The 144,179-nt window shown below is 42.8% G+C and overlaps 2 protein-coding genes across 6 annotated transcripts in view; both read left to right on the top strand.

Moving 5' to 3' along the window:
- LOC137375812 (uncharacterized) overlaps positions 1 to 19,427 on the top strand; it is a 78,972-nt gene extending 59,545 nt beyond the window's left edge. Inside the window, exons 3-6 of one of the 2 annotated variants that reach the window (XM_068043298.1) lie at positions 4,770 to 4,907; positions 8,651 to 8,782; positions 9,306 to 10,230; positions 18,608 to 19,427. In XM_068043298.1, coding sequence (XP_067899399.1) covers positions 4,770 to 4,907; positions 8,651 to 8,782; positions 9,306 to 10,230; positions 18,608 to 18,705 — 1,293 coding nt within the window. In that variant the 3' untranslated portion in view covers positions 18,706 to 19,427. The remainder of the gene's footprint in view (positions 1 to 4,769; positions 4,908 to 8,650; positions 8,783 to 9,305; positions 10,231 to 18,607) is intronic. The other variant, XM_068043299.1, reaches the window with a different exon arrangement.
- Positions 19,428 to 32,302: 12,875 nt separating this feature from the next.
- On the top strand, positions 32,303 to 136,837 carry LOC137375809 (matrin-3-like). 4 transcript variants are annotated; one of them, XM_068043293.1, is made up of 15 exons: positions 32,303 to 32,403; positions 55,329 to 56,534; positions 85,199 to 85,260; positions 85,849 to 85,887; positions 91,850 to 91,965; positions 101,758 to 101,828; positions 103,488 to 103,625; positions 106,388 to 106,519; positions 113,825 to 113,965; positions 116,385 to 116,516; positions 117,073 to 117,125; positions 118,239 to 118,662; positions 120,934 to 121,270; positions 130,880 to 131,001; positions 133,541 to 136,837. In XM_068043293.1, the coding sequence occupies exons 2-15, from the start codon at positions 55,494 to 55,496 to the stop codon at positions 133,604 to 133,606; spliced, it is 2,874 nt and encodes a 957-aa protein (XP_067899394.1). In that variant the 5' UTR covers positions 32,303 to 32,403; positions 55,329 to 55,493; the 3' UTR covers positions 133,607 to 136,837. The 4 variants fall into 4 exon arrangements, with proteins under 4 accessions (XP_067899394.1, XP_067899397.1, XP_067899396.1 ...); XM_068043294.1 differs by lacking the exon at positions 32,303 to 32,403 and adding an exon at positions 32,461 to 32,887; XM_068043296.1 differs by lacking the exon at positions 103,488 to 103,625.
- Positions 136,838 to 144,179: the final 7,342 nt, after the last annotated feature.

Genomic DNA, 144,179 nt, shown 5'->3' with positions numbered 1-144,179 from the left:
GTAAGGATATACTTTCTTTGGAGGCGGTACAGCGAAGGTTCATTAAATTGGGTCCTGGGATAAGAGGGTTGTCCTATGATAGGTGAGTAAATTGGGCCTATACTCTTTGGAGTTTAGAAGAATATGAGGTGATCTCATTGAAACTTACAAGATTCTGAGGGAGCTTGATAGGGTAGATGCAGAGAGGTGGTTTCCTCTGACTGGGAAATCCAGAACACGGACACAGTCTCAGGATAAGGGATCGATCATTTAGGACTGAGATGCAGAGAAATTTCTTCACTCAGGGTTGTGAAGCTTTGTAATTATCTACCCGAGAGCATTGTGGATGCTCCATTGTCGAGTATTCTTAAGATCGAGATGGACAGATTCTTAGTCTCTGAATTGAGGGATATGGGGAGTGAGTGGGCAGGAAAGTAAAGTTAAGGCAGAAGATCAGCCATGATAATATTGAATGGCAGAGCAAACTCAAGGGGCCTTATGGTCTACTCCTGCACCTATTTCTTATGTTATTATGAATGGTCTGCTGTGCTATGTCATTCTATTGATTCTATATTACACTAAGCCCCTCATCTAAATTATTGATATAGATTGATACACTGATCCTTGTGGCATTCCACTAGTTACACCATGCCTCCCGGAAAGTAGCACCTTTTATTCCTACTCTGTTTTCTGGCCTTTATATTGTCCACAATCTTGGTGTTGTGTTTGACCCCAAGTTGAACTTCCGACCATGTATCTGCTCCATCACTAAGACTTCCTGCTTTCACCTCCACGACAGTGCTGACTCTGACTCTGTCTCTGCTGATCTGATGCTGAAACTCTCATCCATGTTTTGTTACCTTTACACTTGAATATTCCAATGCTCTCTTGGCCAGTCTCTTGTCTTCCACCTTACGTAAACTTGTGCTCATCCAAAACTCTGCTGTCCATATCTTGACTCATTCCAAGTCTTGTTCACCCAGCATTCCTGTGCTTGCTGACCTATAGTGACTCCTAGTCCACCAATGGAGCAGCAAACAAAATCAGGGATGCACAGGAGGCCAAAATTGGATGATTGCAATGATCTTGGAGGCTTGCAGGGCTGAAGGAGGTTACAGAGATAGAGAGGGGCAAGGTCCTGGAGGAATTTGAAAACAAGGATTAGAATTTTAAATTCAAGGCCTTGCTTGTCAGGGAGTCAATGTAGGTCAGCAAGCTCAGGGGTGATGGTGAATGCAACTTGGTATGAGTTAAGATACTGGCAGCAGAGAACGTTAGAAATAGGAGCAGAAGTAGGCCATTCAGCCCTTCGAGTCTGCTCTGCCATTCAATGAGATCATGGCTGATCTACTTCAACACCTTTTTCCTGCACTTTGAGTAGGTGGTGATGAGCTGTATCCATGATGTTTTTAATATGTAGAAATCTATCGATTTCAGTCTTGAACATACTCAACGACTGAGCCTCCACAGCCCTCTGGGGCAGAGAATTCCAAAGATTCACTACCCTCTGAGTGAAGAAGTTCCTCCTCATCTCAGTCCTAAATGACCTGCCCCTTATTCTGAAATTATGTTCCCTGGTTCTGGACTCCCCAGCTACGGGAAATATCCTTCCTGCATCTACCTGTCGAGCCCTGTAAGAATTTTGTATGCTTCAGTGAGATCACCTCTCATTCTTCTAAACTCCAGAGAATAAAGGCCCAGTCAATTTAATTAGAATTAGAATTAATCTTTCCTCATAGGACAATTCCTCCATCCCAGGAATTCATTTGGTGAACCTTCTTGCACTCCCTCTATATGGCAAGTATATCTTTCCTTAGGTAAGAAGACCGAAACTACACACACTACTCCAGGTGTGGTCTCACCAAAGTTCTATATAATTGCAGTAAGACATTTTTACTCTTGTTCTCAAATCCTCAAAGGCCAACATACATTTGCCTTAATTGCTTGCTGTACCTGCATGTTAGCTTTCAGTGACTCATGAACAAGGACATGCAAGTCCCTTTGAAATTCAACACTTCCCAGCCTCTCACCATTTAAGAAATACTTTGTATTTCTGTTTTTCCTACCACATTGTATTTCATCTGCAAATTTTTGCCCACTTGCTTAGCCTCTCCGAATCCTTGAAACGTCTTTGCATCCTCCTCACAACTCACGCTTCCATCTAGTTTTGTCTCATCAGCAAACTTGGAAATATTACATTTAACCCCCACATCCAAATCGTTGATACAGATTGTGAATAGCTGGGGCCCAAGCACTGATCCTTGCAGTACCTCACTAGTCACAGCCCTGCCAACCTGAAAATGACCCATTTATTCCTACTCCCTGTTTTCTATCATTAACTAGTTCTCAATCCATGCCAGTATATCTCCTCCACCCTCAATCCCATGTGCTCTAATTTAGTTTACTAACCTCTTGTGAGGGACCTAATCAAAAGCTTTCTGAAAATCCAAAAATACCACATCCACCGGTTCCCCCTTATCTATTCTGCTAGTTACATCCTTAAAAATCTCCAACAGGTATATTGAGCATGATTTCCCTTTCATAAATCCATGTTGACTCTGCCTAATCCTTCCATTCTTTTCTATGTGTCCTGTTATCACATCTTTTATCATAGATTCTAGCATTTTCCCTCTGACTGATGTTAGACTAACAGGTCTGGAGTTCCCTGTTTTCTCTCTCCCTCCTTTCTTAAATAGTGGGTTTACAATTGCCACCTTCCAATCTGCAGGAACCATTCCAGCATTTTGAATGAGCTGTAGTTTTACAGAAGGTGGAAGATGGGAGGTCAGCCAAGAAAGCATCTGTAGCCTTTGGGGGAGAGAATTCCAGATTTCTAAGACCCTTTGTGTGGAAAATGTGCTTTCCAATTTTCCTCCTAGATAAAGGGCCTAGCTCTAATTTTAAGGTGATATCTTTACACATGTTAAATAGCTTTCATTCCTTGTGAGGAGGAAGCAATGCTTTCCTCAAGGCAGGTGACCTGCTGTCTTTTTGAAAGCCTTCAGTTGGCTCAGCAGAAGCTCTGGAATTTCCTTCCTAAACCCCTCTGCCTCTTCAACTCTCTCCACCTTTAAGCTGTTCCTTTGCAACCTACCTAACTGTCCTAGTATCTCTTTATGTGGCTCCATGTCAAAATTTTGTCTGATCGTGATTGTGCAAAGCACCTTGGGATGTTTTACTATGTTAGTACATATAAATGCATGTTGTTGACAATTGGAGCTTTCAGGACTGAGTTTGATTTTTTTTTCCAGTGATGTGGCGTAATGGCAGGTAGATGGAGTTAAAGTACTGATCGGCCATGATCTAATTGAGTGATGGAAACAGGTACTGAGGTATTTGGCTGTGAGGAGGCATACAATCTATATAGCAAAACCAATTATATAAGAAAAACTCTTTTGGGAAACGATAGCAAGTCCTTATCAATCACTGTGTCCTATATCACCTACCTTTGATGCTTTGCATTGTTGTATTACTTTCTTAAATGTGAAGCTCATTGTGACTGAATTTTACATAGTGGAAGATAACTCTTACTACAAAACTTTTGAAGCTTGATTCCTTACATGTATAAGAATGCAGTTTGCCTAATTCTGCGTTCTTGATTGTGGTTCTAATAAGCAGTAGCTCAACTCCATTGCAGTGGTGTCGGAACATTGCACATCACAGACATAAAGGGTAATGGGAGAAAATGGGTTGGATATATTGTTCCTACATGCAGTAGGCTTTGTGAGACATTTGAAGTTATTGGATTAGATCTACTTCACAGTATCTTGACCTTCACCTTTGGAGACTGACTGGCCTGAAGTCAGAGAATGCTAATACTTTCTGGAATTGCCTGATTGAACTGCATTGTGGCACGATCCTTAAAAGAATTTATAGCTATGACCTTATGACTCTGTCTAGATTATTTTTGTGGGCTGTTTGGCAATATTTCTCTCAACATCTACACAGGAGATTGTCATCATCCCTTCATATTCCCAAAAGATGGCAGGCAAGCTTTTTGCAGGCTGTCTTCATTCAAAAATATCAGCATTTGGTGAGAATTGTATATCTGCTGTTATTTAGTGATATGAAATGTCTATGATTATTGCTCTTTTCTTGGAATATTTTTCCAGGAGTGTTAGAGATCTTGAAGATGTATCTGATTATATCTAATGTACTCGCTGAATGATCTGGATTGGCATGTATGGGGGTGGGGGTTGTATGAAGGAAGTCCCTGTTATCTTTCCTTCTGTCTGATAGCCCCTCTCTCCTCCTTTTCTGGAACTGCTCTGTTTTCCTTAGTACACTGTATAAGTTATAACACAGCGGCAATTGTCTCTGGCTGCAAGTATGATGCAACAGGCAAATAGGACACAAAAATGTCAACACTCGACTTCACTTTATACACTTATGTACTATTGCACACAAATGCTATTATATCCTTTGTGTAAGTATGATGCACTATTTATTTATATACTTGCTTTGCAAGTTATCCTAACTTGTTCATCTCAGCCACCTGGGAATCAGTAGGGTGAGATACAGAATGCTTGGTTAAACACTGAGATATTGCAGTGCTCCTAGGAATGATTCAAGCATTAATTCCATAAGTGAACATTTTTGTGAAGATATTCAGTTGCAAAAGCTGTCAAATGTAAACTTTAATAGCATAATGCATCCATTTAGTGCTATGTGATCTGAACAGTCTGTTAGCCTCTAGTGGCACTGTGCAGAGAGAGTACTGTACAGATTCAACAAAGCATTGCATTTTGACAGGTGTCCCTTTTACTATCAGACATTTTCTTTGTTCCTAGAATAGTAAGGAAGAGCCTGGACAAGTAGTTTATGTCGGTGACATGGTACCGGGCAAATGCACCAATCATGATTTAATCCACCTTGCTGAGCTCTTTGGGAAGATTAATAACACCTTTCTAATCAAAGCAAAGGGTGAGGTAAGCACAAGCACTGACTAAACTGGGATCAATTTGAATTGCATTAGTGGATGAAAGTGTAATTTTTTTTGTTCATGGAATGTGAGTGTCGCTGGCAAAGCCAGCATTTGTTGCCCATCCCCAATTACCCTTGAGAAGGTGGTGCTGAGCCGCTTTCTTGAACTGCTGCAGTCTGTGTAGTGTAAGAGGTCGTGGGTTTGGAAGGTGCTGTCCAAGGAGGCTTGGCGAGTTGTTGCAGTGCACCTTGTATATGGTACATGCTGCTGCCATGGTGCGCCAATTGTCGAGGGAGTGAATGTTTCAGGTGGTGGATGGGGTGCCGATCTAGTAGGCTGCTTGTCCTGGATGGTGTTGAGCTACTTGAGTGTTGTTGAAGCTGCACTTGTCCAGACAATTGGAGAGTATTCAATCACAAACATGTGACTTATGCCTTATAGATGGTGGACAGGCTTTGGGGAGTCCAGAGATGAGATATTCAGTACAGAATTCCCAGACTCTTTTTTTGCTCTTGTAGCCACAGTATTTATATGGCTGGTCCAGTTAGGTTTCTGGTCAACAGTAACCCCAGTTGTTTATGGTGTAGGGGGGGGTGGCAGTGGGAGGGCTGATGATTGAGAGTAGACTGATGGGGTGACAATTGGCTAGATTGGATTTGTCCTGTTTTCTGTGGACAGGACATACCGGGGCAATTTTCCACAATATCGGGTAGATGCCAGTGTTGTAGCTGTACTGGGACAGCTTGGCTCCACAGCCTCCACATATGAAGATAAGCCCATGAATTTAAGGAAAAGAATTGCAGAAATAATAACCCCATTTAGAGATTTTGGAGAACTAGATAGTACAGCGAGCTAGTGGCTCACCATCCAATATCTGGCTAATTGTAGGCCGTCATGAGATGAAACAGCAATCCTTATCACTGTATTGGATTACTGGCTGTACCATGTACCCTTGCAAATTTTCACTGACTTGGGAAAGTGTATGACCAAGGCTTTGGCTATAAAATACTAAGCAGTTTTATTACCAATAAATTAAGTGTAGTAAAGGCCATGACATTTCCTGTAATGTACAGAATGGGTCTTCTACTCCTTGAACTTAAAACAGGACGAACAGAGAAACCCTACATTAATAATCACAGTAAATCGGGACCTCATAATGTTGTGTAGCCTTCTGCAAAGCCTTCTATGTGTGTCTGTGACTGTCTTTGCGTCTTTCTCCCTCCCCCCCCGCACAGTTTCAGAATTAGGGAAGTCTGCTTGACATATATGTTCGAACTCATTCAAAGCTTAGCCAAGAACAAAGAATATTAAATATATATCTTGCATTGTTGCATTAGGCTAACAAACATCTAGATGATAAGCTGATTATTGCTCAGATACTGAGAAAATCCAATTCTCATGTGATTGTAACATGCCCTTTCAGATTGTTATTGGCAAATGGATAAATGACAGTTTAAGGAAGAGACATTTTGTCTCTCTTCCTGGGTGACTGTGTATCAAATAAACTAGATTATTTGAAAGATAAAACAAAAAATCCAGCTCAATGGATTAAATGCTCTATTTTGTAACATGTACTTTGTAAATAAAGCTTGGGCAGTCTTAATCCAACTCCTAGCTCATAACTGCTCATGGGATGTAGCTGTCATACGAATTAGGAGCAGGAATAGGCCATTCGGTCTCTCAAATCTGCTCTGCCATTTGATAAGATCATGGCTGATCTGATTCTGGCCTCAACTCCACTTTCCTGTTTAGCGCCTGTAACCTTAGATTCTTGATTGACAAGGGAGTCAATCTAACTCAGCCTTAAAAATATTCAATGACCCTGCTCCACTGCTCTCTGGCAAAGAGAATTCCACAGCCTCAAAAAATTTCTCCTCATCTAAGTCATAAATGGGACACCCCTTATTTTTAAACTGTGTCCCCTAGCTCTAGTCTCTCCGCAAAATGAGACCCGACCCAAGCCCGACAGAACCCCATCCGACCCTGAACCCAACCCGGCCCAAGTCCTTCCATTTTTCCCGCGCCCGACCCGACCATCAGTTAACTTACCTTCTGTTTTTCACTTTGTTCCTTACCTACACAAGTTTAAAATAATTGTAGCAAAACCACCTTTAAAGTCCAAAAAGTAAATTAACATTAAAGTCACTGACCTGAGGTGGTGATAGAGTGTGTCCAATCCGGCCTGACCCGACCCCGAATGCCGGACCTGGAAGTGCGACCCGACCCGAACCCGACACATGTCGTCGGGTCCCTTTGGGTTCAGGTGGGGGGTAGCAGGCCTTTACTGTCAAATCCCCTCAGAATCTTATTGGTTTCAATAAGATCACCTCTCATTCTTGTAAACTCCAAAGGATACAAGTCCAGCCTTTCCTCATAAGATAACCCCTTCACCTGAAGAATCAATCAAGTAAATCTTCTCTGAACTGCTAATGTAAATATATACTTTAAGTATGGAGACCAAAACTATACACAGTACTCCAGATATAGTCTCACCAACGTCCTGTACAACTGTGGCAAAACTTCCTTACTTCTATATTCCATTACCCTTGCAATAAACAACAACATTCCATTTGCCTTCCTAATGACTTACTGTATCTGCATACGAACTTTTTGTGATTCATGTACCAGGACACCCAGATCCCTCTGTACTGCAGAGTTCTGCAATCTCTCTGCATTTAAATAATATACTGCTTTTCCATTCTTCCTGCCATAGTGGACAAGTTCATATTTTTCCACATTATACTCCATCTGCCAAATTATGATGTCATAAGGATGACTGTGGGAAATAGATCAATGTTCACTGTTACAGTAGAGATTGCTCTTAGGATTGGCTAAATGGGGAAAATAATGCTAGCATTGATATGTTTCATCTTGATGAGCCCAAAAATAAAGGACATTTTTGAGTGTTGATATTAGAATACAAATCCTGTAACTCTTTCTTTTGCACTGTGTAAAAGGCATGCTCTTCCTAAGTATCATTTTTTTCTCCATTGTTTTATCAGATTACTCATTAACAGTATCTTAGGTGACTTTTTCAGTTTACAGTCATTTTACTCAGTTTATTTTTCCTGAAGAAACGAGACATCACCGCTGAACAGTATGCCAATTACCACCTTGGCTATCAATGGCCATTCGCAGTGCCTGTTGTACTGCTTTTCATGTGAGCTTGATGCAGCCACATGATATCTGTCAATTACATCATGAGTCTGGAAGGACCATCTAAAGTGCAAAGCTACCATGGCATATCATTCAGGTTACGCCCATTGAACTTCAAAGTAAGCTGCAGGTTTGGGCAGTGTGTTATTTCCCTATGTGTAGTCCTCAGTGGCCTGTTAGGATAGTGGAGGATAAGAAATTAATAAGCCAGTTAAAATCTTGAAGTGGCCATTATTTATGGTCTCTTCTGCCTTGGTACCATAATTGCTGGCAACTGATATAGGCACTGGCCTTGGCCTAAACTCAGTCCAGCACTGATACTTGAGCACAATTCTGATTTTTTGGGCAGACCATTTGGGTTTTCAAGCTTGAAACAAACTGTCTACACAAAGACAATTTCTTCTCTTTATTATCTTATAAACAGTGATTAAGTCACTTGATCTATAAACCAACAGTCTAGAATTCTGAATAATGGCAGTGATTTATGGTGTTTGAATTAACTTACTGTGTTGTTATCAAGACTTAGTTACAAGGTATTAAAAACCAGCATGTTTACAGATAGCTGCCTATATTTAATGTGTGTGTTTTAAGGGATTTGTGGAGATGTCCCAAAGTGCAGAAGCTCAGGCCATGGTGAAGTTTTACCAAACAAAACCACCTGTTATTCAAGGCAATATCATCAGAGTGGAAATGTGCCAAAAATATAAGAAGCTGAGCGTGAAGGTATTTTACATTTATTTATCTATCTATATAATATATATATATATATATATATATATGGAACAGTTAAGTCAGTGATACCTGCTCTAAGTTGCTTGAAACTTGTTTCACCTTTGTGCATGACGTTAATAACAGTGATAAAGTGCATTACCTATGGTTGTGAACCGAAAACTGAATGGGGGGCAGTGCTATAGACATGGATCTCTGAGAATTTGACATTTTATTGCCAATAGCAGCCAGTAGAGAAAGAATAATTGCAGTTTGATTTAAGATCCTGTTTGGGGAAACTAAACAAGACCAAGAAAAGCAGAAGTAGATCAAAATGGAGCTTTATTTTCTACAACTCTGCAGAATGCTTTTGTCAGACTGAAAGTACTCTCCTCTTTGCTGACTTTTAAATGAGCAATTATATAGCACTGAAGCTGTCACTCCTTATTGTGTCCGTTAGCACCACATGTTCATTGAAATGAAACGTTAATGCTAGACAGTGAATGATTGGTAATATTTTATTGATTTGTCATTACAGTTTCCTGACTGGGATCCAACTGCTGGTGGCATGCCTCCTTTTGCAGTTCCTCAGCACAGACTACTTGGTGTTCGTCAAAATACTTATGCACCTGAAGAAGACATTTTAGCACCAACGTGTACCCCAAATTTAGCTGAACTTAGGTCTAAATATTCAGCACAGCTACTGAGGTGGGCCAATGTGCCGCTTGAGGGCAATATGCCATTTAAAAATAAGTTGTGGGTTCCTCAAACCTATGAAGGAAAGGAACTTGACTGCTTCAGATTCTTACCGTATGCTTTCAAAGTTCCAATGTTAGAAACTCATGAACAGTATTTACGAAGTATTACTGGGACTCCCGATATGTATGAATTAGATACACCAAAGATAGATGACGCATTTATTCAACTGCTAATTGGTAAGAAAGTTATACGTTCACGTGAGGATCTAGATAAGCAGTTAGGTGAACCAGAGAAGGTGTTATGTAAGGCACAGTCAAAAGTAGCAGAAATTGTAGGTCCACTTTTAGTTGCTATTCAGAAGTATGAATTGGATGAGTTGTCTGGAGAACTAGATTCCCTTACTACAGAACAGCTGAAAGAGAGATTGCAGTCAACAGTAATTTCATGTCATCAATCAGTTGTGTGTGCTGGACAGACTCATCGCTGGTTGACCAGCCTTCGCTCTGAAAATTTGTTGCAGTTATTCAAATTCAAAACACCTGTAAAACCACAGGAACATCCAAATATGACGTCATCTGACCTTCTGGGGGCTGAAATTGTAGAACAGATACAAAAGAGAGGTGAAGTTTTGAAGCGTGTGACCACCGTACCAGCAGTGAAGAAAAAGCCAATTACAAATGTAAACAAGAAGAAAAAAGTTTTCCAAAGACAGCAGAGGTGGCAACTACCATATTACCGCAACCCAAAACCATTCAGAGGTCGTGGTGAGTCTCTCTTGTTTGTGGTGGGGAAATAAAAGGGAAAAAATAACTAAGAATGGTGAAATAAGTTGGTTTTTTTTAGCCTACCGTTGCATGTTTCCCAAACATATAAATTTGCTCCGGTCTTCAAATCACATATCTCTAGCCCAAGGTTGTCCAACATCCAGCCCGCAGGCCAGGATCCGGCCTGCGGATGTAAACTGTACCGGGCTCTTCCTCATCCTCGCCAGGGGTCTATGACTCAAGATGAGAAATTTTCCACTGGCATCTTCTTCTTGACCGGCTTTTAAAAAATTTGCAAGTCAGTTTCACAGCTGATAGCTGCTGACATCGGGAACAGCCATTTCATAACTTTGGACGGATTCGGGGATTTTTAAAAGCTCGTTGGAACACCCCAAATCTGTCCAAAGTTGGGAAATGGCTGTTCCTGATGTCGGACCTGTCAGCTGTGAAACTGACTCGAGATATTTTTTTAAAAACTGAACAACCATCTGCTGAGCATTCACGCTGTCTGCACTTGTCAGAGACAAAGGTGGGGGGGGGAACAGAGAGGGAGGGAAAGGAGGGGGGGAACAGAGAGAGAGGGAGGGGGCAAAACAGAGGGATAGGTGGGGTTGCAAACAGAGGGAGAGTGGGGGGGGGGTGGGGGGTTGCGAACCGAGAGAGTGGGGGGGGGATGGGTGTGGGAACCGAGGGAGAGTGGGGGGGGGATGGGTGTGGGAACCGAGGGAGAGTGGGGGGGGATGGGTGTGGGAACCGAGGGAGAGTGGGGGGGGGATGGGTGTGGGAACCGAGGGAGAGTGGGGGGGGGATGGGTGTGGGAACCGAGGGAGAGTGGGGGGGGGATGGGTGTGGGAACCGAGGGAGAGTGGGGAGGATGGGTGTGGGAACCGACGGAGAGAGGGTGGGAAACAGAGGGGAGGGAGGGGAGGTGTAACAGAGGGAGGGGGACACTGAGGGGGAGGGGGAGACAGGGAGAGAGAAGGGGTGTCGGACAGAGGGAGAGAGAAGGGGTGTCGGACAGAGGGAGAGAGAAGGGGTGTCGGACAGAGGGAGAGAGAAGGGGTGTCGGACAGAGGGGGAGAGAGAAGGGGTGTCGGAGAGAGAAGGGGTGTCGGACAGAGAGGGAGAGAGAAGGGGTGTCGGACAGAGAGGGAGAGAGAAGGGGTGTCGGACAGAGAGGGAGAGAGAAGGAGTGTCGGACAGAGAGGGAGAGAGAAGGGGTGTCGGACAGAGGGGGAGAGAGAAGGGGTGTCGGACAGAGGGGGAGAGAGAAGGGGTGTCGGAGAGAGAAGGGGTGTCGGACAGAGGGGGAGAGAGAAGGGGTGTCGGACAGAGGGGGAGAGAGAAGGGGTGTCGGACAGAGGGGGAGAGAGAAGAGGTGTCGGACAGTCAGAGAGAGGGTGGGGAGGGGCTGATAGAGAGGGGTGGACTGAAAGGAAGTGGGCAGGGGGCAGAAAGGGGAGGAACAGAAAATGAGAGAGGGAAGGGGGGCAGAAAGAGAGGGAGGAAGGAGGAACAGGGAGAGGGAGTGGGAGGGACATAGGGAGAGAGCAAGGATGACTCGAGATTGAACAAGACAGAGAGGGGGAGAGAGAGCGTGATCAAGATCACTCCTGATAGATGGACATCTATCCGAAACACTTCACATCATTACAAGAAGTGTGTGGACAGATATTGACTACTTGTGCAAGCAAAAAAATGCAAAGTATCTCACTAAATCAGCACCCAACATGATGAGAAAGTAAGTCAATAAATTAATCTTCTCATTTAAAGCTTCTTCACAAAAATGTACGTTTGTTGTTTTGATAGTAAGATAAATTTTTAATGCCTTTATCTTTCTAAAATGTCTCACCGACCCCCTATGTAAGACACAAATTGTAATGTGACCCCCCCCACCCCCCCCCCCCCCCCCCCACACGAAAATGTTGGACAACCCTGCTCAAGCCAGTACAAAATTGATCACGAGAACTATTTTTTGTATGTACATTCAAGATTTAACTCAATACTGCATTAATCCTCTGCGTTGACCTAGCCAAGGGCCCACTAAATCTTTGCCGAGCCTCAGTTTCCAAAACCAGGGAGTAATTCAGTATTTTTGCTTACAGTTGGATAGAGTGTGTGGATGAGAATAGGTCAGAGCAATTCCTGGTAGAGGTATCGAGCCTTTCTGGGTGAAGTTGCCGCAGATTGGCCTTTAGTCATTGTACTGGAACTGCAGGTTAGATTGGTGGAGCAGTGATGATTTTCCAGAAGAACCAGCAAACCTTTTCAGCACAAAAAGCAAGTTGTTTCTGACATGAGCTGAAAATTTTAAGATGTTTTAAGAAGTGTTACAGGGTAATTTAAACTTCAACAAGTAATTTGGATAGGCATTTTGAAAGTTCTATTTGAAAAAGAAATACAGTATCATAGTTAGATCAGATTGGCTAAAGCTTATTAAAGGAATGTATTATTACAGAATGTATTATCACTTTAGGATAAAATATTGTAAACTCGACTATTGAATTCAAGTGGAATTTAGTGTGTTGGCAATTTAGCGAAGTACTATTTTTTATGATAAATCTAATGTAAAAATTGTAAGATTTTGTGTAATTTAATCTTTTTTGAATATAGGTATGTAGTTAAGATCAATTCTCAGCTATAATAGATATGTAGCCAAACAGAACTGTTTGTTGTTTCCTAATTAAAAACTAGAAATTATCATAGGTTTATAGATATGTTCGTAGGAAACAGGGGAGTATGCATTGGTTTCAGATGGAGATCAGCTCAGCATGGGGTCCAACTGGAGGGGGAGATTAGGCAAATGGTGAATAAAATTACTTCTAGTGGAGGCAAAAGGTGGGCTAAACTTGGGAAGAATAGTAAGGAAAGCAGCAAGAACAGAGGGATAGCACAGAAAATAAAAGTGTATAGTTTTCAGGCAGTGGAAGTGTTAGACTGAAAAAGGAAGGAACTGAAGCCTGAGCAGCATAGTGATAAAAGCTGTGGGAGAAAAAGGAATTTGGTGACGTTATAAACTGCGCTCCCTTGCCACCAACTCCACGCATTTTCCTGGCATCTGTCCTGAGGCTGAACCAGACTGTTAGCAATCTTGGTGACGTATTTGATGCTGAGATGACCTTCCACACTATCACTATTTTCACCCTGTGACATTGCCCGATTCCGCCCTGCCTGAGCTGAAACCCTCGTCCATGCCTTTGTTACCTCTAGACGTGACTATTCCAATGCTCTCCTGACTGGCCTCCCATCTTCCACCCATCAGAAACTTGAGGTCATCCAGAACTCAGCTACTCTTATCCTAACTTGCACCAAGTCCTGGTCGCGCATCACCCTGTGCTCATGGTTAAGCACTGCCTTGATGTTAAAGTTCTCAAACTTGTTTTCAAATTTCTCCATGGCTGTGGCCGTCCCTATTTTTGCAACTTCCTTCAGCCCTCCGAGATATCTGCGCTGCTCTAATTCTGGCCTCATGCATATCCCCAATTTTGATTGCTCAACCATTGGTGGCCATGCTTTCAGTTGCTTCAGCCCTAAGCTCTGGAATTCCTTCCCTGAAACTCTCCACGTTTCTACCTCTCTTTCCTCCTTTAAGATGCTCCTCAAAACCTGCCTCTTTGACCAAGCTTTTGGCCATCTGTCATAATATGTCGTTATGTGGCTTAGTGCCAATTTTGTTTTGTTGCCAGGCAACAGACTTGTGAGCAAACTTATAGCACATGAAATAATAGGGATGATAACAACATGGATACGGAATTGGCTGAGTGACAGGAAGCAAATAGTTGTTAATGGATGTTTTTCGGGCTGGAGGAAGGTTTGTAGTGGAGTTCCCCAGGGGTCAGTGTTGGGAGCGTTGCTTTTCCTGATATGTATTAATGACCTTAACCTTGGTGTGCAGGGCACAATTTCAAAGTTTGCAATTGATATGAAACTTGGAAGCATTGTGAACTGTGAGGAGGATCGTGTAGAACTCCAGTAGGACATAGACAAGTTGGTGGAATGGGTAGACAGGTGGCAGATGAAGTTCAATGCCAAGTGATTCATTTTGGTAGGAAGAACATGGAGACACTATATAAAATAAAGGGTACAATTCTAAAGTGGGTGCAAGAGCAGAGGGACTTGGGTGTAAATGTGCATAAGTCATTGAAGATGGCAGGACAGGTTGAGAGAGCGATTAATAAAGCATACAGTATCCTGGGTTTTATTAATAGGGGCATAGAGTACAAGAGCAAGGAAGTTATGTTGAACTTGTACAAGACACTAGTTCGGCCTCAGCTGGAATATTGCGTACAATTCTGGGCACGGCACTTTAGGAAGTATGTGAGGGCATTGGAGAGAGTGCAGAAAAGATTCACGGGAATGGTTCCAGGGATGAGGAACTTCAATTATGAAGGTAGGTTGGAGAAGTTAGGACTGTTTTCCTTGGAGAAGAGAAGGCTGAGAGGTGATTTGATAGAGGTATTCAAAATGATGAGGGGTCTGGACCGAATAGATAGAGAGAAACTGTTCCCACATGAGCATGAGAGGGCACAGATTTAAAGTATTTGGTAAGAGAAGCAAAAGCGATGTGCGTAAAAACTTCTTCACGCAGAGAGTGGTTAAGGTCTGGAATGCGCTGCCTGAGAATGTGGTGGAGGCACTCATAAGTGAATTAGACAGTTATATGAAAAGGAAGAATGTGCAGGGTTACGGGGAGAAAGCGGGGGAATGGAACAGGAAGGCAGATTATTATCTGAACGGCTATAAACTGAGAGAGGGGAATATGCAGTGAGACCTGGGGGTTCTCGTACAGCAGTCGCTGAAGGTAAGCATGCAGGTCCAACAGGCAGTAAAAAAGGCAAATGGTATGTTGGCCTTTATAGCAAGAGGATTTGAGTACAGAAGCAGGGATGTCTTGCTGCAGTTATACAGGGCCTTGGTGAGGCCACACCTGGAATATTGTGTGCTGCTTTGGTTTCCTTATCTGAGGAAGGATGCTCTTGCTATAGAGGGAGTGCAGCAAAGATTTACCAGACTGATTCCTGGGATGGCAGGACTGACGTATGAGGAGAGATTGAGTCGGTCAGGATTATATTCGCTGGAGTTCAGAAGAGTGAGGGGGGATCTCATAGAAACCTATAAAATTCTAACAGAACTTGACAGGGTAGATGCAGGAAGGATGTTCCCGATGGTGGGGGAGTCCAGAACCAGGGGTCATAGTCTAAGGATATGGGGTAAACCTTTCAGGACTGAGATGAGGAGAAATTTCTTCACCCAGAGAGTGGTGAGCCTGTGGAATTTGCTAACACAGAAAGCAGCTGAGGCCAAAACATTGTATGTTTTCAAGGAGTTAGCTCTTGGGTCTAAAGGGATCAAAGGGTATGGGGAGAAAGCGGGAAAGCAGTAACTCAGGTTACTGAGTTGGATGATTAGCCATGATCATAATGAATGGCAGGGCAGGCTCAAAGGGCCGAATGGCCTACTCCTGCTCCTATTTTCTATGTTTCTATGTAATTGCTCTTTCGGAGAGCTGGTGCGGACACGATGGGCTGAATGGCCTCCTTCTGCACTGTATCTGCAGATAGCATTGCATCTTAAAGGGGGAAAGAGAGGTAGAAACGTGGAGAGGTTCAGGGAAGGAGTCCCAGAGCTTATGGCCTAGGCAGTTGAAAGTACAGCCACCAATGGTTGAGCAATCAAAATTGGAGGTATGCATGAAGGCCAGAATTAGAGCAGTGCAGATATCTCCTTCTGTAACTCCTTCTGCACTGTGATAATGCTCCCGTGAAACACCTTGGGATATTTTACTATGTTAAAAGCACTAGTTGTTGATGAAAGGTGTGAATTGTGTATTTTATAGTTATGATGAAGTAAATAGAGCAGTGATTTGTCTTCCGGGAGCTAAGGTTGTGAGTGTAGAGCAGAGACTGCTTTGAGTCGGTCGTCCATGTGATAAACAGGAAGGGGATTTTAGATGCATTGGGAAACTGAAGCACAAGGGTTGTAATGGCAACAAGGAATATACAGAGGGAGTATGAACTAAGTGTCTCTAGGCTACAGGACACAACAAAGGAGAGGTCTGTGGATTTTGATGAATAACTCATTGAAGCTAACACACTGTGCCAATGGAATCTGATTGGATCTTTGGACGTATAGTCAGAGGGATAGAGTATAAACTACAGAAGGCGATGACACAAGTAGTGTTATGGTACTGGTCCTGGCGATTGCAAGGTCAAATTCCTCCTTAAATTCTGATTGCATTCTGTAAATTTGGGCATTTGTCAATTTGACACCAGAAAATGACGCTCAAGCTGTTGCATTGTCTTAAAAACCTAACTGCTTCACTAATACCCTTCAGGGAGGGAACTTGGCCGACATGTGACTCCAGTTCCACCACATTATGTGGTGGACTCTCAATGCTCTCTGATGTGGGCTAGGAAGCCACAGTGATAATAGGTCCACCACTGTTCTCAGCGGCAAGGGATGGATTGGCCACCCATTTCCTGAGAGCAAATTTTTTTTAAAGTACAAGGTACTGCTATTCCTACAATTAGTTACTGTACTGCAGCAGTGCAGAAATGGCATCCAAACTAATAGCTAAATTACACTATAAGTTGAAGCTCATGCTGGAAAAAAGAAGGCACACAAGATATACTTCAAGAAATCACAATTCTTAAGGAAATAAAATTGAAGCCTGTCAGATAGCACAGCCTCTAGAACTAGGGGATGTGAGCTCAGTCTTGGAAGATGGAAGGTGCTCAGACAGGTTAAACTTAGTTTCATGATGCAGAGGGTGGCAAACATGTGGACTATACTTCTTGGGGAGCTGGTGTAGATAAAATGCAAGAAAGAATTAGACTGACATTTGAGGGGTGCACGATTGAGGAGTATTAAATTGGGGAGGACTGACCAAATGGATTGTGTGGTCTAATTTGGTCCTGTATTTTCCTCTGGTCCAAAACTGATCATCTCATTACTGTTTGTGAAGCCCCGCTATGCTCGAAACATGTATAGTTTTGTCTGTGACTGTATGTCTATGTCAGTGTTTTGGAATGCCCTAAGAAACATGATAAATGCTATATAAATGTAAGTTCTTTATAATATTTGTCTTGCAATAGTCTGTGCTTGATGTAATTCTTTCATGATTTTGTGCTTCAAAAAGATGTTTACTTGTGAAAAATCTCAACAAACACATAAATGTTTAGATTTACTTAACCCCTTAGCATAAATTGTGATTTTTGAAAAAAGTTATTACTGAAATCAATATTAGAAAAGAAAGGAAGTGAGTGTCAAAATCTAGATATATATGCAGCTGGGTTGGAGCAATCGACAAGGTATGCGTACTGTGTAGTGTGACCTGAGGCCAGAGCAGATAGAATCAGTGAAGCAGAGTTAGCGGGAGGTTTGCAGTTAAGGGCTAGAGAATATCTGGGGAGAGAGAGGGGGTTGAATGGTGCTTGTACATCAGGAGATCAGGCATGAAAGAGGGAGTAAATGACAAAGTATATGGTTTGAAGCTGCTGGAGTAGTGTTGCCAACCCTTTGAGATTGTCCAAGAGTCTTTCGGAATTGAGGGTTGAACCTGGGAGAAAAAAAATAAAGTTTGTGTCTCTGGACCTCAGGCTCGAGGGAAGCAAACAGAGGGGATATCTGCACAAAGGCAGCAAAATCAGTCAATAACCACGAGGACAGAAAAGTCTTTGCACTGTGGCATTTTTGACTGATACTTTCCAATGCCGAATATTGTTGCAGGAGGAAGGGGAGAGTTTGGGGTTAAGGGAGCCTGCAGTCCCACCCCCACTGAATACGATTATTAATCAAACTCCAATACTGGTATCACTGTGAAAAATAACCAGCTGCTTTTTCTTAAGAAAAACTACTTTATAATGTACTTGGAGCCTTTTTAAAAAAAAAAGTAGGCCTGCTAGAATTATTGCGATAATATCCATATTTTGACCTCGCCACATCATTTATTGCTGACATCTGTATACTCCATTCAAGCTTGCGCCTCTCCACTTTTTCCCTCCTGGCCTCTTTACTGCTCTAAGGCTCCTCTCACTTCTGGATAGGGTACTGCTTTTTAGGTTACTTGCTCCTGTCTTTAGCTCCCTGTAAGCCCAAGCTGGGGAGAGAGTGAGTGCTGAGATCAGCCCCAAGGATTCTCTGGAAAAGGTTGAACTCTTTTAAAGAATAAGGTAGACTCTCTTTTCTAGTACTTAACATTTACAACCTATCCCCAAGGATCCAAGTGAATTAGTGTTGGGAATTACATGGATACAAGCATATAACCAACTACTTTGATTCAGCTTGATATACCATAGTGCTATATCACTAGTTTTACCAAATGCTATAATGTACTTTGCTAATACCTATATTAATGACACTAATTATTTTATTACAGGAAGATCATATAGAGGACACCCAAGGGGGCACCCAAGGGGGCACCCAAGGGGGCACCCAAGAGGACATCCCATCTTTAAGAACATATACATTCCTTGAAACCTGTAGGAACAGGATGATGTCCACTGGATTGCATCAGAAGGAATCCCTCCCGTTTTGTGGATGTCAATATTTTAGCACAGTTTTGTTAGTTGAATATCAAGTTTAAGTTAGATTTTTTTTTAAATACAAAATTACAACTGGGTTATAAAGTTTTCTTGCATTTATTGTTGCAGAAGTAGGAATTTTAAATTTATTATCTTCCTGTGCTACATGCTGTTCTGTAACCAAAATGGCGAGTTGATGATCTGTTCTGAACGTGTACCATTTTGTTGCAGGTAGGTAGTTAACTTACTCAGCAGTCTCTCAAGCTGGAACATGTTCAAAATTATCTCTGGCAACTCAGGCCAATTTTGTCACCCTTTCTGGCCTCTTGGCGACTCCTCCTAATGCAAGGATGCAATTGTTTAGTTTGCTATGTGGGATTTAAGTTTCTATCCTTACATGATACCCAAGTCAATGATGTTTAATATACTAGAATTCTATTAACATTGTAACGTAATGTGATCAAAATAAATGTTGAGTGTAACAAACTCTTAAAATGTTGTTAATAAATCTGTGAAAATTGTTGTATATTCCTTCTAGGAAATTTGGAATTTTATTCAACTTGCTAGTAGAATTCAAAGATAATACAATAATCCCTATTTTCACACAGCTGTCTAGTGCCTCGGGGAATGGCACTTCTAAAGTGACATCTTTAATAAAAACTGTGCCTTTTATGATCCCATGAAGTCCTGATCCACTATTTGAGGCTCAACTCCAAGCTATCATCTTGATTTATTGTTGGCCATCAGTAGTTCTTGGCTGTCCCCAAAGAGAAAAGTTTCTTTGGCTGTTGATCTGAGTTTTGATTGTTACATTTGCTAGTATTTAATCCTCCTCTTACTCAGCTTGTGTGTTTACAGAGAGAGAATCCCTTGAAGATTGTTCAAATGTGAAGTCTACCAGCTGCTTTGACTCTCAAAGTATTTGTACTTTATTTGGTATTTTTTAAAAATACTGGGCTGTTGTCTACCAAAACTCAATTGGCAAAGCTGACTCCTGTTGGGTCTTTTTGTAGCTGCTGGTGTGTCCCAGCCCTTGTTTTAAAATTTACATGGAATGCCACTGATTCTTTGTGGTAACTGACTACCTGACACTTGTCTCCTGTGTCTTCCATCAGTACACAGTTTCTCATAATGTGAAGCCTTTTTCTGACTTAGTAGATGGCTTTTCTTAAATGACTCATTTGTTGAAAGCAGGTCCTCTGCTTCAGAACCTCAAATCTCAGCACTGCAGAGATTCTTTAGCTTAGTGTTAAAGTGCATGCCCACCTCCAGGTCTGATAGGAAAACAAATGCAATCAGGGAGCACTCACAAGATCTGGCTTAAAGATGCAATTGTTGAACCAGGCTGCATGTTGGCTCACATGCTAGGGGAGGTCCCCCATACAAGCTTCTTCAGTAATAGTCTCATGCCAATCCCACCTCAGACTACTGGTATATTGGCCGGATTGTCCGATGGTGCCCCCCACTCCCCCCACACAAGCAATGCTTTGGGCAGTTTTTATTCACTGGAATAGGTAATGGCACTGATTGTCATTGCTGCCATATTTCCAGGCCAGGTGTTGATTCAGGCCTGTGCCCACTCTCAATATGGCACTAGCTGTAGCACTGTTTTCCTGACCCCAGTACTCTTCTTACGAGAATTTTTTATTACTGCACAATTGATAAAATGCTCAGTTTGAAGACTGCTTCAACATATAAAGAATGCTTCACCTGCACATTAAGTTGATCAGTATATGACAAAGGGTAATGTCTATGTTGGTACCATTTTTAGAACTGTGGTACCTCTAGTAGATGGGTGCACAGTGCACCATGAGAATACTGGAAACAGGTGTGTGGAGGAGGCAAACTGGAAGACAAATAAACATGGTAAACTGGGAATCTTAGGCAGAGATTAGAAGTATGAAAATAACCTAAGAAACAAAGTTAGCAAAAGATGTTAAGAATAGCATTGATATATTCTTCCAACGTGATGTCAGTAAAAAAAAAAGTAAAGGGAGAGTTAGAATTCTAAAAGGTAAGAACAATGAAGTTTACAGCAAAGAAGTAGACAATTTGGCTCGGTATCTGTGCCAGCTCTTTAAAGTAATCCTAAATTAATTCCACAGTCCCTGCTTTAACTATACCCTGTGGCAAAATATTACATGCTCCCAACAATTTTGTATAAATAAATAAATTTTTAAGCATTCACCAAAGGAAATTACACTAACTTGGCATATATTTTTGCATTGCGTGCAAGAAATCAGAGGTACTCGGACAATAAGCTCACACATCCCTTGAACCAAGCAACAGGTATATAGCATAAAAGGAGGCCAATAACCCTATCATGCATGTGATGGTGCTTTGAAAGAGCTATCCAATTAGTCCTACTCTTCTTTCCTTGTAACATTGCAGATCTTTTCCTTTTCAGGTACATAAGAACAAAAGATATAGGAGCAAGAGTAGACCAGATGGCCCCTCGTGCCTGCTCCACCATGTGACATTTAGGAAGGATAGGCGAAAAGGAGGTGGGGTAGAGTTGTTAATAAGGGATGAGATCATTACATTAGTCAGGGAGGATCTCGGATCAGAAGATAAAGATGTAGAATCAGTTTGGGTGGAGCTAAGAAACAGCAAGGGGCAACAAACATTGGTAGACTCTGCTTCTCTCTCCACAGATGCTGCCAGACCTGCTGAGCATTTCTTGTTTTTATTTCAGATTTCCAACATCTGCAGTATTTTGCTTTTATTTTAACATTGATGGAAGTTGTTTATAGGCTACCAAACAGTGGTGACCATGTAGGGCACGGTATAAATTGGGAAATTAGAGGTGTATGGAACAAGGGTAATACAGTAATCATATAGACTAGGTAAACTTAATTAGCACTAATGCGATGGAAGACGAATTCCTGGAATGTGTACGAGATGGTTTTCTAGGATAGTATGTTGAGGGACCAACTGGAGAACAGGCTATTTTAGATCCAATATTGTGCAATGAGAAAGGGATAATTAATCTTGTAAAGGAGCCTTTAGGGAAGAGTGACGATAATATGATCGAATTTTATACTAAGTTTGAAAATGATGTAGTTCAATCCAAACCTAGGGTATTAAATCTGATCAAAGGAAATACAACAGTATGAGGGGCAAATTGACTCTGGGAAATTGGGAAACTACATTAAAAGGTATGACAGTAGACAGGCAACCGCTAGCATTTTAAGAATTAATACATGGTTTACAACAAATATGAATTCCTTTGAGGCGCAAAAAACCAACAGGGAAAGTAAAGTGATCCAACTGTGGCTAACAAGAAAAGTTAAAGATTATATTAGATCAAGGGAAGAGGCTTATAAAGTTGCCAAAAAGGGAATAAGCCTGAGGATTGGGAGCATTTTAGAATTCAGCAAGAGGACCAAAAAACTAATAAAAATAGAAATGTAAGTAAACTAAAGAGAAACATAAAAATGGACTATAAAAGGTTCTATATTTATGTAAAAAGGAAAATATTAGCAAAGACAAATGTGGGCCCATTACAGGCAGAGACAGGAGAATTTGTAATGGGGAATAAGGAAATGGCAAAGAAACTAAACAAAGACCTTATTTCTGTCTTCATGGAAGAAGATAAAAAAAAACCTCCCAAGAATACCCAAGACCCAAGGGACCAGCGAGAATGGGGAACTGAAAGAAATTAGTATTAGTTAAAAGAAAAAAGTACTGGAGAAATAAATGGGACTGATAGTTGATAAATCCCCTGGACCTGATGATCTACATCCCAGAGTGTTGTAAGAAGTGGCTGTAGCGATAGTAGATGCGTTGGTATCCTCTTCCAAAATTCTATAGATTCTGGAATGGTTCCTGCAGACTGGAAGGTAGCAAATGCAATCCCATTATTTAAGAAAGGAGGCAGAGAGAAAACAAGGAACTACAGACCTGTAAGCCTGACATCAGTCATTGGAAAAATGCTAGAATCTATAATAAAGGATGTGATAACAGGACACTTAGAAAATTATGGTAGAATTGGGCAGAGTCAACACAGATTTATGAAAGGGGAATCATGTTTCACAAACCTGTTGGAGTTTTTTGAGGATGTAACTAGCAGAATAGATAAGGGGGAAATCAGTAGATGTGGTGTATTTGGATTTTCAGAAGGCTTTCGATCAGGTCCTACACAGGAGGTTAGTATACAAAATTAGAGCACATATACTGACATAGATTGAGAATTGGTTAACGGACAGAAAACAGAGAGTAGGAACAAATGGGTCATTCTCAGGTTGACGGGCTGTGACTAGTAGGGTGCCTCAAGGATCAGTGCTTGGGCCCCAGCTATTCACAATCTATATCATTGATTTGGATGTGGGGACCAAATGTAGTATTTCCAAATTTGTTGATGACACAAAACTAGGTGGGAATGTGAGGTGATGCATTTTGGCAAGAAAAATAGAAACATTACCTAGACCTTCAAAAATCAGAAATTGAATGGGGTAGAAGGTCATGGAGATCGAGGGATACAGGTTAGCAAATCATTAAATGCAGCATTGCAGGGCAGCAAAGCAAGTAAAAACAAAGCACTGGGATTTATTTTTAGGGGCATTGACTTCAAGGGAATTTAGACAAGCTAAGTGAGTGAGCAAGAACGTGGCAGATGGAATATAATGTGGAAAAATGTGAAGTTGTCCGCTTTGGTAGGAAAAACAGAAATACAGAATGTTTCTTAAATGGGAAGTATTGGTGTCCAAAGGGACCTGGGTGTCCTTGTTCATAAGTCACTGAAAGCTAATGTGCAGGTGTAGCAGAGTACAGGAGTAAAAAAGTCTTGCTGCAATTGTATAGAGCCTTGGTGAGATGGCACCTGGAGTATTGTGTACAGTTTTGGTCTCCTTACCGAAAGAAGGATATACTTGCCATAGAGGGAGTGCAATGAAGGTTCACTAGACTAATTCCTGGGATGATGGGATTGTCCTATGAGGAGAGATTGAGGAGGCAGGCCTGTATTCTCTCCAGAGTTTAGAAGAATGAGAGGTGATCTCATTGAAGCATACAAAATCCTTACAGGCTCAAAAGGGTAGATGCAGGAAGGATGTTTTCTCTGGCTGGGTGGTCTAGAACCAAGGGACACAGTCTCTGAATAACGGGTAGGTCATTTAGGACTGAGATGAGGAGGGATTTCTACACTCAGAGAGTGGTGAAGCTTTGGAATTCTCTATCCCAAAGGCCGTGGAGGCTCAGTCATTGAGTATGTTCAAGACAGAGTTCGATAGATTTCTAGATATTAAAGATGTCAAGGGATATGGGGATAATACAGGAAATGACATTGAGGTAGAAGATCAGCCTTGATCTACTTGAATAGTGGAGCAGACTCAAGGGGACAAATGGCCTACTCCTGCTCCTATTTCCTATGTTCCTATGAAACTGTCAGAAGTGGAGCCATCAAACAGTGCAGTGCATGTTGTCATGGAAGGAGCAGATGAAACTGAGAAGCTTCAATGGACAGCCAATTTTTCCCAAAACCTTGTACAGCCTGCTCTGCTGATGGTGTTGAATACCTTAGTGAGATCTATCTTTCTTTTGGCCTCCTTATCTCGAGAGACAATGGGTAAAGGGGTATACTCTGTTCCCTACACTTCTCTTGTAGTTGGTGTATGGAGAAGATCATGTCTGCCAGCACAGCAACCGCAAAAATAAAGAACAATAATAGTGCAAGTGCTCAAGGGAAGGTTTTGAGTGGAGTCCTGCTTTGACCCCAGTTCTTTCTACTATATATTAGTGACCTGGATAACAAAAAGGAACTTAACTTTGTGTTACTGAGGGCACTAAAATAAGAAACAGTACAGGGACCAAAAAGTTTATTGCATTTAGAACAGCTTTGCAACTTAGAAGAGCAAGGCTACTTAGAGCAGAGAAGATTTGATGAAGGTGTTTAAAATCATGAAGGATTTAGCTAGAGTGAAAAAAAGAGAAACTGTTTCCAATGGCTGAAGAATCGATAACCAGAGGACTGGCAAAAAAAAGAGTCGCCAAGAAAAACTCTTTTATGCACCGAGTGGTTAAGATTTGGAATGCACAGCCTGATAGAATGGTCAATACAGATTCATTAGTAGCCTTCAAAAAGGAATTGGGTACATTCTTGAAGGAGAAATCTTGCAGGGATATGTGGAAAGAGCACTTGAGTGGGATTAAATGGATTGCTCTTTGAAAGTGCCAGCACAGATTGTATTGTACTATTCTATAATTCTAAATACAAATGAATTTACAGGTTGAAAAAAATGTGTGCCAATAAATCATGGAACCAATGTGTATTGTAATGTTCTATTTTGTCTGTGATAGGTCTCTGGATACGATATCCACTTTGTCCCAAACCCCTTTCCTTTCGCTCTACCCTTTTATTTTTTTCCTTTTTCAGATATTTATGTATTTTCCTTTTTTAAAAAAATTACTGGATTCTATTTCCACCTCTGAATGCCTTTATTAGATATGCTCTTAATTTTATGTTCTATTGTATTCTTTTGTACACTTTCCTGCCAGTTCCCCATAATCCATGACTCCCCTATTGTTCAAAAATCTGTCTATCTCGGCCTTGAACATATTCAATGGCCAGCCTCCACAGCTCACGGGATAGAGAATTCCAAAGAAGAAATTCCTCCTCATCTCTGTTTTAAATAACCGACCTCTTATTCTGAAACTATGCCCCCCTACTTGTAGATTCCCCCACGAGTGGAAACATCCTCTCAGCATCTACCCTGTCAAGCCCCCTCAGAATCTTATATGTTTCAGTAATATCATTTCATTTTTCTAAACTCCAATGAATATAGACCCAACTTGCTCAACCTTTCCTCTACCCCTTTATCCCAGGAATCAGCCTAGTGAACCGTTTCTGAATTCCTACCAATACAAGCAAATCCCTCCTTAAGTAAAGAAACCAAAATGGTACAAGTACTCTAGTTGCAGTCTCACCAACATCCTGCACAGTTACAGCAAGACTTCCCTACTTTTATACTCCATGCCCCTTGCAATCAAGGCCAACAGTCCATTTGCCTTCCTAATTACTTGCTGTACCTGCATGCTAACTTTTTGTGTTTCATGTACAAGAACACCCAGATTCCTCTGTACCACAGCATTCTGCAATCTTTCTCCATTTAAACAATATTTTGCTTTTCTATTCTTCCTACCAAAGTGGATAACCTCACATTTTCCCACTTTATGCTCTGATTGTCAATTTGTTGCCCATTCACTTAACCTATCTATATCCCTTTGCAGACTCTTTGTGTCCTCCTCGCTACTTGCTTTTCCACCTATTTTTGTATTATCAGCATATTTGGCTACAATACACAAACATCCATATCCAAAGATGTTTAAAAGATTGTGGTCAGATATTCTGCTATTTCCACTCTGACTTCATTCAGCGTTTTAGGAGGCTTACCATCATGGCCTAGTCTCTCTCCCACTTTTAATTCCACCAATCTTTTAGTACTGCCTCCTTCTCCAGGTTATCATCTAATTACTCTTGCACCTTCAATAAAGAACCACGTGATAGGCTCGTGACAAAAGTTAGCGTATGTGCAGTTAGGGGGGAAATAGCTAATGGATAGCAAAATAGCTAAAACAGATCGAAAGGAGGGGTAAAGGGTAGTTAGTCAGATTGGAGGAAGATAAAAATTGGTGTTCCACATGAGTAGTGTTGACAGCACTCTTATTCATGATTTATGTTAATGATTCTGACATGAGAGCATGTCACTGAATATCAAGATTTGCAGATGATACCAAACTGTTGGGTGGGGGAGAGTTAGGGGTATAGCTAAAACTGAGGAAGAATGCAACATAATTCACGAAGGCATTAGAAAACTTGTGGACAGAGCAATTAAGTGGCAAATGGAATTTAACATAGATAAATGTGAGGTGATGCATTTTGGCAGGAAAAATAGAAACATTACCTAGACCTTCAAAAATCAGAAATTGAATGGGGTAGAAGGTCATGGAGATCGAGGGATACAGGTTAGCAAATCATTAAATGCAGCATTGCAGGGCAGCAAAGCAAGTAAAAACAAAGCACTGGGATTTATTTTTAGGGGCGTTGAATTCAAAAGTAGTGAAGTTGTGCTAAACTTGTATAGGACTCTGCTCGGGCTGGACTTGGAGTACTATGCACAGTTCTGGTCTCCATACTATAAAAGACTCAGAGAAGCACTGGAGAAAGTGCAAAACAGATTTACAAGGATGGTACCAGGACTGAGAGATTACATCTATTGGGAAAAATTGAACAGGTTGGAGCTTTTTTCTTTTGAAAAGAGTAGATTTAGAGGTGACCTGATAGAGATCTTTAAAATTACGAATGTGTTAGATAGGGTAGATGTGGAGACACTTGTGGGAGACTTCAAAACTTTGGGCCATAAATACAAGATAATTACAAATAAATCCAATAGGGAAACGTTGAAAAATTTCTTTACTCAGAGAGTGGTTAGAATGTGGAACTTGCTACTACAGGAAGTGGTTGAGGGAAATTGAAACAGGCCCTTCGGCCCACCGAGTCTGTGCCGAACATCAACCACCCATTTATACTAATCCTACACTAATCCCATATTCCTACCAAACATCCCCACCTGTCCCTATATTCCCCTACCACCTACCTAAACTAGTGACAATTTATAATGGCCAATTTACCTATCAACCTGCAAGTCTTTTGGCTTGTGGGAGGAAACCGGAGCACCCGGAGAAAACCCACGCAGACACAGGGAGAACTTGCAAACTCCACACAGGCAGTACCCGGAATTGAACCCGGGTCCCTGGAGCTGTGAGGCTGCGGTGCTAACCACTGCGCCACTGTGCCGCCCTTAGATGTTGCTTAGATGTTTTCAAAGAAAAGTGGATGAGCATGAGAAAAAGTAATAGAAAGTTATGCTGAAAGGCTGAGATGGGTAGATAGAATGGAAGGAGATTTGCCTGGAATATAAACATCAGCACAGACCTGTTGGGCTGAATGGCCTGTTTCTGTGTTATCTTTGGCCTCCTTGTCTCGGAGGTGGTCAGTGGTTTGTGGAGCAGCGCCTGGAGTGGCTAAAAAGGCCAATTCTAGAGTGACAGACTCTTCCACACGTGCTGCAGATAAAATTGGTTGTCGGGGCTGTTTCGCAGTTGGCTCTCCCCTTGCGCTTCTGTCTTTTTTCCTGCCAACTGCTAAGTCTCTTCGACTCGCCACACCTTTATGACTGCCCGCCAGCTCTGGTGATCGCTGGCAACTGACTCCCACAACTTGTGATCAATGTCACAGGACTTCATGTCGCGTTTGCAGACATCTTTAAAGCGGAGACATGGACGGCTGGTGGGTCTGATACCAGTGGCGAGCTCGCTGTACAATGTGTCCTTGGGGATCCTGCCATCTTCCATGCGGCTCACATGGCCAAGCCATCTCAAGCGCCGCTGACTCAGTAGGGTGTATGAGTTGGGGATGTTGGCTGCCTCGAGGACTTCTGTGTCGGAGATACGGTCCTGCCACCTGATGCCAAGGATTCTCCGGAGGCAGCGAAGATAGAATGAATTGAGACATCGCTCTTGGCTGACATACGTTGTCCAGACTTCGCTGCCGTAGAGCAAGGTACTGAGGACGCAGGCTTGATACACTTGGACTTTTGTGTTCCGTGTCAGTGCGCCATTTTCCCACACTCTCTTGGCCAGTCTGGACATAGCAGTGGAAGCCTTTCCCATGCGCTTGTTGATTTCTGCATCGAGAGACAGGTTACTGGTGATAGTTGAGCCTAGGTAGGTAAACTCTTGAACCACTTCCAGAGCGTGGTCGCCGATATTGATGGATGCAGCATTTCTGACGTCCTGTCCCATGATGTTCGTTTTCTTGAGGCTGATAGGCCAAATTCGTTGCACGCAGCCGCAATCCTGTCGATGAGATTCTGCAGACACTCTTCAGTGTGAGATGTTAATACAGCATCGTCAGTAAAGAGGAGTTCCCTGATGAGGACTTTCCATACTTTGGTCTTCGCTCTTAGACGGGCAAGGGTGAACAACCTGCCACCTGATCTTGCGTGGAGGAAAATTCCTTTTTCTGAAGACTGGAACGCATGTGAGAGCAGCAGGGAGAAGAAAATCCCAAACAGTGTAGGTGCAAGAACACAGCCCTGTTTCACGCCACTCAGGATAGGAAAGGGGTCTGATGTGGCGCCGCTATGCTGAATTGTACCTTTCATATTGTCATAGAATGAGGTGATGATACTGAGTAGCTTTGGTGGACATCCGATCTTTTCTAGTAGTCTGAAGAGACCACGTCTGCTGACGAGGTCAAAGGCTTTGGTGAGATCAATGAAAGCAACTTAGAGGGGCATCTGTTGTTCGCGGCATTTCTCCTGTAGCTGACGAAGGGAGAACAGCATGTCAATGGTGGATCTCTCTGCTCGAAAGCCACTCAGTGCCTCAGGGTAGACACGCTCGGCCAGCTTCTGGAGCCTGTTTAAAGCAACTCGAGCGAAGACTTTCCCCACTATGCTGATCAGGGAGATTCCATGGTAGTTGTTGCAGTCACCGCGGTCACCTTTGTTTTTATAGAGGGTGATGATATTGGCATCGCACATGTCCTGTGGTACTGCTCCCTCATCCCAGCACAGGCAAAGCAGTTCGTAGAGTGCTGACAGTATAGCAGGCTTAGCACTCTTAATTATTTCAGGGGTAATGCCGTCCTTCCCAGGGGCTTTTCCGCTGGCTAGAGAATCAATGGCATTACTGAGTTCCGATTTTGTTGGCTGTACGTCCAGCTCATCCATGACTGGCAGAGGCTGCGCTGCATTGAGGGCGGTCTCAGTGACAACATTCTCCCTGAAGTACAGTTCTGGGTAGTGCTCAACCCAGCAGTCCATTTGCTTGCGTTGGTCAGTGATTGTGTCCCCTGATTTCTGTGTTATATATTCTATGTATCTTTTCTTTCAAACTTCTACATTCTTCTGTAAAAACCAAGGCAGCGTTCTTATTTAATATTTCCTCATCCTCCATAGATTTCCTTTTTAATTTGCATTATTAGCCCTGGATTTATCATGTGCTCCTTTTTGCCATTTTAATTTAAATTACTTATCGAAGGATCTCAACCTTTTGCTGCATCATATTGTACCCTGGTAATCTCTTGTCTGAACCTTTCATATTGGGCGGTGCAGTGGTTAGCACTGCAGCCTCACAGCTCCAGGGACCCGGGTTCAATTCTGGGTACTGCCTGTGCGGAGTTTGCAAGTTCTCCCTGTGACCGCGTGGGTTTTCGCCGGGTGCTCCGGTTTCCTCCCACTGCCAAAGACTTGCAGGTGATAGGTAAATTGGCCATTGTAAATTGCCCCTAGTGTAGGTAGGTGGTAGGGAATATGGGTGGTTCTTGGTCGGCACAGACTCGGTGGGCCGAAGGACCTGTTTCAGTGCTGTATCTCTAAATAAATAAAATTATTTGTGTTCTACCTTTATTTGCCAATTTTCCTTTCCAATTTACTTGAGCTACTTCCCTTTATATCTCATTAAAATTTGTTTTTGTCTCTAGTCAACCATTTTTAATATTGCCTGTTTCCTTTCTTTTTCTGTTTTAATATTGAATCTAGTCTTTTTTTATTCACTCATGGTTTTACGGCCACTTGGTGAGGGGTGTGGTTGATTCTCACTGTTCAACTCCCACCTGACTGCAGCAAGTGTTTTTGTGATTAGGGTTTGACCCTTTGTGTTATTTGTCAAATAAACAGACAGCGACAGGTTTTCTTGTAGATTTAAAGCTGAAGATTAATTATTTTTGAGCAATATGCCTTATCCCAAAATTGTTGCAACACACTCTCAAGAGAAGATAAATAGAAAAGTAAGAGGTGTACAGAGTTCAGGTTGTAAATGTCTATTATTTCAGGAATAACCTGTGGGATCCTTCTTAGATGGTGAAATTTTAAAGTTTCAGGCCTGTTTGCTGGTTGTCTGGTATTCATTAGGCTGTTGCAGTCTCCTGGTTGAAGATGGTGCTGATGTCTTAGGTCAATTCTCACCGGTAGAAAAGTGATTTTTGCAAAGGCACTTTCTCTGGACTGTGCTGTAGCTAGCTTCCGCTTGTCTCAACAGGGTTCATTTGGCTGCAAATGATCTCTCTCACTCAGTCTTGCTGAAATTCAAAATGACTTTTTGTTGCACTGTGGCTGAGGAGAGTCCTGAATGATGATTAGATTAGATTTAGATTAGAGATACAGCACTGAAACAGGCCCTTCGGCCCACCAAGTCTGTGCCGACCATCAACCACCCATTTATACTAATCCTACACTAATCCCATATTCCTACCAAACATCCCCACCTGTCCCTATATTTCCCTACCACCTACCTATACTAGTGACAATTTATAATGGTCAATTTACCTACCAACCTGCAAGTCTTTTAGCTTGTGGGAGGAAACCGGAGCACCCGGAGAAAACCCACGCAGACACAGGGAGAACTTGCAAACTCCACACAGGCAGTACCCAGAATCGAACCCGGGTCCCTGGAGCTGTGAGGCTGCAGTGCTAACCACTGCGCCGCCACAATGTTGTCGTCTGTCCTGAAAAGACTCACCCTTTGTTCCTCAAAATTATATCTTTTAAGGTGCATTTTACAAGGGTTGTCTTCGCCCATGTGACTACAGGTTTCAGTCCTAGCTGGGCTGTTTAATGGCCTTGGTTATGGCCCCATTCTGAGGGTGGTTCACAATCCATTGTAATGGAGGTTATACACAGATGAGAAGTCTGAGAAAGGTCATGTCTTATTGTGTTTGAGTATTGCTCACATCCAAGTGTGATTATCTGTCACATTTCCACGCAGATGGGGCTTAATTGGTTTTCAGTCTTAGTAGACACGGATGTGGATTTGAGGGTAACATGCTGAGTGTCATGTGTTTTGTCCTCCATTTTGTTGATAGCACATTGTCCACTTCTTAAAAGAAAGGTCTATTTTTATAACTCTTCAATTTCAGTTCTATATGTTCAATTGCTGCACTTCGTGTTAGCTTAACAATGGGATATAGGCATCATTGTAAACCAGCATTAATTGCCCATTCCTTATTGCCAAGATACAACTGAGTGGCTTGTTAGGCCATATCAGAAGCCACTAAGTGTCAATCACAATGATGTGGGTCTGGAGTTATTTAGGCCAGACTGGGTAAGGATGGCTGATTTCCTTCCCTAAAGGACATTTGTGAACTAGATAGGTTTTTACAACAATCCGATCGTCACCATTACTGATACAAGATTTTTTTAAATTTCAGATATATTTAAGTTCCCCCAGACCGTCACAGACCTCAACTGTTTTTGTCTCAACATATGCTGCCAGACCTGCTGAGTATTTCCAGCACTTTCTGTTTTTATTTCAGATTTCCAGCATCCGCAGTATTTTGCTTTTATTTTAGCTGTTGCATCATCCCTTATTGTCCTTTCCTGCAGGTAGGTGCTGGAATCTTTCTAATTTTGTCACGCCTATAACAGCGCAATTTCGGGCGGGTACCTCCGCCCACCGCACGTGCATTGAGGACAGGGTGTCGCCGCGCGGTGCAGCATGGGATTGCTGGCGAGCGCGCCGCCGCGCGGTGCAGCATGGGATTGCTGGCGAGCGCGCCGCCGCGCGGTGCAGCATGGGCGTCCTGGCCGCGACGCGGTGGATTGTGGGAGTTTGTTAGGCCTGCTTTCACTCGCTCGAGCGGCTGTTGGAGGTAAGAAAGCGGCGTGGAAGGGGTACGGGTGGCGAGGGAAGAAAAGCTTTTCCCGGGAATATGCTGGGCGGAACTCATCTAACAGTCGGGCCAGGGGGTTCGCAGAGAGCGAGAGAGTCTGGTTGCTGCTAGTTAACAGGGAGGCTGAGTGGCCGGTTGACTTTCAGCAGTAGTTTGTCGTCGGCGGCCTGAGCCGCCGCCATTTTGTATCAAATAAAAAGACTGCAGAAGACACGCAGAGAAAATACTGAATTACAGGGAGCAGTAATAGACCTGCGGGGAGGGAAGAAATACACCTCCAGGAGCAATAACTAAAACTTCTGGACCAAGAATAAAAAATTCAGGGAACAAAAAAAATCTTGGGGATCAACTAATATATCTTTGGGAACAAAAACCCGCTCGGGAATCCACAAATATACTTCGAGAACAACAAAACCCTCTCGAGCATCTACAAATACACATCTGAACAGCAAATACTTTTCAGGTAATAAGTAAACTTCAAGGAGCTGTAAGTTAATATTTTTGATTAAAGGATAAAAAAAACTGCCAGCGAGTACCACATAAACCTTTAGGAAGAAAAAAACTATAGGGAGGGACATCCAAATTTCAGAACAAAAATAAATCATAGGAAGTCAAAAATAAACCAACGAGAACGAAAACAAATCTCAGAACAGCAGATAAACCTCCAGGTGGCAAATCATAAGTCTCAGGCGATTTCAGGGTGAAATAAATCCCCAGGAACAAGAGACAAACAAAAGGGAGGGGGGGGGGGAATTATGGGGAGTAACAGATATGAGCATAGAAAATCGAAGACCAGCTAGCATATCTCATACTGTTGTGGAATTTGAGACTCCACCTGTTATTTGTTGGGAAAGGCAAAATAAAATCTTAGACCAATTTTGGGGGTAAAAAAGGAAGTTTTGCTCTGTCCTCCAAGGTGATTAAAAAATCTTCCAAGACTGGGAGAATATTACCACATGTCCACCATCTTTTAATGTTCACCTGAGGGAATAGATGGGCCTTGGATTAATGTTATCTGGTAGTGTTCCCTCAGTACTGCACTGAAGGCCTTTAAACTAGATAGTAATCTGTTGATATAAAAGCAAAATACTGCAGATGCTGGAAATCTGAAATAAAAACAAGAAATGCTGGAACCACTCAGCAGGTCTGGCAGCATCTGTGAAAAGAGAAGCAGAGTTAACGTTTTGGGTCAGTGACCCTTCAGAACTGACAAATAGTAGAAAAGTCATAGGTTATAAGCAAGTGAGATGGGGGTGGGGCAAGAGATAACTAAGGAGAAGGTGTACCTTCTCCTTTGTTATCTCTTGCCCCACCCCCATCTCATTTAGTAATCTGATGAGCCTCCTCTGAACCTTTTCCAGGGCCTTTATATCAGCCACCATGTGAGGGGACCAAAATTGGACACAGATAAAGCCTGTCCGAGGCCTTTACAAGGACAGAATGATATAGAAATGAAAAAGAGATGGTATAGTATATAATAAAGGCTGAGATTGGTGCAGCAGTGAGAAATGATCTTGGCTCAGAAGATCAAGAATCATTTTGGGTGGAGATAAGAAATAGCAAGGGAAAGAGGCCCCCTAATAGCTACACTGTAGGACAAAGTATAAATCAAGAAATAACGGGGGCTTGGAAGAAAGGTACTTCAGTAATTGTGGGTGATACTAATTTTCATGTAGATTGGACAGATCAAATTAGTAAATTTGCGGTTGTGGCAGATGCTGCTAGACCTGCTGAGAATTTCCAGTACTTTGTTTTTATTTCAAATTGGCAAAGGTAGCCTTGAGGATGAGTTCATAGAATGTATTCGGAACAGTCTCTTAGAACAAACCTTTGTGGAACCATCCAGGGAACAGGCTATTTTAGATCTGGAAATGTGTATCTCAATAGTATCTGGACATTGCTGTGCAGCAACATTGTCCAGGAATGAACAGGATTAATTAATGATATTGTTAAGGATCCTCCAGAGTGATCATAACATGTTCGAATTTCACATTCAGTTTGAGGATGAGAAACTTGGGTCTAAAAACTAGTGTTTAAACTTAAATAAAGGCAGTTGGTTAAAGTGGACTGGGAAAAAGATTAAAAGGTAAGATGATAGATAAGCAGTTGTCGACATTTAGGGAAATATTTCATAATACTTAACAGATATTCCATTAAGAAAGAAGGACTCTACGAGAAGGATGAACCATCCATGGCTAACTAAAGAAGTTAAGGATGGTATCAAATTGAAAGAAAAAGCGCATTATGTTGTGAAGATTATTTGTAGGCCAGAGGATTTGGAAAATTTTAGCAACCAACAAAGGACGCCTGTTTTTTTTTTAAAAAGGGAGAAAATAGATTGAGAGAGTAAATTAGCAAGAAATTTAAAAACAGACAGTAAGAGCTTCTCCAAGTAGATAAAAAGGAAGAAGGTAGCTAAAGTAAATGTTGGTTCCTTAGAGGACGAGACTGGGGAATTAATGGAAAGCAAGGAAATGGCAGAAACTTTGAACAAGTATTTTGTATCTGTCTTTGTGGTAGAAGACACTAAAAACTTCCCAATAATAGAAAGTTGGGACAAAGGGAGGGAGAAACTTAAAACATTTATCAGTAGAGATTTTTTTTATTTCATGGGAAGTGAGCGTTGTTGGCATTTGTTGCCAATCCCAAATTGCACTTGAGAAGTTGATGGGCAGCTACCTTCTTGAACCACACCCACAGTGCTGTTCGGAAGGGTTTCCAAGTTTCTGACCCAGTGACAGTGAAGGAATAGCAATAGTTACAAGTCAGGATGATGTGTGACTTGGAGGGGCAAAGTGCTAGGCAAGCTAATGAGACTATAGGCTGACAAGTCCCCTGGACCTGATGGTCTGCATCCTAGGGTCTTAAAAGAAGTGGCTGCAAAGATAGCGGATGCATTGGTTGCAATCTTCCAAAATTCTCTAGATTCTGGAAAGGGCTCAGCAGATTGGAAAGAGTCAGCATGGTCTTATGAAAGGGAAATCATGTTAGACAAATTTATTAGAGGTCTTTGTGGTGGTAACAAGCAGGGTGGCTAAAGGGGAACCAGTGGATGGTGTGTGTTCAGATTTCCAAAAGACATTCAATAAGGTGCCACATCAAAGATGACTGCACAAGATAGTATATTAGCATGGATAGAGGATTGGCTAACAAAACAGTAGGATAAATTAGGGCAATTAGGGATGGGCAATAAATGCTGGCATAGCCAGCAACGCCCACATCCCATGAATGAATAATAAAAAATAAATGGGTCACTTTCAGGTTAGCAAACTGTAACGAGTGGGATTACACCAGGATCAGCGATAGGGCCTCAACTATTTACAATCTACATTAATGATGAAGGGACAGAGTGTATTGTAACCAAATTTGCCGACAATACAAAAATAGGTGGGAAAGCAAAGGAATTTGTTAAGTGAGTTGGCAAAAATTTGGTAGATGGAGTTTAATGTGGGAAAATATGAGTTTGTCCACTTTGGTATGAAGAATATAAAAGTAAAGATTGCAGAATGCTGTGGTACAGTGGGATCTGTGTGTCCTTGTACATGAAACACAAAAGTTAGCATGCAAGTACAGCAAATAATTAGGAAGACAAATGGACAGTTGGCCTTTATTGGAAGGGGATGGAGTATTAAAGTAGGGAAGTCTTGCTACAACTAAACAGGGCGTTGGTGAGACCGCTCCTAGAGTACTGCATACAGTTTTGGTCTCCTTTAAGGGCGGATATACTTGTATTGAAGGGAGTTCAGAGAAGGTTCACTAGGTTAATTCTTAGGAATGGCTGAGCAGGTTGGGCCTATACTTATTGGAGTTTAGAAGAATGAGAGAAATGAGAGATGATCTTATTGAAACACATAAGATTCTGAGCAGGCTTGACAGGGTAGATGCTGAGAGGATGTTTCCCCTCGTGGGGGAATCTTGAACTAGGGGACATTGTTTCAGAATAAGGAGTTGCCCGTTTAAGATAGATGAGGAATTTCTTCTCCCTGAGGGTTGTGAATCTTTGAAATTCTCAACCCCAGACAGCTGTAGAGGCTGAGAAATTGAATATCTTCAGGATTGAGATAGACAGATTTTTGAATTTATAGGGTAATCAAGGATTATGGGGAACAAGCAGGAAAGTGTGAATTGAGGCCAAGATCAGATCAGCCATGATCTTATTGAATGGTGGAGCAGGCTTGAGGGGCCATTATGGCCTATTCCTGCACCTATTTCTTATGTCCTCAACAAATACAGCTTTTTAGTAGCGAGACAAAAAAGGCATGAGCAACAAATGAAACAGAAAACATAGAAAAAGTATGAATCTTTTGGAGCTGCAAATAATGTCTAGGACAAAAATATAATCTCGGGGAGAAAGAAATAAATCTTATTGCTAAGGTTTGAAGGTTGATAGACAAATAGACTTTATGGAGTAAAATAATTAATTGATCTGGGGAAATTTATCAATAGAGACAAAGAGATCAAAGAACTCCTGAGAAATCTTGGAACAAAGAATCTGGTTTAGAGTGTAAAAATCCTGGCTGCTGTTTGGGATGGCAATAATTTTGAGCGACTATTTTGACAGTAATCTTTACAAATAAAAGAAAATATACCATTGGTAGTGTAAGCAGCGATACGGGAACTTTATGGACAAACTCAAAAGTTACAAGGGGTATAACGAGTTGAGATGGACAGCAACAGCAATGTGCATTTATAAAGCACCTTTAATGTAGAAGAATGTTCCAAGATGCTTCAGAGGTGTGAGGAAAAAAATGGTTGCCAGAGCAGAGAAGGAGGCCTTAGGTGTGGTGACAAATCTTGGTCGAAGATGTGAGTTTTAAAGAGGGTCTGAAAGTGATGCGTGGGGCCTAGGAGCCTTCAGGTACAGCTTCCAATGATGGGGAGAAAAAGGGAAATGCCAATGTCAGATGAATTTAGAATTCATGGGGTTTGTCACACTCGAGAGTGAGGCCTTTGACACAGTGGCGCGGTGGTCAGCACCGCAGCCTCACAGCTCCAGCGACCCGGATTCAATTCTGGGTACTGCCTGTGTGGAGTTTGCAAGTTCTCCCTGTGTCTGCGTGGGTTTCCTCCGGGTGCTCCGGTTTCCTCCCACATGCCAAAGACTTGCAGGTTGATAGGTAAATTGGCCATTAGCAATTGCCCCTAGTATAGGTAGGTGGTAGGGAAATATAGGGACAGGTGAGGATGTGGTAGGAATATGGAACTAGTGTAGAATTAGTATAAATGGGTGGTTGATGGTCAGCACCTCTAAACTAAACACAAGGCTGAGCAATTGTACAGGAACATGAAGGGGCATAATGAGGAGTTATTGGGTTGCAATAAGCTTGCTCGAGTTAGTAATGAATCTGAGCAAACTAGGCAATGATAATTGAGTGAGCAAGAGAATAATGGGCTTGTGATTGAGAAAATAAAGGTATCCTAAACCTTTAAGGGAGTGGATATCTGCGCATTTGCAATTAACCTGCAAGTTAGTGAGCAGAAAATTAATTTTGAGCAAGCAGATAATGATCTGGTACTTGGGATCTGTGTAAGAGAGTATGAACTTGTCAAACTCACAAGCGAGTGCAAGAGATTTAAGGCACATTAGGCTTAACCGGGCCTGAATATTAATGTATAAAATTAGTGACTAATTTAAATGAGAGTAAATCTCAATGCAGGACTTTAAAAAAAAATTAGTTACACAGAATCCTTCCATATTTTCGATTTTTTTTTTTGTCTTATTTTTGAATTTGGTCTGCTATTTTAAGAAGGAGCATAAATTTTGTCAAGTATTTTAAAAATGGGTTATAAAAGTAATTGTTCCCTTTTTATAAGGAACCTGAACATGGGAGGCTGTTTGTGGATTATTGGGAATTAAGAATGGAATTGTAACTTTGTGGTGCAGTTAGTTGAATAGTCAACTTTCACCTTTGGGACCAACTCTATTCTTATCTCCAATCGTGGCCAATTCAAATCCTGCCCAGCCTGATGGAATGAAAGTTTCTGTTGGTGGTAAGGTCCTTTTGTGAGATGAGTTTGGTGATCTTAAACCAGTGCCTAGGAAGCATGAGTTACAACACAAAAGTGTCCTGTCTTTAGCATTAGGTCTTGATCTTAAAATTCTCATCCTTGTTTTCAAAACCCTCCATGGCCTTGCTCCTCCCTATCTCTGTAATCTCCTCCAGCCCTACAACCCTGTAAGACATGTGTTCATTTAATTCTAACTCTTGAGCATCCCTGATTTTAATTGCGCTATCTTTGGTGGCAGCCTAGGCCCTAAGTTCTGGAATTCCCTCCCAACATCTCTCTGCCTCTCTACCTCACTTTCCTTCTTTAAGACACTCCTTAAAACCTATCTCTTTGACCAAATCTTTGGTCACTCCTAATTTCTTGTCATGTGCCTCGGTGTCATGTTTTAAAATGCACTTATGTCTGAAATGAGAAGAGTTTTTTTTTCAAAACAAACAAAAAAAATGGGTTTGTGTATCAGGCCTGAACAAGCGAGATTCAGTGTACCAATACTGGAGTATTGTGAACAATTCTGGCACCACTTTAGGAAGTCGTTGTAGAGGGGGTACAGCAGAGATTTACTGGAATGGTTCCGGGAATGAGGGATTACAGTTACATGGATAGACTAGAGAAGCTTAGAGCAGAGAAGGCTAAGAGGAGATTTGATAAAAGTGTTTAAAATCGTGAAGGTTTAATTGAGTAAATAGAGAAACTGTCTCCGTGGTTTGAGGGGTAGATAACTAGAGGTCACAGATTTAAGATGATTGGTAAATTTTATTATGCAACGATTGGTTAGGATTTGGAATGCACTGCCTGATAAGGTGGTGGGTTCAGATTCAATTGTAGCTTTTAAAAGGGAATTTAGTTTAGAGATACAGCACTGAAACAGGCCATTCGGCCCACCGAGTCTGTGCCGACCATCAACCACCCATTTATACTAATCTTACACTAATTCCATATTCCTACCACATCCCCACCTGTCCCTATATTTCCCTACCACCTACCTATACTAGGGGCAATTTATAATGGCCAATTAACCTATCAACCAGCAAGTCTTTGGCATGTGGGAGGAAACCGGAGCACCCGGAGGAAACCCACGCAGACACAGGGAGAACTTGCAAACTCCACACAGGCAGTACCCAGAATTGAACCCGGGTCACTGGAGCTGTGAGGCTGCGGTGCTAACCACTGCGCCACTGTGCCGAATTGAAGGAGAAAAAAAATTGCAGGGATACGGGAAAAGAGCAGGAGAGTGGGATTAACTGGATTGTTCTTTGAAAGAGCTGGTGCAGACTTGATGGGCTGAATGGTCTATGCTGTACTATTCTGTCATTCCGTGGATGCCCCAGAAATCTGTCCGTAGATTAGAGTTTTGGTGGAGGGTCGAGGGGAACATTGTTGCTGAGGGCATGGATTGGTGCAGCTGCCCTCTGGCCAGCTTGAATTGAAAATCAAAACATTTATTTATAGTTAAATTCTATTTTACCTCAATGTGACCTTAGACTAGGTTGTAGACTTAACTAAAGCCATCCATCTGATTTGGAAAGTAATGAGTACATTTTATAGGCCACATTTCCAATTAGAGTCAAAGAATGGTTAGAAGGAGGCCATTTGGTCTGTCATGTTTGTGCCAGCTCTCTGCGAAAGCAACCTAGCTAGGTCCACTTCCCTGCCCTTTTCCTGTAGCCCTGCAAATCATTTCTCATCAGGTAATTATCTAATTCCCTTTTGAAAGCCACGATTGGATCTGCCTCCACCACTTGGGATCCTAACCACTCGCTGCGTAAAAAATGTTTTCCCCGTGTCGTCTCTGGTTCTTCTGCAAGTCACTTTAAATCGATGTTCTCTGATTGTCGACCAGTCAATGTGAACAGTTTACCCTATCTACTCTGTCCAGACCCCTAATGATTAGGAACACCTCTATCAAATCTCTCAACATTCTCTAAGGAGAGCACCCCAGCTTCTCCAATCTGTCCTCGTAACTGAGGTCCCTCATTCCTAGAACCATTCTCTGAAATCTTTTATGCACCCTCTCCAATGCCTTCACATCCTTCCCAAAGTGTGGTAGGCTGATCCAGTGTTTTATAAAGGTTCACAGTAACTTCCTTGCTTTTGTACTTCATGCCTCTTTTTATAAAGCCCAGGATCCTGTCTGCCTTATTTACCACTTCCTCAACCTGCCCTGTCACCTTTAATAATTTGTGCATGTATCCCCCCCAGGTCCCTCTGTTCCTGTACCCCCTTTAGAATTGTGTCTTTAAAGAGATGATGTAAGTTAAAAATCAGAGCACCTCATGTCTTAGGAGCATCTGATTAATTTCTGTGCAGTTGATGCTGCCTGTTAAAGTTCTGATCCTCTCAATATACTGTGCTCAACACTATAGAATTGCTGGCCAGAGAGCTACTAGTCTCTATAAGACAATATCCAGCATGCCTCGGGGGGAAAACTCAGCAAGTCAGAATATTATCAATAGAGACCAGGAAGCATGTAGCTTTTCTGTCTTGGGACGAATGGGGGTGGGTTGGTGGTGATGTATATCCCACAAGCTGCTAATTTTCCACTGGGAGACGGAGTGTATCTTGTTTTGTCCCTTCAGAGAAGGAGGTTCATGTCTTGCAAGTTGCTGCTTTGTCTTTGAGAAGCAATCTTCTTAAGTCATGGCCTTCTGGGTTGAAGAGCTGTTTCAGGTCATTGCCTTCAAATTGATGAGGTGGAGAGAGAAGATGTTTCTAAAGCAGGGTTGTCCAACCTTTTTGGGCAGAGGGCCACATTACGATTTTTGCTCGGCCCGGTGGGGTGGGGGGGTGGTCGCAGGGGTGTGGGTGAGCAACTTTTGAAAGATAAAGGCATTAAAAATTTAACTTACTAATAAATACAACAACAAATGTGCATTTTTGTGAAGAAGCTTTAAATGAGAAGTCTAATTTATTGATTTACTTTCTTGTCACTATATTGAAAACTGATTTGGTGACATACCTGGCATTGTTTTTGCTTGCATAAGTGGTCAAATCTCTGCCTGCACACTTACTGTAGTGATGCAGAGTATTCTGGATAGATCTCCACCATTCAGGAGAGACCTTGAAATCTCTTTCCCCTCTCCCCGTGCTTGCTTGCTCTCTCTCTATGTGGGTTTCGTTCTTTCTTCTCTCCCCTCTAGGATTAGGGGACACAGATTGGAAGTTTTGTACAAAAGATGCAAGGGAATATGAGTAAGCACTTTTTTATGCAGCGGGTGGTAATGACCTGGAACTCGCTGCCAACAAGGGTGGTGGAAGTGGAGACGATCAATGATTTCGAGGAAGTTGGATGGTCAACTGAGAGAAATAGACTTGCAGGGCTATGGGGAATGAGGCGGGGAGTGGGACTGACTGCGCTGCTCCGTGGAGAGCTGGCATGGATTCGATGAACAGAATGGCCTCCTGTGCCATACATAAATGACTCTTTGATTCTTTCGCCCCCTCTCTCTCTCCCCCCCCCCCTCTCTTCCCGCCCCCGTCTCTTCCCTTCTCTGTTTTCCCCCTCTCCCCCACACGTTCTCTCTCCCCCACACGTTCTCTCTCCCCCACACGTTCTCTCTCCCCCACACGTTCTCTCTCCCCCACACGTTCTCTCTCCCCCACACGTTCTCTCTCCCCCACACGTTCTCTCTCCCCCACACGTTCTCTCTCCCCCACACGTTCTCTCTCCCCCACGCGTTCTCTCTCCCCCACGCGTTCTCTCTCCCCCACGCGTTCTCTCTCCCCCACGCGTTCTCTCTCCCCCACGCGTTCTCTCTCCCCCACGCGTTCTCTCTCCCCCACGCGTTCTCTCTCCCCCACGCGTTCTCTCTCCCCCACGCGTTCTCTCTCCCCCACGCGTTCTCTCTCCCCCACGCGTTCTCTCTCCCCCACGCGTTCTCTCTCCCCCACGCGTTCTCTCTCCCCCACGCGTTCTCTCTCCCCCACGCGTTCTCTCTCCCCCACGCGTTCTCTCTCCCCCACGCGTTCTCTCTCCCCCACGCGTTCTCTCTCCCCCACGCGTTCTCTCTCCCCCACGCGTTCTCTCTCCCCCACGCGTTCTCTCTCCCCCACGCGTTCTCTCTCCCCCACGCGTTCTCTCTCCCCCACGCGTTCTCTCTCCCCCACGCGTTCTCTCTCCCCCACGCGTTCTCTCTCCCCCACGCGTTCTCTCTCCCCCACGCGTTCTCTCTCCCCCACGCGTTCTCTCTCCCCCACGCGTTCTCTCTCCCCCACGCGTTCTCTCTCCCCCACGCGTTCTCTCTCCCCCACGCGTTCTCTCTCCCCCACGCGTTCTCTCTCCCCCACGCGTTCTCTCTCCCCCACGCGTTCTCTCTCCCCCACGCGTTCTCTCTCCCCCACGCGTTCTCTCTCCCCCACGCGTTCTCTCTCCCCCACGCGTTCTCTCTCCCCCACGCGTTCTCTCTCCCCCACGCGTTCTCTCTCCCCCACGCGTTCTCTCTCCCCCACGCGTTCTCTCTCCCCCACGCGTTCTCTCTCCCCCACGCGTTCTCTCTCCCCCACGCGTTCTCTCTCCCCCACGCGTTCTCTCTCCCCCACGCGTTCTCTCTCCCCCACGCGTTCTCTCTCCCCCACGCGTTCTCTCTCCCCCACGCGTTCTCTCTCCCCCACGCGTTCTCTCTCCCCCACGCGTTCTCTCTCCCCCACGCGTTCTCTCTCCCCCACGCGTTCTCTCTCCCCCACGCGTTCTCTCTCCCCCACGCGTTCTCTCTCCCCCACGCGTTCTCTCTCCCCCACGCGTTCTCTCTCCCCCACGCGTTCTCTCTCCCCCACGCGTTCTCTCTCCCCCACGCGTTCTCTCTCCCCCACGCGTTCTCTCTCCCCCACGCGTTCTCTCTCCCCCACGCGTTCTCTCTCCCCCACGCGTTCTCTCTCCCCCACGCGTTCTCTCTCCCCCACGCGTTCTCTCTCCCCCACGCGTTCTCTCTCCCCCACGCGTTCTCTCTCCCCCACGCGTTCTCTCTCCCCCACGCGTTCTCTCTCCCCCACGCGTTCTCTCTCCCCCACGCGTTCTCTCTCCCCCACGCGTTCTCTCTCCCCCACGCGTTCTCTCTCCCCCACGCGTTCTCTCTCCCCCACGCGTTCTCTCTCCCCCACGCGTTCTCTCTCCCCCACGCGTTCTCTCTCCCCCACGCGTTCTCTCTCCCCCACGCGTTCTCTCTCCCCCACGCGTTCTCTCTCCCCCACGCGTTCTCTCTCCCCCACGCGTTCTCTCTCCCCCACGCGTTCTCTCTCCCCCACGCGTTCTCTCTCCCCCACGCGTTCTCTCTCCCCCACGCGTTCTCTCTCCCCCACGCGTTCTCTCTCCCCCACGCGTTCTCTCTCCCCCACGCGTTCTCTCTCCCCCACGCGTTCTCTCTCCCCCACGCGTTCTCTCTCCCCCACGCGTTCTCTCTCCCCCACGCGTTCTCTCTCCCCCACGCGTTCTCTCTCCCCCACGCGTTCTCTCTCCCCCACGCGTTCTCTCTCCCCCACGCGTTCTCTCTCCCCCACGCGTTCTCTCTCCCCCACGCGTTCTCTCTCCCCCACGCGTTCTCTCTCCCCCACGCGTTCTCTCTCCCCCACGCGTTCTCTCTCCCCCACGCGTTCTCTCTCCCCCACGCGTTCTCTCTCCCCCACGCGTTCTCTCTCCCCCACGCGTTCTCTCTCCCCCACGCGTTCTCTCTCCCCCACGCGTTCTCTCTCCCCCACGCGTTCTCTCTCCCCCACGCGTTCTCTCTCCCCCACGCGTTCTCTCTCCCCCACGCGTTCTCTCTCCCCCACGCGTTCTCTCTCCCCCACGCGTTCTCTCTCCCCCACGCGTTCTCTCTCCCCCACGCGTTCTCTCTCCCCCACGCGTTCTCTCTCCCCCACGCGTTCTCTCTCCCCCACGCGTTCTCTCTCCCCCACGCGTTCTCTCTCCCCCACGCGTTCTCTCTCCCCCACGCGTTCTCTCTCCCCCACGCGTTCTCTCTCCCCCACGCGTTCTCTCTCCCCCACGCGTTCTCTCTCCCCCACGCGTTCTCTCTCCCCCACGCGTTCTCTCTCCCCCACGCGTTCTCTCTCCCCCACGCGTTCTCTCTCCCCCACGCGTTCTCTCTCCCCCACGCGTTCTCTCTCCCCCACGCGTTCTCTCTCCCCCACGCGTTCTCTCTCCCCCACGCGTTCTCTCTCCCCCACGCGTTCTCTCTCCCCCACGCGTTCTCTCTCCCCCACGCGTTCTCTCTCCCCCACGCGTTCTCTCTCCCCCACGCGTTCTCTCTCCCCCACGCGTTCTCTCTCCCCCACGCGTTCTCTCTCCCCCACGCGTTCTCTCTCCCCCACGCGTTCTCTCTCCCCCACGCGTTCTCTCTCCCCCACGCGTTCTCTCTCCCCCACGCGTTCTCTCTCCCCCACGCGTTCTCTCTCCCCCACGCGTTCTCTCTCCCCCACGCGTTCTCTCTCCCCCACGCGTTCTCTCTCCCCCACGCGTTCTCTCTCCCCCACGCGTTCTCTCTCCCCCACGCGTTCTCTCTCCCCCACGCGTTCTCTCTCCCCCACGCGTTCTCTCTCCCCCACGCGTTCTCTCTCCCCCACGCGTTCTCTCTCCCCCACGCGTTCTCTCTCCCCCACGCGTTCTCTCTCCCCCACGCGTTCTCTCTCCCCCACGCGTTCTCTCTCCCCCACGCGTTCTCTCTCCCCCACGCGTTCTCTCTCCCCCACGCGTTCTCTCTCCCCCACGCGTTCTCTCTCCCCCACGCGTTCTCTCTCCCCCACGCGTTCTCTCTCCCCCACGCGTTCTCTCTCCCCCACGCGTTCTCTCTCCCCCACGCGTTCTCTCTCCCCCACGCGTTCTCTCTCCCCCACGCGTTCTCTCTCCCCCACGCGTTCTCTCTCCCCCACGCGTTCTCTCTCCCCCACGCGTTCTCTCTCCCCCACGCGTTCTCTCTCCCCCACGCGTTCTCTCTCCCCCACGCGTTCTCTCTCCCCCACGCGTTCTCTCTCCCCCACGCGTTCTCTCTCCCCCACGCGTTCTCTCTCCCCCACGCGTTCTCTCTCCCCCACGCGTTCTCTCTCCCCCACGCGTTCTCTCTCCCCCACGCGTTCTCTCTCCCCCACGCGTTCTCTCTCCCCCACGCGTTCTCTCTCCCCCACGCGTTCTCTCTCCCCCACGCGTTCTCTCTCCCCCACGCGTTCTCTCTCCCCCACGCGTTCTCTCTCCCCCACGCGTTCTCTCTCCCCCACGCGTTCTCTCTCCCCCACGCGTTCTCTCTCCCCCACGCGTTCTCTCTCCCCCACGCGTTCTCTCTCCCCCACGCGTTCTCTCTCCCCCACGCGTTCTCTCTCCCCCACGCGTTCTCTCTCCCCCACGCGTTCTCTCTCCCCCACGCGTTCTCTCTCCCCCACGCGTTCTCTCTCCCCCACGCGTTCTCTCTCCCCCACGCGTTCTCTCTCCCCCACGCGTTCTCTCTCCCCCACGCGTTCTCTCTCCCCCACGCGTTCTCTCTCCCCCACGCGTTCTCTCTCCCCCACGCGTTCTCTCTCCCCCACGCGTTCTCTCTCCCCCACGCGTTCTCTCTCCCCCACGCGTTCTCTCTCCCCCACGCGTTCTCTCTCCCCCACGCGTTCTCTCTCCCCCACGCGTTCTCTCTCCCCCACGCGTTCTCTCTCCCCCACGCGTTCTCTCTCCCCCACGCGTTCTCTCTCCCCCACGCGTTCTCTCTCCCCCACGCGTTCTCTCTCCCCCACGCGTTCTCTCTCCCCCACGCGTTCTCTCTCCCCCACGCGTTCTCTCTCCCCCACGCGTTCTCTCTCCCCCACGCGTTCTCTCTCCCCCACGCGTTCTCTCTCCCCCACGCGTTCTCTCTCCCCCACGCGTTCTCTCTCCCCCACGCGTTCTCTCTCCCCCCACGCGTTCTCTCTCCCCCCACGCGTTCTCTCTCCCCCCACGCGTTCTCTCTCCCCCCACGCGTTCTCTCTCCCCCCACGCGTTCTCTCTCCCCCCACGCGTTCTCTCTCCCCCCACGCGTTCTCTCTCCCCCCACGCGTTCTCTCTCCCCCCCCTTCTCTCTCCCCCCCCCTTCTCTCTCCCCCCCCCTTCTCTCTCCCCCCCCCTTCTCTCTCCCCCCCCCCCTTCTCTCTCCCCCCCCCCTTCTCTCTCCCCCCCCCCCTTCTCTCTCCCCCCCCCCCTTCTCTCTCCCCCCCCCCCTTCTCTCTCCCCCCCCCCTTCTCTCTCCCCCCCCCCCTTCTCTCTCCCCCCCCCCCCTTCTCTCTCCCCCCCCCCCCTTCTCTCTCCCCCCCCCCCCTTCTCTCTCCCCCCCCCCCCTTCTCTCTCCCCCCCCCTTCTCTCTCCCCCCCCCTCTCTCTATTCCCCCCCCTCTCTCTTTTCCCCCCCCCCCCCTCATCTCCGGCCATGGTGAGGATGAGGAACGGCCAGATGGAAAAGTTTGGCGGGCCAGATCCTGGCCCACGGGCCTTACGTTGCACAACCCTGCTCTAAAGTAACTGTTTGTTATCCTTATTGAGTACAAGAAATGACTGCTAATGTCTTACCAGTAATTGTTTTATTGATTTTCTCAAATGGCTGCAAATCTATTTGAGCGGTCTCTTTTCTGCATGTATCACTGGATATTTTAGATGTACAAGGCCACATTTTATGCATGTAATATTCTTTAAAATTTGATAAATTGAGGATGCAAAAATTTGCATTTTTTAAAAGTGGGTTGTCACATTGCTGACTAAATGCAGGGAACCCACTCATGGATGTGGTTAAAGAAGTAGATTATGAACATTATGGGGTTGTACCGTGGGACTGAAATCTTCAATAGTGCACACACTTTTATTCCTGAATCAACACGTAGCATCTAGTTTTAGGCTTTCTTGTATTCTGCCAAGTGAGGCATTTTCTGTCGTACATCATGGACATTAATTAAACACGAAGAATGGTGTGCGATGCATTTTGAACAAAGTAGTCCCTATCTCGTGGTGGGACGAGGGAATTCCTTTTTGAGATATCTTGATTGAAACGAGATATTTTTGAAGAGCTGTTTTTATATCTCCATTCATTTGCCAAGCCACTCTACTGGCCCTCATGTTTTGGAGTGCTTCCGTTGAGTTTTTTTGCTCCTCTAAATTTCTTCCCAAAGGTGCTGTATAACACACGCTGACCATCTTCCAGTACCTCTTCCAAATAACCATGGCTCATGCTTACGGTAAGGCAGTAAGAAATGGCTAATCAGTGCAAGATATTTTTGTTCTCACCTGATGTCCATATGTATGCATTTCATCGGCTAATTGACAATACTGGTCAGCACAACTAAACCTGTCATATGCACAAGCATTTTTAAGAGGAGAATAGATTGGACCTGGAACCTTGCTGATCTGCACACAGGTCAGTGAATTTACCAGTTGAGCCATTGGGGGCTCGGAGATTTCCATCTACAGAAAATAAACTGCTGACTGCATATAGAAGCATGTTCAGGGATGATTATTTCCAGATTATGGTACCAAAAAATTAGAGCCATTCTGAGATGCATGTGTACTGCCCATAACACACGCTACTAGGTAGAGTTGGAAAATGATGGTGGGTCTCAGGGTGAAATATAAACGAATCTCTAACAGGTAGAAGATACTTTTTTATTTTGTTAATGAAAAATGGGGTTGCACCTTGCAAAAAAATTACTTCTGCATTTTCTTCATAAAGTGGCATTGGTAATAAAGTTGCTTCTCTTGCAATTCTAATCTGCTATAACTTTAAAAGTTCCAGTGGAGCATTCGGAGCATTCTTTCTCCCCTAAGAGGGCATGACTTTTTTGGAAGAACCGAATGGAAACTTTCACAAATGCAGTGGGCACACTCCAGCTGATGAGGGATGCAGGTTTGTAGGCTGGAATGAGTTGACGTTTATTTTCAAGACCTTACTCTGAATCCATGCGTATTCTAAATTATTTTAATTTGCACTCCTGAAAGAAAGTGAACAGCTTAATTGAAAAAAAATGTTCTGGGAGCATTTATATTATATTGTTAAGACAAACATTTATTAATGACAGGAACACCTCTGCTGTATGAAGCAAGGCTGCAGCTGAAAAGTCACCACTTAGAAAAAGTCTCATCAATTTTTTTTCACCTGTAGCTACCATTTATTTCTCAGAAAAGAAACCATTCAGTTTTGTTTGTGTTGTAGTATTTCCAATATTTTCAGCTGCATGTTTAATGGATCTGAAGTGGAGAGTTATACAGTGACTTCCACTGAATCCGTGCTTTTAACTTTTAAATGTTTGAAAGATATGTAAAACAAGATTTTTGCGGTACAGGTTAAAGTGATCCACTACAGTACATTGCCATGGATTGCCTTAAGAAAAACATGTGACTAAATGCATTGGGATTCATTTGTACCTGAGAAATTGTCTTCAAACCTTAGTAATTAATCAGTTTAGTAAATGCAAAAATTGACATCCAGTTGTGGGAAAAATATCCTTTGAAAGAGATGTCGGCTTTCACGTCAGTCACTTTTTTTTTCTTTTCGCATTTTTTGCAACATTTGATGGACTGCGTAAGATGAAGCTAGAACTCTAAACTTTTTTTTGGCTTGTTTTATTAGGACCTTTGCCCCCAGCCGTGCCCCCTACCCCCCACTTGCTAAATTATTTTTATGATACATATGTAACCATATGAACTGTGCTTATGTCATAAAAAGTGATTTCTAAAAACACATCTCCTTATGGTGCAGAGTTGTGCCGTGTGCATGCGTTGTCAGAGACTGGTCATTTTTCAGTACCTTCTAAGGAGATGATCTGTTTCCCCTACATCCATGATGACTTTGTTACCATTTTCTGCTTCACTGATGTCAGATTCTCTAGCTGCTATTTTTTTTCCACTGTGGACATATAGTCACTACATCTCCATCTCTCATCAGGATTGCCAGCAGGACCCTCGTTTCTTCCTTGTGTTGTGACCCAACAGGTCCTCATCTACCTCCCTCCACCTGGCAGAGCTATTTCTCATCTTGAACAGCTTCTCTTTTAACTTCACTAACTTCCAGATAAAGGGTAGTTGTGGGACGGTATGGTTCCTAGCCTCTTTCTGTAGGTTATGGCGTACATTTCGTTTCAGGCCCACTTCCAGACCACCACTTCTGTTATGCTGATTATGGTATTGGTATTGTTTCTTGCTGTCCCTTTGATCTTGAGAGTTTTATTAACTATGTTTCCAATTTCCACTCATCCCTCACTTTCATGGTCCATTTCTTACCACATCTCTGCCCTTCCTGATATCTGTCTGTGGCAGTGGGTTTTCCATAAATATCTCTTACAAGCATACTGACTTCCACAACTATGTGGAGTTTGCTTCTTCCCACCCTGCCTCCTATAAGAGTTCCATTTCTTTCTCCATTTCAGTTACATCTGCTCTGGTTATTATCTTTCACACCAGAAGCTCTTGTTTTCCATCAGCTGAGGATACCATCTACTCTGGCCAACATGGTCCTTGACAAGGTCAACCCGATTTTCTGTTCTTCTGCCCTGTCAACCTCTGTCTTCTCGCAGCCAAGAGACAGTCTCCCACTGCTCATCTTTCACCCAGCATTCTCCATATTTGCCAGAACATCTGCGACCTACAACATAATAGAGCACAAACTCCATCATCTTGTACCGACTATTCAGGGCACTGTTTGCTCTGAAAAATCCTGGCTGTCCTCTGCCTTTCCCCTGGCATCTCTCAGTACAAATGTAGGAGATACAGCACCTGCCCATTCTCTACTTTCCACATTGTTGTCTGAGACCCCAGAAACACCTTCCATTAGATAGCAAATTACCTGCATTTCTTCTAAACTAGTATGCAGTATTGGCTGTTCGTGGTGTGGTCTCTACATTAGGGAGACAGATGTAGACTGGTTGACCTGCCAAGCACCTCAGTTTGTCCGTAGGTGTGACTCCAAACTGCTTAAGGCTCATCACTTAAGCTGTTCCTCTCATTTCTACTTTGACCTCTATCATTGGCCTTGTGTCCTGTTCCAAACAATAATATGGAACAGTAATCTCTTTCTTCTAGGCACCCCGAAAGTCTGGTCTGAGAATTGATTTCAGTAACTTCAGACATTGCTATATTCTCATTTTCAAACCTCGTGTAATATAACTACCTCTTGGATTTTCTAAAGCTCCCATTTTTTTGCACTTTACTCAAGCGTCTCAATTCTTTAACCATTTACATGTGCTTTAGTTCTTTTTTTTTTGGTGCTTTGGTCTATTACTTGACTGAGTTAATCGGTTGTCATTGCACTCTACTTCTTCTCTGTGTTATTTTTATATATATTCTTCCCCCTTTCTGACCGTATTAATATGCCTGTCATCTTCTTTTTCAGTTCTCCAGAGGGTACACACCTGAAATGTATCTGTTCTCTCCACGGATGCTGATTGACCTGCTGTGTGTTTCCAACTCTTTCTGTTTTTGTTTCAGACTTCAGCATCTGCAGTATTTTGGTTTTTATCAAGTATTGGCTTCAACACTTCACCCATATTGGTAGTCATTCATTGGTTCTGCAAGCCAAGTGGGTCTGCTAAGTTTTGCTAAATCCTCACTAATCCTAGATAGCATTGCTCTGATCTAAAATGTACTTTTAATGCAAATTTTTTTTTTAGTAATCCACTGGATGTATTGTTTGAAATTGTTCACATTGGACTGAGTTGGGTAAAATTCCAACATTTACTTCAGGCAAGCAATCACTCTTCAAAGTGACAGAAATTTGTGCTAGTCAAGCTGGGGAATGAAACCATTTTGGGATCCATTATACGCATAAGATCTCCTAGGTCATTGCGAATGCTTGCTGCTTTATAGATCTGCAGCCTTTTGAATTTGGGTTGAGACAACCCAGATTTATTCATTTGGTTCTCTTAACAACTGGCAAAGAAAGAGCTTTCATTTCAAGGCTGATTTCAAACTCGTCTCAGTTCAAACTTGTAGCATTGTGTATTCATCACATGATGGGATGAATTTCCTTGGAGCCTCTCCTATTCTGCAGCCATACCTTTGGCAGAAGTTATGGCAGCAGAGCGTGAGTAGCTCTGGGCAAATTCAACTCCATAGTTTTTGCTTTTCATAAGCTATTTTTAAATGAGGAGTGGTTTTTTGTCATGTTTTAATCAAAATTATTAACATTTTTAGTTTAAGGGTCAAATTAATTGCATTCATGTCCCGAATGTGTTCTGTTGTGAAAACTGTAATTGTAGAAATAATGAAAAAAAATTGTGCCTTATTAGAGGTAAAGGTGTCTGTTGGTAGCACTCTTGTCAGTCAGTCAGACTGACTCAGTCAGAAGGTTGTGGGTTCAAATTCCAAACCAGAGACTTGGGCACAAAAATCCAGGCTGACACTTCAGTACACTACTGAGAGAGTGAGGCTCTTTTTGGTGAGATGTTGAACTGAGGCCCCATTTGCCCCATCAGGTGGGCATAAAAGTTCCTGTGCCCCTATTTCAAGTGAGAGCAGGGGGGTTTCCCCTGATGTACTGGCTAGTATTTATTCCTCAATCAACATGAAAACACCTGGTCTTTACTGTACAAATTGGCTGCCATGTTTCCTACAACAGTGACTACAATTCAAAAGTACTTAATTGGCTGTAAAGTGGTTTGGGAAGTCCTCGGGTTGTGAAAGTCACGACATAAATGCAAGTGTTTCTTTAATTTTTCTTTTACTGTATCTGTCCAATAAAGTATTTTCCAGCCAATAGATTACTTTTGAAGTTCAGCCACTATTTCGATGGCAAATGCGGTGCACAATTTGTACACAACAAGAGCCTACAGATATTAAATGAATCAGTAATCTTTTTGGTGACATTGGTGTTGAAATAAGCTTAATTCAGTTAAAGATGAGGGGGGGAAAAAGCATAGCTCCTGATCTAAACACTGAATGTTGCTACAAATAGAAATGACTATAGTTTGAATTATTTGGAAACTCTTTATAACCAACTTACTGTGTAATCTTTAAAAAAAGGGACACTTGATTAATCCATTATAAAATGCTCATTCCTCCAGTTAGATCACTTGGAGTGTACACTACTGTGTTGCCCTTTTGCACTTTTTAATATTCATATTTGTACAATTTGGATTGTCGGAGATTCTGCTCCTGGGATAAGAGCTGATCTTTGCAGCATAAATACAGAGAGCAGGCACAAAGGCTGCTCTTCTCCAATCCTACCTAAAAAGTCCTGATGTAAAAGCACTTTTTAAGAGCACATCAACAACCGTTGTAAGATTAGAAAGCATGGAACATTGAAAGGATATCGAGCACGTTCCTTCCATTGACATTGTATCATGTACTGCACCTGCCCAATTTAATCTGAGGAAAAGATTTAAAATTTTCTCCCTAATCTCAAAAGTATATGAGAAAAACTCAGGAAATTTGTGTAATCTTCCATCACGCAATATACATGCTGGAGTTTTTATTAGCATGACCGTTTTTGACCTGCTAGAGCCATGTTTCACATGGATTCTCTCCATCTCTACTTAGCTTTTTAAAATGTTTTAAATCTAAACAGCATTATCTACATATCTGGGAGTTAATTTCACATTTCCAAACCTGCAAGGAGGAAACAAATCCTTCTAATCTCATATCTTGCTTAAGACTTGTTAAGTTTGTATTCCTGTCCTCTAGTTAGGAACGTAGGAACATAGAACTTTGTTAGGTACATAGGACTTGGGGTTGAATGGCCTAGTCCGCCATTGGATAAACTCATGGCAGATCTGGTTGTGGTCTCAACTCCACTTTCCTGTCTGCCCCCATATCCTTGACTCCCTTGTCTATCACAAATCTATCTTAACTCAGCCTTTAATAAATTCAATGACCCAACCTTCACTGCTTTCTGGGAAGAGAATTCCACAGACTAATGACCATCTGAAATAAAAAAATTCTTATCTCCGTCTTAAAAGTGAGATTTCTTATTCTTAAACTGTGTCGCCTAGGTCTAGTCTCCCCCACAGGAGAAAACATTGTCCCAGTATCCACTCTATCATGTTCCCTCAGGATCTTATATGTTTCAATAAGATCACCTTTCATTCTTCTAAACTCCAACTGGTATAGGCCCAACCTGTTCAACCTTTCTTCATAAGATAAGCCCTTCATTCCTGGAATGAGTCGAGTGAACCTCTGCTTATAAAGTAATTATATCCTTTTTCAAATAATGAGACCAAAACTGTACACAGTACTCCAGATGTGGTCTCACCAAGGCCCTGTACAGCTGCAATAAATTTTCCCTATTTTTATACTCCATTCCCCTTGCAATAAATGCTAATATTCCATTTGCCTTCCTGATCACTTGCTGTACCTGCATACTAACTTTTGGTTCTGGGTTCATGGTTCAAGTTAAATACCCTGCTTGCATCTCATCTTTCATTGCTGTACTCATTTTTTAAAAACTGGAATTTGTCTTTTCCCTAGTAAAATCAAGTTTGAATCTTTCTTTATCATTCAGATTCCTGTGTCCTGGAATTAGTCTTGTTACTCTTTTCCTGAATCCTTCCCAGCACATCAATATTCCCTTGACCGTAGTATGTCCAGAGTTGTACAACATTTTCTAAATTTTGCATCACCAATGCGCATATAAGGTTAGAGGAACTTGCAGTTTGTGCTCTTGTGATGCATTCTACTACGATTAGCCTTGTTGGTAGCATTTTCACATTGATTTATTACTCTCAAATCATGAATCCTCTTTTCAACGCTTGAACATTTTCTTATCACTCGATTTATGTTCATTGTTCCAGTGTGTGATTCCTTTGTTATATTTAAATAAAAATCTCATAAGTTCCTGAGCTCACCCAGCTCTCATGAATGCTATCATGCATTCTTTTACTTGTCACCTTTTGTTTCGCACATACATACTAGATTTTGTTTGGAATCAAAGCCCAAATGGTTGAATTGTGAAATCTATTTTCTTCTATGACCATAGTGGCTGGTAACTTACATTTTGGAGATTAGAATGAAGTGGTGAACCTTAAAACTGCTTTGAAGTAAATCAGTTTTGCTGCTTAAAAATGAATATTCTCTGCAATGTACTCTAAACTCATTGGAATTTATATCTCCACCTTTTTACTGCTGATCTATTCATATCTAACTGCTTATTTCCTTTAGTATAAATTATTATACATCTATCCAGTCCTTTTGAAGAAACAAACAAAACCAGCAAGTACCTCTGAGTTGGAGTGTCCTGAAAAAACCTGAAGTATTGAATTTATTTCTGAACAAACTTGGCTTGTACTTTTTGTAAGGAGAAATTATGTGTTGCCATCTAAAATTAGTTTACTTTGCATTTGCTGAAGTTTGTGTATTTTGCAGACCTATGCTTTAAATTGACTGCGCAATGTGTGCCAATGTTGATGGGTTGTCGACAATCTTTTCTGCATCAAATGACTATAACAGTGATGTACTTTACATGCTTGGTGATCAACATGGTAGGTCCAGAATGACATATTTAAAAGGTAGAGTCTTATATGATTAATGTGGCTGTTGAAAGCACTGGAAATATAACATTTTGGTGACTGCATTAAGTTTTCCTCTAGAAATATCCTAGGTGGAACATTTAAAGCCTTTTATTTCTACATCTAGAAAGACTTGCATTTAATGTATTAATGGTGCTTGTACACCATCATGTTATATGCACATTGCATATAATTTTGTTCATACTGCTCTGTCCTTAATCGCGTGCTTCCAGAATACCTTTTTTAAGGTAAGTTTTGTAGAGTTATTTTTAGAGTTTGATTTCAAGAGCAGAAAAAATGGGTACACCCTACATTTCATCTATACAGCTGTATAAATATTGCACTGAATTCTATTTTAAACTACCTACCTTTCTGCAGATCATTTTTGAATTTCAGAACTTGAAGCTGACTCTGATCTCTATCCTTGCGATTCTTTCGTATTCTTGGATCTAATGTTTTTCTTTTAACTTTCAGCCTGACACAAATTCTTGGAGAAATTGCATCCCTGTAGTTTATGAAATCGTCCATCTTTTAGACCAAGTTAGACAGTGAAACAACTTTTTTAGAACTTCTACTAACCAAGAAAGAACTTCTAGCCTGCTTTTACCGGTATTGGAGTAGACATTCTCTTGTGCCAAAATGGCAAGTTTTGGCAGAGGCCAGAGCAATCAAATGCATACTAAGAGGAAGAGTCGTTTTCATGATGCAGATGCTGGAGGTCTTGCTGCAGGTCCACCTCTGAATATCCAAGCAGCTCTTGGGACATTGTGCCAGAATCCGCACTTGGCTGGCTTAATAAATTCTGGACAGGGTCAGAATTATGGCCTTCATGGTGCAGGACAGGGTCAGAACTTTGGCTTGCAAGGTGCGGGACCTGGTCAGAACTTTGGCCCGCAAGGTGCGGGACAGGGTCAGAGCTTTGGCCCTCAAGGTGTGGGACAAAGATCTAAAGGTTTGATGTCTTCAGCTGGTGGGCCCTCACGGTACAGCGATACTGCTAGTAGTTTGCCTTCCTTGTTTGGAGTTAGAAATCAGAATCAACAATCTCATGCTGTTCAGAAACAGATTGATGCAGACAGGGCCAGTAACATTCTAGCTGCATTTGGTCTTTCATCCAGGGATTTGGATGAACTGAGCCACTACCCTGAAGATAAACTTACACCTGAATCCTTGCCAGAAATTCTTACGGAGATTAAAAGGAGGAGGGCTAATGAAGGAACAGCTTCAAAATACAGCAGAGGTGATGGTTCTCTCCGACATGACCGTTCCTACAGAACCTCCCATGATGACTGGGAGGAAGAAAGACACTTGAGGAAACGGAATTATGGAAGTCGTGACTCCAGTCTTGACTCAGTGGTTGAATATAGCCACGGTCATTCTTCTCGAGAGTCAAGTTCTAGATATGACCGGAAGGACTATGAGCGTGAAAGATTAAGAGGCACTGATGACTTTTCCAGAGAGGAAATGCATCTCTCTGAGCCCTCACACAATTTCAATAAATTTGATTCTGATTATGGAAGAGCTGCTCGTCTTCCTTCTCCTCGTGCACATGAAAGGTCTCTCTTTGAGAGAAAACGAGGATCTCCTTCATTGAACAACATAAACGATTACCATGGTTTCTTGCCAGCAGTGTTCCCCTACTTGTGCTCGCTGTGTGATCTAGCCATTCATTCTGTACAGGTGAGTGACCTCTAACTTCTTTAAAAATTGCTTAATTAAAAAAAGCTATTACAGCTGCAGCTCTTCTTGGACTTTGAAAACATCATTTGGTGTTGAGATTCTATCAGATGTCTTTCTGGATAATCTTTCCTTCTGATGCATTATTTGTCAGTTTCAAAAATATGATGCAATTAAATCTACTTTTTTACACATTCTTTTCTTTCAGTGGAGATGTATTTGTATAAATTAAGTTCTTACTGAATATTGGGCTTGCCATAGTGTTTCAGCTAGCTTTAGCTTCTGCACAGTCCTGGCTGTGAGTTTGAACCTCACTTTGTTCAAATTTGAGTAATGCAACATCACTATTAAATCAATCTAGGTTAGAAACTCAAAAAGCCTTATGACGTTTTCTTAGTCACTACTTTTGATCTGTTTTAAGATATGATTTTGTTTTTAAGTGGACAGTATTTTACTAGATTTCCTGACTGGATAGTCATATTTCCATACGTTAACAAGGTTTGCATCATGGTCTTTTTAAACTTTTTTTCTGTTCTGCCATGTGTGGTTGTAGAAATCATCTTACATAGCTACCAGCATTTGAATTTTACTGTTCAAAATAAAATCTGTCATATTGGCTTTTTGACAGTTAAGTGACTTCTGTTCAACCTCCTTTTCTCCTATCTTCTGTCTTTAACCCCACCAGTCTTCCATCTCCAAGATGGTGTTTCTTCCCTGTGCTCCTTAGCATAGGTGTACTTGCTTACCAGGAATTGTAGAATTTCAGCTGCACCAAAATCCATGGGTGAGGCTTTCACTGTTTTGCCTTGCGGATTTATAGGCAGTGGGGGAAATGTTTCGAAAATAACCAAAAGTTTGCCAAAGCACAGTCATACCAAAAAGAGAGGGTATTGATTCGTTGGTGACCGGGTTTCTGCCGCCCAAATTACATTTATCATGGTTCACAAATGTAAAGGGAATGTAACTGAATTTCTGTTTGCAATGCCATTATCAGATTCAGCTGTATTTGTCCCTGAATCTTTATAAAGTTGCTTCATAAGCATTTGGCTTCTAAAACTTAAATGTTAAGAGCCAAATCATATGTACTGTTGAGGAGCCAGTGGCGACAATTTAATATGCTGATTGATAAAACTGAACCCGTCAACAAAGGTGAGTGATTATAGTAGTCGCTTAAAAAATCCATAATCTTTGCATATAACAATCTCACTTAATTTCAGTTGATAGAAATAAATGATGCATTATTTAAATCTTTAAAGTCTTGTTGCGAGGGCTGCATTCCTCTGCTATTTCAAAAGGTTATAGTCAAAGTGTCCAACAATCTTACAATCTAATAGCAGCTGAGATATTAACACGTTTTCAAGTCCCAGTAATTGTGTAAAAAGACAGTCCTCGTATAACATTCAAAATACTGATACTCTTTGGTGCGATATTCATTTGTAGATATCCATGGCCAAAGTCATGATTTGATAACAGTAATATAATCTGTGAAATAGATATCCGTACAAATCAAATGTAAACAGCAGCATGGATTTGGAACTTGATTTTTCTTTAATGTATTTGGTACATCATTATTACATGCATGCAGTTGTGCTACTTTAATTTGTCATAAGATTTGAGAGAATGAAGTTTAACTTGTTGCAGGTGCCATGGGCCATCACTACCTGTAATATACCGTGCAACCAAATTAAGGAAAGGGTGGTTCAGAAAAGCCAAGTGGTCACATAATGTCATAGTTTTCTACCTTGTCTCTTTCAATTTGGCAGTTGCAGCTGACTTCACACTTTATATTATCAAGATTTATTTACATCTTCCTTAATAATTAGATACAAAGCACAAACTAGAATATTATTTTCAATGAATTGACTTTGCTTGCAGATTACTTGTGCCTCTAATACTTAGGAACATAGCAACAGGAGTAGGCCCTTCGAACCTGCTCCGCCATTCGATAAGATCATGGCCGGCTGACTGTGGTCTCAACTGCACTTTCCCATCTCCATCCCCTCCCCCACCCCCCGCCCCTCCCCATAACTGTTGACTCCCTTGTCTATCAAAAATCTATCTAACTCAGCTTTGAATAAATTCAATGACCCAGCCTCCACTGCTTTCTGGGGCAGAGAATTCCACAGACTAACTACCCTCAGAGAAAAAATTTCTCCTCATCGATGACATAAAAGGGAGACCTCTTATTTTTAAACTGTGTCCCCTAGTACTAGTCTCCCACACAAGAGGAAACATCTCCCTGGTATCTGCCTTATCAAGTCCTCTCGGGATCGTATATGTTTCATTTAAGATCACCTCATTCTTCTAAACTCCAATGGGTAAAAGCCCAACCTATTCAGCCTTTCTTCATAAGATAAATCCTTCATCCCCAGAATGAGTTGAGTGAACCTTCTCTGAACTGCTTCTAATGCAGTTGTATCCTTTTTCAAATAATGAGACCAAAACTGTACTCAGTACTCTAGATATGGTCTCACCTAGGCCCTGTACAGCTGCAGTAAAACTTCCCTACTTTTATATTCTATTTCCCTTGCAATAAACGACAATATTCCATTTGCCTTCCTGATGACTTGCTGTACCTGCATACTAACCTTTTGTGATTCATGTAACAGGACACCCAGATCCCTCTGTACCACCGAGTTCTGCAGTCTCTCCATTTCTTTTCTTCCTGCCAAAGTGGGCAAGTTCACATATTCCCACATTATACTCCATCTGCCAAATTTTTGCCCACTCATTTAACCTCTCTAGATCCCTTTGTTGACTCTTTACCGCCTCTTGACAACTTATTTTCCTACCTAACTTGGTGCCAGTGGCAAATTTAGCTACCATACATTTAATCTCTTCATCCAAGTCTTTATATAGATTGTAAATAGTTGAGGCTTGCACTGATCTCTGGCATTCCACTAGTTACAGCTTGCCAACCTGAAAATGACCTATTTATCCCTACTGTCTGCTGCTTGTTAGCTAACGAGTCCTTTATCCGTGCTACTATGTTGCCTCCTACACCATGCACGCTTATCTTGTGTAGTAACCTTTGATGTGGCACCTTATCAAATGCCATTGGAAATCCAAGTCTGCAGGTTCCCCTTTATCCACCTTGTTTGTTATTTCCTCAAAGAATTCTAATAAATTAGTTAAACACGATTTCCCTTTCAAAAACCATGGTGACTCTGCCTGATCCCGTTTTGATTTTCTAAGTATCCTCCTAAAACCGTTAATAATGGATTCTAACAATTTCCCTATGACAAATGTGAGGCTAGCTGGCCTATAGTTTCCTGCTTCTGACTCACTGCTTTCTTGAATAAAGCTGTTATATTTGCGATTTTTCCAATCTGCTGGGATCCTCCCAGAATCTAAGGAATTTTGGAAGATTGTAACCAATGCCTCTACTATCTCTGCAGTCACTTCTTTTGAAACCTGAGGATGTAGGCCATCAGGTCCTGGGGACTTGTCAGCCTTTAGGTCTAATAGTTTTCGCAGTAACTTTTCCCTGGTGATGGTGATTGTTTTAAGTTTCTCCTCCCTTTCGCCTCAAGATTTTCAAGTATCTTTGGAAGTCTTCTACAGTGAAGATGGACACAAAATACCTGTTCAGTGCTTCTGCCATTTCCTTGTTTTCCATTATTAATTCCCCATTTACACTCCAGAGGATCAGCACTTGCTTTAGTTACTCCTTTTTTAAATACTTGGAGACATTCACTATCTGTTTTTATATTTCTAGCTGGCTTTCTCTCATACTCTTAATTCCTCCTGTTTTATTTATTTTTATTCACCCTTTGCTGATTCTTAAAATCTGTCCAATCTTCTGACTTGCCACTAATCTTGGCAAAATTATAGTGTTCTTTCAATTTGTTACTATCCTTAACTTACTTATTTAGACACGGATGATGCATCCTTCTCAGTCTTTCTTTCTCACTGGGATAAATCATTGCTGAGAGTTATTAAATAGCTCCTCAAAAGTCTGCCACTCATCTCAACTCTTACCTTTTAACCTAGTTTCCCAGTTCACTTTAGCCAACTCTGCCTTCATACCCTTTGTAATTACCTTTATTTAGGTTTAAAGCACTATTCTTAGACCCACACTTCTCACCTTCAAACTGAATGATGTTATGATCACTGTCGCCTAGAGGCTCCTTTACTATGAGGTTATTGATTAATCCTGTCTCATTCCACATTACTGGTCTAGAGTAGCCTGCTCCCTGGTTGGTGCTAGACCATATTGCTCTAAGAAATTGACCCGAATACACTATGACCTCATTTTCCAGGCTACCTTTGCCAATCTGATTTGCTTAATTTACATGTAGACTAAATTCGCCCATGATTATTGCAGTACCTTTCTTACACATCCCATTTATTTCTTCTTGTATACTCTGTCCTGCAGTGTAACTACTGTTAGGGGGCCTATAAACTACTCCCTTATGACTACACAATATTAAATTGATGTCCTGCCACCATTCAATTCTAAATTTTAATGGGATCCTTTAACCTGTGGTGCCTGTAGGTGGCGTTGTGATAGTAATTTCCCGTCTTAATTTTATTTGACTACATACAGATCACATGTATTTGGAAGTGACATGAGACACTGCATTTTGTATCTTTTTGAGTATCCTTCACATTCCACTTTTCAGAAACACAGAACTAAGCTAAAGAAGTCTCCTCAAGAACTTTCACTTATTCTTGCTGGTTAGGCCGGTACTCTCCAAACACATTTTGCATCTGTTCTCAACTGCAAATTCTCCTTGCTCCAACTTCTTAGTTGCTTCATTATCCCTCTTTCCGTTTTTGGCCTGTTCTCAGCTATGAATACCCTGCCCTGCTATGTGGCCTTTCTCCTCAGCCTTGCTGGCTCAGTCATGGCCATGAAAAGTGCCTGTCCCTGCCTCTTCAGGCTGCACTTGGAGCGCATCTCCTCTTCAGTGGCCCATTCTTAGCTATAAAATCTTTCTGTCACCTCTTAACTACTTTGTAGCTTGTTTCACAACTTTGGCCGCCTGTGAACGTTTGGCCAGATGTGAATGTGCCTTGCCCCCTCAGTCCAGTTTTGGTGATGTGCCACGTCTGATCTCAGCCTGCTACCTCTGATCTCCACCAGACGCCCCAAATTGAGTAATCTGGTAATTAACTACATATCAAGATATTCATTGCAAGGAATGATGAAACTAAGGCACCCCATCTACAAACATTCACTCCCTCCACCACCGACGCACAGTGGCAGCAGTGTGTACCATCTACCTTCCAAACCTGCAACCTCTACCAACTAGAAGGACAAGGGCAGCAAATGCATGGGAACACCACCACCTGCAAGTTCCCCTCCAAGTCACACGCCAACCTGACTTGGAACTATATTGCCATTCCTTCACTGTCGCTCGATCAAAATCCTGGAACTCCCTTCCTAATAGCACTGTGGGTGTACCTACCCCACACGGACTGCAGTGGTTCAAGAAAGCAGCTCACCACCTTCTCAAGGGCAATTAGGGATGGGCAATAAATGCTGGCCTGGCCAGCGACGCCCACATCCCATGAATTAATTTTTAAAAAAATAATCTGTATGGTATGTGCGTTAGATTAAATGGGGTCAGGACACTCAGCATGAGGCATAACGAAGAGAAGGAAAAGAAATGGGGCTGTTGAGCAATACTTTGCAGTTCTGTTGAAGGGGTCGGGGGTGACAAATGAAGTTGCAATTAAAGAAGACAGTCATGGTGAAGTATGTGTATTTGGTATCAGAAGTAAGGCTGTTAACTACAGACTTCATAAAAATTATTGAAGTAGTGTTGTTGTTTTTGATGAACTCCAGGGCTATATAGAAATATTCTGTAATTTTTAACCGCTCATTGGTGGTATGGGGATGGTGGGTGGAATCGGGTGGGGGAAGGGAGGAGGATAGGTATTTTAGGCTGGTTCTGTTTTGGTAAATGTGTTTGTACTGGTAGGGGGAAGGCTCATAGGTAGATTCATGAGACGTCAAACTCCGTAACAAACAGGATGATAGATCTGGCAAGACCTGTCCTGTCAGTAGATAAGAAGGCTGTGTTATTCTTCAAATAGATACTTGTGTTAGCTCCCAACAACAACTTTTATTTATACAGCGCCTTTAAATAAAATGACCCAAGGGGCTTCATAGAAGCATTATAAAACAAAATAAGATACTGAGCCACGTAAGCGGATATTTGGGCAGATGACCAAAAGCTTGGTTAAACAGGTAGGTTTTAAAGAGCGCCTTAAAGGAGGAAAGCAAGGTAGAGAGGTGGAGAGATTTAGGGAGGGAATTTCAGACCTTAGGGCCCAGGCAGCTGTAGGCACAGCCACGAACACAGAGCCTGCGTAGCCTCAATGGGCCAAATGGCCGCCTCCTTTGTTGTAAGCATTCTATGAGTAGTGGAGTAATTAAAATTGGGATGCTCAAGAGGCTAGAATTAGAGGAGCATATTTATCTCGGAGGGTTGTAGGGCTGAGCACATTACAGATATGGATGGGCCAGGCCGTCGAAGGATTCATTCTCTTTAAAGAAGAATCTTTAGGGACCGACTCAAATCCAAAGAAATCTAAATCAAGTAGGAAATCCTCAAGGCAACAGGCTGCTTCTCCATCATGAGATTGAAGCGATGGCAAAAACATAAATTATATATTCTCTTCTGCAGGCTGGACTATTTTTTTATTTGAATTTAAGTTTAATGTTTTTATAAAAAGATCAATGCATAAAATCTATATCAGATGCACTCAGGCAAATGCACTGACTCGATTTCCCATGAAAATGCTTCAGGAGATCCACTAATATCGAAAATAAACATGAGCAGAGTCTGTAATATGTTTGAAAGCTTTGGATAATAACAAAAACATCAAGTGCTACATTGACTTGCATACCTTGCAAGTATGGCTATAAATATACTCGCAGTCGAAAAAGTTTGAGTTGGAATGTCACTATTAATGCTTTGTACATCACATTGTTGATTTTGCCATTGTAGTTCCATACTGTGACGGGAATTGAGATGATTTTCATTGTTACAATGCAATTAGCACAGTGCTCCCATTCTGGCAGGGATTCCTTTATCTGACCAGGAGTATGTTCTGTATCAGAATATGTGTAAGACTTCCCATATCCAGTCAAATTTAAGGAAACAGTTTGCCTTCAAATCAAAATGCCCACCATTGTTATAAAACAAGGAATCTAATGGTGACCTTTTACCCAGCTGGTGACTGTTTTCTAGTTATCTTGGTATTTCAGGCCATCAGGTTTGTTCTGTAGATATGGAGGAGCTGGCAGGAAGCCACAATGAAACATTCAATCACAACAACAGTGTTGGGCAGATGAAGAGTACTCTGAAAGGGGAAAATTTAAACTCTCAACGGTGCTAGTGTGAAGGAAACTGGTGCATAGTAATTGTTTTAAAATTAGTTTAGTTGTGCTGTCTGGAGAAGGTATCCACAAGTTTTCATGTGCCTAAGGATTAAAATCCAATGCTTTCCAGTTCTATACATTTTTATTTCAGTTTCTATGAATATATTAGCATAGCAAGTTTACATTGATATCCAGTTCATATACGAAGTAAAAAAGAAGTTTTACATACAATAAATTACATTGAAATTTTAGTGACATGTTATGTAGGCCATATGTAGCACACAGAGTTCTCTCAAGCTGTGAGATGAATGACCAGTTCTCTCTCTCTGCTTGAGAGAGAAATGTTGACAGGACATGGGAAAACTCCATGCTCACTTGAATAGTGCTACAAGATCTTTAATATCTGTTGAAACAGACAGGAAAGGGCATGGATGCTACCAAACCAACTAAGCTGATACAAGAACTGGTAAATTAATATAAATACTCTTTCAAAAGTTTGACACAAGCTCCCATTCTCCATCAGGCATGGTTACTTGGTTTTTGTCAAGTTTCAGGGACCTTGACCTGCCTTAGAAATGTTTTGCGTGCATCTGAGCAAAATGCAACCGAAGAAATTGTTTAAGGTCAGAGATTCTCCTCGACATCTTCCGTTTTGTATCTCTATAATTTTTTAATCTAAAATAACCTCCATATTCTACTTTAACTTGTGTGGGAAATGCCTGTGTGAGTTTATTTCCCCTGAGTCCACTTGCCAGGTATTCTCTTATAGATGCAGTGAATGCAGATAACAAGGTGGTAGCTGTCTCTTCAACACATTGAATTTGACAAGGTAGATGGAAAGGCTGAAAGATCAGTGATTTAGTAATTACAGCAAGGTGGAGAGCAATGGTCTTTTCTATCTTTGTATTTGCTGAAAACATTGTGTTACATCTTGCAAAGTTTCTTCAGGATCTGATGTTCAAAGCCCCTGGAGGTAAATTATGAAATAACCTTTGAAGCCTTAGACTTAGAAAAGAGAATGGTTTACAGTGGTAAACCTTAGTCCTTAGCCAAACAGTTTCCTGATACAGAGCAGTCAGATAATGGGAACCAAGTGGAAAATATAGCATCTTGATATTAAAAGAGTGCATTCCTGTGGACCAATATTGTGTTAGAGCATGGAGATGAATTATCCCAGAAACGTTGTTGTTCAAACTCATTTTAAATACGGATGTTTGCTTATTAATGCTGTTAGCCTCTTGCGCGTTCCCGATTTTCATTGCTTAACCATTGCTGGCTGTGTCTTCAGCTGCCAAGGCCCTAAAGCTCTGGAATTTCCTCCCTAAACCTCACTGCCTCTCTACCCCTCTCTCCTTTAAGGTGCTCTTAAAACATACAGGACCTGGACAATATCCAGGCTTGAGCTGACAAGTGGCAAGTAACATTCGTGCCACACATGTGCCAGACTATCTCAAACAAGAATCTAACCATCTCCCCTTGGCATTCACTGCATTACCGTCGTTGAATCCCCCACGATCAACATCCTGGGGGCTACCATTGACCAGAAACTTATCTGGAGTAGCCAGAGGCTAGGAATCCTGTGGCAAGTAACTCACCTCCTGACTCCCCAAAGCCTGTCCACCATCTACAAGGCACAAGACAGAAGTGTGATGGAATACTCTCCACTTGCCTGGATGGGTGCAGCTCCAACAACACTCAAGAAAGTCGACACCATCTAGGACAAAGCAGCCCTCTTGATTAGAACCCCATCTACAAATATTCACTCCCTGCACACCGACGCACATTGGCAGCAGTGTGTACCATCTACAAGATGCACTGCAGCAACGCACCAAGGCTCCTTAGACAACACCTTCCACACCCATGACATCTGCCACCTAGAAGGACAAGGGCAGCAGTTGCATGGGAACACCACCACCTGCAAGTTCCCCTCCAAGCCACACACCATCCTGACTTGGGACTATATCGCTGTTCCTTCACTGTCGCTGGGTCAAAATCCTGGAACTCCCTTCCTAACAGCACTGTGGATGTACCTACCCCACATGGACTGCAGCGGTTCAAGAAGGCAGCTCACTGCCACCTTCTCATGAGCAATGTGCAATTATGGATGGCCAGCAAATGTTGTCCTAGCCGGCGATGCCCACATCCCATGAATGAATAAAAAAAACTCTTTGAGCAAGCTTTTGGTTACTTGTCCTAATACCTCCTTATGTGGCTTTGTTTCGCAATTGGGATGTTTTACTCTGTTAAAGATGCTATATAAATAAAAGTTATTATAAAGGACAGTTTTGGCAGTCAGATAATAAGTGATCAAGGTCCCTCAGTGCACGATATTATCACCAGTCATTATGGCTGATATTTTTCCATGATGACAAGCGTCTTAAAAGATTTTTAACAATAATTAATGGTTGACTATTCAGCCTCAGGAAAGTCAAATCTGGAAGTTTGTTAGTTTATTATTGGCAGACTCAGTTTGCTGAGAATACACAGCTGTATTGGCATTGTTCCCATTTGTATTTTTTGTGGAGGAACACATTTCAAACTGTTTGCGATCTGAACCTTACACATAAGCTGAGGCTACCTATAGTTCATATGATGTGTAGCCTGACACTGAAAGTAATTTCCTTAGCAGTGAACTAGAAGCCTGATAAATGTGTGTGTATTAGGTGCTGCAAATTCATACCTCCATTCGTACCACGCCAGAATAATGTTGAGAATACAGTCCAGATTCCTGCTGAAGATGGTGCCTGAAGATTGCTTATCTCAAGAATACACAATATATTCATTGCTAGTTTGTAAGAAAACTTTTCTGCAAGGTATGGAGAATTTGTGCAGCACAAAGCTCCCAATAATCTTGAAAAACTGGTTTGAAGCCTAGAAAATAAATTGTATGTGTAGGGGGCTCTGAAATGTTGGTGATACCATATGAGGTGTATTGCATGACGCCCATTCACAGTATCCAACTTGCCATATCTACTTATTAAACTTACTCCACAGACATGGGTACACTGCAAAGTAATATCAATAGCTGTTTTACACTGCTACCATGCAGTAGCAACACAAGTGGTATTTTCCATGACCAGAATGTTGCTATCAAGCAAAAAAGACGTTCTGCCTATCACACAAATGGTGTATGAATTTCAGTGCTGGTGCAATGCCAGGTATGTCGGCCTTAGGCCCCAACAACTGACAGATTGTATCAAGCAGCATGTCTCTTCAGCTGTCCGCAGTGGGCAGAGTACTGACTGTACTCACCAGCCCATGCTTGCAAGACTGTATGCAATGTCTAATGTCACATGTGATTCCGTGATTGGACAGAACTTACTGAATAAATCCAAGTTTCCTAAGAAGTACACTAACAACCAATTTAAGGTTATCAGTCGGGCTTGCAATGTGATTCACTTGCGCTTTTAGAAGCCTCCACACAAAAGGAACATGTCCAGGCATTGTGCCTTTTTTGAATTAAACAAAGCGTGGGGGACTGTAGTTTCCTGGTGGATTCTCCATGGCAGTGCCTCGACCAATCAGAGTTGACTTGCCGACCAATCAGCACCCTTTTCTCATGCATTATAAATTGTTGTTCCCTTTGAAATTTGGCATTCTTGCATCTGGCCTGATGAATGCAAGATGAAAAGCCTTGCCAGCATATCTCTCTTTTTCAGTAATACTCAAGTTCTGTACTGCCAGGCGACTACTAATATGGATAGCATTATTCATAGAGAGAGAGAGAGAGAGATACAGTACTGAAACAGGCCTTTTGGCTCACCGAGTCTGTGCCGACCAACAAGCACCCATTTGTACTAATCCTACATTAATCCCATATTCCCTACCACATCCCCTCAGTTCTCCTACCACCTACCTACACTAGGGGCAATTTACTATGGCCAATTTATCTATCAACCTGCAAGTCTTTGGCTGTGGGAGGAAACTGGAGCACCCGGCGGAAACCCACGTGGTCACAGGGAGAATTTGCAAACTCCGCACAGACAGTACCCAGAACTGAACCCGGGTCACTGGAGCTGCGAGGCTGCGGTGCTAACCACTGCACCACTGTGCCGCATAGATGATCGATCTATGTTAACAGGTTGGGATGTCATTGATACTGGTTCAAGAATAGCAGTCCCACAGTATTATACTTGGGGGAGATGGTGGCGTAGTGGTCCTGTCACTGAACTAGCAATCCAGTGGCCCAGGCCAATGCCCTGAGGCCACTGGTTCAGATCCCTCCACGGCACCTGGTGGAATTTAAATTCAATTAATTAATTTTAAAAATCTGGATTTGAAAGCTAGTCTCGGTAAAGTACCATGAAACTATCGTCAGTTGTCATAAAAACCCATCTGGTTCACTCATGTCCTTTAGGGAAGGAAATCTGCTGTCTTTATATGTGACTCCAGACCCACAGCAGTGTGGTTGACTCTTAACTGCCCTCTGAAATGCCACTCAGTTGTCAAGGGCAATTAGGGATGGGCAGCAAATGCTGGCCTTGCAATGACACCCACATCCCATGAAAGAATAAAAAAGTACTGAACATATTTGAATCTGTTGGCTTTCAGACTTTTCTGCAGACCTCCAAATGGCAAAATAAATTAAATCCATACCAGAACATTTCAAAGTGAACTGGAGGACTGGGGAATAGCCAGTGTTGTTCCTTTGTTTAAGAAGGGTAGCAAGGATAATCCAGGAAATTATAGGCCGGTGAGCCTTACATCAGTGGTAGGGAAATTATTAGAGAGGATTCTTCGGGACAGGATTTACTCCCATTTGGAACAATGAGTTTTTTGAGGAAGTGACGAAGATGATTGATGAAGGAAGGGCAGTGGATGTTATCTATATGGACCAGTGAAGCCTTTGACAAGGTCCCTCATGGCAGACTGGTACAAAAGGTGAAGTCACGGGATCAGAGGTGAGCTGGCAAGATGGATACAGAACTAGCTCTGTCATAGAAGACAGAGGGTAGCAGTGGAAGGGTGCTTTTCTGAATGGAGGGCTGTGACTAGTGGTGTTCCGCAGGGATCAGTGCTGGGACCTTTGCTGTTTGTAGTATATATAAATGATTTGAAGGAAAATATAGCTGGTCTGATTAGTAAGTTTGCGGATGACACAAAGGTTAGTGGAGTTGCGGATAATGATGAGGATTGCCAGAGGATACAGCAGGATATAGATCGGTTGGAGACTTGGGCGGAGAAATGGCAGATGGAGTTTAATCCGGACAAATGTGAGGTAATGCATTTTGGAAGATCTAATACGGGTGGGAAGTATACAGTAAATGGCAGAACCCTTAGGAGTATTGACAGGCAGAGAGATCTGGGCGTACAGGTCCACAGGTCACTGAAAGTGGCAACGCAGGTGGATAAGATAATCAAGAACGCATACGTCATGCTTGCCTTCACCGGTCGGGGCATAGAGTATAAAAATTGGCAAGTCATGTTGCAGCTGTACAGAACCTTAGTTAGGCCACACTTAGAATATTGCGTGCAATTCTGGTCGCCACACTACCAGAAGGACGTGGAGGCTTTGGAGAGAGTACAGAAGAGGTTTACCAGGATGTTGCCTGGTCTGGAGGGCATTAGCTATGAGGAGAGGTTGGATAAACTCTGATTGTTTTCACTGGAATGACAGAGGTGGAGGGGTGACATGATAGAGGTTTACAAAGTTATGAGCGGCATGGACAGAGTGGATAGTCAGAAGCTTTTTCCCAGGGTGGAAGAGTCAGTTACTAGGGGACAGAGGTTTAAGGTGAAAGGGGCAAAGTTTTGAGGGGATGTGCGAGGCAAGTTCTTTACACAGAAGTTGGTGAGTGCCTGGAACTTGCTGCCAGGGGAGGTGGTGGAAGCAGGTACGATAGTGACGTTTAAGAGGCATCTTGACAAATACATGAATAGAATGGGAATAGAGGGATACGGACCCCGGAAGTGCAGAAGGTTTTAGTTTAGGCAGGCATCAAGATCGGCGCAGGCTTGGAGGGCCGAATGGCCTGTTCCTGTGCTGTATTGTTCTTTGAGAGTCATTCCGAGCAGAATTGAAAAGATCAACTTGAATAACTCGGCACCTAAGTTTGGCTGCACCTACCAAAATGAAACATGGTTTCTTTTGAACCAGAATGATGTCACCCTAGGAAGTCTGCAGGGAACTAGGAATTAAAAAAAGTCCTTTATTCGTTGTTTACCACAAAGGTGTGAATCAATGCTTATACTATTTCCAGTGCTGTGCAGGACAGCATTAAATAGTTTTCAAGTGAGTGGAAATTGATTGAATGTTTGCAAGGTGGAAGTAGGAGGGTGAGGAGGTCACTTTATAGGTTTTACTCAAAAATTTAAAGATGTGTGCGTATCAGCAAGTTCCAAATGAGCAAGGTTCAGAACCACTTGCCAGGAGAACACGCATTTTATAGTCACAAAAAGGGCAGGGATTAAAAACCATTACGGACCTTGGGGTCCTGAGCGTCTTTAAGTTGAAGGAAAAATTCAAATAGCTGTTTTACAAATTATTCAAGTACTGCATGCAATGGTATAATAAACTTCAAGGATGTGTATTTTGACATAGAACAGAGGAATCAACTGAGGTTTACATGAAAACTATTTTCGACTACTGCAGAGCACTTCTTGTCAGCACCCAGAATGTTCATCAAAGAATGTCAATAGTGGCAACGTACCTCAGGATATATCACTCGTATTTCCATATAGAACCAGATAATCGGCTGTTAAAAGCCTGAAGTAGAACTCGGACAGGGCAGAAGTTCAACAGGTTCTGAATTTCATAAACTGGGAGTAATTCCAGGTGAAGCCAGTGCAGGCCTGATCTTTTCCAGAATCCTGCTTTCAGACCATGCTGCTATTTGTACAAAGAGTCTGGAGTTTTGTATCAGGAATGAAAAACATGGCTAGCACCATCAGACTAAGGAAATGCACACAATGCTGTGCTCAGATGCTGGTTTGCTTCCTGAGGCAGAGCATTCTGTCCAAAACTGAACCTTTCCAGTGACAGTCACATTTATTTTGGAGCCTTTATCTAGGCAGGTTTCCCCTGCCGCCCCCCTCTCCCCCTCCCCCCAACCCCACGTCCCCCACTGTCCAGACCTGATAATTCACTATTGGCCAGGGGATGTTGAATGATCCTCAATAAAGGTTTCAGATTGATGTTCTCAGGTTTGTAGCTGTCATCCATCTTTCTTTAAGTGTATGAAACTTCTGTAGGTTGGTGGTCCCTTTGGAAAGACCCGATCCAGGCAGTCTTGCAATGTTGAGGTGCTTGCAAACAAATTAATAAGCAGAGTTATACAGCACAGAAGGAGGCCATTTGGCCCATAGTACCTGTGTCAGTTAGTTAAAAGCGCTATTGAGTTAGTTCCACTTCCCAACTCTTTCCACATAGCTCTGTTTTTTCTCTTCAAGTAGTTATCCAATTCCCCTTTGAAACTTACTATTGAATCTGCTTCCACCATCATTTCAGCCAGTCCATTCCACATCACAACAACTTGCTGTTGTTACAACCGAGGCGGGACAAATGCACTGTCAATTCAGCCCCGTCACTCCACAGGTCGCAGCATGTTATTAAAGTTTTCCCACCCAACTGAAAAACAGCCAAATTAAACATGCTAGTAACCCCTGGAATAAAACAGACCAAACCAGGTATCGTTAGACAACAACAATGTAACTATTAAAAAAACTAAATCTTAAACACTATTAAGATTAACCGATGTCTAAAGACCTTATAACTTCTTATTTTAACCTAAGTTCTCCATTCACACGCATACATTCAAAAATAACAGTTAACCGGTTTTAAAAGCAGTGTTTTTTTAAAATTAGCTGTTTCTTAAGAATAAGTAAATAAGTCAGTCTTTGTGGGTTACGTTCCTGATGGGTGAGGTATCCTTGTGTGAAAATGATCAAATGCCACTCAAAGTCTCGATGCAGATTTGATGAAATAGTCTCTTAGTAGATAGTCATTCAAAACACTTCGGCTGCAGCAGGCATCAAACAGTTCTTTAAACAAGGGGAATAGTAAGGGGTCCAGTCGGATTTTAAAACTGACAGTCTCTCAGTCGTAACTTTACTCCAGCAGTATAAATGGTCTCTTTAAAAAAAAAGCTTTTTTTCCTCCTTTGGCAATTAACAAGGCCTGTAGCTCATTATAGAATTTCTGCTGAGAAATAGCTCTTCTCTTCAGTAGCACACTTCACAAGTGTCTCTCAAAACTGGTTTGAGCTGGTTTTTTCCATTTTACGCAGTCAAATCGAAACATTATACCATGTGACCTCTTTCCTGCTGTCACCTGGTTAACAAGTGCAGCTGGCCCACTGTGCCTCAGAAACCCAAAAGCTTCTCTCCCAGTCTTAAAGGCACACTGTTTTAATCCGAGGAGAAAATAAATATGGTTCAGTGACACTGGAAAAAAACTTCCTTCATGCCACCTCTAGTTCTTTTACCAATCACTTCAAATCTGTGTCCTTTACTAACCCTCCTGCCAGTAAAAACAGTTTCTCCTTATCCACTCTTATCAAATATAATTTTGATTTGTTCGATTAAATTTCCCCTTAACCTTAGCTGCAAAGAGAACAATCCCAGCTTCTGCAGTCTCCACGTAACTAAAGCCTCGCGTCCTTCTTAACGTTCTAATAAATCTCCTCCCCTTCTCTTAGGCCTTGATGTCCTTCCTAAAGTGTGGTACCCAGCATTGGTCTGAATAATCCAGCTCAGACCTAGCCAGTGATTTGTAAAGACGTAGCTTTTTTTTTTAGATTAGAGATAACAGCACTGAAACAGGCCCTTCGGCCCACCGAGTCTGTGCCGAACATCAACCACCCATTTATACTAATCCTACACTAATCCCATATTCCTACCAAACATCCCCACCTGTCCCTATATTTCCCTACCACCTATCTATACTAGTGACAATTTATAATGGCCAATTTACCTATCAACCTGCAAGTCTTTTGGCTTGTGGGAGGAAACCGGAGCACCCGGAGAAAACCCACGCAGACACAGGGAGAACTTGCAAACTCCACACAGGCAGTACCCGGAATTGAACCCGGGTCCCTGGAGCTGTGAGGCTGCGGTGCTAACCACTGCGCCACTGTGCCGCCCTATGCTGCTCTATGCTTTTGTTTATAAAGCCATAGATCCTTTATGTTTTTTAATCACTATATAACTTGTCCTGCTACATTCAAAGATTCATGTAAGGGAACTCTCTGGTCTCTGTTCTTGCACCCTGTTGAAAATTCCTTTCCAAGAAGGTTACCATTGTTTTACAGTACAATGGTCTGTTCCTATCCCAGAATAAAAAGTTTCAATATGCTTTTTCCTCACCCCTTCGCTGCCCAATTCCTCCTTCGTAGGATCTGAGTGGAGGAAATGATCAGTCCCAGTGAGAGAATCCCAGGAAATCGCTATTTCAGACATTTTTGCTAAATAGCAAGAGCTAACTTAAACACTGACTGTAAATTAGAGTTTTCACTATTTGTGATATTATAATGCTTCTTAGCTATGTTTCTTAACTCTGCTTGTGATATCCGCTGGTTAGAAGCGGCCAAGTGGTGACATGGTTGGAAATTGTGGGCTGCATCTTCAATGGCCAAATGTTTTATTGACCCCAAATGGTTAAAAGGTAAACTTGAGCAGAAATTCAAGCAGGATGTGAAAGAAGCTTGGTGCAAGACCTAAAAGATAACACCTTGATAGAATTCTAGACACTCAGATAAAGGGCCCGAGAAAGCAATAGTGCCTTGAATCCCAGTCAAAATAGCTGAGTATCAAGGCCACCATGTTTTACTTGCTTTGAGCATGCACTAGCATTGAAATGTCATGCACTGCTATTGGTCAGAGAATACAAAAAAAAAAATTACATCAGCGATCATAGAGTCATAGAGTTATACAGCACAGAAACAGGCCCTTCGTCCCATCATGTCTGTGCCGGCCATCAAGCACCTAAATATTCTAATCCCATTTTTCAGCATTTGGCTCATAGCTTTGTATGCTGTGGCATTTCAAATGCTCATCTAAATATTTCTTAAATGTTGTGAAGGTTCCTGCCTCTACCACCTCTTCAGGCAGTGCGTTCTGGATTCCACCCTCTGGGTGAAATTTTTTTCCCTCAAATCCTCTCTAAATCTCCTGCCCCTTACCTTAAAGCTATGCCCCCTAGTTACTGACACCTCCGCTAAGGGAAAAAGCTCCTACCTATCTAACCTATCAATGCCCCTCATAATTTTGTATACCTCAATCAGATCCCCCCTCAGCCTTCTCTGCTGTACGGAAAACAACCCTAGCCTATCCAGTCTCTCTTCATAGCTGAAATGCTCCAACCCAGGCAACATCCTGGTGAATCTCCTCTGCATCCTCTCCAGTGCAATCACATCCTTCCTATAATGTGGTGCCCAGAACTGTACACTGTACACAGTACTCCAGCTTTGGCCTAACTATACAGCTCCATTATAACCTCCCTGCTCTTATATTCTGTGCCTCTGCTAATAAAGACAAGTATCCCATATGCCTTTCTAACCACCTTATCTACCTGTGCTGCTGCCTTCAGTGATCTATGGACAAGTACACCAAGGTCCCTCTGATCCTCTGTACTTCCTAGGGTCCTCCCATCCCATTGTATATTCCCTTGCCTTGTTAGTCCTCCCAAAATGCATCACCTCACACTTCTCAGGATTAAATTCCATTTGCCACTGCTCCGCTCATCTTACCAGCCCATCTATATCGTCCTGTAATCTAAGTCTTTCCTCCTCACTGTTTACAACACCACCAATTTTCGTGTCATCTGCGAACTTCCAGATCATATCTCCTATATTCACGTCTAAACATGTATAAACGTCTACAAACAGCAAGGGTCCCAGCACCGATTCCTGCGGTACACCACTGGTCACAGGCTTCCACTCGCAAAAACAACCCTCCACCATCACCTTCTGCCTCCTGCCACTAAGCCAATTTTGGATCCAATTTGTTAAATTGCCCTGGATCCCATGGGCTCTCCCCTTCTTAACCAATCTCCAATGTCGGACCTTATCAAAAGCCTTACTGAAGTCCATGTAGACTACATCAACTGCTTTACTCTCATCTGCACATCTAGTCACAGCCTCGAAAAATTCAATCAAGTTAATTAGACACGATCGCCCCCTGACAGTGCCATGCTGATTATCCCTGATTAATCCCTGCTTCTCCAAGTGGAGATTAATCCTGTCCCTCAGAATTTTTTCCAATAGTTAGACTCACTGGCCAGTAATTACCTGCTTTATCCCTGCTACTCTTCTTGAATAATGGTACCACATTCGCTGTCCTCCAATCCTCTGTTACCTCTCCTGTGGCCAGAGAGGATTTGAAAATTCGTGTCAGCGCCCCTGCGGGATTTATCCACTTTTAAGCCCGCTAAAACAGCTAATACTTCCTCCCTTTCAATACTAATATGTTCAAGTATATCACTCCCCCTCCCTGATCTCTACACCTGCATCGTCCTGCTCCATAGTGAACACAGATGGAAAGTAATCATTTGAAACCTCATCTATGTCCTGCGGCTCCACACACACATTGCCACTTCGGTCCCTAATGGGCCCTACTCTTTCCCTGGTTATCCTCTTGCCCTTAATATACTTAGAAAACGCCTTAGGATTTTCCTTTATCTTGGCCCACCAATGTTTTTTCATGCCCCCTCTTCGCTCTCCTAATTACTTTTTTAAGTACCCCCCTACACTTTCTGAACTCCTCTAGTGTCTCCACTGTTTTCAGCGCTCTGTATCTGCTATAAGCCTACTTTTTTTTCCTTATCCAATCCTCTGTATCCCTTGACATCCAGGGTTCCCTGGACTTGTTGGTCCTACCCTTTACGGGAACATGTTGGCTCTGAATTCGCACTATTTCCTCTTTGACTCCTACTGGACTGATGTAGACTTTCCTACAAGTAGCTGCTCCCAGTCCGCTTTGGCCAGATCCTGTTTTATCATGTTGAAATCAGACTTCCCCCAATTCAGTATCTTTATTTCCGGTCCATCTTTGTTCTTTTCCATAACTACCTTAAATCTTAAAGTTATGGTCACTATCCCCAAAATGCTCCCCCACTGACACTTCTACCACTTGTCCGGCTTCATTCCCTAGGATTAGGTCCAGTCCTGCCCCTTCTCTTGTATGACTTTCTATGTACTGGCTCAGAAAGCTCTCTTGTTTGCATTTTAAGAATTCTGCCCCCTTTAAGCCTGTTGCACTAAGACTATCCCAGTTGATATTGGGGAAGCTGAAATCCCCTACTATTATTACCCTATTATTTTTACACCTCTGAGATTTGCCTACATATCTGCTCCTCTATCTCTCCCTGACTGTTTGGAGACCTGTAGTACACTCCCAGCCAAGTGTTTGCCCCCTTTTTGTTTTTAAGTTCTACCCACATGGCCTCATTTGAGGAACCTTCTAAGATATCATCCCTCCTTACTGCAGTAATTGACTCCTTGATCGACAGTGCAATGCCACCTCTGTTACCCCCTCCCCTGTCACGCCTGAAGATTCTATACCCTGGAATATTAAGCTTCCAGTCATGTCCCTCCCTCAGCCATGTCTCTGTGATAGCAATAATAATATATTCCCATGTGCTAATCGATGCCCTCAATTCATCTGCCTTACTAATAAGACCCCTTGTGTTAAAATAGATGCAATCCAGCCGTGCATTTTTCACTTGTGCCTTAACAAGTCAATATTTGCTCTGCCTTCCAGACTGACTCAGTTTCTCTTCTATATTTGACTGTGCATCACCCCCTACTGTACCTCCACTCTGTATCCCATCCCCTGTCAAATTAGTTTAACGCACCCCCACCCCCCCCAACAGCACTTGCAAACCTCCCAGCAAGGATGTTTAGATTAGATTAGATTAGAGATACAGCACTGAAACAGGCCCTTCGGCCCACCGAGTCTGTGCCGAACATCAACCACCCATTTATACTAATCCTACACTAATCCCATATTTCCCTACCACCTACCTATACTAGTGACAATTTATAATAGCCAATTTACCTATCAACCTGCAAGTCTTTTTGGCTTGTGGGAGGAAACCGGAGCACCCGGAGAAAACCCACGCAGACACAGGGAGAACTTGCAAACTCCACACAGGCAGTACCCGGAATCGAACCCGAGTCCCTGGAGCTGTGAGGCTGCGGTGCTAGCCACTGTGCCGCCCTGTTGGTCCCATTCCGGTTCAGGTGCAAGCCATCCAGCTTGCACAGGTCCCACCTTCGCCAGAAACAGACCCAGTGATCCAGGAAACTAAAGCCTTCCCTCCTGCACCATCTCCTCAGCCACGTATTCATCTGCTCTATCCTGCTATTCCTATACTCACTAGCATGTGGCACCGAGACTAATTCAGAGATTACAACCTTTGAGGTCCTGCTTTTTAATCTGTTTCTGCTACTTGGATCCCTAAATTCTTGTTCCTGGACGTCATCCCTTTTTCTACCTATGTCGTTGGTACCAATGTGTACCACGACCTCTGACTGTTCACACTCCCCTTTCAGAATGTCCTGCAGCCACTTCATGACATCCTTGACCCTAGCACCAGGGAGGCAACATACCATCTTGGAGTCATGTTTGCACCACAGAAAAGCCAATCTGCACCCCTTATGATAGAATCCCCTATTATAGCCCTCCCAGTCTTTTTACTCCCCTCTTGTGCGGCTGAGCCACCTGTGGTGCTACAGACATGGCTCTTGCTGCATTCCCCTGAGAAGCTATCTCCCCCAACAGTATCCAAAGCAGATGGACCCGGGGACTCCAGCACTACCTGCCTAGTTCTTCTACTCTGCCTGGCGGTCACCCATTCCCTTTCTGCCTGAGCAGTCTTTACCTGCGATGTGACCACCTCCCTGTACGTGCTATCCAGGGTGATCTCAGCCTTGCGGATGCACCACAGTGCCTCCAGCCGGCACTCCAGATCCGAAACGCGGATTTCGAGTAGCTGCAGCTGGAGACACTTACTGCACACGTGTTCGCCCTGGACACTGGAAGTGTCCCTGACTTCCCACATTGCACAGGGGGAGCACTCCATGCTGCCGAACTGCCCTGCCATAACTTACCCTTAATTTATCCCCTTAAATTGCCCAGCACTCTGAAATAAAAACAGAAGGTGCTGGAAATACTCAGGTCTGGCAACATCTGTGGAGAGAGAAGCAGAGTTAATGTTTCAGGTCTGTGATCTTTCATCAGAACTGGTAAAGGTTAGATAAGAATTAGGTTTTAAGCAAGTGAAGAGGGTTGGAGGGTGTGGGGTGGTTGGTGGAGAAGAGAACAAAAGGGAAGGTGTGTGATAGGGCAGAGAGCAGGAGAGATTAAATAACAAAGCTGTTCTGAGACACAGGCAAAGAGTGTGTTAATGCTTGTGGTGAAAGACGAGCATTAGTCCAGAGAGTATTAATAGTGGAAAAATGAGCAGCTCTATCTACATGCAAAACAGGCACATGGCTAAAAAATAAAATAAGAAATATAAAAACATTGCCAGTCATGCTCTGAAGTTATTGAACTCAATGTTCAGTCCGCAAGGCTGTAGAGTGCCTAATCGAAAGATCAGGTGCTGCACCTTGAGCTTGTGTTGATGTTCCCTGCAGCACTGGAGCAGGTCAAAGACAGAAATGTTTGTATGAGAGCAGGGGGTGGTGGGGTGTTGAATAGGCAAGTGACCAAAAGTTCGGGGTCATGCTTTCGGACTAAGCGGAGATGTTCTGCAAAGCGGTCACCCAATCTGTGTTTGAACTCCCCAATATAGAGGCGATGGCATTGTGAACAGTGAATACAGTATACTAAATTGAAGCAAGTGCAAGTAAATCGCTGCTTCACCTGAAAGGAGTGTTGGGGCCTTGGATGGCGAGGAGAGACTAGGTAAAAGGGCAGGTATTACACCACCTGTGATGGCATGGAAAGGTGCTGTGAGGAGGGGACGAAGTGTCGGGCTGATGGAGGAGTGGATCAGGCTGTTGTGGAGGGAACGATCCCTTCTGAATGCTGACGGGAGTGGAAGGGAAGATGTGATTGGTGGTTGTATCACGCTGGAGGTGGCGGAAATGGCAGAAGATATTCCTTTGGATGTAGAAGCTGGTGGGGTGCAAAGTGAAGAAAAGCGGTCCTGGGAGGGAAGGGCGGGGTGAGGGCAGAAGTGTGGGAAATGGGTCGGACACAGTTGCAGGCCCTGTGAGCCACAGTGGGATGGAATCCTCGGTTGAGAAAAAAAGGAAGACATGTCTGAAGCGCTGTTGTGGAAGGCTGCATCATCAGAACAGATGCTTTGGAGACGGAGAAACTGGGAGAATGGAGTCCTTATAGGAAACAGGGTGTGAGGAAGTGTAGTCATGGGAGTCGGTGGGCTTATAATGAATATTAGTAGACAGCCTATCCCCAGAGATTGGGGCAGAGAAGTCGCGGAAGGAAAGGGAAGTGTCGAAAATAGGCCATCCCGCAGATAAACCCTCGTTGCAGGATGGGGGTGGCGGAGGGACCGCATGTGTATATGTTGCGTTGACTGATGATGGTGCCTGGAACATGACCATTGGGCGTAATCATGTGGAGATTGAGCTTTGATACTCAGACATTAGCTTGCATCAAGTCTTATACTGAATGAAATATAACCATTGTCACCAATACAGGTGTCAACTTAGAATTGATTTGGATTTTGAAAGTGAAGGGTTAAAAGGGTTAATTGACTTACCCCTTAATTCTAACACCAATGAAAAGCAAAGGAGCATGAACTGCCAGTGAGTTGGGGAGAAAGCTTGTTTCAACAGGATTTGCAAGGTAAAATTACTGGGATATGTACAGCAGGTTGTAGTTGTGGTCACCGCAACTGTGTACAGATCACTTAAATTGTATCTACCTAATGTTAGAATTGGTTACCAGTCTGATTGCTAGACTATTGAGAATGAATTGAATTCTTTTAAGAAGCTTACCTTGACTTCAGAGAACGACTGGCTACATTATAAGGGGAGACAGTGGTGTAGTAATAATGTCACTGGACTAGTAATCCAGAAACCCAGGCTAATGCCCTGGGGACATGGCTTCAAATCAATTAATAAATAAAGATCTGGAAATGAAAGCTCGTCTCAGTTTGGCTCTAATTTTTACACTATTCCCTGTATTCTTAAACTCCCCAACCAGCAAAATAGTTTCTCTCTATCTACCCCTTAATATCTTGAAACTTTGAGCATACCACCCCTTTAGCCTAAATTCCAGGGATAAAACTGTGGTTTTTGTAATCTTTTGTAATTTAACCCTTGGAGCTGAGATATCATTTGGTAAATTCTCACTGTACTCCCTCCAAGGCCAATATATCCTTTCTAAGGTGTGATTTCCAGAACTACTCTCAGTACTCCAGGTGTGGTCTAACCAGGGCTTTATGTAGCTGAAGCATGACTTCTGCTCCCTTTCCAGTCATCTAGATATAAAAAGGCCAGAACTCCATTTGCCTTTTTGATTATTTTGTGTACCTGTACATGGCATTTTAATGGTCTATGTACCAGGACTGCCAAGTCTCTTTGACCTCCACTGTTTCTAGCTTTTCACCATTTAGAAAGTACTCTTTTCAGATCCAAAGTGGTTGACCTCACATTTGCCTATGTTGAAATCCGTTTGCCACAGTTTTGCCCATTCACTATCAATATCTCTTTGTAATGTTACACTTTCATTTACACAGCTTACAATGCTGTGGTTTGGATATGTGGCATTTCATTTCTTCATCTAAGTCGTTAATAAATATGGTGAACGGTTGAGGTTCCAACACAGATTGTTGCGGGACACCACTAGTGATATTCTGCCTATTTAGCCTGACTCTCTCCTGCCGCTCAGCCAGTTTCCTAGTCTGGTCAATAATTTGCCTTCAGTTCATGAACTTCAGTTTTAGCTATCAGTCCCTTATGAGGGACTTTTATCAAATGCCTTCTGGAAGTCCATACCTTCAGAAAATTCAGTGATTTGTCGGAATGATCTACCCTTTACGAATCCATGCTGGCTATCTCTGATCAATAGAATGTTTTCACGATGTTCACTTACCATATCCCTAATTATAGTCTTGAGTAATTTCCTGACAACAGTTGTTAGGCTAGCTGATCTATAATTCTCTGTTTCCCCCCCTCACCTTTCTTAAATAACGGAGTAATGTGCAATTTTCCAATCTAAAGGGAATGATCCCTGAATCAGAACTTTGGAAGATTGTAGTTAGGGCATCTGCAATGTTCTCACCTACTTCCTTTAAAAGCCTGGGATGGAAGCCATCTGGTTCTGGAGATCTGTCACATCTTAGTGCCGTTACTATCAGCCATGATTGTATTGAATGGCGGAGCAGGCTCGATGGGCCATATGGTCTACGTCTTCTCCTATTTCTTGTGTTCTTGTGTTTTCTTCATTACTGTTATTTTGTTTAATGTTAATTTTGGTAAGTCCCTACCCCTGATTAAATATTAGTTTCCTTGGATTGTCTGGCATGCTGACCTCTTTCTCTACTGTAAATACTTACACAAAGTAATTCTTCAACTGGTCCACCATTTCCTTATTTTCATTGATAATATCACCATTATCAGTTTTCAAGGTGCTCACATTACTCCTGACCACTCTTTCCTGATGTAATTGTAAAAATTCTTTGTGTTGATTTTGATATCCCTTGCAAGTTTCTTTATATAATTACTTTTTGTAGTTTTTACCATCTGTTTTGCCACCTTTTATTTTTATCTCTCCCATTTACCAGGATCTGTGCTTTTTTTTTTTTACATTTTTGTATGCTTTTTCTTTTAGGTTTATGTTGTCTCTTCCTTCTTTATTTGTCAATGGCTGTTTCTGGCAAGTTTAGCTCCTGCTCCTTAGTGATACCAACTGGTTCTGTATCACTTTAAATTCTTTTCTGAACACCTCCCGCTCATAATCTGTTGTTTTACCCATTTGTGCAGTTTACTGTGGATAGTCTCTGTCTCGTTCATTGAGTCAGCCTTACCTAAATCTAGAATATTAGTATCTGATTTGTGTTTCTCCCTTTCAAAACACTACGTTGAACTTGATCATAATATGATTGCTATTAGATAAATGTTGACGTAGTGTTAGGCTGTTAACTAAATCTATCTCATTACTCATGACTAAATCCAGTGCGCATGCCCCCTTGTTGGCTTCAGGACATATTGCTGTAGGAAACTATCCTGGACAACACTCAAGAAATTCACTGACTTTCAGGCATGCTAGTTTGCTTATCTCAATTTATGTGATTGCAATTCATTCAGTTTGTTCCTTATACTGTCTGCATTCTATAAAGGATGCTTATTTGGGCCAGGGAAGACAATAAGCATACTGATAAACTCCCTTTATTTGGGTCACATCCTAATGTTATGATCTAATGCTTTATTCACACATTTCTTTCTTTTGTCTTCTGGTTTAATTACTTTATATCTTTTAATTTTCCCTTTACTTGAAGTGCCTTAAGCACAATTTCTGTCTGTTACTTTACTCTCTTTTCTTTCGTTTGTTTGTGAATTACTAATTCTACCTTTTCCACCTGAGCCCCCCACACCCCACCACTGTCCCCTCTTTTTACCCCCCCCCCTCCCCCCCCTCCTCCCCCTCCTCCCCCAGTTACTAGTTCAAAGAAAATGCTGGAAATACTCAGCAGGTCTGGCAGCATCTATGAAGAGGGAAACCAGAGTTAATGCTTCAGTTCTGTTGAAGGGTCATTGACCTGAAATGCTAACTCTGTTTCTCCCGCCACAGATGCTGCCAGAGCTGCTGCGTATTTCCAGCATTTTCTGTTTATAGTTCAGATTTCCAATCTGCATTATTTTACGAGTTTAAAGTCCTTGTGCCTGCCCTATTTATTCTTTCCCCAAGGAGCCTGGACCCAGCTCGTTCAAGTGGAGCTTGTCCCAACAGTACAGTTCCTTCCTTTCATAGTCCTGGTGCCAGTGTCCCATGAAATGGATCCCCTCTTTGCCACACTAGTCCTTCAGCGATGTGTTCACCTCCCTAACCTGCTTATTCCAATGCCAATTTGCATATTGCTCAGGTCCAGAGATTAAAATTCTTGCAGTCCTGTTCTTTAATTAGCTCCTAATTCCTGCTACTCTCCAAATGGGACCTCTTGTCTACTGTTCCTTGTGGTCCCAGCATGATTTACAATGACTGGATTCTCCCACTCCCTCTCCAATATCCTTTCAAGCCGGTTTGAGATGTCTGTCACCCAGGCACCGGAAAGGCAACACACTATATGGGACTCTTGATCCTGCTTACAAAGGATGTGATCTGTCTGTCCTAATTATTGAATCCACTGCAACTACCACATTAGGCACCCCTCTCCTCCCGCCTTTGGACAGCCTCCTGCTGCAAGGTGTCATGGTCCACTTTTTGGCAGTCTTTCCGACAGTCTTTATCCTTATCCTCGCAGGTAATAAATACATTGTACCTCTTGAATAGGATCAGTTGCGCAACTGCAGTTGTGCTTTCAAAAAGCATTATTCGCTTAACTTCGTATATCTATATGATGAAAACATTTCAGCAGTGTAGTGTTAAAATTCAGCCTAACGTGTGGCTTGTCAGAATCACAGTGCAGAATTATTTTGGCATGCTGCTACTTGAGTGTGGAAGTTGTCAAATAAAGGAGTTTATCAGTATGCATATTGTCTTCCCTGGAAGTTCCATAGGAACCAACCAAAAACGTTTTGAGATCAATAGGAGCAGGAGTAGGCCATTCAGCCTGTCGAGCCTGCTCCACCATTCATTTAAATCATGGCTACCTCAATGCCTTTTTCCCGTGCTATCCCAGTATGAAGGAGGAAGAATATATTGTGATCATTATCAAACTCATTTTTTGAAAGAAATTCAAACTCTGCCTACAAAATCCTTGCCCATCATTCATTACTCTTATTCAGACTTGATACAGAGCTTTTTAAAAAAAAAACATGGGTTACATTATTTTCTTGCCCCTATTGTTCAAAGAAATAAGGAGTTCAGAACAAGCCTCTATATGCAACATTGCTGCATTAGAAATGGTGTGCCATGAATTTCTTGAAGGCGCTGACCCTGGGTGATCTCTTCCCCTTCCTTCCCCTTTGCCCTCCTGCAAGTGTTGTATTCCATTATCGTATTAATTTCTGCAAAGTGTAAAGAATGAAGAAGACCATATCAATCATAGTTAATTAAATTCTGTTACACCTTTGCTGTTAATTTTTAGATCTACTGATATTTGACCATCAAGTAGTAGTTTAAACTTGTTAATTTTCATTTAATATGGTTTTGAAAGATAATTGGTTAAAAGTTACTCTTAGTGGTTCATGAAGGAAGTTAAGGAAATGGAGTCCTGTTGTAATTTCTTCCCTCATACTATCCCTATCTTCAAGATCTTTTTTTTTCATGGAACAGTATGTAGAGTTGTGGAATATGATCTCCAGAACATTGGTAAAAATCTTGTGCTCCCACATCATTAAAACCAGGGACAGGCACCAACATGTTACACCCTGGACATTTGACAATTATTGACTCATCCATCAACATGGGGGCAATTAATCTGTGTATAAAGAGGCTAGCCAACCTAATGTCATCAAAACACAGTCCGATTTAAAACGCATTTCTCCCTATTTAGAGAGTACCTGGTGTTTTTGCTTGCACAAGTAGTCAATGTCTGATACAGTGATGTGGAGAATCCGGATAGATGTCCCTCTGTCAGGTGTGCTCTTGATCTCTTTCTCTCCCCTCTTGTGACCTCTGTCTCTCTCCCTCTCTGTGCCAATCCCTATCATCTCCTATGTGCATCTCTCACTCCTCTCTTTCGCCCCTCTCTGTGTTCATCTCTCTGCTCCTCCCCTCTCCGTGTTCATCTCTCTCCTCCTCCCCTCTCCGTGTTCATCTCTCTCCTCCTCCCCTCTCCGTGTTCATCTCTCTCCTCCTCCCCTCTGTGTCTATCTCTCCCTCCCCCCTCTCCTTCCTCTGTGTCCATCCATCTCCGCTCCCCCCTCGACATATTCAGTCATTGCCTATCTTGTTCTGATTGGCAAACAACGATGATGGCCTGCCATTACCTTATAAAACTGTGGAAAACTGAATTTCTATAGGTCTTGACATTTATCACTGACATGATTGGTTTGGTCTGTCCTCACTGGTGATATGTAGAGAATGGTTAAGCTGTGAGGACACCCTGAAGGTGAATAATTTACCTTTTTTACTAATGGTGAGAAATATAATTTATATAAAATCCCTACTTGTTCCGTAGTTTTACTTGCACATTTCTGTGCAGTAATGTTAGTAGCTCTGTGACACCATCAGACTTGGAAATTATTACTTCATGAACGTATTGCAAATTGGATGTTCAATTTAATAGCTTTGTTAATGTTTTTTTTCTTCGTAGGATTGGAACCAGCACAACAATAGTACAACACACAGACGGCTTTGTGACCTCCTTGTGGAAATGTATGGAGTATTTTGTTTGCTAATGAAGCTGTACAATATACTTTAACTAATTTAAGTGCATTAATCAACCACGTTATTGTTGCATTTGTTAATTGTGTATCAGTTGTCTGATTATATGCAGCTGGAGGGTGTTAATTGGGGTCTTACTTGAGCACTTATAAGCAGACACTTGCTGAGACTGGTGAAGGGTTAGAGTGAGGAGCTACATGCTTGTAATCCTTTTACTCTACAATAAATGTGAAACTGAGTAAAGATAGACTCCAGCATTATCCTTCCATAACAAACTTTCTGGAGTTTAACAGCATTGTGTGATTAGTAAATTATGTCAGTTATATCTGGTTTCTTATATGAATATAAAGTGTGGGTCTGTTGGAAAAAGTTAGTTGTAAACATTTTACATGATGGTTTGAGGCTTTATTCTAAAGTCATGATCCATTCTTCTGCATCTGGTTTGCCCTTCAATTGATGCATGTGATATGCTTAATTGTTTTGAAGTGTCATCTGTTCATATCTGATAAAATCTTTAATGAGTACTGTAAATAAAATGTATTGTGGGTTTTGTTTGATTTATAATGTCTTCATTTCCAGATATCCAGAATGGAACCCAGATGCCTACCCACCCCAAATGTAAGTGTTCACTCCATGCATACACAGGTGTTGTTCAGAATATGTGTTTTAGTCCTGCTACTCCGTTTTTCTTGGTAGTATTGGGGAGAGGTGTTTTCAACATGTGCTGGATCCTGGGACCCTTTAAGAGAAGTTCTACATTGTGACCCTTCCATCAATCTTTAAGATATAGCTGAATAAATTAATGCAATTTTGTTGGCCTCAAGAATACCTCTTTCCATTTTGTGATGAGAGAATTTCCCATGAAATATCTAAGACTCAACATCATTGGTGCATTGTCAATAAAAAGTGTGACAGGATGACATTTTGTGCAGGGCACTGTCACATTCTAATAGTGCAGTGTTGGCAGTGGCACACTTTCTAAGCATTAGAAACTGGGGCCGGGATTTTACCTTGGGCGGATGGGAGCTGGCCACTGACTGAAAAGTCAGTGGCAAACCTGCTTCTGCCTTGCCTGGGGATCTGTTCCGTATTTTATGTGTCCCCAGGGTTTAATTGTTGAGAGGTGGGACTTCCATCTGCTTGAGCCGGCTTGAATCAGCGGGCCGGCAGCTCTTAGTCCCAGCAGCGCCATTGGGAGTAGTCGCCACTGCAGCCCAGCCAACTGCAGAAGACATGGATAATAGGTCGGGCCCCAGCAAGGCAAGGGTGGTCAGTTGGGGGGGAAGGGAGGCGTTTTGGGGGTGATTGGGGTAGTGGCTGCAGGACGCCATCTTGCCACGCGTAAAATCCGCATGGAGGTGAGTGAAGACCCTTAAGTGACTACTTAAGGGCCTTGATTGGCCTGGGGCGGGCGGGCGGGCTGTTTTTCGCACCCCCCCCCCCCCCCCCCCGCCCTACGTAAAGGGCGGCAGAGGCGGCTGTGGGTCGGGAAAGCCTCCCGCTCTATTTTATGCCACCCCCCGCCACCATTCCACTCGTTGGGGTGGAGTAAAATTCCGCTACTGCAGCTTGGCTGTTTGTCGTTCCATGGTTCAATTGGGTTGTGAGATGTAAGTGCTGCATTATTTGTGTAACTTAGGTAATATTAGCCAAATCTTACACATTATATAATTGCTGATAGATAAATTACACTGGACAAACTTCCAAGGAATCTATAATGTTGGTTTGCTGTCTATCATTGTATCTAGCAGCGACCATTGCTGAGGAAAAGTCCCATGTGCTCTGTTGATGAAAGGAGAATGCAGTCTTTTATTTCTTGTAGTATAAACATGTGTCACCTTTGGCATGTTTCCGGCAGTTCCTGCAGCCATACTGGTGCCAAACGTCGTGTCCTGCACTCCTTTGGACCCCACCAGAAAGGCCGAGAGGGGGGTTTTGACGACTGGGCAATTCTCAACCTCCATAAATTTGCCCAGGCATGCGCCATGGAGAGGTCACTCCATAGTTGCCTCACAGCGACTAAAACAACACGGAAGGCAGCAGTTACGGGTTATAAGTCCAGATAAATTGGCGTAGAAACTGGGCGCCACGGGTTGCCTTTGTCGGTGGGAGAGGTCATTGCACCTCACTGGACAGCTACCGCCCGCCTCAAACCGGGCAGCCCCCGGTCAATAAGGTTCTGTCCCGCCACAGTCTGCCTGCTTCAATGGGTGCTTGGAGCTCAGGGTCATTGCCCGAAAGGTGGACTGATACACCGCACCAAACAACATGAAAAAAGGAAAGAAGGTACCAGCCCTTCGCTTTGCAAGCTGGAACGTCAGAACTATGTGTCCTGGCCTGTCGGAAGACCTTACACAAATCAACGATTCTCGGAAGACCGCCATCATTAACAACGAGCTCAGTAGATTCAATGTGGACATTGCAGCACTTCAGGAGACTCGCCTCCCCGCGAGTGGCTCTCTAGCAGAGCAAGACTACACCTTCTTCTGGCAGGGCAGGGATCCTGAAGAACCAAGACAGCATGGAGTGGGCTTCGCCATCAGAAACTCCTTGCTCAGCATGATAGAGCCTCCCTCAAATGGCTCGGAACGCATACTGTCCATCCGACTGCTCACCACCTCTGGTCCAGTACACCTACTCAGCATCTATGCTCCAACACTCTGCTCCGCACCTGAAGCTAAAGACCAGTTCTATGAACAACTCCATAACATCATTAGCAGCATCCCCAACACCGAACACCTATTCCTGCTGGGGGACTTTAATGCCAGGGTTGGGGCCGACCATGACTCATGGCCCTCCTGCCTTGGGCGCTATGGCGTTGGAAGGATGAATGAGAACGGGCAGAGACTGCTTGAGTTGTGTACCTATCATAACCTCTGCATCACCAACTCGTTCTTTCACACTAAACCCTGTCACCAGGTTTCATGGAGGCACCCAAGATCACGTCGTTGGCACCAGCTAGACCTCATTGTCACAAGGCGAGCCGCCTTAAACAGTATTCAAATCACACGCAGCTTCCACAGTGCGGACTGCGACACCGACCACTCCCTGGTGTGCAGCAAGGTTAGACTCAGACCAAAGAAGTTGCATCATTCCAAGCAGAAGGGCCATCCGCGCATCAACACGAGCAGAATTTCTCACCCACAGCTGTTACAAAAATTTCTAAATTCACTTGTAACAGCCCTTCAAAACACTCCCACAGGGGATGCTGAGACCAAGTGGGCCCACATCAGAGACGCCATCTATGAGTCAGCTTTGACCACCTACGGCAAAAGTGCGAAGAGAAATGCAGACTGGTTTCAATCTCATAATGAAGAGCTGGAACCTGTCATAGCCGCTAAGCGCATTGCACTTTTGAACTACAAGAAAGCCCCCAGCGATTTAACATCCGCAGCACTTAAAGCAGCCAGAAGTACTGCACAAAGAACAGCTAGGCGTTGCGCAAACGACTACTGGCAACACCTATGCAGTCATATTCAGCTGGCCTCAGACACCGGAAACATCAGAGGAATGTATGATGGCATGAAGAGAGCTCTTGGGCCAACCATCAAGATCACCCCCCTCAAATCTAAATCGGGGGACATAGTCACTGACCAACGCAAACAGATGGACCGCTGGGTTGAGCACTACCTAGAACTGTACTCCAGGGAGAATGCTGTCACTGAGACTGCCCTCAATGCAGCCCAGCCTCTACCAGTCATGGATGAGCTGGACATACAGCCAACCAAATCGGAACTCAGTGATGCCATTGATTCCCTAGCCAGCGGAAAAGCCCCTGGGAAGGACAGCATTACCCCTGAAATAATCAAGAGTGCCAAGCCTGCTATACTCTCAGCACTACATGAACTGCTATGCCTGTGCTGGGACGAGGGAGCAGTACCCCAGGACATGCGCGATGCCAACATCATCACCCTCTATAAAAACAAAGGTGACCGCGGTGACTGCAACAACTACCGTGGAATCTCCCTGCTCAGCATAGTGGGGAAAGTCTTTGCTCGAGTCGCTCTGAACAGGCTCCAGAAGCTGGCCGAGCGCGTCTACCCTGAGGCACAGTGTGGCTTTCGTGCAGAGAGATCGACTATTGACATGCTGTTCTCCCTTCGTCAGATACAGGAGAAATGCCGTGAACAACAGATGCCCCTCTACATTGCTTTCATTGATCTCACCAAAGCCTTTGACCTCGTCAGCAGACGTGGTCTCTTCAGACTACTAGAAAAGATCGGATGTCCACCAAAGCTACTAAGTATCATCACCTCATTCCATGACAATATGAAAGGCACAATTCAACATGGTGGCTCCTCATCAGAGCCCTTTCCTATCCTGAGTGGTGTGAAACAGGGCTGTGTTCTCGCACCCACACTTTTTGGGATTTTCTTCTCCCTGCTGCTTTCACATGCGTTCAAATCCTCTGAAGAAGGAATTTTCCTCCACACAAGATCAGGGGGCAGGTTGTTCAACCTTGCCCGTCTAAGAGCGAAGTCCAAAGTACGGAAAGTCCTCATCAGAGAACTCCTCTTTGCTGACGATGCTGCTTTAACATCTCACACTGAAGAATGCCTGCAGAGTCTCATCGACAGGTTTGCGTCTGCCTGCAATGAATTTGGCCTAACCATCAGCCTCAAGAAAACGAACATCATGGGGCAGGATGTCAGAAATGCTCCATCCATCAATATTGGCGACCACGCTCTGGAAGTGGTTCAAGAGTTCACCTACCTAGGCTCAACTATCACCAGTAACCTGTCTCTAGATGCAGAAATCAACAAGCGCATGGGTAAGGCTTCCACTGCTATGTCCAGACTGGCCAAGAGAGTGTGGGAAAATGGCGCACTGACACGGAACACAAAAGTCCGAGTGTATCAGGCCTGTGTCCTCAGTACCTTGCTCTACGGCAGCGAGGCCTGGACAACGTATGCCAGCCAAGAGCGACGTCTCAATTCATTCCATCTTCGCTGCCTTCGGAGAATACTTGGCATCAGGTGGCAGGACTATATCTCCAACACAGAAGTCCTTGAAGCGGCCAACACCCCCAGCTTATACACACTACTGAGTCAGCGGCGCTTGAGATGGCTTGGCCATGTGAGCCGCATGGAAGATGGCAGGATCCCCAAAGACACATTGTACAGCGAGCTCGCCACTGGTATCAGACCCACCGGCCGTCCATGTCTCCGTTATAAAGACGTCTGCAAACGCGACATGAAATCGTGTGACATTGATCACAAGTCGTGGGAGTCAGTTGCCAGCATTCGCCAGAGCTGGCGGGCAGCCATAAAGACAGGGCTAAATTGTGGCGAGTCGAAGAGACTTAGTAGTTGGCAGGAAAAAAGACAGAGGCGCAAGGGGAGAGCCAACTGTGCAACAGCCCCAACAAACAAATTTCTCTGCAGCACCTGTGGAAGAGCCTGTCACTCCAGAATTGGCCTTTATAGCCACTCCAGGCGCTGCTTCACAAACCACTGACCACCTCCAGGCGCGTATCCATTGTCTCTCGAGATAAGGAGGCCCAAAAGAAAAGAAAGAAAAAGAAGTATAAACTTAAGTTTGGAGAAAGTCCCTCAACTAGTAACATTTATAGAAGCAGTAAAATTCATCACAGTCTAATGGGTTGAAACTGTGGACCTAACATCAATGAACACATTTCTATTTTGCATTAAGAGCCTAACTCCTTGGCAGGGCAGAGCTCAACAGTAAAAATCAAGCTTACCAATAAAATTAAAGCTCCTTTTTGCATATGCACTCACGACTTCAAGGGTTAATATGTGATAGGTTGTTTCAGAGATGATGCATCTGCCACTTAAGCAGTTGTTGTGATCTGATGTGACTCGAGCTGGCCAGTAGCTGTAGACATTTAGTGTGAACTGCTTTTTTGTACAATGTGGTATACTTTGGAGGCTGATTGAATGAGAATGTTAGATTATTTACTGAAATAGGGTCTGTTACCTGCAGGAGTCGGTGTTTTTTTTGTATAACTTGTTAAATTTTGCACAGAAGGATTGAATTACTTACAGTTTATGATATAGTGCATTTTGTGCGTAATTGATCACGGGACAATTTTTTTAAAATTTGGAATTAAGTACACTTTGCCAAACAACACCAGTGAGTCCTTCATGGAACCGCTTTTAATTCCATTTCCTGAATTTTCTCGGAGTAGTTTTCTCAGCGCAGAGAAGGCCCTATATTTCCAGTATTGATTTTATTTTAAAATTTCACTGACTTCAATAATAGGCTTTTGACTCCATAATTCTTCCATGTTTAATGCCGTGCCTGAAATCAGTAAGCTGCTCGTGTTTTTTTCCTGCACGAGAGAAAGGACTGTGATGACAGCTGAATTATTTTATGATACCTTCCTAAACCATCCTTTTTGAATGAGCCACTGTCATGCTACACCTCATTGTTTAAATGTAATCAATTACAAAGCTCAGAAATCTTCTGCCTATAAGCAGCAAATTTACAGGCATTTTTTTATTATAGCTAATTATTTTGCATCAGAATTTATGTTACGAAAGTAGTTTACTTGATGATTCTTTGTTTCTGATTTGTGTGTATGTATGAATTCTGCTTAAAGTTTATTCATTGCTTCTAGGGCCGATCCACTGGTTTTACAGTCAACAAACCTGGCTCCAGGTATTCTGGGTCCCCCACCATCTGGATCCTTTCTTGCATCCAACAGAGGGCTGGGAGGAATGGAATCCCATGGAGGTAATGGTCATCAACTGTCTTATTGCATTTTAAAGCTGCAGGAGAGAATGTAATTTTCAGCATCATGCTCAGAGCAGAAAACCAGCATCCTTTGCTGTTTATAAGCAATTCATCTCTGGCTTGAATCTTTGTTCAAACCAGAAGACTTATGATGAGATGAAACAATGCACCAAATTTAAGTTTCTATCTGCAAACTTGAATGTAACTATTGTAAAAAGCAGGTTAGAAGTACAGTCCCTACCATTCAAAACATCCTCGTTTAAAATGGCAGTTGCTTATATTGGACAAAAAGCAACAACCATTTTCCATTTGCATTGTCAATTTCACAGTTGCCAGTAATCGTATCCTAAACAATCCATTTACATTAGCCAATTACCTTAAATCTGTGTCCTCTGGTTATTGACCCCCTCAAACAATCCAGGTAGTTTATCTTTATTTACTCAATCTAAACCTTCATGAAAGCACCTCTATCAAATCTCCTCTTAGCCTTCTCTGCTTTTAGCTTCTCCAGTCTATCTACGTTACTGTAATCCCTCATCCCTGGAACCGTTCCAGTAAATCTCTGCTGTTGCCTGTACAATGACTTAACATCTGAAGTCCATACTTTTAGGAATCTCTCCTCATTAAGCTGGAGAGCATTTGTAATGCAGAATCTGCTAAAGCAATTGGATTATGGGTGTCGACATCAGCTGAGGAGCTTGGTGCCAGAGACAAAGACCATACCTCTGAGCTGCACACAGTAGATAGACCATCTATCCCACACAATTGCACAAGGCAGGTCAAGGGTCTAGTTGAACAATAATGTCTATTACACGTTTAGTCCCTTTTGAAAACCAGGACCCAGATTACTCAGATCTAGGACATATGGATGAATATTAACTCCGTCACAACTAAGATAAGGTTGTGTTGCATGAGCATAGATGAGAAAGTTGTAATTTGCAGAGAGTAATATCTTTGCTATTTCTGTAAACCATATTGCTTGCAGAAGTAGGGGAACAGCAAGACGGATATATTCCCTCTCTGTTTTTTCCAAATCACACAATGCATCAACCCCTATGCTTGTTCAGTCTGGCTAAAATATAATGATTGCATATATTTAAATATATAAAGAAAGGGAGACCCAAAATCTCATTGCAATCCTTCAATTCTATGGATGCCCTATTTACCCCTCCGGGAGTGTAGAAGCAACTGACTATATCTATCCAAACATTTTGCTCTTTACAACTAAACGAGTAACATGTCATACTTGACACAAAGGAGGATGGTTGTGTTTGTTAGAGACAAATCATCTCAGCACAGGGCATCACTGCAAGATTTCTTTAGGGCACTGTTATAGACTCCGTTATCTCCAGTTCCTTCATCAATGACCTTCCCTTGATCAGAATGCCAGAAGTGGGGGTGTTCGCTGATAATCGCGCATTGTTCAGCTCCATTTGCAATTTCTTAGATCATGAAGAGTCCATTCCCGCATGCTGAAAAATCCAGACAACATCCAGGCTTAGGCTGATGAATAACAAGTAACATTTGCGTCACATAAGTGCCAGGCAGTGGCCGCCTTCAACAAAAGGGAGCTTAATGTCTCCCCATGACATTCAGTGACATTGCCATTGCTGATTTCCAAACCATCATTATCCTAGGAGGTCACCATTGACTAGAAACATAACTGGACCAGCTACGTAAATGAGAGATTACTAGTACAGGTCAGAGGTTGAGTATTCTGTGCCAAGTGGCTCACCACCTGACTCTCCAAAGCCTGCCCTCGAAGTACAGGGGACAAGTCAGAAACGTGATGGAATATTCTCCACTTGCCTGGATAAATGCAACTGCAACCAAAGTGAATATGCTTGACGTTATCCAAGACGAGCAGTCTGATTGATCGACATCCCATCCAATAACCTCGACATCCACTTCTTTCACCACCAGCAAACTATGGTTACCGTTTGTACTATTCATAGGATACATTGCAGCAAGCTCCCAAGGCTACTTTATCAGCACATCCCAAACCCGTGACGTCCACTACCTGGAAGGCAGCAGGAGCATGGGAACACCATCGCCACCAAGATCCCCCTCCCCTTGGGCGGCACAGTAGCGCAGTGGTTAGCACCGCAGCCTCACAGCTCCAGCGACCCGGGTTCAATTCTGGGTTTGCAAGTTCTCCCTGAAACCGCGTGGGTTTTCGCCGGGTGCTCTGGTTTCCTCCCACAGCCAAAGACTTGCAGGTTGATAGGTAAATTGGCCATTATAAATTGCCCCTAGTATAGGTAGGTGGTAGGGGAATATAGGGACAGGTGGGGATGTGGTAGGAATATGGAATTAGTGTAGGATTAGTATAAATGGGTGGTTGATGGTCGGCACAGACTCGGTGGGCCGAAGGGCCTGTTTCAGTGCTGTATCTCTAAATAAATAAAATAAAATAAATAAGTCAGACACCATCCTGACTTGGACGTCTGTTGCTGTTTCTTCTTTGTCGCTGGATCTAAAACCAGGAGCTCCTTAACTAAACAGCATTGTGGACATACCTTCATTACATGGACTGCAGTGGTTTAAGAAGGCAGTTCACCATCTTCTCAAGGAAAACCAAGGATGGGCAATAAATACTGGCCTTGCCAATGATGCCCATCTCTTGAAAAATAATTTTTAAATAAGTTGTCTAATACAGAGGAGTTCTAGTGCTCTTCTATATTTATTGGAACTTAGCAGTTCTGGGTCATGACTTTAAAAAAAGCTATAACTATTAGGGTATAAGGTAGACTGAACAAGGATAGCAACTACTGAAAGAATCAAAATTGATTTGGAGGATTCTTTATGCTGTCTGAAATGTATTAACAGAGATTGAACATGACATATGAAGACTTTGAACTCCTTCATTCTGACACATTCAAGATGGTCATCTTTCCCCATCATTCATGTATTAGAGCTGGAAGGCTGACACATGTATGCTTCCATACAGGAAATTGACTAATCTCTCAAAAATGAAGTTCAATATAAATAGGTGCACTGTCAGTACAAAGTATTACTGCTTGGTTTGATACTGGTAAGGGGGTTGGTAATTACTTTTGAGGTAGTACATGCATACCTATATATGGCCAGCTGGTTGTGCAAACAATCCCATGCAGGGTTGGCAGACACATTAGACCAACAGATTATAATAGCATGGCTAAAGACCTTTTGTTCTTAGTGATTGCTTCTGTAATGAATGATTTATCGTCTTGCCTCTACCAGATAGGTTTCTGACTATTCAGGTGGAATTTTTCATGGTTCAGATGGCATTCAGTAAATAAGTACTGCACCCCTTGGCAATTTAGGCCTTATGTAACAACAGTCTTCAAAGTTATTCATGAAGCCTTTGCGGGTGAACTTGTTTATTCATTTTCCATTGTTTTGGAAGTCGGGATGTTTGAAATCCTAAAGTAATAATCAGCCCCAGGTCTGACATTGAACATGAGGAATGGTTCCTTTACCAACTGGCACCTTAAAGATTAACAGATAGAGTGAAAGTGTGGAGGGAGAAAATCTCCAGTTATGATCCAACCTCAGGCTTAAGTGGCAAGTCGCAAGGATGACGTGGTAGATGTATCTGTATTGGCCAGTCTGACCTGCAACAAAGAGAGTTGAGGGTAACTTGCTCAGTAGTGTCCTGTCCAGATTCGTACTACCGAATGTTTCAAGCATTGACTTCCCCATTATTTTCCTGGTGCAGAACAAATTTGTGTGAGTCTCCTGAAAAGAGGTCAAAACAGGCTGACTGAAGCATAGAACCATAGAAAAGTTACAGCACAGAAAGAGGCCATTCAGCCCATCGTGTCTGCGCCTGCTGAAAAAACTAGCTGCCCAACCTAATCCCACCTTCCAGCACCTGATCCGTAGCCTTGCAGGTTACAGCACTTCTGGTGCAGGTCCAGGTACCTTTTAAATGAGTTGAGGGTTTCTGCTTCCACCATAGATTTGGGCAGTGAATGCCAGACACCCACCACCCTCTGGGTGAGTAAGTTTTTCCTCATGTCCCCTCCTAATCCTTCTGCCAGTCACCTTAAATCTGTGCCCCTTGGTAATTGACTCTCCGCTAGGGGACACGGGTCCTTCCTCTATCTTGGTTCCTCATAATTTTTTTTTATTCTTCATGGGAATGTGGGTGTCATTGGCTAGGCCAACATTTGTTACCCATCCCTAATTGCCCTTGAACTGAGTGGCTTGGTAGACCATTTCAGAGGGCATTTAAGAGTCAGGCACATTGCTGTGGGTCTGGAGTCACGTGTAAGCCAGACCAGGTAAGGACAGCAGATTTCCTTCACTAAAGGACATTAGTGAACCAGATGGCTTTTTACAACAATCGACAACGGTTAATGGTCACCATTACACCAGCTTTTAATTCCAGATTTACTAATTAAATTCAGATTTCACCATCTGCCATGGTGGGATTTGAACCTATGTCCCCGGAACATGAACCTGGGCCTCTGGATTACTAGCCCAGTGACATTCCCACTACGCCACTGCTTCCCCACCTCAATTAAGTCACCCCTCAGCCGCCTCTGTTCTAAGGAAAGCAACCCAAGCCAATCCAATATTTCCTCATAGCTGCAACTTTCAAGCCCTGACAACATTCTTGTAAATCTCCTCTGTGCTCTCTCCAGAGCAATTATGTCCTTCCTGTAATGTGACCAGAACTGTACGCAGTACTGCAGCTGTGGCCGAACCAGCGTTTTATGCAGTTCCAGCATTACATCCCTACTTTTGTATTCTATACCTCGGCCAATAAAGGAAAGCATTCCATATGCCTTCATCATTTTATCTACCTGTCCTGCCACCTTCAGGGACCTGTGGACATGCACTCCAAGGTCTCTCACTTCCTCTACCCCTCTCAATATCCTCCTGTTTATTGTGTATTCTCTTGCTTTGTTTGCCCCACCCCCTGCCCCCCTCCAAATGCATTACCCACACTTCTCTGGATTGAATTCCATTTGCCACTTTTCTGCCCACTCAACCAAACCATTGATCTCATTCCGGAGTCCACATCGATCCTCTTCACTATCAACTACACAGCCAATTTTTGTGTCATCTGCAGATTTCCTAATCATGCCTCCCACATTAAGTCCAAATCATTAATATATACCACAAACAGCAAGGGAGCCAATACTGAGCCCTGTGGAATGCCATTGGAAACCACCTTCCATTCGCAAAAGCCTTCCCTTAACAAATCCATGCTGACTATCCCTGATTAATCCATGCCTTTCTAAGTGAAGTTTATCCTAACTCTCAGAATTGATTCTAGTAATTTGCCCACCTCCAAGGTCAGACTGACTGGCCTATAATTATTTGATCTATCCCTCGCACCCTTTTTAAACAATGGTACAACGTTTGCAGACCTCCAATCCTCTGGTACCTCGCCTGTATCTAGTGAGGATTTGAAGATGAGCCTCAGAGCGTCCGCTATTTCCTCCCTGGCTTCCTTTAACAGCCTGAGATACAATCCATCCAGCCGTGGTGATTTATCCACTTGCAAGGATGTCAGACCCTCAAGTACTGCTACTCTCATTATGCTTATTGTATCTAATATTTCACACTCCTCCTCTTCAACTACAATGTCAGCATCATCCCTCTCCTTTGTGAAGCAGAGACAAAGTACTCATTAAGAACACTGCCCACATCTTCTCTATCCACGCCTAAGTTACCTTATACATCTCTGATAGATCCTACACTTTCCTTTGTTATCCTTTTGTTAATGTACTGATAAAACATCTTTGGGTTTTCCTTGATTTTACCTGCCAATATTTTTTCATGTCCTCCCTTTGCTTTCCTAATTTCCTTTTTTACTTCACCTCTGCACTTTCTATACTCCTAGGCTTTCTAAAGTATTAAGTTTTTTGACTGTCAATAAGCTTGCTTTCTTCTGCTTTATCTTGCCCTGTACGCTTCTAGATAACCAGGGGCTTTAGATTTGGCAGTACCATCCTTTTTCTTTGTGGGGACATGTCTACACTGCCCTTGGAATCTCGCTTTTGAATGCCTTCCACTGGTTTGCCACTGATTTTCCTTTAAATAGTTGTATCCAGTCCACTTTCACCAGATCACCTCTCAGCTTTGTAAAATTTGCCTTCCCCAAATTAGAACTTTTACTCCTGTTCTATCCATGTCCTTTTCCATAATAATGCTAAATCTAACTGTATTATGGTCACCCGCTGCTACTTCATCCACTTGCCCAGCCTCATTTCCTAAGACTAAATCTAGAATTGCGCCCCCTCTTGTTGGGCTTGTTATGTGCTGGCTAAAAAGTTCTCTTGAATGCAGTTTTAAGAATTTTGTGGCCTGTTAACTTCACACATTTTGTATTCCAGTTGATATTAGGTTAGTTGAAATCCCCAATTATTATTGCCCTATTATTTTTGCACTCAGAAATTTTCCGACATATTTGTTCTATCTCCCTCTCACTATTTGGGGGTCTATAGTACTCTGCTAGTAGTGTGGCTACCCCTCTTTTATTTCTGAGCTCAACCCATATGGCCTCATTTGATGATTTATTTGGCATATCATCCTTCCACGCACATGTAATTGATTCTTTAACCAATAATGCTATCACCTTTTTTTATCCCTCTCTCTATCCCGCCTGAAAACACTATATCCAGGGATGTTGAGCTGTCATTTTTGACCCTCTTTAAGCCAAGTTTCAGTAATTGCAATGATATCATGCTGCCATGTGTCTGTCTGTGCCCTCAGCACATCTGCTTTATTTGCTATACTCCTTGCATTTAAATAAATACCGTTTAACACTGCCAAATTGCTGTGCTGCACACTTTTTAACCTTTGCTTCTTCTGTCGTTCAAAGTCCTTTGCGAATTTTCTGCCTCCTGTTCCCTGCCTTGAATTTGTCCTATCTGAAACTGCCCTTAGGTTCCCAACACCCTGCCAGTCTAGTTTAAACCATCCCCAACAGCATTAGCAAGCCTTTTTTTTATTCATTCTTGTGATGTCGGCGTTGCTGGCTTGGTACGCATTTATTGGCCATCCCTAATTGTCCTTGAGAAGGTGGTGGTGAGCTGCCTTCTTGAACCCCTGCAGTCCATGTGGGGTAGGTACACCTACAGTGCTATTAGGAAGGGAGTTCCAGTATTTTGACACAGCGACAGTGAAGGAATGGCGATATAGTTCCAAGATCCTGCAAGGATATTCGTCCCGGGCCTGTTCAGGTGTAGACCTTCTGGCTTGTACAGGTCCCACCTTCCCCAGAACCAGTCCCAATGCCCCAGAAATCTGAAGCCCTCCCTCCTGCACTATCTGTCCAGCCACACATTCATCTGGTGTAGTCTGTTATTTCTGTACTCACTAGCACGTGGCCTTGGGAGTAATCTGGAGATTACTACCTTTGAGGTCTTGCTTGCTAATCTCTTTCGTAACTCCCTAAACTCAGCCTCCAGGACCTCATCCCTTTTTCTACCTATATCATTGGTACCATTGTGGACCATGACCTCTGGCTGTGCACCCTTGCCCTCCAGAATGCTTTGTAGCTGCTCAGCAATATCTATGACCCTTGCACCAGGGAGGCAACATAACATCCTGGAATCACAGGAAGCACAGAAATGCCTGTATGTTCCCCTAACTATAGAATCCCCTACCACTATTGCTCTCCTGTGTTTTTTCTTCCCTCCCTGCACAGCTGAGCCACCCATGGTGCTGTGGGCATGACTCTCGCTGCACTTTCCAGAGGAACCCTCTCTCCCATCGGTACTGAATGCCGGTTAGAAAGTGGGATGTCCTCCGGGGACTCCTGCACTACCTGCCTTGTCATCTTTGTCTGTCTGGCAGCCACCCAGTTCCTCTCTGCCTGCGCTCTGTTAAGCTGTCGGGTGACCACCCCCGAAACCTGCTATCCACATATCTCATCCTCGTGAATGCACCTCATTGACTCCAGCTGCTCCTCGAGTTGCAGGATTTGGCATGTGAGTTTTTGCATTTGGTGGCACTTTCTGCATATGCAGTTGTCCAGGACACGGGCAGGGTCCTGGAGTCCCCACATGGCACAAGATGTGGATTCGACAGGTGTGAGCAGCCCTGCCATGCCTCGAATTATTTATTTACGGCACTAAAATTGGAAGTCAAATAAACACAAAATGGTTATAAATAAAATGAACAAACGGGTAACCACCTACCGAGTGCTGGTATTTCAGCTTCTACTTAGTAGATAGATTTAAATGTTAAGGGAAAAAATAAATATCAGCAGGAAAAAGAAAATAAAGTAATAAAATACCCACAAGATACTCAACGACTAGCTCCCTGTTCCCCTGCTGTGTTCTCTCCTGTTGCGCTGTTTGTAGCTCCGAAGTCTCACCCAGCCAATCACCTACCTGTTTTCCTGTGATGTCCACTTACCAAAACTAATCTGCCTTACCACTATTAATATACTTGACTAATACTAAATGCATAATAAACTTAACATGCAGTACTCCAGACTCGTGTAATTTCTTAATGAGCACTATAGGTTAATTTTGTTCACAAGCAGTTACTCCAGCGTTGAGGGTTACACCTGATTTGCAGAATTGTCCCATGTTGATCCTCCTCTTGATTATGTTTGGGGAGTTCCCTTGGTAACTGTTGCAACAAAGGGTTGTTAGTCCATTGACAATAACCTCCACACAGATTCAGGCCTGAGTGGTTTTTAACATGCAAGGTTTACTATACATTGACTAATAGTTCTGGTTTTATATAACTATTCTACAGTTTTATGTTAAGTGGTAAGCAGTTAATACCCATTGATTAGACTTGTAATCTTTCATGGATAGCTTCCAGTTGCTCCAAGAGTGCTCTACCCTTTAAGAAAAATGTGTCCCATTCTTGTACTATTTGGCTACCTTGGGCTGCAACTACGTAGGACATGTGCATAGGTACACGTTTACTGAGGCCACGTATTTAGTTGTTTACTCAGCTTCTAATCTTTTGATCGTCATCTTTGTTCTACAGGCTTTGTTTTTAGTCCTTTAAATGAGTAAGCCAAGTGGCTTTGCAGGCTTTTTCATACATGATATCTGAGCAACTACCCCTTTATCTAGGCATGGCCTGTCTCTTGACCTGGGTTTACTTTGTTTAATAATGCTCCTGTGAAGAGCACTGAGATGTTTTAGTACAGCAATTGCGATATATAAATATAAGTTATTGTTGAGAACAGTAAAACTATTAAACCCCATTTCTGTATAAAGGAGCAAAGGTCAATTGAGCCAAATGACTTAGGAATTGCCTTCCTCCTTTCCCATACCCAGAGACTGAGAACAGTAATGATTAGCTTCAGTTGATGTGAAAACTCACATTTAGTTCAGAGAAGTCCAATAGTGATTATCTCAAATTAGCAGAGTGCACTGGCAAAACAGCATACTGTTTTTGAATCTGATCACAATGCCGAGCACCTTTACTAAACATCTATCTGTACTGCAGCCTTTCTGTGACTCAGCAACTTGAGCAACTGATAAGGTTACCCTCAAAAATAGAGGGAGAACTCTGATTCTTTGAAGTGTTTTACAGAAAATCTTCATAGGAGATGGGGTTGGGGAGGTGGATGTCATAGTTAGCAGAATCCTTAGTTCCAGCCAAAAAGGCAAGGCTACTGCTCTGAAGTGTAAGGAAATGCCCTGTGAATCAGCCAGATTGATTGATTGTCCATAATTTTCAAGCTGTCTACATTGTGCCACAATGTTTGAAAATTTCATTTGGAAAGAGAAAATAAAAGAGATGAAAGGAAAATTGAGAGGAAAATAAAGAAGCAAAAATGTGATTTTTTTTGTAGTGATGTTGCTTAATTGTTTGTTTTAGCATCAAGTCGAAAAGGTCCTATGGATAATCAAGGAAACAACATTCAGAGACTAAAGAAACCACTCAAAATGGTTAGTGTTTCATACTCCTGCAAGTTTCTTATATAAAAGTTACTAATTTACCATGGATAAAATTTAGTTTTGGAGAAGGCTTAACTAATCATTTGATAGATTAGCAGAATAGCTGTATTTTCAGTATCTTTAGCTGATCTGTATAGTGGGGGGTGTTGGTGATGGTTATGATCAAGAGACTGGGTTGTGAATGAATATCTGTGGTTATCCACATGGTAAGCTCCTGACCTTGAATTATATCTGCGGCGGAAGCGTTGAGCAGATGTCTGGGATGAAGAAAGATCAGATGGTGAGTCACTAAGCTACTCTTTTGTACCTAGTTGTGCATATTTATAGAACAGGATTGACAGTGATCTGACACAGCTTTCTCGTGCTCTATCTCCTCCAAAGAATATTGCATGCTGTATGAGGGAACTTAAGGAACGATGGGGTAGCAATTAGCGTTGCTTCACAAAATAAGTTGTGTTTACATCAAAGAATACTCCTTTACCATCATTATTTTGCAGGGAGTACTCTTCCATACTTTGTGAAAAAGATGTAAATTATGACTGGACTTGTCAGGGTCAATGTCTATTTTGTATAAGTTGATCTGTATGTATACCTAGGTAACTGCTATAAATATTGGTATGCCTGATGCTCAGCTTGTTGGTATATGTATAGGTTTTCTCTGCATATTTTCAAACCCATTGAGGCCAAGGTTATAAAAACAGAAACTGTTGGAAGTACTCGGGTCTGACAGCATCTGTGAAGAGAGAAACAGAGTTGATGATTTTGGTCCATGGCCTTTCATCAGAAGGTGTTCTGATGAAAGGTCACAGACCTGTAACATTAACTCTGTTTCTCTCTCCACAGATGCTGCCAGACCTGCTGAGTATTTCCAGCGCTTTCTGTTTTTATTTCAGATTTCCAGCACCCACAGTCTTTTTTTCTTTTGTATTAGAGGTCATGGTTATATTTGCTTAAGGATTCTATTATTTTACCTATCTTTTCTGCACAACATGAGGGAGCCAGTACTTTTAACTGATGAGTTGTATATGAAGGTGTATTGTCAGGGTTTTGGAGAAGGAAAGACAATGTAACAAGAAATTATTTCATTTTTCAAGAAGGAAGGATTTTAAAAATATTATGCATAAAAATTTGAACAGCAGCAAAATGAGCTTTTAAGTAAGAATCCTTCCTGTATTAAATGTCCTATCATATTAAATAGATCCAAATTTTAAGATTAGCTGTGGAAACTAGGAGTGAGTTCAGATTTTAGTTAAGTTTTTAGTTCAGTATTGGATTCAAAGAGCACAAAGTGGAGAAAATGTAAGTACAGTTATGACATTCTGTCCTTTTTAATTAAAAATTTGCTTTCTGTTTGTCGGTGATGTGTCAGGCGATACCTTTACTGTAATATTGCCCAGGTGGCATTGTGTGCCTGAGCAGTATGTTGCATCTGTGGTGAGCGTGGGGTTGGGTGATGAGGAGCAATAATTGTCACTGCCTGACCTAGGCTAAAAATTGTACCTCGGGAGTTCTGAGCACACCCTTGCAACTAGAGAGCATTGTCTGATCTGGTCAATACACTGCATCTGGAACAGTGTATAAACTTCATATTACATGGCACTCGAGCTTAATTAGATACCTTTTGCTGCGAATCTTTTTCTCCTTTCTTAGAATGTGAATGATGAGCCTGGGCGAGTAGTTCACATTAGTGAGTTGCAGCGAGGTAGATGCACGAATCGTGACCTAATCAAACTGGCTGAACCTTTTGGGAAGGTTACTAACTACTTGTTGATAAAGTCAAAGGGTGAGGTAAGCGCAAGCCATGGCTAGACTGTCATTCCTTTGCATTGTGTTCAAACATGGGGAAATTTAATAATCATTCCAGATTTCTGCATGTATTATAAGTTAGTGTCACAATGGCAGTCCCAAAGGACAGATTCCCTTTAAGAAAGTTTGATAGTTATGACACAAGAACTTAACATGTTAATGATGAGGAAAGGCTCTTTAGCCAGCTCACCCAGCCTACCATTTAACCTCCCTCTGACTTCACCTTAGCTGTAATTTTTGTCCTGTTATTCTACTGGGCAGCGTAACCTTGATTTGTTGTTTGTTTCCACCTTATCCAAACATTTAATACTTTACAAACTTCAGAGAACTTTTGTCAGTCTTTCTAGAAGTTAAGCTACTCTAATCTTCCGTCATAGTTTAGTCCCATTGCATTTGGGATCATTCTTTCTCTTTATTGCCCCCTCACCAATATTTGTGTGCTCCTTTTGAAGAATAGCAACCAAACTTATGAAGTGCTTAGAAGTTTGACCTGACCAATGAACGCTAAAAAGCTCAGCATGACCTCTAAACTTTTCAGTACTGTTCTAATGGGTATACCAACAGTAGAGTCGTAGAGTCCATAGAGTTATACAGCACAGAAATAGGCCCTTCGGCCCACCTTCTCTGCGCCGGCCATCAAGCCTATCTATTCTAATCCCATTTTCCAGCACTTGGCTCGTAGCCTTGTGTGCTGTGGCGTTTCAGGTGCTCATTTGAATACTACTACAATGTTGTGAGCGTTCCTGCCTCTAGGCAGTGTGTTCGAGATTCCCACCACCCTTTGGGTGAAAATATTTTTCTTCAAATCCCCTCTAAACCTCCTGCCCCTTAGCTTAAATCTATGCCCCCTAGTTATTGACACCTCCGCTAAAGGAAAAAGTTCCTTCCTATCTACCTTATCTATGCCCCTCATAATTTTGTATACCTCAATCAGGTCCCCCCTCAGCCTTCCCTGCTCGGAGGAAAACAACCCTAGCCTGTTCAGTCTCTCTTCATAGCTGTAATGCTCCAGTCCAGGAAACATCCTGGTGAATCTCCCCTGTACCCTCTCCAGTGCAATCAACTCCTTCCTATAGTGTAATAAAAACAAGAAATGCTGGAACCACTCAGCAGGTCTGGCAGCATCTGTGGAAAGAGAAGCAGAGTTAACGTTTCGGGTCAGTGACCCTTCTTCGGAACTCTTTCTTCCTATAGTGTGGCGACCAGAACTATACACAGTACTCTGGCTGTCGCCTAACTAGCGTTTTATACAGCTCCATCATAACTTCCCTGCTCTTATATTCTGTGCCTCGGCTAATAAAGGCAAGTGTCCCATTTGCCTTCCTAACCACCTTATCTATGTCTGCTGCTGTCTTCAGTGGTCTATGGACAAGTACACCAAGGTCCCTCTGTACTTCCTATATTCCTACTATCCATTGTATATTCCCTTGCCTTGTTAGTCCTCCCGAAATGCATTACTTCACACATCTCAGGATTAAATTCCATTTGCTACTGCTCTGCCCATCTTACCAGCCCATCTATATCATCCTGTAATCTAAGGCTTTCCTCCTCACTATTTACGACACCGCCAATTTTTGTGTCATCTGCGAACTTCCAGATCGTACCTCCTATATTCACATCTAAATGATTAATGTACACTACAAACATCAAGGGTCCCAGCACTGATCCCTGCGGTACACCACTGGTCACAGGCTTCAAATCGCAAAAACAACCCTCAACCATCACCCTCTGCCACTAAGCCACTTTTGGATCCAATTTGCCAAATTGCCTTGGATCCCATGGGCTCTTACCACCTTCATCAATCTCCTATGCGGGACCTTATCACAAGCCTTACTGAAGTCCACGTAGACTACATCAACTGCTTTACCCTCATCTACACATCTAGTCACCTCCTTGCATAATTCTATGAAATATATTAGACATTGCCTTCCCCCTGACAAGGCCATGCTGACTATCCTTGATTAATCCTTGCCTCTCCAAGTGGAGCTTAATCCTGTCCCTCAGAATTTTTTTCCAATAGTTTACCTACCACTGATGTTAGACTCACCGGCCTGTAATTACCTGGTTTATCCCTCTTACCCTTCTTGAATAACGGTACCACATTCACTGTCCTCCAGTCGTCTGGCACTTCTCCTGTGGCCAGAGAGGATTTGAAAATTTGTGTCAGAGCCCCTGCTATCTCCTCACTTGCTTCACGTAACAGCCTGGGATACATCTCATCTGGGCCTGGGGATTTATCCACTTCTAAGCCTGCTAAAACAGCTAATACCTCCTCCCTTTCAATGTTAATTGTTGAAGTATATCACAATCCCCCTCCCTGATCTCTGCACCTACGTCGTCCTTCTCCATAGCGAACACAGATAAAAAGTAATCATTTAAAACCTCACCTACGTCCTCTGGCTCCACACACAGATTGCCACTTTGGTCCTTAATGGGCCCTACTCTTTCCCTGGTTATCCTCTTGCCCTTAATATACGTTTGCTTTTTTAAAATTGTTTTTCTGCATTGTTTCAATATTAGAATTGATGGTCTGATATCAGTCTCATACCTTTGAAAGTCTCCCTGTGCTAATTCCATTCCTTCATAATGTATTTGTGTTGCTCATTCCCCCCACCCCCACCACTGTACAATACTTTGCCTGCTATTAGGTTTGAATATCTATATTTGGAGCTGGTCATACAAAAGAAATTAGAGGATGATTGTGAAAATCGCTTTGCATTTAACATTTGTATTTTTAATTACAGGGATTTGTGGAATTAGCCTATCCTGAAGCAGCTCAAGCCATGGTGAAGTTTTACCAGATGAAACCTACCTTAGTTGACGGCAATGTCATCAGAGCAGAACAGTCCCAGAAATATAAAAAGTTGACTATAAAGGTATTTTCTTTACAGCTTCATCCATATTTATACAGGTTTGCTTTCCTGTAAGTACAGTTTTATTTGATGGATATATTCAGAACCTCAAATAATAAATATAGATACGCAGGAATCTATTCAATTTTCATGTAGGAAAGAGTGAGAGTTAATGGCATTTCGTCTGGGTTATTTAAAAAGTCAATTCGAACTTTTGAGTACTAGGTCTAATTTAAATAAGCAAGACTCATATTTTCTAATATTTTGGGTCTAAATGTGTTATTTTAATATATCTATCTGAAGCTTAATTGGCGATATGATTTTTACTTTTCTGCATATCATGTAGGGCCTCATTATCTTTCAGAGTTATGCAATTGCAATACCAGACACTGCTCCAAAGTCCTGAAAACTGTCTTGTGATTGCATTGTAATTTTCATTAATTAATCCTAATAGTTGCCTTTGTATCGATGCAAAACCTCAGGTAGCAGTATTGGGCAGACTGTGTACAGTTGACTTTGTCCAATGTTATAATCTACATAATATTGTACTGGTGGCCACTCTTGCCTATGCTTGGTTTTCCTTTTACACATTGGAGGTTGCATATTACTATAGTTACGTAATGTTACAATTCATCTAATGTTATGCAAATTTGCAGTACTGGTTAACACAAAATCTAATAATAAACTGTATTTACAAATACATTAATCACTAAAAGTAGTAATGTAGTTAAGGAATCCAAAAAAAGTGCTTGAATTTATTTCTAAAGACAAAAAAGATGAAAAGTGGGGAAGTTATACCAAACTTGTATTGTATCAAGGTTAGACTACACTTGAAGTGCTGTGTAGTTCTGGTTGCCATATTATAAAAGTAATATAGAGGCATTGGAGAGGATGCCAAATAGAATTGCAAGGATCATACCAGAACTGTGAGGTTATACTTATTGGGAAAGGAAGAACAAACAGGATCTTTTTCTCTTAAAAAGAGAAAACTGAGGGATGACCTACTAGAGATCTTTAAAATTATGAAATGTGTTGATAGAAGATATGCAGAGACAATGAGCAAAATTAAGAGGCCATAACTATATGATGGTCACTAATAAATCCAAAAGGAATTCCAGGTGAGACAACTTTATCCCGTAGAGTGGTGAGATTGGTGGAACTCGCTACTGCAAGGAGACTCGTGTAGATGCATTTAAGGAGAAGCTAGATAAGCATATGAAAGAGAAAGGAAAAGTGAGTTACGTTGATATTTAGATGAGGAGGCTCAAGTGGAGCATAAATGGTGGCATGGACTGAATGGTCTGTTTCAGTACTGTATATTGTATGCATTTCAACCATCCAAGGTTTTATTTGTGTACAAATTTTAACAACCACTGAATGACTTGAACGGATTGTTTGCTTTTATTACCCCATCGTCTTACAAAGGTAGGACATTCTACAAAGGTTGGTTAATTAGGGGAAGATGTAACAGACCAGTAAGATAGCGCCCATGGCAGCTGCAAATTTGTGAAAATGGAATCAAATTTTTAAAAAACACATCTGAAATTGAGCTACAGGCACTAAATTATCACTGCTCTGGACAGTGTCAAAAGTCACAGACTGAATTAGATAGGAAATCTGGTGTCCCTTAGCAAGCCATCAGCAAAATCTACAAAGAAGTACATGATTCTGTTTTGAATCTGATCAGAAGCAGATATTTTAAAAGTGACATGAAATGGTTGTGCGCTTTTAGACTCATTGAGAGAACTTCTTAAATGGTTCATGCAGTGTGGAATCAAAAATCTCCCTGGTATTTCAGAACAAATTTACTGCAAAAAAACGCCATAATCGTAGAAGTAATTGTGTGCAGTATTCATTTTCCGAGTCAGATTGGAATGGATTAAAAGATGAAAAATGTTTATGCCATAACGCAGAAGAAAATGGTCAAAGAAGCCAGTGAACTGACCTCTGAAGTGACAAACAATTGGCTTTCAACAGTTCTGCCTGCAGTACTTCCTGAGTATCCAGATCTTGTGTTTGTACTCCATGAAGTGGGACTTTTCTGGAAGCTTCTGCCAGGGTGTTTAGTTTAGTTTAGAGATACTGCACTGAAACAGGCCCTTCGGCCCACCGAGTCTGTGCCGACCATCAACCACCCATTTTATACTAATCCTACACTAATTCCATATTCCTACCACATCCCCACCTGTCCCTATATTTCCCTACCACCTACCTACACTAGGGGCAATTCATAATGGCCAATTTACCTATCAACCTGCAACTCTTTGGCATGTGGGAGGAAACACACGCAGACACAGGGAGAACTTGCAAACTCCACACAGGCAGTACCCAGAATTGAACCCGGGTCGCTGGAGCTGTGAGGCTGCGGTGCTAACCACTGCGCCACTGTGCCGCCCCAGATCTTTTATAGCAGGAAGTGCATTGATGGGAAATGGACCAAGGAGCATGTGACTCTTCTTGGCACTAATATGGAGAGATCTGAAAAGCTTCTGTTTGATAAAAGTGAGCAGCCAAGGTTTTTCAAAAATGTTCACCTCACTGGAGGCATAATTTACCCTTTCAATCAGCAATCTTGGGTATGATTTTTGAGGAGTACATTTGGTCTTTGGACAGATGATTTTGATCTTCGGGAGGAAGCATGTTCATTATTTTGGATTACTGCCCTGCAAATCCTAAAATTTCTGACGTCACGAATGTTGAATGTGCCAACATACCAAAGAATGCCACTTCTAAGTATCAACTGATGGATGTTGGCATTATTCAGCTTTTTAAGGTCATTATCATAAGTTTCTAGCCAGAGAAAGGCTAGCTGCTTATGAAGGTGAGACAGAGTTCTCAATCAGTATCCTGGCTGCCATGAATATTGTTCCTAGAACTGCAGATCGCAACTTAGTGCAGTATTACAAATTGCTGCTGTCATGCTGGTATGATCAGAAAAGAAGTATTTAATGGAGCTCAAAGAAATTGAAGTCGACATGGAACAAAAAAGAACAAAGAACAAAGATAATTACAGCACAGGAACAGGCCCTTCGGCCCTCCAAGCCTGCGCCGATCCAGATCCTCTCTCTAAACATGTCGCCTATTTTCTAAGGTTCTGTATCTCTTTTCTTCCTGCCCATTCATGTATCTGTCTAGATACATCTTAAAAGACTCCATCGTGCCCGCATCTACCACCTCCGCTGGCAATGCGTTCCAGGTGCCCACCACCCTCTGCGTAAAGAACTTTCCACGCATATCCCCCCTAAACTTTTCCCCTTTCACTTTGAACTCGTGTCCTCTAGTAATAGAAACCCCCACTCTGGGAAAAAGCCTCTTGCTATCCACCCTGTCTATACCTCTCATGATTTTGTACACCTCAATCAGGTCCCCCCTCAACCTCCGTCTTTCTAATGAAAATAATCCTAATCTGCTCAACCTCTCTTCATAGCTAGCGCCCTCCATACCAGGCAACATCCTGGTGAACCTCCTCTGCACCCTCTCCAAAGCATCCACATCCTTTTGATAATGTGGCGACCAGAACTGTACGCAGTATTCCAAATGTGGCCGAACCAAAGTCCTATACAACTGTAACATGACCTGCCAACTCTTGTACTCAATGCCCCGTCCGATGAAGGAAAGCATGCCGTATGCCTTCTTGACCACTCTATTTACCTGCGTTGCCACCTTCAGGGAACAGTGGACCTGAACACCCAAATCTCTCTGGACATCAATTTTCCCCAGGACTTTTCCATTTATTGTATAGTTCACTCTTGAATTGGATCTTCCAAAATGCATCACCTCGCATTTGCCCTGATTGAACTCCATCTGCCATTTCTCTGCCCAACTCTCCAATCTATCTATATTCTGCTGTATTCTCTGACAGTCCCCTTCACTATCTGCTACTCCACCAATCTTAGTGTCGTCTGCAAATTTGCTAATCAGTCCACCTATACTTTCCTCCAAATCATTAATGTATATCACAAACAACAGTGGTCCCAGCACGGATCCCTGTGGAACACCACTGGTCACACGTCTCCATTTTGAGAAACTCCCTTCAACTGCTACTCTCTGTCTCCTGTTGCCCAGCCAGTTCTTTATCCATCTAGCTAGTACACCTTGGACCCCAAGCGCCTTCACTTTCTCCATCAGCCTGCCATGGGGAACCTTATCAAACGCCTTACTGAAGTCCATGTATATGACATCGACAGCCCTTCCCTCATCAATCAACTTTGTCACTTCCTCAAAGAATTCTATTAAGTTGGTAAGACATGACCTTCCCTGCACAAAACCATGTTGCCTATCACTGATGAGCCCATTTTCTTCCAAATGGGAATAGATCCTATCCCTCAGTATCTTCTCCAGCAGCTTCCCAGCACTGACGTCAGGCTCACCGGTCTATAATTACCTGGATTATCCCTGCTACCCTTCTTAAACAAGGGGACAACATTAGCAATTCTCCAGTCCTCCGGGACCTCACCCGTGTTTAAGGATGCTGCAAAGATATCTGTTAAGGCCCCAGCTATTTCCTCTCTCGCTTCCCTCAGTAACCTGGGATAGATCCCATCCGGACCTGGGGACTTGTCCACCTTAATGCCCTTTAGAATACCCAACACTTCCTCCCTCCTTATGCCGACTTGACCTAGAGTAATCAAACATCTGTTCCTAACCTCAACATCCGTCATGTCCCTCTCCTCGGTGAATACCGATGCAAAGTACTCGTTTAGAATCTCACCCATTTTCTCTGAGTCCAAGCATAACATTCCTCCTTTGTCCTTTAGTGGGCCAATCCTTTCTCTAGTTACCCTCTTTCTCCTTATATATGAATAAAAGGCTTTGGGATTTTCCTTAACCCTGTTTGCTAAAGATATTTCATGACCCCTTTTAGCCCTCTTAATTCCTCGTTTCAGATTGGTCCTACATTCCCGATATTCTTTCAAAGCTTCGTCTTTCATCAGCCGCCTAGACCTTATGTATGCTTCCTTTTTCCTCTTAGCTAGTCTCACAATTTCACCTGTCATCCATGGTTCGCTAATCTTGCCATTTCTATCCCTCATTTTCACAGGAACATGTCTCTCCTGCACGCTAATCAACCTCTCTTTAAAAGCCTCCCACATATCACATGTGGATTTACCTTCAAACAGCTGCTCCCAATCTACATTTCCCAGCTCCTGCCGAATTTTGGTGTAGTTGGCCTTCCCCCAATTTAGCACTCTCCCTTTTGGACCACTCTCGTCTTTGTCCATGAGTATTTTAAAGCTTACGGAATTGTGATCACTATTCCCAAAGTAGTCCCCTACTGAAACTTCAACAACCTGGCCGGGCTCATTCCCCAACACCAGGTCCAGTATGGCCCCTTCCCGAGTTGGACTATTTACATACTGCTCTAGAAAACCCTCCTGGATGCTCCTTACAAATTCTGCTCCATCTGGACCTCTAACACTAAGCGAATCCCAGTCAATGTTGGGAAAATTAAAATCTCCTATCACCACCACCCTGTTGCTCCTACATCTTTCCATAATCTGTTTACATATTTGTACCTCTATCTCACGCTCGCTGTTGGGAGGCCTGTAGTACAGCCCCAACATTGTTACATTGGAGCTGCGGAGTGTTTGCGAGTGAGTTCACTGAGCGTGACTGGCACCTGCTGATGTCTGACTCTCATGGTTGATCACCTGAATTTCAGTTGAAACCTTGAGCTGACCCACCTTGACTTGAAATTAGATAATGAAATTAGTGAGGATAGCAAGAATTTTGAAGGTGATAACGTTGCCCGAGTCTCTGACTCCAGCAGTGTGTCTCAAGATATGCTCTGTTTTCCAACATTATATGAAATGCTCATCTAGCAACCTGTTCAGCACAAAATGTTGGCTGGTCTAGAAAAAATTGATGAAGCAATTGCTTGTGATTCAATTATGAAGATAAAAGTCTAAAATAACTGAAAAATAAACCCTATTATAGAGAAATTAAAGTAAAAAGTTGAATTTTTGACATGCTTTTCTTACTCTTTAAAAACAATCTGGAAGTGTTTGCAAGTGTTTATAAGGAAAGTTTCCTAATTGCTTTAGTGCATATAATTTTGTTCAGTCTGACAGAGTGTGAATTTAGATGAACTTGGCTATACTTGGAAGATATTTTATTTGAAGCACATTTGTACAAATCATGTTTCCATATAAATGCTCTGAATTCCCAAATCAATATCATCTGCAATACAGTTTTCTTTTTTAAAAAGTTGTTTAGCTATCCATTTAGTTTTTAAGTAAACAAATGTGTGGATGTTGAGAGCCTTCCCACAGAAAACGCTTCCTTTTTGTTGCTAGAGCTAAAGATGCAAGTCAAACAGTGCTGTATCCTTAAATTGAGAATGGAGTTTGGGCTTGGGAATGGAGTGCAGGTCTTCCACTCTTCATTTTTTCCATTGACAAGTTGGACTTAAATGTCAGTGGCCGGACTGCACAGTGGCGCAGTGGTTAGCACCGCAGCCTCACAGCTCTAGCGACCCGGGTTCAATTCTGGGTACTGCCTGTGTGGAGTTTGCAAGATATCCCTGTGTCTGCGTGGGTTTCCTCCCACGTGCCAAAGACTTGCAGGTTGATAGGTAAATTGGCCATTATAAATTGTCCCTAGTATAGGTAGGTGGTAGGGAAATATAGAGATAGGTGGGGATGTGGTAGGAATATGGAATTAGTGTAGGGTTAGTATATAAATGGGTAGTTGATGGTCGGCACAGACTCGGTGGGTCAAAGGGTCTGTTTCAGTGCTGTATCTCTAAACTAAAAAAAACTAAACTAGTTTTAACATCAAAAATAGAGACACCAAGTTACTTGTCACAGTGCAGCAATCCATTACATATCCTGGAAATTTTCATGTACCACAAACAGCTTTACTTCAAAAGTCCAAGAGGCAATGAAAATTCCAGTTTCTGTGTGATAAATTGCCCTACTGTTAGATATTGCTAACCATCCCCCTTTCTGTTTATAAGATATCTGCCGTAAAATGTGAAGGAATTCTGGTAAAGTCTTCCTGATGGACAAAGTCTGCTATTTGAGCATTTCTACTTTGAAAAATTTTACTGGTAACAGCATTACTGAGCAATGGTCACTTGTCCTTTTAACCTTTAATTTTGCAGTGAAAGTATATAGTACGAGTAGTGCTGGATAGTAGCAGATTACTTTTCGAATTCTTGAATTTCTGGTTGGGCTCAAAATCTAATCATTCTCTCGTTTACTGTACTGGAATGGTGGTGCAGGGAGAGAATGGTGAGATGATGTGTTTTTTGTGTGCAGACATACTTGATAAGGTGTTTGAAATTGTGCAGTTTAAATAATGCATTTTTCACTGCTTTACGTTCAGGGCAAAGAAAGTGAAGAACGCAGCCGGGTGGTCCACATCAGCAATTTGCCTTCTGTTGGCTACTCAGATTCAGAAATTGTCTGCCTCGGTATGCCCTTTGGAAAAGTGACCAACTACCTCCTGATGAGAGTTAAGAATCAGGTACTGTAGGAATAAAAATGTTAGCAGTAATGTGAATACTGAGCTATACAATTAAATTAATGGTACAGCATATTACTGCTTTTTCTGAGAGAGGGCCTCAGTTTTAAATAATAACCTCCAAATAAATACTGGAAGTGTGGCTGGTTGGCGTTGCAAAACTATACTAAGTACTGTGATGTAGATTCCAAAAGATACAGGTTTCATCTTGTTCGCTTTCAGGCCATCCATAAAGAGTTTTGTACTGTGTTGCAAGTTTCTTGATTTTGTTTCTTCATTCTGTTGGCATTTAGGAATCATCCTTTGTTTGGCATTTCAGGTTCTGAAACAGAATAGGTATTGATGGGATACACTTTAAACTGCAAATTTGGTGCTGACTGCAATTGGCTGCCATCTAAGCATCAAGCATTTTTTTTCATTCTTGGGATATGGGCATGCTGACAAGGTTGACATTTATTGCCTGTCCATTGTTGCCTTTGAAGTTTTGGTGAACTGCTGCAGTCAATCTCATGAAGGTGCTCGCATAATACTGTTAGGTAGAGAGTTTGACTCAAGTGACAATGAAGAAATGGCAATATGTCAGCGAGTCAGGATAGGGGTGCAACTTGAAGGGGGAGTTAAAGATGATGGTGCATCATGCACCTGCAATGTAAATAGGAGGTGCTGCTGAAGAAGCCTTGTCGAGTTGTATCAAACTACTTGATGAATGAGTGGTAAATGTACTACCTGTTTATACACGTAAATTCTGTTAAGAATGCCTGGGCTTGTGTGATGGATTGGTTTTTGATGCAGCTTTTGTGATAACATCAAGTGGTTTAGTTTGGTATATAAGGGTTTCTGTTTATCTTTTTTCTTCCTATCTTCTATCTTCCAGCTTTTACTTTTGATCCATAAGCAGTTGATTAGCTCATTAATACTAGCTGTTGCAATATCACAGAAAATAGCTTTACTGCTCCCAATGTGAATTATGACTGAGTTATGGCCAATAGTATATGCAGATATTGAGATGAAATATTGACATCACAAGACATACAAGTAGAAAATGGAGATGGGAGAGAGTAAAAGTATGTATGAATAGTTTGGCAAAAATAGAGGCAGTGAGCTATGAAGAGTAGCTATGTTGGTGAGGGATGACATCATTGCCATTGCAAGAGTTTTTTATTCGTTTGGGGGATGTGGGCGTCGCTCACAATGCCAGCATTTATTGCCCATTCCTAATTGCCCTTGAGAACGTGATGGTGAGCTGCCTTCTTCAACCACTGCAGTCCTTGGGGTGTTGGTACACCAACAGTGCTGTTAGGAAGGGAGTTCCAGGATTTTGACCCAGCGACAGCGAAGGAACGGCGCTATAGTTCCAAGTCAGGATGGTGTGTGGCTGGGAGGGGAAGTTACAGATGGTGATGTTCCCATGCATCTGCTGCCCTTGACCTTCTAGGTGGTAGATGTCGTGCGTTTAGAAGGTGCTGTCAAAGGAGCTCTGGTGTGTTGCTGCAGTGCATCTTGTAGATGATACACACCGTTGCTACTATGTGTCGGTGGTGGAGGGAGTGAATGTTGAAGGTGGTGGATGGGGTGCCAGTCAAGCGGGCTGCTTTGTCCTGGATGATGTTGGAGCTGCACCCATCCAGTCAAGTGGAGAGTATTCCATCACACTCCTGACTTGTGCCTTGTAGATGGTGGACAAGCATTGGGGAGTCAGGAGGTGCGTTATTCATCACAGAATTCCCAGCCTCTGACCTGCTCTTGTAGCCACAGTATTTATGTGGCTGGTCCAGTTCAGTTTCTGGTCAATGGTGACCCCCAGGATGTTGACAGTGGGGGATTGAGCAATGGTAATGCCATTGAACGTCACGGGGAGATGGTTAGGTTCTCTGTTTGAAATGGTCATTGCCTGGCATTTGTGTGGCACAAATGTTACTTGCCGCTTATCAGCCCAAGTCTGGGCGTTGTCCAGGTCTTGCTACATATGGACACAGGCTGCTTCAGTATTTGAGGAGTTTGCGAATGGTGCTGAACATTGCACAATCATCAGCGAACATCCCCACTTCTGACCTTATGATGGAGGGAAGGTCATTGATGAAGCAGCTGAAGATGGTTGGACCTAGGACACTACCCGGAGGAACTCCTGCAGTGATGTCCTGGACTGAAATGATTGACCTCCAATAACCACAACCATCTTCCTTTATGCTAGGTATGACTCTCAACCAGAGGAGAGTTTACCCCTGATTCCTATTGACTCCAGTTTTTCCAGGGCTCCTTGATGCCATACTCGTTCAAATGCTGCCTTGTGTCCTAATTATAATTGAACTTCTTTGACAGATTGATTACATGTCTGCCTATGCTAAATAATCCACTTCTGCTGTGGTGCTGAACCCACTAAGTATTTCAAGTACTTCCTAGTGATACTTTGTTTCAATTACAGGTTTTCTTGGAAATGGAAACACACCATATAGCAATGACCATGATTGAAAAGTTCAAGAAAATACCTCTAATGTTCCATGGCAGAGAGCTGAAAGTATATTTGTCTCAAAAGTACAAGAACCTAGTGCTGAGGGTAAGTCATGTGTCTGATAGTTGTGATCATAAGGATTGAGGCCAGTGAGTGGTTGAATATGGCTGAAGGTTTTGGCATCTGGATTAACAAAATCAGACTGTTTTGCTGCCACGCAAAAATGCTCTTTCAGTTTGCATTGTCACTGTGGCAACATTTGCTTCAACCAAAACACAGTTCTGCTGCCTGAGCAGAACTAGCACTGCTCCAATGACAGCATTCTTGAGCAGCTGGCTGACGCTAACTGGTAGTTTAAATAACTGGTTGCAGATACATATTTACAGCATGTACCAGAACAAGTAGACTACACATGCATGTTGACCTCCTGGTATCTTGTGTCGCAAACATAGAACTTTCTGCTGGGTATGATGGATAATAGCAGAATGATAATGGTATACTTTGCCATACTCTTAACAAACAAGTGATTTAAACTGTCTAGCAAGAAAGTCCCTTCATCTAAATATAGGAGTTTGTATTACCACTTGTACTTTCAGAATTCTCTGCATACTTCAATTAACTCAGGTTGCAGTCAGGGAATTGATATTTTCATTTCTTTCAGAAACAAGGCAAAGGAGTTGATGAACTGTTAAGAAACCGAGAGCGGGAAAACCGGTAAGCTGTGTACTTAAGTATCAGAGATAAAACCTTTTCTATTATTCTATGTAGGCTAAGTTTCAACACTAACCCATTGAGAATTATTAAAACTTGTTAGAAGGACTGTGAAGTAAATATTATCAGGGTACATTTGAATTTATTTCAGATCATTTAGGTATTATTTAGAAATATAAATATTTACCTTAATAAATATCGGCAGTGTAAGTTTTGTGCATGTGGCTTTTTGAAGTATCGGGGTACTTTGGTGCACAGGCATTAGCAGTTAAGCGGAGAGTGCTTGTTTGTCTATTGGTGACAAAGGGCAGCATTGCATGTACACATCTCTGCTGCTAATTGTGGGGCATCTTTGGTGAAGGCTTTTGGGTTAGCTGACTACCATCTCTACCATTACAGCATGTGGAAAGGAGTGAAAAATTTAAAGATCTTAAAAAAAAAAATAATCCCTCCATTGACTCACTCACCCACCCATTCTTTTTCAGGCTAAATTCATAGATTTATTTCTAATCTTAAGAGTACTGTGCTCTGTCCTGGAGCAGTAGAGCATCTATTTCCATATCAGCTGATCTTAAGAGTCTGTATGTGTGGTTGGTAATTAGTCCATAGTTGTGGACAACTTGATTTTAAACTCGGGGCAATTTCAACCTGGTGATTCTATCATTTTATGCTGCACCTTTATGACTGCAGCAGCAAGAGATTGCAATCAACCTAGAGTAGATGCAAATCCAGTTCTTGTTAATTAGTAAGTACAGTTTTGCTTTGCATTTAGCTATTTTCCCATGTGTCATCATTAGTTGAAAATACAAGTGAGTGACCTGTTGCTAGGCATCTCAGTGTCACCAGCTTATAGGAAATGCATGAAAACCAATTCTCTATCAGATTTCATTAATTTTCCTCTGTTGGCAAATGCTTGGCATCGGTTCTTTTAATACCAGCTAAAATCAGGAGCTTGTAATCCAAGTAATCACTGATTACAAACCAACAGTACGCTATTCTATAGATCAGTATGTTGAAGTTCTGGTCTTTTTCTTTAAGAAAACGCTAATAGTGGCACTTTTTGAAATATCTGAATGATATAGTTAAATTCACATTTTTCCTGTTGTTTGATTTCAGGAAAAGGGGGCGCTCTCACAGTCCTCCTTCGAAAAGAGCACGATCCCCCAGCAATAAGAGAAAGGCTCAAGATAAATCCAAGAGTTCTAAGGGAACAGACCAGGAAAGTTCACAGGTGGGCTCTCCTTCGATGGATGAGAACATAACTCTGAAACAGATGGAAGGCGACAATGTTGCAAAAATAAAATCACAGTGTGGCCCTTCCCAAGACACTGAAAACTACGAGGAACTTGGATCAGAAGATTTACTGTTGATGTATGATGAATCAGGGAAGGACAAGTCTGAACCTGGTGATAGAGAGGGCGATATGGAGATAGAATTGGAACAAAAAGTGGAAGTTGGGCACTTCAACGAATGTGAAACTAAGGAGGAGTCTGATGATGCGGACCCAAGCTCTCAAATCACAGCACAATTATCTGAGAAGGTGGGCATTAAAAATTCAAAAGTTTGAGACTTGCACATAATTCATTGAATATTTTGACAACTTAGTTTGAAACTCTGATTTTGAATGCAGAAAAGGGTTAAACTAGTTTGTGGATTTCATGCCTTCTACCAGTGTTCATACCATTTTTGCTTAGTCATTATCAATACTTTGAATTCTTGATTTTCAGTCATTTTTAATTCTGGCTTCAGTTCAGACTGTATTTGCAGTATTGTGAATGTGGTTTGTTAGTATTGGGCAAGAATATGCAATACTCTATAGTAGGAACAAAACAAAGATTCAAGAAGATTAAGTCATTTTAGCACTTTATATGAAATCATTTTTTGTGGAAGAGCTTCTGTCTACTCTTCCCTTCCTTTTACAAGTACTACTTTCTCCTTCTGTAGCTAGAGAGTCTAAGATGAGCAGTTGAAGAGCCTGGGATGCTGCTGCTAAGCTCCAGCTCTGCAGCACAAAACTATGACTAGAGGGCACATCCAACGTTTTTTGTGCAGCCTTCACATACATATTGAATATTGCCATCATCTCAGAGGGGAGTGGACATATAAGGAGGTTTTCCCTTTTAAGAAATTCATATTCTGTGATCGTAATCTTGTAGCATATTTAACTTGGCAATCTTAAAGACCCAGAAAATTTCTTTCTCATTTCTGCTTAGATGTGGGCCATAGATGAGACAGCGTTCAATTTCTCTGTGACCTTCATTCATAATCTGGTGCTGTTCTTTATTGTAGGGTATTGCCCACTTTCAAAAAAACACCATTCGCTTAGTTCCTCTAAAGTTACATCACTCGTTGGAGCAGTTCTCATTTCCTGTCTGCTTCCAAGAATTGTTTCCATCAATTTAGAAAAGCTGTATGCATGCCCAGCCTTCTGAGAACTCCTTGCATTGGATAATCTAGCCCCATGTATGCTGATGACTTCTTATAAGTGAGTTGACCATGCATTATAGCATACAGTTAGCAGCAAGCAAAGTTCAATGCCCACAGGAAAACAGCCCCACAGCTACTGGACTGGGACTGTACTATTCGTCCCTTTGTATCGGGCTGCTGTGGCATAGCACTGCTACACCTCAGCCATCAGGCCGTTCCAGCTCATCTGATGAAATTTGCTTTGTTTTTATGAATCCTTCTCCCTAACTGACTGATATTACATCCAGCTTTATTTTTCCATAGAGCTTTTCAAAATTCAAGCAACAGCTGTTCTCTATCTGCCACTTTTCTTCATTTGACCTCAACTTCTGAGTTTTTGTGAATAATTGCTGGGGGTAATGCCATTTAACTTCAGTTTCTTCAAACTAAAATAAATGAATAAAGCTAATCAGTGTTACAGAATGATTTCTTGTAACAAAAAGCAGATAGCTGTTTCATTTAATGTTTGTGTTTGGGAAAGGGGGAAGGAATAAGAGAGGTAATGTGTGATTGCTTTTGGGAAAGGACAATGAAAATTGTAGCCATGTTTTAAAAAAGGTGTCTGCTGATGAATATGTATGAATAATATGAATATCAAGCGAGTCAGTACTTGGAACTCTGTTCTAGACAGAAAACTTGGAGTCCAGTTTAGCATGAGGCACTCTCAGAAGAGAGAAGAACATTTAGGAATTCTTAGGAATATTCCTGTGTGGATGCATCAGATGAACCACATTGGCTTGTATAGCCAAATTAAAATACATAAGTCCTCCATTATTCTTTGTCTACTGCAGTACTGGGGATAAAGCTTTTCTGTTTGGCCATTAATCCACTGCTACTTGACGGCCTTGCTAGTTTTGAATGATGAGCATAACAGTTGCTGACTTGTCCATGGACCATTTCATTGCTTGTTGGTGCAGACTCTAGCACTATTCAGAAGAAGCTGTCTCAGCTCCAGCATTGATCCAAATCAACTCCAATACTTTTTATATGGCCTTCTCCCTCTGTAAAAACATCCTTTCTTTCCTGCCTCTGTTTTTCTGAAATGCTTTTTGAGTTCTTGCCTTTTTGTTCATTTGCTTCCTTTCAGAATGGATGAAATTTAATTCCAGAATAAAATTACATGGAGCGAGGGTTTGGAGACAGTTGCATTTTTACAGGGCTGCTCTAGGTCATCAAACTCAAGAACGCCAATGCCCCATTATTCTGTCACCTTAGTCAAAAACAGCACTGGAGCAGCCCAAAGATCTTACTTTACGAGTGAGCCCATCTTTATAGTGAAACTGTTGATTCACATTGTGGACCTGTGACATTTTATTTGTAGCATTGTATTTTTTTTTCTCTTTAGAGATCAGAAGGCATAGTGTGTCCAGAATACATGGAGGAGTTTTTTGCCATCGATGAGATTGATGATCCAGATGCTATCCTGGCTCAGAAAATAAGATCTGTCCAAAGAGACAAAATGGATGCTGATGATAGCAGAGATGAACAAGATGCTGGAAGACGAAGTTATGATCAAAGAAACAATATGGATGAAAACACTGAAGTTGAACTAAAAACAGGTGAAGAAGTGAAGGAAAATAGTCCCACAACATGTGGAGAACCATCAAGTGAGCAGATCCAGGCTCTCTCTCCTCTTCCAGATGAATACAAGCTTGGGCCATTTAAACCCAACAATCCTGTCGGTAAGTTTTTAAAATGTATTTATGGGACGTGGGTGTAACTGATATTGCCTGTCCCTAATTGCCTTTGAGAAGTTGGTGGTGAGCCACCTTCTTGAATGCAACTAAGTAGTTTGCTAGGCCATTTCAGAGAGCAGTTAAGAGTCAACCATATTGCTGTGTGTTTATGGAGTAATAAAGGCCAAACCATTTAGGGATGGCAGACTTTCTTTTCCAAGTGACATCAGTGAACCAGATTTTTTTTACAACAATCTGATATTTTTATGGTCACAATTACTGATCCTAGCTTTTTATTCCAGGTTTTTTATTTGCTTAATTGAATTTAAATTCTCCAGCTGTGTGGCATTTGGACTGCTTTCTGAGGATCACTAGTCCAGCATCCTTCACATATTAATTAATCCCTTCATTTTTTTTCCCCCTCCAACAGGTGCAAGTAGGCATTTTGTACCTCCCCTAAGAGCTAACTCTTCTTGGGTGAACCTACACAATATCTATAGGAGGTTGTGTGTCTACATGTGCATACTTTCTAGTAGGATCAGGAATAACCAATATGAGGTGACCTCCTGACTTATTTTTTTTCCCTTCTCTACCTCCGACCTTTATGGGTCAGTTGTAACAGCTCCTGGCAGAGATCATCTAGTTTAGCACTGACTGAGAATCAAACCTGGGACCTTCTGCTTTGTATGGCAGAGAACTGCTAGCAGCTTCAAAATGTTTGTAATATGATGCCAAGCAAAGTTCTTCTCTCCATTTCCTTATTAATGCTGCTGGGTCAAGATTGACTTCAAGTCCCCAAAGGTATAACTGCTAAAGTTGATCAAGCTTGATTGGTCTACCTCCCAAATGGATCCAAGGATTGTTTCAGAATATTTGAAACGGAAGGTCTGTTACCTGACCATGGGCCCATTTTTCATACTGTTAAACCCACTTTGATGGACTTTCTTTGCCTTAGTTCCAGGTAATAGGGGTGTTGAAAATCCACATCCTTTAGTACATTCCATTAAAAATAAACTCGTTGAGAAAGATCCATCCTGGCTTACTAGGGCAGTGAAGGATAGTATTCGATGAAAAGAAGAAGCTTATAATGTTGCGAAGATGGTAGTAATCCTGAGGATTGGGAGAGTTTTAGACACCAGAAATTGGAGACCAAAAGGTTGATGAGGAAAAAAAATAGAATATGGGAGTAAACTAGCCAGGAAACGGATTGTAAGAGCTTTTTTCAGAATACAAGCAGAGATCCGCAAAACATTTAGTATTTTTATTGCAACAGTGCTTATTTAATTCCCCATCCCATGCCATTTCATCCTTCCCATGTCATTGCTCTCATGCCATCCCCATTTCATTCCTCTTGTATCATCTCCATCCCATATGCCATTCCACCCCACAATCATCATTGTGTCCAGTAAGCAAGGCTGGGGAATGGCGAGAGCTGGGGGCCAGTAAATGAGGCTGGGGAGCAGTGAGGGCTTGGTGGCCAGTAAGTAAGGCTGGGGAGTTGCGAGAGCCGGAGGGGTTATTAAGCGAGGCCGGGGAGTGGCGAGAGCCAGTGGGTCAGTAATTGAGGCCAGGGAGTGGACCGGGCCAGTCAGGGAGGCCTGGCAGGAGCTGGGGGCCAGTAAGCGAGGCCAGGTAGCATCGGGGTTATAAGTAAAGCAGGGGAGCGGCGGAAGTTGGGGCCCATTAAGTGAGGTGCGTGCGCTAGGCTATGCCCACCAAATCAAACCACTGACCAATCAGAAAATACGGACAGACAGAAATTATTATATAAGATTGGCTATATTTAACCTCAGTCTTTCTTTTTGATATTACATTGATTAAATTTTATCAGTCTTTTTCAGTTTTGTATTATAGTCTCATTAGTGTACACTAAACCCAACTCGCACTGTATGTGTGAAAACGTGAACATATCCACTTAGACCTGATCTCTCGTTTGGAGCCATATCTAAATGCCAAAAAAAAGCTTTCATTTGCCCAACTCGCCTCCCTCACAGTGCAAAACGGGGCCGATTAACTTTCTTCTGAGTACTGGCTCTACCCACTAATTCAACCCACTGGTCAATCAGAAAAATGCGGACATTATTATATTGGGTAAACAGGAGGGTAGCTAAAGTAAGCATTGGTCCCGTAGAGGCAGAGACAGGCAAAATTATCATGGGGAATGAAGAAATGGAGAAACGTTGAATAAATATTTTGTGTCTGTCTTCACAGTAGAAGACAGAAATCACATACCAGAAATGGGGGGTAACCGCGGACTAACGAGCGAGGAACTGAAAATTTATTTATAACCGTGGACTAAAAGTATGAGAGCAATTTATGGGACTAAAAGTCAACAAATCTGCTGGACCTGATCGTCTATATCCTAGGTTCTAAAAGAGGTAGCTGCAAAAATCATGGATGCACTGATAATTTTCCATATAGTCCCTAAATTCTAGACGGTCCCAGTGAATTGGAAGTTAGCAAATGTAACTCCACTATTCAAGAAAGGAAGGAGAGAAAAAACTGGGAACTAAAGCCCAGTTAGCCTGACATCAGTCTTCAGGAAAATGCTGGAAAACATTATGAAGGAAGTCTTAACAATGCACTTAGAAAATCCAAGTATGATCAGGGTCAACATGGTTTTACAGAAGGGAAATTGTGTTTTGCACATTTGTCGGTTCTTTGAGGGTATACCTTGTAGGGTACATAAAGGGGAGCTGGTCGATGTTGTATACCTTGGATTTCCAAAAGGCATTCGATAAGGTGCCATACAAATTAAGGGTTCATGAGTTGGGGATAATATATAGGCATAGGTGGAGGATTATGAGGACAGAGTGCAAAAAGTTATAGACAGGTTAATTGAGTAGGCAACCAGATGGCAGCTGGAATATAATGTGGGAAAGTGTGGTTATTCACATTGGTAATAAAAATAGACAAGCAGGTTATTTTTTAAAAGGTGTGAAACTTCTAAATGTTGCTATTCAGAGAGACTTGGGTGTGCTCATATAAGGAACGCAACGTTAGCATGGGGGTGCAGCAAGCAATTAGGAAGGCAAATACGATGTTGGCTTTTATTGCAAGAGAATTGGAGTAAAAGAACAAGGACGTCTTGCTAAAATTGTATGGGGCTTGGTCGAGACTATACCTGGATACGGTGTACAGTTTTGGTCTCCATATGTAAGGAGGGATATACTTGTATATTGGAGGGAAGGTTCACTAGTTTGGTTTCTGGGATGCAAGTGTTGTCCAAGAGAGGCTGAGTAAATTGGGCCTGTACTCTTGTCATTTCGAAGAATTAGAGGTGGTCTTATTGAAACAAACAAGATTCTGAAGGGACTTGACAGGGTAGACAGCAAGAGGTTGTTTCCCTTGCTGGGGAATATGGAACATGAGGGCACAGTCTCAGGGTAAGAGGTCAAGTATTTAGGACTGAGTTGAGGAAAAATTTCTCCACTCAGGGTTGTGAATTCTCTACCTCAGGAGGTTGTGCATTTTCTTTTGTTGAATATATTCAAGGCTGGCATAGATAGTTTTTTTGATCTCTCAGGGAATCAAGGGATATGAGGAGCAGGCAGGTAAGTGGAGTTGAGGCAGAAGATCAGTCATGATTATCGAATGGTGGAGTCGGTTTGAGGGGCTGTACTTCTCTAATTTTGGCCTCTTGTGCATTCTTGGGCTGGATTTTGTGTGGCTCCTGGCACTGGGTCAGAAAGTCGGATGGGGGGCTTTGGTGCCCAGCCTCTGCATTTTCGCAGGCCCCCGTCCACTCCACCCACCCCGGAGCGATCCTCCGATGTTTTTCAATGAAAGATTCATGAGCTGGGATCCCCGTCCTTTTTAAGATGGGTATCCTGCCTCCATGCGCTGCCGGCCAATCAGAGGGTCAGCAGTATCGGCAATGCCACTGGAAGCTGTGGCCACTGCCGGTACTACAAAGGCCTCCGACCCAGGCCCAGCACTGGAACCCGGCACAAGAGGTAGGTGAGGTGAGGTGGGATTGCTGGGGCCAGTCTGGAAGGCCCCGGCGAGGGGTGGGGTTGGAGTATGATCATGAAGTCCAGGGGGAGGGAGTCCCGGGGGTAAAGTTGTTCATGGTGGGGGTCCTCTGTGGGCTGCAAAGGTCCCAGCGGTGGTGGGACCAGGCCCTTAATAGGGGCCTCAATTGGCCTCTGGGCGGGAAGGCCACCATTGGCCTATCCCGCCCCGGGAAGATAACTTGTAAAACACCTTGGGGCGCTTAATTACATTAAAGGCACTGTATAAATACAAGTTATGTCATGTCTTAGGTCTCTGAGAATGGGCTCTATTGTTAAAAAAAAATCATTGCAACTTTTCACGGTTTCCAGTGACGCATTTTATATTGTTGACCATCGAACCTCTTTGCAAAGTATGTCATCATTCTTTGACATCATCCAGCAGGTTCCTAGATTGACAGTAGAGGTCATGGCTGAATTTTCTACTGATATGTTTACCAGCCTGTGATTTTCCAACAATAAAAGTGAATGGACAGTAAGTTGTGACCTGGCAAGTTGTAAGCAGAAAACCCTGGCTCATGTATAATGTTTACTGCATTGATGAAGTAGCTGCAGTGTAACTTTAGAAAGTAACCTTTAGGGTAAAGCCCTTTTCTTCAGAGGTAGAGTACAAATTCAATTTGGAGACAGAAATGTTAATCACAGGATACTTTCCAAATAAGACTAATTTGCTGTCAGATTCATTGCTCGGGATTCTTGTATCATTAGAACCCAGTGTCTGTGTTTTGAATGGCATCGACACCCAGCAGGAACCAGACTATTTCCTTAGGGCAGTACTGCACTATGTAAATCCTAGATTTAAGAGTACAAAACATTTTGTTCCATTGTCATCTCCCACGCTTCCCTTCCCTGACTTCTCTATCTCCATCTCTGGGGATAGGCTGTCTACTAATATCCATTGTAAGCCCACTGACTCCCACAGCTACCTTGACTACAGTTCTTCATACCCTGCCTCCTGTAAGGACTCCATTCCATTCTCCCAGTTTCTCTGTCTCTGACGCATCTGCTCTGATGATGCTACCTCCCATGACAGCGCTTCTGATATGTCTTCCTTCTTCCTCAACTGAGGATTCCCCCACACTGTGGTTGACAGGGCCCTTAACTGTGTCCGGCCCATTTCTCACACCTCTACCCTCACCCCTTCCCCTCCTTCACAGAACCGCGACAGGGTTTCCCTTGTCCTCACTTTCCACCCCATCAGCCTCCATATGCAAAGGATCATCTTCCGCCACCTCTAGCGTGATGCCACTATCAAATGCATCTTCCCCTCCCTTCCCCTGTCAGCATTCCGAAGGGATCGTTCCCTCCATGACAGCCTGGTCCACTCTTCCATTACCCCCACCACCTCGTCCCCTTCCCATGGCACCTTCTTCTGCAATCGCAGCAGGTGTAATACCTGCCCATTTACCTCCTCTCTCCTCACTATCCCAGGCCCCAAATACTCCTTTCATGTGAAGCAGCGATTTACTTGTACTTCTTTCAATGTAGTATACTGTATTCGCTGCTCACAATGTGGTCTCTACATTGGGGAGAGCAAACGCAGACTGGGTGACTGCTTTACAGAACACCTCTGCTCAATCCGCAAGCAGGACCCCGAGCTTCCGGTTACTTACCATTTCAACATTCCCCCTGCTCACATCTCTATCCTGGGATTGCTGCAGTGTTCCAGTGAACATCAACGCAAACTCGAGGAACAGCATCTCATTTACTGATTAGGCACACTACAGCCTGCCGGACTGAACATTGAGTTCAATAATTTCAGAGCATGACGGGCCCCCCATTTTACTTTTATTTATTTTTCCTTTTTTTTTTAATACATTTGATTTTATTTTATTTCATCCTAGTTTGTTCAGTTTGCTTACCCACTTTTTTTTTTCATGTTTGTACTTGCGGCTGTTCAATTTTCAGTCCGTTAACACCCTATCTGTACAAATGTTTTGTCTTTCAACACACCATTAACATATTGTTTGCCTTTGCTCCATGAGCTTCTGGTCAGCTATTCTGTGACCTTGTCCTATCTACACCTTCTCCTTTGTTATCTCTTGCCCCACCCCCGCTTTACTTGCTTATAACCTTTTACATTTCTAATATTTGCCAGTTCTGAAGAAAGGTCACTGACTTGAAACGTTAACTCTGCTTCTCTTTCCACAGATGCTGCCAGACCTGCTGAGTATTTCCAGCATTTCTTGTTTTTATTTCAGATTTCCAGCATCTGCAGTATTTTGCTTTTATATTATTGTTACATTGTGATGGTTGATTTATGCAGTGAAGTTACCTGTAGACCTACATGTCTGGGTCTAACAGCAATAGATTCTTCATTGGACAGGTTAAGTAACAGTTGAATTAAGAAGCATTAGTCTAATGTCTCCTGCTTTTATGCAGAGACTGCTTGAGTTGTGTACCTATCATAACCTCTGCATCACCAACTTGTTCTTTCATACTAAACCCTGTCACCAGGTTTCTTGGAGGCACCCAAGATCACGTCGTTGGCACCAGCTGGATCTCATCGGTCACAAGGCGAGCCTCTTTAAACAGCATTCAAATCACACGCAGCTTCCACAGTGTGGACTGCGACACCGACCACTCCTTGGTGTGCAGCAAGGTTAGACTCAAACCAAAGAAGCTGCATCACTCCAAGCAGAAGGGCTGCCCGCACATCACGAGCAGAATTTCTTATCCACAGCTGTTACATAAGTTTCTAAATTCACGTGAAAAAGCCCTTTAAAACACTCCTACAGGGGATGCAGAGACCAAGTGGGCCCACATGAGAGGTGCCATCTATGACTTAGCAATGACCATTTATGGCAAACATGTGAAGCAGAATGCAGACTGGTTTCAATCTCACTTTGAAGAGCTGGAACCTGTCATAGCCGCTAAGCGCATTGCACTGCTGAACTACAAGAAAAAACCCAGCGAGTTAACATCCGTAGCACTTAAAGCAGCCAGAAGCGCTGCACAAAGAACAGCCAGACGCTGTGCAGATGACTACTGGCAACACCTATGCAGTCATATTCAGCTGGCCTCCGACACCAGAAACATGGCATTAAGAAAGCTTTTGGGCCAACCATAAAGAAGCTCGCCCCCCCCCCCTCCCTCAAATCTAAATCAGGGGACACAATCACTGACCAACGCAAGCAAATGGACCGCTGGGTGGAGCACTACCTAGAACTGTACACCAGGGAAAATGTTGTCACTGAGACCACCCTCACTGCAGCCCAGTCTCTGCCAGTCATGGATGAGCTGGACGTACAGCCAACAAAATCGGAACTCAGTGATGCCATTGATTCTCCAGCCAGCGGAAAAGCCCCTGGGAAGGATGGCATTACCCCTGAAATAATCAAGAGTGCCAAGCCTGCTATACTTTCAGCGTTCAACGAACTGTTTTGCCTGGGTTGGGACGAGGGAGCAGTACCACAGGATATGCGTGCGATGCCAATATCATCACCCTCTATAAGAACAAAGGTGACTGCAACAACTACCGTGGAATCTCCCTGCTCAACATAGTGGGGAAAGTCTTCGCTCGAGTCGCTTTAAACAGGCTCCAGAAGCTGGCTGAGCATGTCTACCCTGAGGCACAGTATGGCTTTCGAGCAGAGAGATCCACCATTGACATGCTGTCCTCCCTTCGTCAGCTACAGGAGAAATGTCGCGAACAACAGATGCCCCTCTACGTTGCTTTCATTGATCTCACCAAAGCATTTGACCTCGTCAGCAGACGTGGTCTCTTCAGACTACTAGAAAAGATCGGATGTCCACCAAAGCTACTAAGTATCATCTCATTCCATGACGATATGAAAGGCACAATTCAGCATAGCGGTGCCTCATCAGACCCCTTTCCTGTCCTGAGTGGAGTGAAACAGGGCTGTGTTCTCACACCTACACTGTTTGGGATCTTCTCCCTGCTGCTCTCACGTGCGTTCAAGTCTTTAGAAGAAGGAATTTTTCTCCACACAAGATCAGGTGGCAGGTTGTTCAACCTTGCCCGTCTAAGAGCCAAGACCAAAGTATGGAAAGTCCTCATCAGAGAACTCCTCTTTGCTGACGATGCTGCATTTACATCTCACACTGAAGAGTGTCTGCAGAGACTCATCGTTTGGATTGCGGCTGCGTGCAACAAATTTTGCCTAACCATCAGCCTCAAGAAAACGAACATCATGGGACAGGACGTCGGAAATGCTCCATCCATCAATATCGGCGACCACGCTCTGGAAGTCGTTCAAGAGTTCACCTACCTAGGCTCAACTATCACCAGTAACCTGTCTCTCGATGAAGAAATCAACAAGCGCATGGGAAAGGCGTCCACTGCTATGTCCAGAGTGTGGGAAAATGGCGCACTGACACGGAACACAAAAGTCCGAGTGTATCAAGCCTGTGTCCTCAGTACCTTGCTCTACGGCAGCGAGGCCTGGACAACGTATGTCAGCCAAGAGCACCGTCTCAATTCATTCCATCTTAGCTGCCTCCGGAGAATCCTTGGTAGCAGGTGGCAGGACCGTATCTCCAACACAGAAGTCCTCGAGGCGGCCAACATCCCCAGCATATACACCCAACTGAGCCAGTGGCGCTCGAGATGGCTTGGCCATGTGAGCCGCATGGAAGATGGCAGGATCCCCAAGGACACATTGCACAGCGAGCTCGTCACTGGTATCAGATCCACTGGCTGTCCATGTCTCTGCTTTAAAGACTTCTGCAAACGAGACATGAAGTCCTGTGACATTGATCACAAGTCGTGGGAGTCAGTTGCCGGTGATCGCCAGAGCTGGCGGGCAGCCATAAAGGCGGGGCTAAAGTGTGGCGAGTCGAAGAGACTTAGCAGTTGGCAGGAAAAAAGACAGAAGCGCAAGGGGCGAGCCAACTGTGTAATAGCCCCGACAACCAATTTTATCTGCAGCTCCTGTGGAAGAGTCTGTCGCTCTAGAACTGGCCTTTATAGCCACTCTAGGTTCTGCTTCATAAACCACTGACCACCTCTAGGTGCTTACCCATTGTTTCTCGAGACAAGGAGGCTAAAGAAGAAGAGTCTAATGTCTCCTGCTTTTATGCAGTGGATCCAAAAGGGTCTACTTGCCCAGTACAGGAAATGAAGCCAGGCTCATTTCATGGCTGTTCCAAGGTTTTACGCAGTTTCTTTATAGTGCAATGCCATCAACCATTGAACAACTAGCAGAGTGCTTGGTAAAAGTCCCATACTAATGGTAGTACATCATAGTGCCAGGTACCAAAGTAGGTACTGCTTTCAACATTTTGTAAACTGGTGCACCACATCATCTTTGTAACAATAGCAACTTGCATTTTTTTTTATAGCAAATGTATGGTTCTTGTTGATAAAGCACATTGGCCCCAATGTCCTGCAGATATTAATAAACACTCCCTACATATTTGAAATAATTTGGAAATATCTGTAAACTGGTATACATCTTGTATGATATCTGAGCTGCATTATCTACAAACTGTCCTCCTTCCGGTATGTGTCCTGTATGAGTGTGCATAATATCTGCTGTGCTACATGTCCAGCAATGGTGCCTGCACTGTTTGCTGTGGTTCTACTCAAGTACTTTCACCACAAGTGTCTGAAAGACTGATTCACTATGGTCTCTTTCAGGGTTAGATTATGTGGTTCCAAAAACTGGCTACTACTGCAAACTCTGCTGTCTCTTCTATACAAGCGAGGAGACTGCAAAGCAGAATCATTGCGGCACCATTGATCATTATCAGAGACTTAAGGTAAGCCTGATTTTAAGGCAAACAGGTTTTTCTTTCTTTCCACACGTGTATCCTTTATAAAAACAAAAATTCTGTTTTGAAGATGTTGTAACTTTCAGAACAAGGAACACAAACTGAAAACTTGAATATTTACCAGTCTCTACTCTGTCATGCAACGTCAGTTGGGAGTAGGAATAGGCGGTTTCAGAATGTGGTGCACTGCCATCTCTGGTAGTCCTGGAGTTCTTGAGAGCTAGTTCTGTCAGATAAGGCCTATGAGGTAGCCCAGGTGTGGAGTTATGGATTTTTAGAAGGGGAAAGAGTCAAATAGTGCATGCAATTCACATTAAAAATAAAATATCTCAGACCATCTCTCTGATCCTATTAGGAGAAGGATGACATAGTTTGATGAATGAGACCGTCATTACATTATTGATTCATTGTTGGTAGTACTACATTATTTGATCGATTTTTAGAAGCTGTGATGCCACCTGGATTATTACAGTTACACTCACCATTATATAATTGATTCATTGTTTTTGGCAGCACTACATTATTTGATAGAGGTTTTGAGAAATTGTGTTGCCACCTGTATTATTACAATTGCACTCAATCAAAGTTAAACCGAGCAGCTTAATTGAGCAGTTTTTATCCTATATTCTTGTGGGGAAAAAGTGTTTTTATATATTTCATCATGTCATTGAAACATCCCAGATTCTGTATACAGTATGCCTGATTTTGTTTGAGCAGGGCATGGCCCATTAGTTATACTTAGAATTGCACGTTAAAAATTTTGTATAAAGGTATGCTTGAAATGTGAGCTGATAACAGTTCAGCAAGGGCAGCAGGGCATCTAGGATCTTGATGAACAATAGGATAAAGTGTACTTCCTCTTTAACCAATGAAAATAAAGGATTGAGAAATATATGGAGGAAGGGCTGAAAAGCTGAATTGTAGTAGGTGAATTCAATGTCTATAAAAGCAAAATACTGCGGATGCTGGAAATCTGAAACAAAAACAAGAAATGCTGGATTCACTCAGCGGGTCTGGCAGCATCTGTGGAAAGAGAAGCAGAGTTAACGTTTCGGGTCAGTGACCCTTCTTCGGAATCCGAAGAAGGGTCACTGACCCGAAACGTTAACTCTGCTTCTCTTTCCACAGATGCTGCCAGACCCGCTGAGTGAATCCAGCATTTCTTGTTTTTGAATTCAATGTCTAGTCAGGTACATGAAGTGAGGGAAAGATTGGATTAAGAGAGACAAAATGGAACTCAATGTTTAAAATCTAAAATTAGACATTTTAAATCTTGTAAAACAGTTTGCAACTTGAAGAAATGAGAGTCTACACGATTATTTTCTATGCAAATGAGGTTGATTGGCAGCCATTAATAATTATCACTTCATTAAAAGGGTAGTTGCGTTGTTAATTACTAGTCTTAACTTTTGATAAGTTTACTGAACAGTTAATGTGAAAATGCAGCAACTTCATAAAAAGCATGGGGAAGTTAAGCACAAGATGACATTTTCACAAAGCCTAGAGTGGAGGGGTGCAAATCAGCCAGAAACCTGTGGCAATTCACCTTTCACGGGGTATCTTGCCTTTGCTACAAGTTGCTGGCTGATTTGCTCATTAATAACAGCATGCTGTGTTTATATGCCTTTTTCAGCAAAATCAGATCTATTGAATTCTTTAGGAGTGCAGTGATTGTTATGTAGGCAAATCCTCAATGCTTTATGCTGTGGACCAGGATTCCTATATGGTTGTATAAATGCTAATAAAGGACATTTTCCTATTTATTTTTACTCTGAAACCTATCATGAATAGTCATTTACGACACAGAAGGAGGCCATTCAGCCTATAGAGTCCATGCCAGCTCTCCAGAGTAATACAGTCAATCCCACTCCTCCGTTCAATCCCCGTAGTCCTGCAAGTTTATTTCCTTCAAGTGCCCATCCAATTTCCTTTTGAAATCATTAATTGCCTCTGCTTCCACCACCCCCATGCAGCGAGTTCCAGGTCATTACCATTCGCTGTGTAAAGAAATTCTTCCTCACATTCCCCCTGCATCTCTTGCCAAAACCTTCAATCTGCGTCCTTTCGACCCTCTTAATGGGAACAGTTTTTCCTTTGTCTACCTTATCTAATCCTGTCATAATCTTATACACCTCTATTAAATCTTGCTTCAATCTCCTTTGCTCCAAGGAGAACACCAGTTTTTCCATTCTAACCTTGGTAACTAAAATCACCCATCCCTGGAACTATTCTGGTAAATCTCCTCTGCACCCTCACATCATTCCTAGTGTGGTGACCAGAACTGGACGTAGTACTCTAGTTGAAGTTTAACCAGAACTTTACTAAGGTTCAGCATAACTTCCCTGCTTTTGTACTCTATGCCTATATTTATGAAGCCCAATAATTGAAATAAAAACAGAATTTGATTTATTCAGTCACTCTGTCACTGACCTTGCTTGTCAGTGTAGTGCAACCAGGTATGGTGAAGGTTTTCTGTAGCAATGACCGTGTTACTGTTTAACACAGTTTTTCTGATGTACTTTTAAAGAAAACACTGGCCAAGCAAGCTGTGGAGTACTGGAGAGAAAAGCAGCAGCAAATCATTCTGGAGTGACTGAACAAGAACCTCGCAACCAATGAGAAGCATAATTCCAGTATTACCCAAGATATTGAATGCAAACTGACAACCCAGATGGACATGGTCTTTTTTGCAATTTATAAACTGGAAACATTTACATGAGTATCGTGCTCTAATGTTGAAAAACGTAGAAAGTTTTCTATAAGCAAGTTTGAGTTTTGAAACATTGATATGTGACAATTTTAATGTTCATTTTTCTTTTTGATTTTGAAGCTTCATTAAGTGTAACTCCACTTGCAGCAAACTACAAATCCTGCCAGCTGTGAAATCCAGGTCCCGATATCTCAATCTGAACTTCCTTTAGTGATGATTTTGAACGTACTATCATCTCTTACTATGAGCTATATTGATTTTTTTTCCCTAAAACAATGATGATGCCTTTAGTGCTAATGGTATGAAGCTTTGAAACTTTTTTTAAAAATTCAATTTGTTACACCTGTACATTAAAAAAAAAAGCCCAATGCATCAAAGCATCTCTGGTTAAACATCTGGAATTGGTATGTGGAGCAATGAAGCTTTTAGTCATTCATTGCTGGCTATGTTTGTTGAGCTAATATAAATGTTAACAATGTAATTGATGGTGATGGGAAAGATAAAATACTCTTTAAAGAAGTCCATTTTGAGGAGTGAAATGAGAATCAAAGGTTAAATGAGAATGAATCTCATCCATCATTGTTCCTTTACTGGCTTAAATTGGAATATTGAGGTGTCAGTTATATTTTCAAGTGTAAAACCAAAAGTAGGGATTTTGTAATCTGGGCTTTGTGATATATTGGACCAATGCTAATATCCATCCATCTCAAACAAACTAAGCAAAATTTTTGAGGGTTTCCATAAACACTTAACTATATACATTGGAAAAATACAACGCATTCTATTTTCTTGTCTTAAAAAAAGTTGTTTCTTCATTCATTCAATGAATTTCCATCTACAGGTAGGAATTTTTGTCACCCTACAGCATAAATCATCTGGGATACTGTCCCTTTAAGAAATGTCATTGTCTGGGTGATCTGCATGCACAAAGTGCAACACACTTGAGGTTGTTTTGCCTCCACCCCTCCCCATAGATTAGCAGTAATTCCTATTTTTCTGTGAAAGTTGAATTTTTTTCAGAGAATAGGTCATGTACTCTACCATTTTTACTTTTGTAAGCATGCTGAAGTACCATATTCAACACATGGTGTGATGTTCAGTAAACATAGTTATAATTTATAACAAGCTTGCAATCTGCAATGAAGAGTGTTTTACAAATATCATACTTGGTTGTATGAATTTTGTTTATACCAGAACTTATTTAGCTCATTTTACTGGCTACTATCATATGCAGTTTTCGTTAGGACCAAGGGATCAGTTATTGTAAAGGCCGGTTTTTGCATCACATAACCATAATTGTAGAAGGCTCAGTTAGTGATTGAATAGTGGAACAGTTTTTTTTTAAAGATTGCTAATGTTGTTTGAATTTTAAACTGTACATGAGGCTCTGAAGTTTCCGTTAACTTGTCTAATCCTAAAGTAACATGTGGCAGCCTCAGTGAATCTGGATGAGTTAACATTCTAAATCTGGAATGCAATAAAAAGAACATGTATTTTGCAAGTCCCCATTACTGTGTTTTGTAAACTGAAGTAGACTCTTTCAGGATACTATCCAGACTCTTTGGTATGGGCACCCCAGTTGGCTTCCTGAAATCTTTGTACTTTAGTTCAATCATACAGATTGCAGCAAAATATCTGACATGCATGGTAAAATCAGGGTCTCCGTACAACATGACTGCCTTAGATATTAGGATTATACCTGCATGAAAATCCACAGGGACAGAAGTGGGATGGAAAAGTGAGTGTTATTTTGCCAAGTTTATGCCACTGGAGTGTATGCTGCATTCCATGTATGAACTTGCCAAATGGATAATTAGGAGGCATGAACTACAATGGTTGTTTCAGATGTCACGTTATCTACAGTCTTGTGTAATTGCAACTCAGTGTAAATTCTTGCAAATTGTGTAGTAAGGATATTCAGAATATTTTTGGCATTAATAACAAAAAAATTGAAAATTCCCCAGGAACCAAAACAACTCAAAATAACAATTTGACACCATTGGACGAATAAAGGCTCAAACATATGATTTTTTTCAGTTGCACATTTTCTAAATACTGTATTGTGAAGTATTTAGAAAGTGTAGAAAATGAAATCACATCTTTCAAAAACATCTTAACTGTCTATGCAAAGCATACAACAGTGGCGTACTGAAAGTCTAACACCTCACAGAAATGTTACTAAAGCTATGATTATTGTGTTTTGCTGTTGATAAGGTGTCAAAGATCAGATTTGAGAATATTAAGAGGTTTCTCTCTCACTGTCCTAAATTTATATAAAGTGACTTGTTATTTTCAGTTTGCCTCAGAGTCAAAACCAGATCCTTGTCTTCATCTGCAGTTGAACTCAAATACTTGCTTTTGCATTTCTAAGAGCAAGCATGCTTGTCTATTAGAACTAAGAGTGTATTTAGTAAACTTCTGAGAGATGGTGTTGGTAATTAAAGTATTCAGACATACTAAATCATTGCCGATTAGAACTGTGATGTATTCTTGCTTCTTGTTCAAATCTGTGGTCTTTAGTACAGACATTGTTTTGTATTCAAACTGTTTAAACATTTTTCCTTAATTTTGATCTGTAATGAACCAAATGCTGTACAAAGAAGCCTTGGTAGATCACTTGCCTTCCAAACAGAGGGCCAGAATTGACTTGCTAGATTACCTTGTCCATCAGTAGAATCTGTCTGGCCTAGTTAGGGGAGTGTTCCCAGTTCTTGGGCAGCATATGAAAGCAAGTTGTTCCCTCTTGGGAGTGATGTATGACGCCCAAGTGATGTGTGACATTTCTGAGAACATCTGAACGCGGGATACTGTAATAAGCAGTAAATTGGAGAGTAAGTTAGTGATTTGAAAAAATGGGGTAGTTAACAAAATGGGCTGGCTTCCTTTTATTTCATGTTTGATTGCAGTGTTGTTTAAAACTGTTTGCTTTTAAACTATTTCTTCAACCTTGATGTGTCCAGGATCAGTTGTGAAACAAGCTTTAAATGATAAAATGTGAAATTGTTGGTTTATTTTGTTTGTTTAAAATTGTGCTGTTGAGAAGGTTGGCTGGAATGGAGAGCCTGTTATGCCTGAACACTACACAATAAAACTTTTATATTGTTATTGGTGAAAGATGGTGTTAGGAGAGTCAACTCCTTAATTTTTTTTTTTACCTAGTGGATGTAATAGTGATCAAGCTTGAAGTGCTGAGAAAAACAGAAGCAAGAATTTGTTTTGATTGGTTTATATAGAAACAGACCCATAGTCCATCCCTCAGGTTCTCATTCCTGTCTCCACTGAATAACAGTGTGTGAATTCAAGTCTCACTTCAGAATTTGAGCATGTATTCTAGGCTTTCATTTCATTCTAGCACTGAGGACATGTTGCACTGTGGCTCATCCACCTATTTAGGTGGATTAATGGCATTATGCAAAAGAGCATAGTTTTCTCCTGGAGTCTTGGCCAACATTCTTTCCTTACCCAGCATTACCAAAATCAAATTATTGTACCATTGTCAAATGTCAGCCACAGCCCCAGTCTGCGCACTTGAGTGGATGCAAATTAGAAATTGTACATGCTAATTACAGAAAATTAAGGATAGGATGGGAAACATAACTATAAACCTAGTCATCCATATAAAGATCTAGGCATCAACTGAACACTTGAGCTTTTTAAATTGTGTGGGTTAGTGTTTCTGCTTTGGGTGCATTCGGGAATCTGGTATAAATTGTACTCGTTTTTTTGAAGTGAAGTTGAAAGGTTCAAGTTCCCGCCCAAATTAATTTGCATTATCACAAAAGTGAAATCTTCCATGAACCAGCACAATTGGGCAGCATGACGCAATTTTGTCTTGCAATTAAAAAACTATTGATGTGTTTAAGAGCGGTAACCTGCTGCAATTTTATTAATACAACTGAAAATGTGTTTATCACAAAAATACCCATTTTTAACAAGCGTCTAGTCCACTACCTGTAAGTAATCTGATTTTAAATTACTGACAATGAAGAGCCTCTTTGAACAGGCACAATCAGTGAAAACTTGTCATGCTCATTATTCCAACCTGAGGGCAGTTTTGTGGGCAGGGCCAGCTTCAACGCTTTTTTTATTAGTGATATAGATCACAGAAACTTAATTTATGCTCAGTGTAACTTGCGCTTAAAATTCTGCAGTATTTTACACTGATTTCAGATGAGCAAACTAGTGGAAACACTAGGCTTATGCGTGAGTAGAATCCGGTTGGATTGGGAATAATTTGAGTACATTAATGGTGCATAAGAGTTTGGAAATGTTTTAATGATGAGGCATTTGTGACGTTGATGGAGGGAGAGAGGGGGGATATTGAAACCTAATTTGTAGGATGAGGAAAATACCCTTCCCAGAACTGGTTAATATTCCAACCAGAAATAACTCAGGGTATGGACATTGTCACAATCAGGCCTAGAAAGTCCAGAAGAATTGATAGAAATGATGAAATCTATATAAGAATAGGAACAGGAGTTGGCCATATGGCCTCTCAAACCTGCTCTGCCATAAGATCATAACTGAACTTCTCCATCAGGTCTGTTTTCCCATCCTATCCCCATATCTTTTGATCTCTTAAGTGCCCAAAAATATTTTAGATCGCAGCCTTCAATATACTGATTGACTGAGTATCCACAGCCCTCTGGGGAGAGAATTCCAAAGATTCATAACCCTTTGAGTGAAGAAATTTCTCTTCATCTCAATCCTAAATGGCCAATCCATTACCTGAGACCTTGTTCTCAACCATAATTGTCCAACCTTTTCGGGCGGAGGTACGCATTACGATTTTTGCTCGGGGCAGGGGGGGCGGCGCTGGTGAGCAAATTTTGAAAGATAAAAAGGCGCTAAAAATTTATCTTACTAATAAAACCAAGAACAAATGTGCATTTTTGTGAAAAAGCTTTAAATGAGAAGATGAATTTATTGATGTACTTTCTTGTCACTATACTGAAAACTGATTTAGTGACATAATTGGCATTGTTTTTGCTTGCATAACTAGTCGAACTCTACTGGCATACTTGATGTAGCGATGCAGAGTATTCTGGATAGATGTCCATCTTTCAGGAGAGATCTTGATCTGTCTTCCCAACCCCCCCCCCCCCCCCCCCGGTGCTCTGTGTGTGTGTGTCTCATTGTCTCTTTCCACCCACCCCAAAATCTCACCTCTCCTCTAGGACTAGGAGACATGGATTGAAAGTTTTGTGCAAAAGATGCAGGTGGAATATGAGGAAGCACTTTTTCCACACAGCAGGTGTTAATGACCTGGAACTCGCTGTCCACAAGGGTGGTGGAAGTCGAGACGATTAGTGACTTCAAGAGGAAGTTGGATGGTTACGTGAGAAATAGACTTGCAGGGCTACGGGGATCGAGCCAGGGAGTGGGACTGACTGCACAGCTCTGTGGAGAGCTGGCATGGGCTCAATGGTCAGAATTGCCTCCTCTGTGCCGTAAGTAAATGACTCTTGGCTCTCTTCCCCCTCTCTCTGTCTGTCTCCTTCAACCCCCGACTCTGTATCGCTCTCTCCGCTCCCACCCCCTTGTATCCAGTGTTCCCTGACCCCGTCTCTGTCACTCGCTCTCTCTCTGTGCCCCCTTTTCTCTGTCTCTCTGCCCCCACCCTCTCTGCTTCACACAGTTGCAGAATGGAACGCTTAGCAGATGGTTGGTCAGTTGTTTTAAAAACATTGCTGTCAGTTTCACAGGTGGCAGCTGCCGACATTGGGAACAGTCGTTTTCCAACAGACTTGGGGGTTTTCCAGTGGGCATTTTGAAAATAAAGTCAGAACCTGCCAGAAATCGCTGATTTTGTTGGGAAATGGCTGTAAAGGCCACTCGACAAAGGGACATTTCTAATCTCCAGTCACGGTGAGGATGAGGAACGGCCCCGGGTACAGTACAGACCCACGGGCAGGATCCTGGCCTATGGGCCATATGTTGGACAACCCTATTCTAGACTCTCCAGCCAGAGGAAACAGCCTCTCAGCATCTACCATTAGGGCGGCGCAGTGGTTAGCACCGCAGCCTCACAGCTCCAGGGACCCAGGTTCGATTCCGGGTACTGCCTGTGTGGAGTTTGCAAGTTCTCCCTGTGTCTGCGTGGGTTTTCTCCGGGTGCTCCGGTTTCCTCCCACAAGCCAAAAGACTTGCAGGTTGATAGGTAAATTGGCCATTATAAATTGTCACCAGTATAGGTAGGTGGTAGGGAAATATAGGGACAGGTGGGGATGTTTGTTGGGAATATGGGATTAGTGTAGGATTAGTATAAATGGGTGGTTGATGTTCGGCACAGACTCGGTGGGCCGAAGGGCCTGTTTCAGTGCTGTATCTCTAATCTAAAAAAATGTCAAGTCTTGTGTAAGCATTTTGCATGTTTCTATGAAACTCTAGAGAATATAGGTTAGTTTTATTCAGTCTCTTTTCATAGGACAACCCTCTAATCCCAGGAATCAATCTAATGAACCTTTGTTGCTCCCTGCTAAGGCAAATACATCCTTCTGAGGTAAGGAGACCAAAGCTGTATGCAGCACTCGGATGTGGTCTCACTAAAGCCCTATATAATTGCAACAAGACTGCCTTACTCTTGTACTCCAACTCCGTGCAATAAAGGCTCACTTACTTTTCTAATTGCTTGCTGTACCTGCATGTTACCTTTGTGTTTTATATACAAGGGCACTTAAATCCCTATGAATACCAACATTTATTGGTCTCATCTTGTTAATGGAAAAATTCTGCTTTTCCATCCATCCTGTTAAGGTGGATAATTTCACACTTCCCTATATTATACTCCATCTACTAAGGTAAGCTTTTATGTATATCTGTATGAAAAGAGATGAAAGAAATTCAGCCCTGACAGACTTAACATCTGAGCGAAGTGAAACCTTTCATTTGAAATTTTGCTTTGCTTATTTAGTTTGTAATATATTCTAGGCAATTGAAAATCCTTAGCTCTTCCTTTTTATATTAGTCATATTTAACCTTTTATTATTTTATTCCCGTCAACAAATCTGTTTAGCCCACTGTCTATTTTCAGCCGTTTCTTTTTACTAATTTGTCAGTCTTGGCTCAGTGGGAGCAATCTTGCCCCTCAATGAGAAGTGTGTGGATTCAAGTTCAATTCCAGTCTTTCAGCACATCTAAACTGATAGTTCAATGCAGTGCTGAGAATACTGCACTTTATGGAGGTGATATTTTTTTTTTAGATTAGAGATACAGCACTGAAACAGGCCCTTCGGCCCATCGAGTCTGTGCCGAACATCAACCACCCATTTTATACTAATCCTACACTAATCCCATATTCCTACCAAACATCCCCACCTGTCCCTATATTTCCCTACCACCTACCTATACTAGTGACAATTTATAATGGCCAATTTACCTATTAACCTGCAAGTCTTTTGGCGTGTGGGAGGAAACCGGAGCACCCGGAGAAAACCCACGCAGACACAGGGAGAACTTGCAAACTCCACACAGGCAGTACCCGGAATCGAACCCGGGTCCCTGGAGCTGTGAGGCTGCGGTGCTAACCACTGCGCCACTGTGCCGCCCCTATGAGATGTTAAACCCAGGGCTTGTCTGTCTTTTACAGATGGTGTTAGTGCTCCCTGTGTCCTTGCCAACATTTGTCTCTCAATCAGTATTAAAAGCTGTTGGAAGCTCTTGCTATGATCAAATTGGCAGAAACATTTTCCAACACCAACTGTAACCAAACTTTAAAAGTACTTCATTGGTAGTGAAGCATTTTGGGATGTCTTTCACCATGTCTTTCAACTGACAATCATTTCAGGCTAGTGAATGTCCTTTTTTCATTCATTCCCTTCTCTAATTATTGCATCTCAAGAATATGAAATCTCGTAAGCTAACAACATCCATCATATATCTGTATATCCTTTCAACACCCTCACACTTTTCAAAGTCTATTTTAGTCATCCTATAATCGCATAAGAGCCATTGAGTCTCATAAGTGCATCATCCTAAATCTTTCAAAAATATATGCTTGCCCTACATCCAACTTGCCAAAAGGTGAATATCACCTTTTGGCTGCCTATTACAAAGCCAATATTTAACATCTCCTCCGAATTGCTAGTCATTCATCAGATAATGAATCCTTAAAACTGAGCCTTGTGAATTCTCTGTTAGCATATACATCAGGCTGCACTGTTTCATTACAATCCCCCACGCTTTGTTTACGCTTTACAAATCTCACATACTCATATTTCACCAAGATTGCAGTTCCTCTCTATGGCTAGGATTAGCAAAATCACTCAGCCACATTGGATTAGGGAAGAATCTAGACAATGTTGCATGTTCAAAAATTAGTTTGCCATTTCTGACTGAAATCTCCAATCACTGAGGTAATAGTGTGTTGGATATCCATAAGCCTTTCATTTTCACCCTGCTTTATCAAATCTATACGCCAACTGTACTTTAGTGCCACCAGTGAAGTGTGTTTATTCTAGTCCCAACATTTGGTCATGCTAATCCAGACTATCTTGTGTAAAACACGAGTTAGAGCCAGGTGTTCGGAGGATTGCTATGCTCTACTTATGCGATTGCAATCTGAGTTGCTGACAGTCTTGTGAATCGGTTTATATTTTTTCATTCAATTGTGATGTTTTCAAAATCAAGTCCACACATTTGAGAAATTCTGTTTTATTTAAACAATTCAGATATGAAAATATGAAGTGTTAGAGGACTGCAACTATACAGATGAAGCTATGAAAAGTACATTAATCAAAAATGAGTATCAAATTTGGTTGACTGCTAAAAGCAAAAATGAAGCCCACAATAGGGATTCATATTTTCAAGTTGAGTACAATAATTATGAAAAAGCTGAGCTACCTATTTATCCTTTAAATTTGATGTAATTAATCCTCTGGCTTAATTATTGATAAATTTGGCTTTAATTATTAATCTGTAATATGGCTTCAATTACTGATTTCTTGAATCGTAGATCTCTTCTCTAATTTGAGTTTGATGATCTCACCTTGTTTACCTTTCCCATTACATTCTTTTGAAACTCTTCTTAAACACAGAACAGCTGTGGGTAAATTACTTGAGATTACATAGAATGTACAGAACAGAACGAGGCCATTTGGTGTAACTAGCCCATGACTATATTTATGATCCACACAAGTGTCCTCCTACCTTACTTCATTTAACTCCTCAACCTCCTATTCTTTTTTCCCTCATATTTATCTAGTTTCCCCTTAAATGCATCTATGGTATATGTCTCAACTACTCTGTGGGTAGTGAGTTCTCCATTCTAACCACTCTGGGTAAAAAAGTTTCTCCTGAATTCCTTATTGGACTTAGTAATGACTATCTTATATTTATGGCCCTTGCTGTTGGTCTCCTCCACAAGTGGAAATATTACTACATCTTTCATAATCTTCCAAAGGCCTCTACCAGGTCACCCAATCCTTTTCTAGGGAAGAAAGCCCCAGTCTCTTCTGTTTCCTGATAGAAATCTATTCTACCCCAGATCTAACTATTAGCTGCACTTGGGAATTTCATTAAACCATTTACTGATAACCATTCATGGTGTGAAATAGAAGGGAGGCCAGGAGGAAGTGATGTATTTCCCACTCAAACAGGAGAGGCATTGTTCATCATAGGGTTAAGTGCTGAACCCCAAATATAGGAAAGCACTTTTCTTCAAACCAGGGATTTGGAATCGGTAAGTATCCAATGCTCAGTGTATCATCCATCTCCACTCACTCAAAGTAAACTGACAACCAGATAGAGCCCAACTACTAGCCTCAGTCCCTTGCACTTAGCTGCTGTCCAAGCACACATTGAAATGAGAAGATTAATCCTAGGTCAATACTCGTTACTCAATTAAAAAAAAACATGCTATTGTGAACAGTGGGTAATATTTTTTATCCCTCAAACACAGACTGCATTGTGCACTAACTGGCACCAGGATCTGATTGTTTCCAACAAAGTGGCTGTACATCACCAGCTACTCCCGATTGGTTCCCGGGCTAACTCTAGATTTTCACTTGTCTTATTTGCTAAAGTCAAACTGTGGTAATAGCAGCTCTGTTTCAATTTGCCATTCCCTGTAGTTTTCAGCAATTCACTAAATATCTCTACTTCTGCAAAATTATTGTACAACAATGAAAAACTGAAACAAACAAGGGATTCAGGGAACAAAAGCAGCAACCTCTGGTTCATATTTATAATGATCTTGCTGATTAGAGCCCTGGATAGAGGAAAGGGACAAGGAATCCACATAGAATTACATAGAGTTTACAGCTTAGAAACAGACCATTTGCTGATTATCTTTTAACTTAATGGAAGATTCAAAGAAATCCAAGCACAGGGTATTAACCCATCAATTGCTTCAGAGCGTGAGGGGCAAAGGTGGGTATATGGAGTTAGTCATATACAGTTCAGCCATGATCTCGAGCAAACAGGCTCGAAAGGCTAAGTGGTCTATGCACAGTATTTT

Source organism: Heterodontus francisci, chromosome 12, assembly GCF_036365525.1.
Source record: "Heterodontus francisci isolate sHetFra1 chromosome 12, sHetFra1.hap1, whole genome shotgun sequence".
In the NCBI taxonomy this organism is placed as follows: domain Eukaryota; kingdom Metazoa; phylum Chordata; class Chondrichthyes; order Heterodontiformes; family Heterodontidae; genus Heterodontus; species Heterodontus francisci.
This window is presented reverse-complemented; position numbering and strand designations above follow the sequence as displayed.

What these genes read in the sequence shown, in the direction of transcription:
- LOC137375809 (XM_068043293.1), top strand. Translation starts at nt 55,494, where the DNA reads ATGGCAAGTTTTGGCAGAGGCCAGAGCAATCAAATGCATACTAAGAGG. An exon ending in GATGCCTACCCACCCCAAAT is followed by an intron (nt 85,888 to 91,849) that starts GTAAGTGTTCAC and finishes CATTGCTTCTAG; the next exon opens with GGCCGATCCACTGGTTTTAC. An exon ending in ACAAGAACCTAGTGCTGAGG is followed by an intron (nt 116,517 to 117,072) that starts GTAAGTCATGTG and finishes CATTTCTTTCAG; the next exon opens with AAACAAGGCAAAGGAGTTGA.